Source organism: Dendrobates tinctorius, unplaced genomic scaffold (assembly GCF_039654945.1).
Source record: "Dendrobates tinctorius isolate UK_male_01 unplaced genomic scaffold, ASM3965494v1 ptg000135l, whole genome shotgun sequence".
Classification (NCBI taxonomy): Eukaryota; Metazoa; Chordata; class Amphibia; order Anura; family Dendrobatidae; genus Dendrobates; species Dendrobates tinctorius.
This window is the reverse complement of record NW_027361803.1, coordinates 2,690,534-2,834,712: the sequence shown is the minus strand read 5'-3', so window position 1 is coordinate 2,834,712 and position 144,179 is coordinate 2,690,534. Positions and strand designations below refer to the sequence as shown.

At 46.4% G+C, this 144,179-nt stretch overlaps 2 protein-coding genes across 2 annotated transcripts; both read left to right on the top strand.

The window, feature by feature from the left end:
- The first annotated feature begins 66,913 nt into the window (after positions 1-66,913).
- On the top strand, positions 66,914-94,575 carry DYNAP (dynactin associated protein). The gene is made up of 9 exons (XM_073543856.1): positions 66,914-67,636; positions 76,389-76,640; positions 80,097-80,303; positions 80,389-80,622; positions 86,442-86,595; positions 88,876-88,985; positions 90,976-91,089; positions 92,769-92,915; positions 93,011-94,575. The coding sequence occupies exons 1-9, from the start codon at positions 67,544-67,546 to the stop codon at positions 93,143-93,145; spliced, it is 1,446 nt and encodes a 481-aa protein (XP_073399957.1). The 5' UTR covers positions 66,914-67,543; the 3' UTR covers positions 93,146-94,575.
- Positions 94,576-97,511: 2,936 nt separating this feature from the next.
- TXNL1 (thioredoxin like 1) lies at positions 97,512-131,826 on the top strand. The gene is made up of 8 exons (XM_073543855.1): positions 97,512-97,772; positions 118,214-118,310; positions 120,150-120,323; positions 120,880-121,002; positions 122,681-122,750; positions 124,074-124,246; positions 127,778-127,882; positions 131,586-131,826. Exons 1-8 carry the CDS (start codon positions 97,534-97,536, stop codon positions 131,613-131,615), a joined length of 1,011 nt encoding a protein of 336 aa, XP_073399956.1. The 5' UTR covers positions 97,512-97,533; the 3' UTR covers positions 131,616-131,826.
- Positions 131,827-144,179: the final 12,353 nt, after the last annotated feature.

Genomic DNA, 144,179 nt, shown 5'->3' with positions numbered 1-144,179 from the left:
CTGAGGAGCCCAGTCCACTGAATCGGATCCTGAGGGGCCCCACCCACCAAATCAGACCCTGAGGGGCCCCACAGGCCAAAGTGGCTCCTGAGAGGCACCCACAGGTAAAACGAATACTGAGTTGAAAGTCTTGCAGGGGCAGCAGGCAAGTCTCTTAAAGTGGCAGCCCGGGCACCATTTCAAACCACTATCTGTACTTCCTTCAGGAAATACACATCTAGTTCTTCTTCTTCTTATTATTATTAAGTTGATTTCCGCAATTAATGCGGCCCGAACCGCTACACGCACAGACTCCGTTGAGGTGTCGTTTCGAAGTCAGCGTCCATGAGAGGTGTGCTATGTATTTTTTGTGTCGATCGGATTTGTAGTTTTTGCGCAATTTGCGTTTGAAATTTTTTTTTCCCGTCATTGGAATGCACTGTCTCCAATGCTTTTCAATAGGAAATGGCAAAACGTGCCCTGAGGCGATTGAAATGACAGTTGAGCTCATTGATATGCGCAGGCACACCCAGTTACTATGCCAACGCCTACGAACTTCACTTGAACCCCAGCACAGAGCCTCTGCCACATAATATGAGCTCTTAAAGCGAAACTCACAGCACAAATGCAAATCTAGCTTCATCACATGACACATGCCCCTGAGAGAGAATGTCCGCCAAATTTGATTTAGAAGAAGCCCAGTGAGCCAAACTAGCTCTTAAAGGGCCAACGCGCCAAAGTGATTGTTAAAGGGCCAGCGCACCCAAATGAGTCTTAAAGGGCCGACACACCAAATCGGAGACTGAGCCACCCCGGCCTCCAAATCGGAGGCTGAGCCACCCCGGCCTCCAAATCGGAGGCTAAGCCACCCCGGCCTCCAAATCAGAGGCTGAGCCACCCCGGCCTCCAAATCGGAGGCTGAGCCACCCCGGCCTCCAAATCGGAGGCTGATCGACCCTGGCCTCCAAATCGGAGGCTGACCGACCCCGGCCTCCAAATCGGAGGCTGATCGACCCCGGCCTCCAAATCGGAGGCTGAGCCACCCCGGCCTCCAAATCGGAGGCTGAGCCACCCCGGCCTCCAAATCGGAGGCTGAGCCACCCCGGCCTCCAAATCGGAGGCTGAGCCACCCCGGCCTCCAAATCGGAAGCTCATCGACCCCTGCCTCCAAATCTGAGGCTCTTTGACCTCGGCCTCCAAATCGGAAGCTCAACGACCCCGGCCTCCAAATCTTACCCAGAGTGGCCCCACCCACCAAATCAGACCCAGAGAGGCCCTGCCCACCAAATAGGACCCTGAGGGGCCCCGCCCACCAAATCGGACCCTGTGGGTCCCCCGCCCACCAAATCGGACCCTGAGAGGCCCCACCCACCAAATTGGACCCAGAGTGGTCCCGCCCACCAAATTGGACCCAGTGGGGCTCCGCCCACAAAATCGGACCCTGAGGGGCCGCGGCCACAAAATCAGGCCCTGAGGGGCCGCGGCCACAAAATCAGGCCCTGAGGGGCCGCGGCCACAAAATCGGACCCTGAGGGGCCCCAACCACAAAATCGGACCCTGAGGGGACCCAACCACAAAATCGGACCCTGAGGGGCCCCTGACACTAAATCGGACCCTGAGGGGCCCCGGCCACAAAATCGGACCCTGAGGGGCCCAACCCACCAAATTGGACCCTGAGGGGCCATGCCCACCAAATTGGACCCTGAGGGGCCCCGCCCACCAAATCGGACCCTGAGGGGCCCCAGCCACAAAATCGGACCCTGAGGGGCCCCACCCACAAAATTGGACCCTGAGGAGTTCCGGCCACAAAAATCGGATCCTGAGTGGCCCCGGCCACAAAATCAGACCCTGAGGGGCCCCAGCCACAAAATCGGACCTTGAGGGGCCCCACCCACCAAATCAGACCCTGAGGGTCCCCGGCCACCAAATCGGACCCTGAGGGGCCCCGGCCACCAAATTGGACCCTGAGTGGCCCCGGCCACAAAATCGGACCCTGAGTGGCCCCGGCCACAAAATCAGACCCTGAGGGGCCCCACCCACAAAATCAGGCCCTGAGGGGCCCCACCCACAAAATCAGACCCTGAGGCCAAAGTGGCCCCTGAGAGGCACCCACAGTTAAATCGTATCCTGACTTGAAAGTCTTGCAGGGGCAGCAGGCAAGTCTCTCTTAAAGGGGCAGCCCGGGCACCATTTCAAACCACTATCTGTACTTCCTTCAGGAAATACACATCTAGTTATATTTACTGTCTTTTACCCAGCATCGTGTTTCCTCACTGGTCAGACCCTGTGGATAATGGTCAGTCATTATGGGATCCTATGACGTTACATACTCTATCCTTTATGACCTCCTCACCAACCGGTGGTGTGCATGCGGGTCCACCTCCCCCTGGGTCACATTTCCATGGCGGAATTGCTGTTTTTAGGTCCGGTGTCCACTCACAAGGGTCACACGGACGTGTGGCTTCGGGTCACGTGAACAGGATGTCCTCATGATTCTTCGGTGGGTGTTGGCGACGGGCGAGCAACACTGGCAGTACATACACTTCATAATAACCACTGTGTTTTATTAAACTCCTTTGGTCACATGGATATATAAATATAATGATGCTGTCATCGCATGCTAGTGACTCCCCCCAGAAGAAGGCTTGGAAGCTGAAACGTGCGTAGGGGCACCTGGCACTAAACTATACCCTGGTAAATTATTTTATTACTGTTCACTATTTTGATGCGTAACCCTTGGTCTGTGATGTGATGAATGATTTATACCTTACATAGATTTACTCTCAGTATACTGATTATACCGTATATTATACATCTGCCACATTGACCATTGTGTACACTTTGTATTTGCATTTATGTGAGTTTAATGTCTTTATTATTTACATATAGATGACAAATTGGTCATAAATCATGTGGTGCCACTATATGGCTAATTTTATGATCTCTTGTTTTTAATGTTTATTCAATGAAATGTAATCTTTTTACCCATTTACTTTTTCATTTTTCATTATTTACAGTCGCCCACACCCTTTTCTCTTGACATGATTTATGCTAATTTGGTGTAGAACCATCCCTTTCAGTCCTTCACATTTTTTCATTTTGTATTCATATGTGATGCTAAACTATGGTTTGTATTCTTCATATGTTTGACCCTTGGAGTGGCAATACGGAAAGCTTTTTCTTACACAGAAAGAAATCTAAGCCCAACTATGTTTTGCCAAAGTATACATCAAGTCTTACAGAAGCATGTGGGAAGCGTGTTATGGTCTGATGAGACCAAGGTGTAACTTTCTGGCCACAATTATAAAAGGTGCAATTAAAACACTACACATCAAAAGATCACCATACCCACAGTGAAGCATGGTGGAGGCAACTTTATCATTTGGGGCTGTTTTTTGGCAGCAGGACCTGGGGCTTTTTTGAAGATGGAAGGAAGGTTGCTGAAATTACAGTTGACTCAGACCCAGTGTCCATAATGAACATTGTGATTTGTGCACTGTGGGATTGAGGTAGATGGTTGGATTCTGTCTACGTGATGTTGTAATTAAAGAACTATATTTTTGATCTGTGATCCTGCAGTGTCATAGAGCTCTGGCCTAGAAGGTAAAATATGGGGAATTCACCTGTAGAGTCATTAACCGTGCACATTCTGGATCAGCGCATTCTCTGCTGAATCTTTACATAGATCTTTCACAATGACTCGCCCCACATGTATCGCGGCCGAGGTCAAACACATTCATGCAACTAAGAAGTCATAAATAATACTGATATTGATCACCTGGGAATTTCTATTTTCCACTCTGTGAGTCGAACATGTATAGAAAGTATATCCTGGTGTTAAAAACGCAAATCACTTTGTAGTAAACTGTGACCTCCTCCATTCATCCAGATTCATTTTCATAGAGGCCATGATAATCTTTGGTTTTGAAAAATTTAGAACTTTGTAAAAAATCATTTGTGCTATGTCAAATACCTTCATGCAAATGAGTAGTCATAAATAAGCACCTGGGGACTTATATTCTCCACTCTGTGAGGCATACATGTAGAAAATGCATTATATCCTGGTGTTAAAAAAAAAATAACACGAATTTGCAATTTTTGGTGCAAATCATATTTTAGCAAAATCTGACTTTTTTCATTTAACATCAGATGTTCTCCATCTAAAAATTAAAATAGGGAAATTTTACTCCATATTTGTTTTCTGTTTATGACAGTCATGATAAATTATCCTCAATAAACTGCAAAAAAGTATTTATCAAATTAAATTTAATTACAGTCTTTTAATTATCCAGAATTCTGAAAAATAAAATAATAATGTGACTTCATCTTACAGTTTCCATGCTGATCCTCGTTTTCTTGGGTTTTCCTGCTTTACGCTTTCTTTTCCAATGTGACCGCCCCAGTCAATCACTGACTGTGGCCAGTGATTGTCTGCAGCAGTCACATGTCCATATGGCCAGAACAAGATGAACAAAGACCAGAAGAGAAACCAAGCAGTGGGACACTGATTATTAAGTATACACTGTTTATTTTTTATTTTTTCAAATTTTTGGTGTTATTCTTACAAAAATAAAAATCAGGACTGGACAACCACTTTAAAGGGAATCTGTCACCTATTTTTTCGCATATAAGATGCGGCCACCGCCATCAGGGGCTTATCTACAGCATTCTGTAATGCTGTAGATAAGTCCCCGATGTACCCTGAAAGAGAAGAAAAGCGAGTTAGATTATACTCACCGGGGAGGGGGTCCCGTCCGGGTCCGATGGGTTTCACGGTCCGGCGCCTCCCATCTTCTAGCAATGACGTCCTCTTCTTTGCTTCCCTTCGCGGCTTCTGCGCAGGCGTACTGATTTGCCCTGTTGAGGGCAGAGCAGAGTACTGCACTGCGCAGGCGCTGGACCTCTCTGACCTTTCCCGGCGCCTGCACACTGCAGGACTCTGCTTTACCCTCAACAGGGCAGATATAGTACGCCTGCGCCGGAGCCGCGGCAGAAGTAAGGAAGAGGATGTCATCACTGGAAGATTGGAGGCGTCCGACCGCAACACCCACTGCACCGGACCAGACCGCCCCCGCCGGTGAATATAATATAACTCGTTTTTCTTATCTTTCAGGTTACATCGGGGGCTTATATACAGCATTACAGTATCCTCAATCCTCAATCGTCTGTCCGTACTAGATGCTGCCGGAAGCACGAGCAGCTGTCACAGTAGCAGATTGCACAAAACTTTATTATTACTCTTTGTTTCCTACAATAAACTTTTGCAACAGGGATTTTCTCCCATTATCGAAACCTTTGGACTTCTTTCTTTACCACCGCTATCTACACGTTCCATCTTATGGTTACCGACACTATTTCCTGAAATCTTCTAGTAAAGGAATAATAAAATGATAAGTGTCTTCAATAATTGGGAAACTGCTTATTTAATCGGTAAAGTGACGCATTTAATTTACTAATGACCTTTGAATACAATTTGGTGGTGGTTTTTTTCCCACTAGATATGAAATAATGTAATTCTATACCGATTTTCTGAGGCAAGACTCCAAAGAAACCTTCATATACCTAGATAAAAATGCTAAAATGTTGGATTCTTGCAGCCACCACTAGAGGGAGCTCAGGAGCCTATTGAATACTGTGATACAATTGAGATAAATGTAGAATCTGTATGCGATGAGCGGATTATAATGTGGGTGCTCAGGAGCGGGAGCTCCGAGAGTGGACCCTCTGGACCGTGGCACCGAGGGACCCCGGGCGAGCTGCCAGGTGGAACCGACCCCTATACAGGGACCGTTAGGAGCAGGCCCAGGGGTTCGAGTACCACGTTAGCCGGTACCGAGAGGGGCGGCTCAGGATGGACCGGAGTAAGAGTGAGACTGGAGTAGGACGGCAGGAGCACTGAAGACAGGACTGGAGTAGGACGGCAGGAACACTGAAGGCAGGACTGGAGTAGGACGGCAGGAACACTGAAGGCAGGACTGGAGTAGGACGGCAGGAACACTGAAGGCAGGACTGGAGTAGGACGGCAGGAACACTGAAGGCAGGACTGGAGTAGGACAGCAGGAACACTGAAGGCAGGACTGGAGTAGGACGGCAGGAACACAGAAGGCAGGACTGGAGTAGGACGGCAGGAACACAAGGCAGGACTGGAGTGGGATGACAGGAACACGGGTAGCAGGACTGAGAAGCTGCTGTGAGGAGCAGCCGAGACAGGAACTGCAGGAGCAGAGTGTGCACGATGGAGCAAGGCCAGAGTGTCAGGAAACACAACGATCAGGCGCCTCCCTCAGGGGGAAGCGGCCTGATATGGCTCCGTCTGGTCAGCCATTGGTCCAAATGTGCTTCTGGGTCAGGGCACAGCCGGAGCATAAGAAGCAGGAAGGAGGCGCGGCCGCGGCCTATGGCGCATGCGCATAGTATGCAGGGAAGGCATCGGTCGCGGGTCTGTCTCAGGTGACCGCCGCGGCCGTTGGGTGGAGAGAGGCTGCGGCGTGGGAGCGGAGGGCGACTGCGGCGTGGGAGCGGAGGCCGGGTGAGTATGGCGGAGCGGTGTAACAGTACCCCCTCCCCTAAGCCGCCCCCCCCGGAGATTAACAAGAAACCTCTTGAGGATACGGGGAGCATTAATATTCTCCCGAGGCTCCCAGGATCTCTCCTCAGGACCAAAGCCCTTCCAATCAACGAGAAAGAAAGTCCTACCTCTAACCCTTTTCACAGCGAGGATGTCCTGCACTTCAAAAACGTTGTCGGCACCCACCGGCTGAGGACCAAGATCAAGCGAGGAATGGAAACGATTCAGCACCACAGGCTTCAGGAGAGAGACGTGAAAGGTGTTCGGGATCCGGAGCGAAGCAGGCAGCCTCAATTTGTAGGCAACTTCGTTAATACGTCCCAGAATTTCAAACGGACCGATGTAGCGTGGACCAAACTTGTAGGAGGGCAGTTTTAGTCGGACGAATTTGGAGGAGAGCCAGACCTTGTCGCCAACACGATACGGAGGAGAATCCAACCTCTTTTTGTCTGCATAGTTCTTCATCTGATCAGCGGATCTCTTGAGTGATGTGTTGGTCTCAGCCCAAATCTTAGAAAATTCCGAGGACAAGGCATTGGCCGCGGGTACCTCAGAGGCAGGGGTTATCGGAAGAGGGACACCAGGATGTGTGCCAAAAACAATGAAAAACGGAGACTTGGCCGAAGACTCACCAGCATGGTTGTTATAAGCGAACTCTGCCCAGGGGAGTAAGTTGACCCAATCGTTCTGGTGGGCGTTAGAGAAGTGGCGTAAGTATCCCGTAAGCGTCTGGTTGGTACGCTCTACTTGTCCGTTGGACTGTGGATGGTAGGCCGAGGAGAAGTCGAGGGAAACGTTCATAAGCTTACAAAGCGAACGCCAAAACTTGGAGGTAAACTGAACCCCTCGGTCAGACACAATGCGTCGATTTAGTCCATGAAGCCTGAAGACTTGATGAATGAAGATCTCGGCCAGCTCTGGCGCTGAGGGAAGACCGGGCAGAGGGATGAAGTGAGCCATCTTGGAAAAACGATCCACCACCACCAGAATGACTGAGCAGCCCGCAGAGCAGGGTAGGTCGGTGATGAAATCCATGGCGATGTTCTCCCAAGGAACCGTAGGGACAGGCAACGGAAGCAACAAGCCAGACGGAGATCTCCGTGGTACCTTGTTCTTTGCACAGGATGGACAAGAAGCCACAAAATCGAGTACATCTTGGCGAAGTGAGGGCCACCAGTAGTGACGTTTGATAAGATCAAGGGTCTTCTTAGTTCCGGCATGGCCGGCCAGTTTGGAGGAGTGCCCCCAAAGAAGAACCTTTTGCTTGAGATTCTCTGGCACAAGCGTCTTGCCAGGCGGAGGAGTAAGCCAGTTCACTGGAGCCACGGTGATGATCCTAGTGGGATCAATGATATGTGACGGTTCCTCCGTGGATTCGTGTGGTTGGAAGACCCTGGACAGGGCGTCGGCTTTGGAATTCTTGTTGCCGGGACGGAACCGGAGCTCGAAATCAAATCGGGCAAAAAATAAAGACCATCTGGCCTGGCGAGGGTTTAGTCTCTGGGCAGACTGGAGATAGGCCAGATTCTTGTGGTCCGAGAGGATGACAAAAGGATGGACAGCTCCTTCCAGGAGGTGGCGCCATTCCTCCAAGGCCAACTTGATGGCCAAAAGTTCCCGGTCACCGATCGAGTAGTTACACTCGGATGGAGAAAAGGCCTTCGAGAAGAAGCCACAAGGGTGCAGGCGACCGGAGGCGGTTCTCTGGGACAGCACCGCCCCGGCACCAGTCGGGGAAGCGTCCACCTCGAGTACAAAAGGTCGATCGCTCTCAGGGCGATGCAGGACCGGAGCCGTGGAGAAAGCCCGTTTTAGGGACAGAAAGGCCTCCTCTGCCTCAGGAGACCAATCCTTGGAAGTAGACCCTTTACGGGTGAGCACAGAAATGGGTCTTGTGATCGCGGAGAAGTGGGAGACAAATTGCCGGTAATAGTTGGCGAACCCGAGGAATCGTTGTATCGCCTTTAATCCGACGGGGCGAGGCCATTTGAGGATGGCAGACAACTTCTCGGGATCCATCCTTAGACCAGTGTCGGAGATAATGTATCCCAGAAATGGCAGAGAGGTCTGTTCGAAGAGACATTTCTCGATCTTTGCATACAGACGGTTCTCCCGAAGACGCTGAAGCACCAGGCGGACACTCTTTCTGTGGGACGAGAGGTCCGGCGAGAAGACGAGGATGTCGTCTAAGTACACGACCACACAGGAGTACAAGAGATCCCGGAAGATCTCGTTGACGAACTCTTGAAAGACTGCAGGAGCATTGCAAAGACCGAAGGGCATGACCAGGTACTTGTAATGGCCATCTTGAGTGTTGAAAGCGGTCTTCCACTCGTCACCTGCACGGATACGGACCAGATTGTAGGCTCCTCTGAGGTCCAGCTTGGTAAAGACCCGAGCCCCTCTGAGACGGTCAAACAGTTCCGGAATGAGTGGAAGAGGGTACCTGTTCTTGATGGTAATCTCATTCAAGCCCCTATAGTCAATGCATGGCCGTAGAGTCCCGTCCTTCTTTTTGACGAAGAAGAACCCGGCTCCCGCGGGCGAAGAGGATTTCCGTATAAAGCCTTTGGCGAGGTTCTCTCGGACGTACTCGGACATGGCGGTGGTCTCCGCGGGAGACAGAGGGTAGATTCTGCCCCTTGGGGGGGTTGAACCAGAAACAAGTTCAATTGGGCAGTCAAACGGCCGGTGTGGAGGGAGGACCTCCGCTTCCTTCTTATCAAAAACATCGGCGTAGGAGCTGTAAGCTGGAGGAAGACCCGGGAGGTCTGGAGGTGACCGTGGAGCGGCCGCCAGGCGGACAGGAGTCAGACAGCGAGCTTGGCACGGGTGCCCCCAGCGGAGTATCGCCCCAGAAGACCAGTTGAGAACAGGCTGATGAGTCCTTAACCATGGAAGACCGAGTAGAATGGCGTGAGAGAGCTTAGGTAAAACGTAAAAGGCTATCTTCTCTCGATGTAAGGCTCCGATTTGCAATTCCACCTCTTCAGTGACCAAGGTGACGGCCACCTGTAGCGGTTTGCCATCCACGGTGGCAATCTGAATTGGGTTAGATAGAGTGACTACAGGAATTTGGTATTTGTCTACCTCTTCCGGCCGAATGAAGTTACCCGATGAGCACGAATCCACGTAGGCCACCTCGGAACCACGCCTCCCTCCTGAAACCAAAAGCACAGAAATCGTAAGGGGTTGAGAGGAATCATCATCATCACCTAGGAAGGCCTCTCTTACCTGACCTAGGTGGAGTCGTTTCCCTGTCTCTTAGGACAGGTGCGGATATAGTGTGACGAATGACCGCAATAGAGGCACAGACCTTGTGCCCGTCTCTCTCTCTGACGTAACTCGGCCAACCTGAGATGATCTATCTGCATGGGCTCACCCGAAGAGAGGGAAGAAGATCCGACTGAACGTGAGCTGGCCGACTGAGTGAAAGGAGGAACTGACCTGGAGGAGCGCCTGTCTCTCACTGACTCCCGAGCGCGCTCCAGGAAGCGCAGGTCAATGCGGGTAGCCAGCGAGATAAGGTCCTCTAAGGTGGACGGGGTATCTCGACCAGCGAGTTCATCCTTTATTTTACTAGAAAGACCGCGCCAGAATGCCCCCACCAAAGCTGCGTTATTCCAGCCGAGCTCAGAGGAAATAGTGCGAAAGCGAATAGCGTACTGCCCGACCGTGAGAGAGCCCTGGTGTAAGTTAAAGAGTGACTCAGTGAGAGAGGCTAACCGGCCCGGCTCATCGAAAACCTTACGAAACGTATCCAGGAAAACCGGGAGACTCGAAACGACCGGGTCGTCACGTTCCCAGAGCGGGTTTACCCAAGAAAGGGCCTCTCCCTCCAGATGGGACATGATGAAGGCCACTTTGGCCCTGTCCGAGGGATATTGCTGCGGCAGCCATTCAAAGTGGAGACTACACTGATTTAAGAACCCCCTACAGAGCTTGGGATCCCCGGTGAAACGAGGCGGCTTGGCGAGGCGGGGCGTCGGATGAGCAGCAGACGCAGGGGGAGGAGTCGGCACTGCAGCGGCAGCCTGGAGGGCCAACAAGCGACTATCAAAGGAGGCCATGTAGGACAAAATGTGGGTTTGAGTATCTTGCTGCTGACCCAGCTCCTGTTGGAGACTGGCCAGCTGAGTGGCATTTCCAGGATCGGCCACCTGTAAGGCCGACAAACGGGTGTCCATCGACTTCATGATTGACATAATGCGCCCCTGATTCTCCCGTAGGAATAGCAACTCTTTCTGGGTAGCAGCCGTAGTACCGGTGGAGTCCATGGCCTGATCGTACTGTTAGCGTGGGTGGTCAGGAGCGGGAGCTCCGAGAGTGGACCCTCTGGACCGTGGCACCGAGGGACCCCGGGCGAGCTGCCAGGTGGAACCGACCCCTATACAGGGACCGTTAGGAGCAGGCCCAGGGGTTCGAGTACCACGGTAGCCGGTACCGAGAGGGGCGGCTCAGGATGGACCGGAGTAAGAGTGAGACTGGAGTAGGACGGCAGGAGCACTGAAGACAGGACTGGAGTAGGACGGCAGGAACACTGAAGGCAGGACTGGAGTAGGACGGCAGGAACACTGAAGGCAGGACTGGAGTAGGACGGCAGGAACACTGAAGGCAGGATTGGAGTAGGACGGCAGGAACACTGAAGGCATGACTGGAGTAGGATGGCAGGAACACTGAAGGCAGGACTGGAGTAGGACGGCAGGAACACAGAAGGCAGGACTGGAGTAGGACGGCAGGAACACAAGGCAGGACTGGAGTGGGACGACAGGAACACGGGTAGCAGGACTGAGAAGCTGCTGTGAGGAGCAGCCGAGACAGGAACTGCAGGAGCAGAGTGTGCACGATGGAGCGAGGCCAGAGTGTCAGGAAACACAACGATCAGGCGCCTCCCTCAGGGGGAAGCGGCCTGATATGGCTCCGTCTGGTCAGCCATTGGTCCAAATGTGCTTCCGGGTCAGGGCACAGCCGGAGCATAAGAAGCAGGAAGGAGGCGCGGCCGCGGCCTATGGCGCATGCGCATAGCATGCAGGGAAGGCATCGGTCGCGGGTCTGTCTCAGGTGACTGCCGCGGCCGTTGGGTGGAGAGAGGCTGCGGCGTGGGAGCGGAGGGCGACTGCGGCGTGGGAGCGGATGCCGGGTGAGTATGGCGGAGCGGTGTAACAGAGGGTAATCTGGCATGAGGGTCCGGGGTGCTCATCCCCAGAGTGCCCTCGGCATAAAGTTTTGTGTGCCACCATCGGCGTTGCACATATCCCGGCAGGGGGTTTGTTGACTCTGCACTGCCGATGATACAGAATACCAGCACATCTCCAGTTGGACCCAGAGGAGCCCCAGCCCTGGACCGGGGTATCATCATGGGTACGAAATCACCGACACCAGCTGAAAACTCTCCACTGAATTGTGCATACCAAACTCCAAGACTTGGAACACCCAGGAAAGAATCTACCTCCACCTCCCAACCTCCAAATTGGAGACCGAGTACTCGTACTAGACCAACGCCTCAAGAACAAATTGGAGCCACGCTGGGAAGAGAGTCCATACCGAGTCCTACGCCGTCTAAACCCTGAAGGACCTGTATACGAAATACGAGCCGAGAAAGACAGTACACTGCCCACTCGCATTGTGCACTGTAATATGTTACGCCCATGTACTTCCACCGACCCGGTGCAACCTGAACCTACCCCCCAAGTCTCTGAACCACTACCCGGACGACGAAGAAGACTTTCCTCCGACATCAGTGGGCTCTCCACTCAATGACAACTCAACTGACCCAATTAGCCTGCCCGAACCAGCTAGTCCACCACCGTCCACCACCCTGGAAGACTCCACCCTAGTCAAACTTAGACGCTCTGAACGGTCAACAGCTGGCAAACCCCCTTAACGATACGAACAGGACCAGTTCATATGGCAACAAAAACTGATATCTCCGCAGACCAACCCAAGGACTGGCGAGCATACAGGATGGGGGAGTGTAGGGAAGAGGGCCCCGCAGAGTGTCTGGGCCGGAACCAAGGGGACCACCATCTAGATTCCTAAGGGGAACTGTACCCGGGGAAAGGAGGCGGAAGGTGGACGGCTGAGAGTGACAGAAGAGCAAGGGGAGGGGCGAGTATAAAAGGGGCAGGGAGCGCGCAGGGGAGTCAGTTGGCAGCACGGCAGACACGGTGCAAGAGACTGTGGGCTGTGGGGGGCTTGAGAGAGCCAGAGCGACAAAAAGTGACCAGAGAGGAGGCCAGCAACAGAGGGGAGATATACAGTGGCATTCGGGGAGGAGGCGCCGAACTTATCAACAAGAGACTGCCGCTCCACTCCAATCCAGAGTCCCTACCCGCCCGCGGTCATCCGCGGCCATTGCCATTGTGCTCCAGCCCGTTGCGGCCTATCCGCTGACTCACACGGCCACTGCCGCCCCTCTTCAGCCCGCGGTTGTGGCCTGCCCGCTGCCACCTGCAGACGCTGCCGCTCCGCTTCACCCCGTGGCTGCGGCCTGTACATCATCGCCCGCAGCTGCCTTCACCCCATTGCAGTCGGCAGTTGGGGCCTGCTCCTCGGTGACAGAGAGACTCTTTGTACAGCCCCAGGCTGTGCATGTGGCCTACCAACATCCACTACTCGTAACTGCGACACACCCCTGCTTGGGAACTGGAGTCTCCCTTAATTCACTAACAAACGGAAGCCAGCTGCCTTCACAGGGGGTTACCTCAACAAAGGACTCATCCAGGGCCTGTTGTGCCCCAACTCCTCCTAGGCGCTGGAGCGCTCGAAGACTACGCCAGATCTTCAGCAGCTGGGCCCAGCGGCTGGGATGCCAAAGCAGCTTCATCAGAGATGCCAAGGGATGTCAGGACAGATAAGTGACACTATAGGAAATAAGGACCCGTAGTCGGCCATACCGCGGCCCTATAGTAACCGGCCTTTGCCGGGTTAGTCGTGTTCTCTTTAAAAAGTGTTTTGGTTGTATTGAGTCCCTGCGAGGATAATTGCTGTTACTTCGTTTTGGCATTTTGGTTGCTCAGGATAGCCCTAGCAGCTTCAATTTATAAAAGTTACTTCCCAGAGCACAACTCAGTCTCGCGTCTCGTCACTGCATCCTGCGCACCTGCTATTACTACACATGCATGTGTAGCGCTGCGTGGGAACATGCAGAGAAGTGAATGGTGCTGTATGTGTGTCTGTGTGTGTGTAGGTGGAGAAGAGGGCAATTATGGGGGTGATTGGGGAGAAGGCAATGATGGGGGTGACGGAGAGGGTAATGTTGGGTGTGGTGAGGGAGAAAGCAATGATGCAGGAGGTGGAAACACACAGCAGTCAGCAGCGCGGCTGGATTACATCATCATTCAGCTCTGCAGCTGTGCCAGTTAGGGGAAACTGCCGATGACGGTGATGCTGCGGCTTTAGGAGAGCGTGCGGAGAGGTGAGAGGTGCTGTGTGTGTGTGCGTGCGTGTTTGTGTGTGTGTGTGTGTGTATGAGTGGTGGTGGTGTGTGTGCATGCGTTTGTAGCGCTGCGGGGGGAAAGTGCAGAGAGATGAATGGTGTGTCTGTGTGTGTAGGTGGAGGAGAGGGCAATGATGGGGGTGATGGGGAGAAGGCAATGGTGGGGGTGACAGAGAAAAATGATGGGTGGTGGGGGAGAAATGATGGAGGTGGTGGAAAGGGCAATGATGGTGGTGGTGGGGGAGGAGGAAATGATGGATGTGGTGGAATGGGCAATGATGAGGTGGTGTGGGAGAGGGCAATGATGGGGGTGGGGGAGAGGGCAATGATGGGATGCAGGGGGAGGAGGATAATGAGGGGCATGGAGCGTTGGGATGGATGGAAGGGAGATTTATAATGGATTTAGGAACAGAGAGAGGTGGAGGAAGTTGTTATTATCGCTTATTGTGTCTAACACAGTCCCTTAGTATAAAGTGTACTCACTTATTATACATAGCACAGCCCCTTAGTATATAGTGTACTCACTTATGTATAGCACAGTCCCTTAGTATATAGTGTACTTGCTTATTATGTATAGTACCATCCCTAAGTATATAGTGTAGTCACATTTTACGTATAGCACAGATCCTTAGTATATAGTGTACTCACTTATGTATAGCACAGTCCCTTAATATATATTGTACTCACTTATGTCTAACACAGTCCCTTAGTATATGGTGTACTTACTTATTATGTATAACGCAGTCCCTTAGTATATAGTGTACTCACTACTTATGTATAACACCGTCCTTAGTTACATAGTTTCCTCTTTTGCTATGTATAATACCGTCCCTTATTACGTACCATCCTCTCTCTAGTTATACAGTATATGATGCCGTCCCTTATTATATAGCTTCCTCTGATGTTATGTACAGTGCTGTCTCTTACATAGTATAGTCTTGTTATTTTTGTTATTCACAGCACCCTCTTTTATTACGTAGTCCCCTCTCTTGTTAGATATAAAATGACTGCTGATCTAGGAGCCGGTGACCAGACTACCAGTCCATCAGCTCCTACATTAGAAAAGAAGCTTTCCCATGCTCCATCAGCCATCATTGCATTATACAGCTAACAAGACAGGACGGTATGTAATAAAACACAGGGCTCTATATAATCCAATATGTAAGGGATGGTGCTGTACATAACAAGGGCACTGTATAATAAGGGATGGCAATATACATAATAAAGGAGACTGTAATATATATACATGTATGTGTGTGTGGCTATGTATATATACACTCACTGGCCACTTTATTAGGTACACCATGCTAGTAAGGGGTTGGACCCCCTTTTGCCTTCAGAACTGCCTCAATTCTTCGTGGCAGAGATTCAACAAGGTGCTGGAAGCATTCCTCAGAGATTTTGGACCATATTGACATGATGGCATCACACAGTTGGCGCAGATTTGTCGGCTGCACATCCCTGATGCGAATCTCCCGTTCCACCACATCCCAAAGATGCTCTATTGGATTGAGATCTGGTGACTGAGGAGGCCATTTGAGTACAGTAAACTCATTGTCATGTTCAAGAAACCAATCTGAGATGATTCGAGCTTTATGACATGGCGCATTATCCTGCTGAAAGTAGCCATCAGATGTTGGGTACATTGTGGTCATAAAGGGATGGACATGGTCAGCAGCAATACTCAGGTAGGCTGTGGCGTTGCAACGATGCTCAATTGGTACCAAGGGGCCCAAAGAGTGCCCAGAAAAAATTCCCCACACCATGACACCACCACCACCAGCCTGAACCGTTGATACAAGGCAGGATGGATCCATGCTTTCATGTTGTTTACGCCAAATTCTGACCCTACCATCCGAATGTCGCAGCAGAAATCGAGACTCATCAGACCAGGCAACGTTTTTCCAATCTTCTACTGTCCAATTTCGATGAGCTTGTGCAAATTGTAGCCTCAGTTTCCTGTTCTTAGCTGAGAGGAGTGGTACCCAGTGTGGTCTTCTGCTGCTGTAGCCCATCTGCCTCAAAGTTCGACGCACTGTGCGTTCAGAGATGCTCTTCTGCCTACCTTGGTTGTAACGGGTGGCAATTTGAGTCACTGTTGCCTTTCTATCAGCTCGAACCAGTCTGCCCATTCTCCTCTGACCTCTGGCATCAACATGGCATTTCCGGCCACAGAACTGCCGCTCACTGGATTTTTTTTCTTTTTCGGACCATTCTCTGTAAACCCTAGAGATGGTTGTGCGTGAAAATCCCAGTAGATCAGCAGTTTCTGAAATTCTGGCACCAACAATCATGCCACGTTCAAAGGCACTCAAATCACCTTTCTTCCCCATACTGATGCTCGGTTTGAACTGCAGGAGATTGTCTTGACCATGTCTACATGCCTAAATGCACTGAGTTGCCGCCATGTGATTGGCTGATTAGAAATTAAGTCTTAACACACAGTTGGACAGGTGTACCTAATAAAGTGGCCAGTGAGTGTATATATATATATATATATATATATATATGGCTATACGGAGCCCATACTCTATATAGGAGGTTATGTGCTGGCCCATACTATATATAGGAGGCTATGTGCGGGCTCATACTAAATATAGAAGGCTATATAGGGGCTCATACTGTGTATAGGGAGCTATATAGGGGCTCATACTGTATATATGGGAGAACTTTGTAGAAAAAATCCAGCTCACTGCAGTAGAATCCATTGGCCGTACACAGAAAGAAGATTGTGCTAGCAGCAAACGAGCAGTATCAGAGAAGTAAAGGTATCCAGCAACAGATCCATAGGTGAATAATTATTTAAAAACAAAAATCTTTAGGGTACGTGCACACGCTGCGGATTATGCTGCGGACTGATCCGCGTGGATTTTGCAAAATCCGCAGGTAAATCCGCAGGTCAAAAGACCTGCGGTTTATCTGCGGATTAGCCCGTGGTTTTGCCCTGCGGTTTATCATCTCCACAATGGAGGAGATGGTAAACCGCAGCGGAATCCGCAGAAAGAATTGACATGTCAATTCTTTCTGCGGTTTTGAAACCGCAGCAAATCCGCGCGGAAAATTCCACAGCGTTTGAACAGTGTTTTTTTTTTTCCATAGGGTATAAAGGTACTGTACAACACAGCAGAAACTGCTGCGGATCCGCTGCAGAATCCGCAGCGTGTGCGCACACCCTAAATGTATAACATGGTTAAAATTATGGTATAAAACCATTAGTTTAGAAAAAGGCAAGTAACACGGGTGTTTATAGGAGGCAAGGTGCATGCTCATATTGTATATAGGAGGCTATGTAGGGGCTCATACTGTATTTAGGAGGCTATATGGGAGCTCATACTGTATAGGGGATATCTGGGGCTTATCTATAATACTTTATAACGCTGTAAGCGTCACTCTGTCCAAAGCCTTTATAGACTGCGCAAGCGCGACGCGCCTGCGCAATCTGGCTCCAGACAGAGTGAGGCAGCCAGCGGTGAGGAGTGTGTATGGCGTCGGAGATGGTGGTACCGTACACACTGCATACCGCCATCTCCGACGCCTTACTTACATATTTACCTGACCGGGAGGAGCGCTGCCTCGGCGCTTCTCTTCACCCGGAGACCGGGGCTGGATTGCGGCCGGAATTGCGCTGCGCATGCGCGATCCGGCACCATTTTACTGAAGACACACTTGCAGTGTGCCTTCAACAATATGGCACCGGACAGCGCTATGGTCATACTCCTGCCCTGGCCTCCAGCAGAACAGTGCTGGAGCACAGGAAAGGAGGGTGAGTATAAATGTTTTTTTTTTGTGTACTTTTAATAGGGGTGAGGGGACCATGCAAACCACGATAGGGGAGGTGAGAGGACCATGCATACCAGGATAGGGGGGTGAGGGGGCCATGCATACTAGGATTGGGGGATGAGGAGTACCATGCATACCAGGATTGGGGGGTAAGGGGGCCATGCATACCAGGATTGGAGGGTGAGGGGGCCATGCATACCAGGATTGGGGAGTGAGGGGACCATGCATACCAGGATAGGGGGGGTGAGGAGTCTATGCATACCAGGATTGGGGGGAGAGGGGTACCATGCATACCAGGATAGCGGGGGTGAGGGGACCATGCATACCAGTATTGGGGGATGAGGGGTACTATGCATACCAGGATTGGGGGATGAGGGGTACCATGCATACCAGTATTGGGGGATGAGGGGTACTATGCATACCAGGATTGGGGGATGAGGGGTACCATGCATACCAGGATTGGGGGATGAGGGGTACCATGCATACCAGGATAGGGGGTGAGGGGACCATGCATACCAGGATAGGGATGAGGGAGTACCATGCATACCAGGTTTGGGGGTGAGGGGACCATGCATACCAGGATAGGGATGAGGGGGACCATGCATACCAGGATTGGGGGATGAGGGGTACCATTCATACCAGGCTTGGGGGATGAGGGGTACCATGCATACCAGGCTTGGGGGATGAGGGGTACCATGCATACCAGGATTGGGGGTGAGGGGACCATACATACCAGGATAGGGGGTGAGGGGACCATGCATACCAGAATAGGGATGAGGGAGTACCATGCATACCAGGTTTGGGGGTGAGGGGACCATGCATACCAGGATGAAGAATGGGGTGCCATGCGTACCAGGATAGGAGGGTGGCAGCACATAGCAGGATAGGAGACCATATACCAATAAAAATGCTCACCAACCGGGCGTAGAACGGGTTCATAGCTAGTAAGATATACCCATGGGGCGCCTACTGACAGATTCTCTACGCTTAGCCACCATAAGAGAGCACTGGTTGTCACTGAAGAAAGACTTGTTTCCCTTCCAAACACCCTCTGAGCTGTCTTTCGCCTATCAGTCTTTCAGTATCTCTTGCTGCAATTGTCTGGTATGCAATTGTGCATGGACTGACTGAAGGACAAGGCCATGAGCTAAAATTGCCTGACCTTTGAGTTTATGAATAGGGCCACCCTTAGGAATTTCTGGTCTCTTGCATGGATGGGAACTTGGCAATGTGCATCTTTCAGGTCCAGCAGACTCAAGTAACAATCTGGAACAGAAGTTTTATAGACAATTTTATTGACTCCATTTTGAAAGGTCAATTATAAAAGAAATTTGTTCAAACTCTTCAAATTGACTGATTCTGAAGGAGCCATCTGGCTTTTTTTATCAAGAAAAAGGGGGGGGGGTTGAATCCCTGTTTCCTTCTTCCACTGGTACTATATATAGGGAGTTATGTGAATGATCATACTGTAAGTAGGTAGCTATATTTTGGGCTCATATTGTATATAGGGAATAGAGAAAGCGAATATGTTCGAAAACTGATCGCCAAACATAAATTCAGCACGAATATTGCACATTCGGATTCGTGATCGGAAACACAAGCAAATTTTTATAAAATCTGGAAAAATTGGTAACATTCAGTAAAAAGTGCTGGAAAATATTTGCATGGCCACTAAAGTATTTTCAGCACTTTGGCTATGATAATGGTGGCGTATGATGAGCATGGGGCACGTGTATGATGGGGGGAGGAGGTTTGCAGAGGTCAGAGGCACGGCGTGCTTGTAAACTTTTTTTTATTCCTAACTTTATGTGTGCACATTGTGGCTAGTCGGAAACACCCACAATGTCCTGACACAACGGCTTGTCATTGGCTGCTGAAATCACATGTCCCTCTCTATATTGAGAGTTTCCATCTTGTTTTATCACCATTTTGTCAATATAATAGTTCAGAGAGGCTTCTCCTGATGCTGGGCCTGGGTGCTGATAGATTTTAGCTAGTTAGCTAGGCAGTTGTTTCTAAGTCAGATAGTTTAGATAGCTAGTGTCCTGTGTGGCTGTGAAATTGAGCTTCCAGCATTTTTTTTGTGTGCCATTAACGAGGTCCACAGACAAAGACAGCAGGGCACATGTCATAGAAATGTGTTGTGCACTGCTTCTATTGTGCTCCATGGATGAGTAGACGTTTGTAAATCGTATATTTTTTCAGTTGCTAAATGTGATACAGGAAGGCATATGTCACCTTGTCATTTAGTGGTGTGGTGACATTGTTCTGTGATTTGAGCTGTTGGGCAGTAAAAAAAAATTTGGGGGGCAGTTGCTAACGTGATTCAGCACGCCATATCTCACCGTGTCTTTTAGTGGTGGTGAAATTCAACTTTCTGTACAGCTGTTACACAGGCTTCATCCACACCAAGAAAAAAAATTTCTTCTGTTACTAACATTCTACAGTAGGCGAGTTCACAATTTTAAATTGTTTGGAGCATCTAGTCTATGTTATACAAGTCTCAACCACAAACAAAATAAATTCTTCTGTTACTAATTTTCTACAGTAGGGGAAATCTCAGTTTGAAATGTTTGGAGAATCACGTCTATGTTACACATGCCTCATCCACACCTAAAAACAACAATTTCTTCTGTTACTAATTGCAATACAGCAGAGGAGATCTCAAAAAATGTTGGGGCATATCTTCTTTGTCATACAGGCCTTGTTGTGTCCCACGAATGGGAACAACCTGTAATGTATATTTCTCTGTGTTTAGTTTTTCCTCCAATCAGCAAAATTCCCTGTTGTTGCTAGGTAGATTTAGACTGTATGAAAATTGTCCCTATGACCCTCCTGTAGTTCAGTTCTGTATTAGGTTGCTCCTCCCTTCTTCTTCAGTTTAGTCTACAGCAGCCATTACTCAAGACGCATGTGTACTCCCCTGTACAGATTACTCCTTTTTACCTACTGTCCATTGTAAACTAATACAAGATTTTGGAAGAAAACAGCATCGTTTCTCCTGGTCTTTATACAGTTGCATTGCCAGTGGAGTTAAAACTACTAGAGTTGAGCGACTTTTGGTTTTTTAAGGTCGCGTTTCGTTTCGTGAAACCCGACTTTTCCAAAAGTCGGGTCGAGCAAGATCGGCCGATTATAGGGAAAAGTCGGGGTCGTCCCGAAACACGAAACCCAATGTAAGTCAATGGGGAATAAAAGTCGGCAGTGAGAGGAGGACAGGAAACACACCTACAGTGCCCATTTGAATGCCAAAAGCATCAATTCTTCTTACTTAAGCTTGTCAACCTTAATTAACTTCATAATACAAGTTACGCACTGAAAAATGGGGGTTATTTGGCTACAGTTGTGGGGGGGTAGGGCTGGCTGCAGGTTTTCATGTGCCCTGGGCGAAAGAGCGCCCCTTTAACACATAATACCACAACTCATCATGCTCCGATACGGCAGAGAAATAGCGGTATAGTACAATGAAAAATACTTCACTTTTTACATCTCATGACGAGGCCCATCTATTTCTCCATACAGAATCATTGGTCCCATATAATGTTTGAAACAGCATATGATGAGCTCCCCATGGATGAAGCTCCACTGTCTTATGGGCCCAAATAATGCTCCATACATAATGGGCCCCATTTCTAATGCTCTAGTGTATAATGGGCCCTGTAAATGCTGCTCCAGTGTCTGATGTCCACCTTTGGAATGTTCCAGTGTATGGTGGGCCCCATCTATCATTCTCCAGAGTATAGTGCTCCCCAAAAATTGCTGTCCCAACATTGAAAACAATGAAATAAGTCTCCTCGCTAGGGAATCCCTGTACTAGTCTGGACTCCTCGTCGTCCCCATCTTCCATCTCACTGCACAGTATTTCAACCTTGCAAGTGCTGTGATCCTGAGCAAGCAGGGGGGGCCCACTCGTTGGCGACGGCACTGGCACAGGGCCCCTGATAGTACGGTGGTGTGTCTGATGGCGGGTGGGCCGAACCTGCACTTTCATCTGCAGCTTCCTCTTTGTCACCGTGTAAGATGGAACTGTATATGGGAAGGGTAACCTGAGTTTCATCAGGGTCAGATTCAGGCCGGGTAGCGTGCGAGGGGAATGTAGTGGTCTGGGTCAATGTACCAGCAGATTCATCGAGCAGTGGCTGGGCATCAGTGCACTTGTGTCGCCCCCAGGAGTACGGTCGCCACAGTGGCATTACCTTCCTCCTAGGGAGTGTGATGTCATGCTTGGGAGCAACGAAGGATCTCTCTAGCAGGTTAACTGATTGGGCGGCGTTATTCCCACGAGTCATGACCCTCCAAACAGCGTTCATGAAGACAAAGTGTTTGTTTTACGTGGGCAGTATGGTTGCAAAGCTGAACCTTAAAGGAATGTCCAGAAGGGCACCACCAGGAGTGGAGCCTACAGCGTAATTTGACTCAACACGGGCAACCTCAACCATGCCAGCTACAGAACAGATGCACACATTGCAAGCTTAATTCCGTTAACGAACGAGACTCCGTCATGCCCCGCGGTCCGAGTCCGGCTTACTAGAGGGACACGTGAGGCTCTGGCACATGAGATTGGCCAATAACTGGTGTGTCATGCCCTAACATGTCCGTGGCTGCATGTGCGCTACACTGAAAAGGCCAGCGTTTGTCGCTTACAGGTGCAGATAACCCGCTGAACAACGTTAGTGATGGGGATCACTGATTACAATTATTACTCGCGAACGATGATTTCCCAGTATGGGTTACACGTGATTGCACAAAGGTGAGAAAGGGTACCGTATCCCCGGATAACATGTATGGATAGCGTACACATTCAAAAGATATGTCTATACATCAGGAGGCAGGCTCAGACGGTGTTAGGCCCAGTATGGCTTGCAAGTGATTGCACAAAGGTGAGAAAGGGTACCGTATCCCCGGATAACATGTATGGATAGCGTACACATTCAAAAGATATGTCTATACATCAGGAGGCAGGCTCAGACGGTGTAAGGCCCAGTATGGCTTGCAAGTGATTGCACAAAGGTGAGAAAGGGTACCGTATCCCCGGATAACATGTATGGATAGCGTACACATTCAAAAGATATGTCTATACATCAGGAGGCAGGCTCAGATGGTGTAAGGCCCAGTATGGCTTGCAAGTGATTGCACAAAGGTGAGAAAGGGTACCGTATCCCCGGATAACATGTATGGATAGCGTACACATTCAAAAGATATGTCTATACATCAGGAGGCAGGCTCAGACGGTGTTAGGCTCAGTATGGCTTGCATGTGATTACACAAAGGTGAGAAAGGGTACCGTATCCCCGGATAACATGTATGGATAGCGTACACATTCAAAAGATATGTCTATACATCAGGAGGCAGGCTCAGACGGTGTAAGGCCCAGTATGGCTTGCAAGTGATTGCACAAAGGTGAGAAAGGGTACCGTATCCCCGGATAACATGTATGGATAGCGTACACATTCAAAAGATATGTCTATACATCAGGAGGCAGGCTCAGACGGTGTAAGGCCCAGTATGGCTTGCAAGTGATTGCACAAAGGTGAGAAAGGGTACCGTATCCCCGGATAACATGTATGGATAGCGTACACATTCAAAATATATGTCTATACATCAGGAGGCAGGCTCAGACGGTGTAAGGCCCAGTATGGTTTGCAAGTGATTGCACAAAGGTAAGAAAGGGTACCGTATCCCCGGATAACATGTATGGATAGTGTACACATTCAAAAGATATGTCTATACATCAGGAGGCAGGCTCAGACGGTGTTAGGCCCAGTATGGATTTGACGGCCCAGACTACACAGCGGAGGAGCAGGGAGAGGTAAAGATTGCAAATGCTGGGGCCCTGCCCAAGCAAGGGGGGCCCACTCGTGGGCGTCGGTACTGGCACTGGGCCCCTCATAGTACGGCGGTGTGTCTGACGGCGGGTGTGCACCACCACCGTCAGAGACACTTGATTGCACTATGAGGGACCCTGTGCCAGTGCCCGCGCCCAAGAGTCGGCCTACCCACCTGTCCAGGGCAACGGCACTCGCACGGTGTCGTGCGCTAGGTGGTGACCCCGGCCATGGGGGGGAGGCAGCACAGTTAGGGAGTTTTAGAAAGTGGCATATGTTGATGTTGGACATTCAGCTGATGCAAAAGGTGAAATAGGTCAAGTCCCAGGAAGAGGTGGACCAAAGCAAGCCATTTTTCTGTCACCCTATGTGTCATCAGGGGAAGGTGGGACAAAATCCTTGGAAACCCATGCATGGTTCATTTTAATGAAGGTTAGATCATCCACATTTTGGGTTGACAGACGGGTCCTTTTTTCTGTCAGGATTGATCCAGCTGCACTGAAGACTCTTTCCGATAGCACACTTGCAGCTGGGCAAGCGAGCTCCTGTAAGGCATATTGTGCCAATTCAGGCCAGGTGTCCAGTTTAGCAGCCCAATAGTCAAAGGGGAATGACCTGTGTGGGAGAACATCGATATGGGAGGAAAAGTAGTTTGTAACCATAGTTGACAACTGCTGTCTCCTGTCTCCTGTCACTTTCCATCGATGCTGTATTACCAGTTGTGTGAGCGGTACTTGAAAAATCAGTCCACAACATTGTCATGAAACCCCTGTCTCCAACGCCACTTCTGCTGTGTGCACCACGAACACCTCTGCCAAGCTGCCCCCGGCCCGTACGGCTTGTGTGAGAACCATCACCACTGCTGTGTGCTGGGAATGCCTCAAGCAACCGATTTACCAGAGTTGCTTGTTTATTAGCCAATATTAGGTCAAGGTTCTCCTGTGGCATGATGTTTTGTAATTTGCCTTTATAGCGTGGATCCAGGATGCTGGCCAACCAGTAGTCGTCATCGTTCATCATTTTGGCAATGCGGGGGTCCCTTTTTAGGATCCGCAAGGCATAATCTGACATGTGGGCCAATGTTCCCGGTGTCAATGATGCTGTTTGGAGGAGCACTTTCTGGCAAATCCACATCCCTCCAGTCACGCACAAACCCTGTACCAGACCTTGCCACGCCAACATTTTCACTTGCCCCACGAGATGCATCCTCCTCCCCTAAGTAATCATCCCCATCATCATCCTCCTCCTCCTCTTCTTCCTCCAACTCGTCCAGGAGAGGTCCCTGAGCAGACAATGGCTGAATGTCATCAAAGATTCCCTTCACCTCTTCCTCCTCGTCAACATTGGCTACAGACGCCTGCTCCTTAAGGTGCGTCAAAGTTTGCATGAGCAGACGCATAAGTGGGATGCTCATGCTTAGGATGGCGTCGTCTGCGCTTACCAGCCGTGTGCATTCCTCAAAACACTGAAGGACTTTACAGAGGTCTTTCAGCTTCGACCACTGCACACTTGTCAACTCCATGTCTGCTCTCAAAGTGCCTGGCCGTGTATCCTCCCACAAATGCATTATGGCCTGCCTCTGCTCGCACAGCCGCTCCACCATGTGCAGGGTGGAGTTCCACCTTGTTGCAATGTCGATAATGAGGTGGTGGTTGGGAAGGTGGAGCAATTGCTGCAGCTTCTGCATACGAACGGAGTGTACAGGCGACCGGCGGATGTGCGCGCACAGTCTTCGCACCTTATGGAGCAGGGCTGTTAACTCTGGATAATTTTTGAGGAAGAACTGCACCACCAGGTTCAAGGTGTGAGCCAAGCAAGGTATGTGGCTGAGTTTTGAAAGGGCTATGGCTGCCACAAAATTACGGCCGTTATCACTAACTACCTTGCCTGCCTCAAGATGTACACTGCCCAGCCATGACTCAGTTTGTCGCTTCAAGTACTCGGCCAGCACCTCGGCGGTGTGTCTGTCGCCCAAACACATCATCTGCAACACAGCCTGCTGACGCTTTCCACTAGCTGCTCGATAGGGGGACACCTCGTGTGCAACAGTGGCAGCTGCAGATGGAGTGCTCGTACGACTGCGCTCTGTGGACGAGCTTTCGCTTCTGGAGGAGGAGGAGGAGGAGGAGGGTGGAACGCCTACAGCCAACTGTTTCCTATACTGTGGGCTAGGCAGCACTGTCCCACCACCGCTGTCCCCTGTGGACCCTGCATCCACCACATTAACCCAGTGCGCAGTGATGGACACGTAACCGCCCTGGCCATGCCGACTGGACCATGCATCAGTTGTGAGGTGCACCTTTCCACTCACTGACTGCTTGAGTGCATGGACAATGCGGTCTTTCACATGATGGTGGAGGGCTGGGATGGCTTTGCGAGAGAAGAAGTGGCGACTGGGTAGGTCATAGCGTGGTACTGCATAGGCCATGAGTTCGCGGAAAGCTGCGCTTTCCACCAACCGATAGGGCATCATCTCAAACGAGATTAGTTTGTCAATGTGGGCGTTCAAACCCAGTGTACGCGGATGAGAGTCTGAGTACTTTCTTGACCTACTCATAGTGTCTGGGAGGGTGAGCTGGACTTGAGAGCTGCATATGGTGGAAGTAGCGGTGGACAGGGCGGACTGAGAGAGGGTTGATGATGGTGATGGAGTTGGTGTTCTTTCTGATGGCCTAAATTCAGTATTTCGTTGATATAACAGTGGGATTCCCTGACTGCTGTGGCCTTGCAACGACACCTCAACATTTGCTGCTGTGCTAACCGGTGGGCTTACAGTGGGGGAAACAATGTAGCGTTGCTGACTACCTTCTTTGTGATCAGTTGCACATGTGGCACTTGAGGTTTGATGTTGTGTCCACGCTTGCAAGTGCATGCTGGTTAAATGTCTAAGCATGCAACTGGTATTCAAATTTTTCAGATTTTTCCCTCGGCTAAAGGTCTTTGCGCACTTCTTACAGATAACCTTGGCCTGATCATGAGGATTTTGTTCAAAAAAGTGCCACACTGCACTCTTCCTACTTTGGCAGACATTTTGTGGCCTAGCACGCTGTGATGGCCCCTATCTCCTCCCTCTTCATTGGCCCCTATCTCCTCCCTCTCATGTCCTGATTCTGCTTTGAAGCATTACAATGAAACACTTCAAACTGCCCTGGATGAATTTGCACCCCCTATAAATAGAACACCACAACGCAGACGGCGACAACCCTGGCACACGGTGCAAACACGTTTCCTGCAGCGGTGCTCCAGGTGCGCCGAACGTCTGTGGAGAAAATCCAATCTACACGAAGATTTCATCCATTTTAAGTTTATGCTTAGAACATACAACACTGCCCTTCACCTCTCCAAACAAACCTATTTCAACACCCTCATCATCTCACTGTCCAATAACCCGAAACGTCTCTTTGACACTTTTCATTCTCTACTCAATCCAAGAGTACAGGCCCCAACCACTGAGCTCCGAGCTGACGATCTGGCCAATTACTTCAAAGAAAAAATTGACCAGATCCGACAGGAAATTATCTCCAAATCCCCTCATACCATGCACTGTCCTCCCTCCCCCACTGCATCTAACTCACTCTCTGATTTTGAACCAGTCACAGAAGAAGAAGTAAGCAGGCTCCTTGCATCTTCTCGCCCAACTACTTGCACCAGTGACCCATTTCCGTCACATCTCCTCCAGTCCCTTTCCCCTGCTGTCACCCCTCACCTAACTAAAATATTTAACCTCTCTCTCTCTTCTGGTATTTTTCCCTCCTCATTTAAGCATGCCATCATACATCCACTACTTAAAAAACCATCCCTCGACCAAAATTGTGCCGCTAACTATAGACCTGTCTCTAATCTTCCCTTCATCTCTAAACTCCTGGAACGCCTGGTCCACTCCCGTCTTATCCGCTATCTCTCAGAAAACTCTGTTCTCGACCCTCTCCAATCCGGTTTCCGCTCTTTACACTCCACTGAAACTGCCCTCACTAAAGTCTCTAATGATCTGCTAACAGCTAAATCAAATGGTCATTACTCCATGCTAATTCTCTTGGATCTCTCTGCAGCATTCGACACTGTGGATCATCAGCTCCTCCTCACTATGCTCCGTTCCATTGGCCTCAAGGACACCGTTCTCTCCTGGTTCTCCTCCTATCTCTCCGACCGCTCCTTTACTGTTTCTTTTGCCGGTTCCTCCTCCTCTCACCTTCCTCTTACTGTTGGGGTTCCTCAAGGATCGGTTCTAGGCCCCCTCCTCTTCTCCTTGTACACTGCCCCTATTGGTCAAACAATCAGTAGATTTGGTTTCCAGTACCATCTCTATGCTGATGACACCCAATTATACGCTTCTTCTCCTGACATCACGCCAGCCTTTCTAGAAAACACTGGCGATTGTCTAAACGCTGTGTCTAATATCATGTCCTCACTATATCTGAAACTGAACCTATCAAAGACTGAACTCCTTGTGTTTCCTCCCGCTACTAATGTACCTACACCCGACATTGCCATTTCCGTCTGTGGTTCCACTATTACTCCCCAGCAACATGCCCGCTGTCTTGGGGTCATACTTGATTCCGAGCTTTCCTTTGCCCCCCACATTCGATCACTGGCTCGCTCTTGTCATCTGCACCTCAAAAACATTTCTAGAATTCGACCTTTTCTTACTTTTGACTCTGCAAAAACTCTTACTGTTTCTCTTATTCATTCTCGTCTCGACTATTGTAACTCTCTTCTAATCGGTCTCCCTCTTACAAAACTCTCCCCTCTCCAATCTGTCTTGAATGCTGCAGCCAGGATCATATTCCTCACCAATCGTTACACCGATGCCTCTACCTTGTGCCAGTCATTACACTGGCTACCCATCCACTCCAGAATTCAGTATAAACTTATTACCCTCACCCACAAAGCCCTCCATGGCTCAGCACCACCCTACATCTCCTCCCTTGTTTCAGTATACCACCCTACCCGCGCCCTCCGTTCTGCTGATGACCTGAGGTTAGTATCCTCAATAGTCAGAACCTCCCACTCCCGTCTCCAAGACTTTACACGTGCCGCGCCAATTCTTTGGAATGCACTTCCCAGGTCAATACGATTAGTCCCCAGTCCCCACAATTTTAAGCGTGTCCTGAAAACGCATTTATTCAGACTGGCCTATCGCCTCAACACATTAACCTAACCTATCCCTGTGTGGCAGAGCCAAAAATTTTACCATAACCAGGTTCCCAGCATCATGTTCCCACATGCTTTATGCATCCATTAGCCCTCTGTGTCTGTACTGTTACACACTTAACATTATGGCTGGTCCATACAATCAGGGCAACTGTTACCACCCACCTTTCGTGTCTACCTCTTTCCTCATAGACTGTAAGCTTGCGAGCAGGGCCCTCACTCCTCTTGGTATTTGTTATAATCTACTGTATGTGATTATTGTTATGCTGTAATGTCTATTGTCTGTACAAATCCCCTCTGAAATGTAAAGTGCTGCGGAATATGTCGGCGCTATAAAAATAAAATTTATTATTATTATTATTATGATGTTTTGACCCTCTGGACAAGCTGTCCAGCAACTCTTTTGATTTTTGGAACCTGTCTTTGGAGTGCTCCGGGCCTGCCAGATAACAGCTGTTGCGATGTTGATGTCTGCTGTGGATGCTCCTCATCTGAGCTAATGGAAGCAGCACCCTCTTCCCCCAATGGATGCCAATCTGGGTCAACAACTGGGTCATCCATCACCTCCTCTTCAATGTCATGTGCACCTTCCTCTGTGTCACCGTGTATGGTGGTATAGTGTGCTGGAAGGGGCACCTGAGTCTCATCAGGGTCAGAATCTGGCTCTGTACACTGCGAGGACAATGTAGTGCTCTGAGTGAATGTACCAGCAGAATCATCTATCAGTGGCTGTGCATCAGTGCACTCCATGTCAGATTCATCTTGGCCTGGGTAATTCACCATTTCACTTGATAATCCAGGCATGGTATGTGAAAACAGCTCCATGGAGTAATCCATGGCCTGCGTCATCCTTCAATCTTGGTTGTGGTGAAGGACATAAGGAAAGGTGTGGTTCATGAACACGAGCCTCCAATGACGACTCAGTGCTTTTACTTTTTACAACTTCAGAAGAGGAGGCGATAGAGCTGGAGGCTGAGTCAGCAATGTAAGACAAAACTTTTTCCTGATGCTCTGGCGTTAAAAGCGGTTTGCCAACTCCTAGAAAACTAAGCCTTCAAAGCCTTATGGAGCCAGACGATGACGCAGGCTCAACACCTCCTGCATTCGGTCCTATTTTGCTTTTGCCACTACCATCAGATCCACCACCAACACCATCATTACCAGCTGCCAATCCCCGCCCAATTCCACGGCCTCTTCCACCAGCCTTCCTCATTTTTGGTAGAAATGTAGACAAAATCCTACAAACTATATAGTAATGTAAAACAAGGTACAAGGTGTCTATAGGACAGGGGAGATTTAGATTTTCTGCAGACACTTGTGGACACTGGACACTTGGATTGTGTGAAGCCCACTGAATATCACAGCGCTATGTCACAGGCTCGATGGCACAGGTGTGAAAAAAGTGACTACAGGATAAGGGAGATTTTGAATTTCTGGGAGATTTTGAATTTCTGCAGACACTTGTGGACACTGGACACTTGGATTGTGTGAGGCCCACTGAATATCACAGTGCTATGTCACAGGCTCGATGGCACAGGTGTGAAAAAAGTGACTACAGGATAAGGGAGATTTTGAATTTCTGCAGACACTTGTGGACACTGGACACTTGGATTGTGTGAGGCCCACTGAATATCACAGTGCTATGTCACAGGCTCGATGGCACAGGTGTGAAAAAAGTGACTACAGGATAAGGGAGATTTTGAATTTCTGCAGACACTTGTGGACACTGGACACTTGGATTGTGTGAGGCCCACTGAATATCACAGTGCTATGTCACAGGCTCGATGGCACAGGTGTGAAAAAAGTGACTACAGGATAAGGGAGATTTTGAATTTCTGCAGACACTTGTGGACACTGGACACTTGGATTGTGTGAGGCCCACTGAATATCACAGTGCTATGTCACAGGCTCGATGGCACAGGTGTGAAAAAAGTGACTACAGGATAAGGGAGATTTTGAATTTCTGCAGACACTTGTGGACACTGGACACTTGGATTGTGTGAGGCCCACTGAATATCACAGTGCTATGTCACAGGCTCGATGACACAGGTGTGAAAAAAGTGACTACAGGATAAGGGAGATTTTGAATTTCTGGGAGATTTTGAATTTCTGCAGACACTTGTGGACACTGGACACTTGGATTGTGTGAGGCCCACTGAATATCACAGCGCTATGTCACAGGCTCGATGGCACAGGTGTGAAAAAAGTGACTACAGGATAAGGGAGATTTTGAATTTCTGGGAGATTTTGAATTTCTGCAGACACTTGTGGACACTGGACACTTGGATTGTGTGAGGCCCACTGAATATCACAGCGCTATGTCACAGGCTCGATGGCACTGGTGTGAAAAAAGTGACTACAGGATAAGGGAGATTTTGAATTTCTGTAGACACTTGTGGACACTGGACACTTGGATTGTGTGAGGCCCACTGAATATCACAGTGCTATGTCACAGGCTCGAAGGCACAGGTGTGAAAAAAGTGACTACAGGATAAGGGAGATTTTGAATTTCTGCAGACACTTGTGGACACTGGACACTTGGATTGTGTGAGGCCCACTGAATATCACAGTGCTATGTCACAGGCTCGATGGCACAGGTGTGAAAAAAGTGACTACAGGATAAGGGAGATTTTGAATTTCTGCAGACACTTGTGGACACTGGACACTTGGATTGTGTGAGGCCCACTGAATATCACAGTGCTATGTCACAGGCTCGATGGCACAGGTGTGAAAAAAGTGACTACAGGATAAGGGAGATTTTGAATTTCTGGGAGATTTTGAATTTCTGCAGACACTTGTGGACACTGGACACTTGGATTGGGTGAGGCCCACTGAATATCACAGTGCTATGTCACAGGCTCGATGGCACAGGTGTGAAAAAAGTGACTACAGGATAAGGGAGATTTTGAATTTCTGCAGACACTTGTGGACTTTGGACACTTGGATTGTGTGAGGCCCACTGAATATCACAGCGCTATGTCACAGGCTCGATGGCACAGGTGTGAAAAAAGTGACTACAGGTAAGGGAGATTTTGAATTTCTGCAGACACTTGTGGACACTGGACACTTTTGGATTGTGTGAGGCCCAATGAATATCAGAGCGCTATGTCACAGGCTCGATGCAGCAGGTGTGAAAAAAGTGACCACAGGATAAGGGAGATTTTGAATTTCTGCAGACACTGGACACTTTTGGATTGTGTGAGGCCCAATGAATATCAGAGCGCTATGTCACAGGCTCGATGCAGCAGGTGTGAAAAAAGTGACTACAGGATAAGGGAGATTTTGAATTTCTGCAGACACTTGTGGACACTGGACACTTTTGGATTGTGTGAGGCCCACTGAATATCAGAGCGCTATGTCACAGGCTCGATGGCACAGGTGTAAAAAAAGTGAATTGTAGAATTGGGCAGAATTGGAATCTCCCTAGAGTGTAGGTCTGTAAGAAAGGAACAAGTCCTCCACTTATCCTTCCACAGTGACACACAGATAGCTTCACTGTGGCTGTGATAACAGCTGTTACACGGTACTGTGTGAGGAGCATACACCGCTGTATGGTGTGAATAAATGCACGCTCAGTACCTTAGCAGGACAAAAAAAAAAATTGGGATTGCTTTTAAAAAAGCAGTTTGCAGAGCAGTGGGGAAACAGAAATGCAGCTGTCAGGAAGCCTTAGAAGGCAGCCTAACAACCAACACCGCTGATCCACCACAATATAGCCTCCCCTTGCACTGCACACACAGTGACTGGTGTGTTGCACAGGCAAAATCGCTAGCAGCAGAAGCAGTTTTTTTGTCTTCTTCCCTGCCTAACGCTCTCCCTACAGAATCAGCAACCTCTCCCTATGCTAAGATCGGCAGAAGTAAGATGGCGGTCGGCGTGCACGCCCTTTTATAACCCCTGTGACGCCCACCAAAGCAAGCCAATCACTTGCATGCCCTTCTGAAAGATGGTGGTGACCCCTGCCTATGTCATCACGTTGCCCACAGTGTCCGTGGATCCTGATTGGCAGAAAAAGAGCGTTAAACAAACTTTTAAAACGCGACTTTGGCGCATAAGTCGCCGACCTCGTGGCCGACCTCATCCTAGGGTCGGGTTTCGTTTCATGAAACCCGACTTTGCCAAAAGTCGGCGACTTTTGAAATTGTTCGACCTGTTTCGCTCAACTCTAAAAACTACTGAGGATGCCTGGTGGTGTAAGTACGAGTTATACAATTATCTAAGAAGCTGATAGAACAATTGGGATTCGCAGCCAGCAGGAAGAGTCAGAAAAGTAAAAAGGGGTAGCTGTTACCAGGGACAGTATACAGCTGTAATCCAAGAAGCGGATTGTTTATAAGGCTAATGTAAAGCCACAACAACAGCAGCTTACATGGACTGCAGACATTCTCTGTGCTCTTCACTTCAGAAAATTGCACAGTGAAAGATTTAACCCGTTACTAAGAACAGTTCACAGCCTGTAACCCAGAGAAAGGTTCCATCTATAGCTATTGAGAAGCTGCAGTTTACATTGACTTGTAACACATTCTGTGCTGTCCAGCTCAGCTAGTTGCAACTTTGTATTGGTCTCCTTGACAACCAGTAGCAGAACAGCCCCCACCATTGTTCTCCTGCCACTATGTCCCAGACCAAAAGAACCCTTTCACTTTCTCACAGTTCGCAGTGAAATATCCAAACGATCAACCAATCCTACAAGGAAAGCTATAGAGAACCTTGAAATCATTAAACATGAACTTTCTTGTCATATATCCGCCTTATGGCAAAGACTGCAGAGTCACATTAACAGCATCTCCCAGTATGCCTTTCACGAGTTACCACCAGAGGGAGCCCTTGAACAATTGTACTCTGCATACCAGTCTTACAAAGACACCTGCAAAAAATACCTATCTACTCTACTGAAATTAAATACGCAAGAGTCAATAAAGGAATGCCAGGACTTCCAACAGCTCAATGCCGAACAAGATAGCACCGTGTGCGACATCGTGAACAAGACAGAAGCAAAAATCGCACAGATGTCAGAAGCTGCATCGCATAGATCCAGGTCTGCTAAGAGCTCAAAGCACTCAGTCAAGTCAAGCTCATCAAGGTACTCAACCCTCAGTGAGCAGTTGATAAGAGCGTGCTGAAGCAGAATCTACGAAAGTGCAAGTCGTTTTCGCCCAAAAGAAAGCAGAGATGGAAACGGAATCTGTATGCAAGAAAGCAGAGATTGCACACAAGACAGCAGAGATGGAAGCTGAATCGAGAAGGCGGAAATGGAAGCCCTGCAGAAGGAATACGAACATGCAGCAGCCGTGGCAAAGCTAAAGGTCTTGCAGTTTCAACGTTTTTCTCACAGATCTTGGTAACCACTGGTGCCCGCTTCCATGCCATGTCCTCCGGGGCAGAGACTCAATCAACCTCCCGGGCAAGTTAGGCTTCTCCTCTCCAACACTCCGCCAACATGTACCTTTCCTGAACGACTCCACTATTGTGCCTTTTAGTGTGAAGAGCTCCAGTACCGTCGTTACTCTGAAGTTCCTCCTGTCAGATGTTCCTAGAACCTTACTTGTATGACAGACAGCTGTAGCCTGATCAGGGACCTCCTGGATCCCAGCTCTCTATCCGTGTTGCTGTTGTGTCCCAAGTCTTAGATGGGAGTAATGCATTTACAGCCAACTACTCCACCGGTGTCTGCTGCAGAACCATAAGTGTCCATACAACCTCGGGGACCGGGCCCCGGCCTTGCGCTGAGAACCTATAGGCAGGGTTCCTCTTCCAACCCACAACTCCTCTCTGTTCTCCTACTCCTTCGTTCCGTGCTGTTCCTTCTCTCTCTTATGGAAGCTTAGGTTGCAGTTCTACGTCTTTCTCCTTCTGTTTCTTTCCCGTGACAGCTGGCTCAGGTCACTGAGGCAGCTGCAGCACTCCTTCCTCCATCCCTCTTCCAGGGATCCTCACTCCTGTCTGAGTGACTTCCTACTCCTCTGACCTTCTGTCAGACTGACCCTCCAGACTGATCTGTAATTCTAAGCTTTCCCACTCTTTTATATCTAACTCCACCCACCTCCCAGCACATCTCGTGTTACGAAGTAAGGACTCACGAAAGGTGCTCTGCTATCCTCTAAGCATGGAGCCGCAATCTGGTCCATTGCTGAACTATCCTGTGTTTGGGTGCAGGTGTTGGAGTGTGGAAAGGAGTTCCCAACTTACCTAGTTGGTGGGGCACCACACCTTATGAGAAGGTGCAGTACCTCTGTGGCGACTGAGCCTCAGGGGTGCCACAGCTGCACTTGCCAAAACTGTGCAGTCCATGCAGGTATCCTCAAAGGAGAAGATCCAGCTGGCCTCCTGTCCAAAGGATGTCCCATGGCTACGGAAGAAGAGGATCCCGCCACGCCGAGGGAGAGACAACGATCGCTATGACCTGGACAGACGTCCCATCAGTCGTCACTGCCACAAGGCAGGCCACATTGCAAGGTTCTGTTATTTAAACGCGCAATCCCTGGGGCAGAGGGCCAATCACCAGGAGTAGGACCACAAGGCCCAAAGAACTGGCGAGCCAAGTATATTGGAGAGCGACCGGTCTTCCCAGTGGTGATTGACGGCATCCCCATGAACGCTTTGCTGGACACTGGCTCTCAGGTGACAACTATGCCATATATCCTTTACAAGCGGTATTGGGCTGACTCTGAAATTACCCGCGGCCCAAGTGATGAACTCACAGTAGTTGCCAGCAATGGTCAGTCTTTGCCGCAAGTAGGATGCAAAGAGATTACTATTAAAGTGGGGCGAGTAGAGTTAAATTCTCAAGGTCTGATAGTTGTAGACATTGATCGACGAGAATGTAACCCAATGATGACCCTTGGTACTAATGTGATTGAAAATTGTCTTGCCGAGGTTATTGTTTTGTTGCAACAGGTGGCTGAGACTGCTGGTTCCAGTGAACAACTAGTCCTGCGGAAGGAGATCAAGGCCCTGATGCAAAGACAGCAGGTAGAACTGTCTGGCGGAGAAATTGGCAGCGTCAGAGTGAGTGATCCTTTCCCCATTGCGATACCCCCCAGATGTGAAATGTTAATTTGGTGTCGGGCAGCCATAGGCCTCAGAGGAAAAGATTACGAAGCATTGGTAGAACCAGTGTACTCTGATAGCCGGCCCACTGTCCTGACAGCAAGAGGGGTAGTTGATGTTCGCAAAGGGAGAGTACCTATACACCTCTTGAATTGTGGGGAGGAAGAGGCCACAATACCTCGGTATGCCACAGTTGCTAAGCTGCTTACTGTCAATAACAATGCAATACGGGCAGCAGAGCCCTTGGTCTCTTCTGACAAGGTGGAGGACAGTGGCTCTGTAAAGCAGCTGGAGGAGTGGTGTCAGCAGCTGCAGGTGGGAACTGACTCCACCCCTTCATACCAAAAGAATGGGGTTTACCGAGTGACTCAGGAGTATGAGCGGGTATTCAGTAAAAACCCTTTAGACTTTGGGAAGGCAAAAGGGTTTCAACACCATGTCCCCACTGGAGATCATCCACCCATTAAAGAAAGGTACCGGCCTATACACAATATCAATGTGCCAAAAGTATGTTGCGGGAAATGAAGGAGGCTGGGGTAATCAGGGATAGTTGTAGCCCCTGGGCAGCCCCAATAGTCTTTGTGAAAAAGAAAGATGGTACCATGAGAATGTGTGTTGATTACCAAAAATTAACAACATTACACATAAGGATGCCTTCCCATTACCCAGAATTGAGGAGTCATTAGCCACACTTAAAACTGCTAACTATTTTTCCACCTTAGATCTCAATAGTGGGTATTGGCAGGTTCCCATGGCAGAGGCAGACAAGGAGATAACAGCGTTTACCACCCCAATGGGTCTCTGCGAGTTCAATTACATGCCGTTCAGGCTCTGCACCGCCCCAGGGACATTTCAATGGCTAATGGAATGCTGTCTTGGACACAAGAACTTCGAGACAGTTCTGTTATACCTTGATGATGTCACTGTTTTCTCCAAGACTTATGAAGATGATCTGAAGCACCTGGCTGAGGTGTTTGAAGCCTTGTCCAACTTTGGCCTGAAAGTGAAGCCTTCCAAATGCCACCTCCTGAAGCCCAAGGTACAGTACCTCAGTCATGTAGTGAGTGCAGAAGGTGTGGCACCGGATCCTGACAAAGTCACTGTCATCCGAGACTGGCAGAAGCCCAGCAACCTCCATGAAGTGTGTCAATTCCTCGGGTTGGTAGGCTACTACTGAAGGCTCATCAAAGGCTTCACTGAGATAGCCATGCCTATGCAAAATCTTCTGGTGGGCCAGCCCATGAAAGCCAGAAAGAAGAGTCCTACATTTGAATGGAATGAGGAACTGGAGAGGTCCTTCACGCGACTGAAGATGGCTCTCACAGGAGATGAAGTTCTGGCCTACCCAGATTTGACCAAACATTTGTTCTGTATACTGATGCCAGCAACGTGGGACTGGGAGCAGTACTGTCACAGGTACAGAAAGACAAAGAAAGAGTGAACTCCTACGCCAGCAGGAAGCTTCGTCCCACTGAAAGGAACCCTGACAACTACAGTTCCATCAAACTGGAGTTCCTCGCCATAGTCTGGGCTGTGACTGAACGATTCAAGCATTACCTAGCTTCAGCCAAGTTTACCATCTTCACGGACAACAACCCATTGACTCACTTGAAAACTGCCAAACTAGGTGCACTGGAGCAGCGATGAATGGCCCGGCTGTCTAACTATGAATTTACCATCAAGTACCGAGCGGGGCACAAGAATGCCAATGGTGATGCGCTGTCCAGAATGGCTAATCTGCAAGATGCAGGAGAAGACCCTGAGGCACTCAAAGAAATAGAGCTACCTGCCTTCCACCGGCCAATTGCGGCCCAAGGAGTGAGAAACAGACGGTCTGTCATGAAAGAGGCCTCTCTAAATCCATTGTCTCATCATGACTGGGCAGAAATGCAGGATACTGACCCCACAGTCCGCCTGGTTAAGGAGCTACTGTCACAAGCTGACTCACGCCCAGATCCAGATGCTCCTGAAGAAACCCAGCAGTTGTGGAAGGAAAGAGGCAGACTGTTCATCTATGAGGGAAAGCTGTATTGGAGGAGTATCAATGCCCACACTCATGAGTTGGTCTGGCAAGTAGTAGTCCCAAAGAGGGAGGCATCAATGGTCTTGGAAGCATACCACAATGGAGCTGGACACTTCGGATGGAAGAAGTTGGAGGCCTTGCTCCGGGAGAGATTCTACTGGGCTGGTATGAGAAAAGCCATTGAAAATTGGTGCCGGGAGTGTGGACAATGCAACCTGCGCAGGAAGGTCCGTAACAGCCAACGAGCTCCTTTGCAGCCAATAATAACCAAACAACCCCTTGAGTTTGTAGCCCTGGACCATGTGAAGCTGGTTCCAAGTCGTTCAGGCTACATTTATGCTCTTACCATCGTTGACTACTACTCGAGATTCCTGGTTGTCGTGCCTGTCAAGGATCAAACAGCCAAGACAGCAGCCAGAGCATTCCAACAGCACTTTTGTCGACCACACGGATATCCTGAGCGAGTGCTTACAGATCAAGGTCCAGCCTTTGAGGCGGAAGTGTTCCAGGATTTCTGTAATTTGTACGGTTGCAAGAAGATCAGGACAACACCGTACCATCCACAGACCAATGGCATGTGTGAAAAGATGAATCAGGTGGTGATCGATCTACTGAAGACCTTGCCTTTGGAAGAGAGGAATCTGTGGCCAGAGAAGTTGCCAGATCTGGAAGACCTCTACAATCACATTCCTGTGAATTCCACCAACTGCACTCCAGCCTACCTAATGAGAGTGAGGCCTGGCAAGTTGCCTATTGATTTGGATATGGGAGTCCTGACACCTGAAGTGACATCACCAGATGCTGACTGGGATTCAGAACGGCAGCAACAGTACCGTAGAGTACAAGAGTGTGTAGAAAAGAGTCTAGCTCAGGCAAGACAAAAACAAGAAAAGAACTACAATCAACATGCACCTGCAGTTCCCTTGTCACCAGGAGAACAAGTCCTAAAGAGGAAAAGGAGGAAGCATGAATTGGATGACCAATGGGAAGCAGAACCCTACACCGTCTTACCATCAAACTTCGACAACACCAAAGTGTGTCTTATCAGTAAGGATGGAGGAGAAACCTCATCAGCAGTATCGAGGGATCATCTGAAACTGTGCCCTGACCAGCTAAAGGAAAGGATGGGAGAACAAAACAACCTTCAACCCATAGAAGAAGAAGAAAAGGTCAGCACTGTACTTGGAGAATTTCCTGCAAACTGGACAAGAATGGATCAAGCCATCGTAGTTCCTGTCCTAATTTTTCCCCAGCCTACTGCAACTGAAGTAGCAGAGACTCAAGACAACTCTGAAAATCAGGAAGTTCAGGCAGCGGATGCTACACCAGCAGTGGAACAAGAGAATTCTCACCCTGCCAGTGGTGAATCTGTCATGCCCACAGTGAGTCTAAGAGTTCGCAGACGGCTACTACCCAGTTTACCAACGCCAGTGCTACGTGTTGTGAGTTCATTTTTCCCTTCACCGTTGAGGTCTGATGAACTCCCTCCTCTGGTGAAGGAAGGTAGTGAGGCTGATTACCAAACACCTGGGCAGCTAGATGATGACTGGGTGGCTGGAATTGAGGACTGGATATAAGGCAGCCGACGCCCTTCTGCCTTGCTGGTGATCCTGCTGGATTCTTGGAGACCAGTCTGATTCCTGCATCTCAAAGCTAAGTTTTTCTGCTCTGCTTTGTACACTTCAGTTTTGTTTTTGTTTTGCCTTGTTTTTTGGGAGTTCTGCCATCCCCGGCCGGGGGTGAGCTGAATTCCATTTTTGTCTCTGATCTGTTGATCTTTTGCTCTGTCTTCAGAATATACCTGAGTGCTGATTTAGTCTTTTGAAGCCTAGCGACTTCAGGGCCTGTTTTTCCTATCAGTCGGTTGGCACATTTTGGATAGGGTTCTTGCGGATGGCAGACAGCTTTCCTATCCTGTCCTATTTTAGTTAGCTTGGGCCCCATCATTTGCTCAACCTATCTTTCTATCTGTGTTAGTGTTTTCATCTTGCTTCACCGTCATTATATGTTGGGGGCTGCCTATTGCTTTGGGGTCTGCTCTGGGGCAGTTTAGTTTTTCCCCTTTCTGTATTTAGGCTATGTAGTTCTCCGGCTGTGATCGAGGGGTCTAGGGCACCGTAGGAACCCCCCACGGCTACTGCTAGTTGTTGTGGATAGGTTCAGGGGTCTGCAATCTGATAGCTGCCAACCTCTCTGGTTTTTCTGGACATAGCTAGTATTTTGTTTTTTCCTCCTTCGGTGACTCATCATAACAGCTACGTAGGTCTGTCCGTAGTACCCAGGGTATTCCACCCCTAAGGATCCGCATATAGATAAGTTTTGTAAATGTTAATCTGTAAATATGCAACGTTTCAAGTTTATGTGCCTACAGAGACTCCTTAAGAACTTTTTGAATATCTTATTTTGTTTTGATGGACAATTGGGCCACAGGACTATGTGTGGTCAAAATTCTACTTGTAAATAGTTTACCAACTTGCTCAGGAAAGGGACCATGGACATTGACGCATGGACTAATCATCATCAGGACTATTTTTGAGCTTTGGTTTTTGTATTTTTCATTTTTTTAAAAATCTTGTTATATTTATAATTGTTAATTTGTTTATATGTTTACATGTTTTACCTTCAGTCCGGGAGTACTGAATTGCACTAGGGGGGAATGTGGCGCCCCCAGGAGTATGGTCGCCACAGTGGCATTACCTTCCTCCTAGGGAGTGTGATGTCATGCTTGGAAGCAATAAAGGATCTCTCTGGCAGTTAACTACAACACACAACACAGCTCCCACTCCAGGCCAGCAGAGGGAGATCTGAACCCAAAACTGGGGGAACAGCTGCTCTCTGGGGGCCAGGAAGGGGAAATTAGGAGTTCGTGTGAGGAGGGCAACATGTGTGGATGTGAGGAGAGGAGCTGGGAGATTGAGCAGAGAGTTCAGGCTCATTCCCAGCTATAGTGCATGATCAGGAGCCCGGTATTCAAGGCTGTATGGACACTGATGGTCCTGCAACAGAAACCGGAGGAATAGGAAGCTGTAAATGCTCTATTCCCACATAAGACTCGGAGGCACAACAGCGACGTGTGAGCCAGAAGAGAAAGGCTACAGCTGTCTGCCATACGAGGGAGTTCTGAAGAGGATAAGCAAGTGGAACTTCAGTGTAACACAGTACTGCAAGTACCTAAAACTAAGCGCTAGGAAGGAGACTACACAACCCATCTGCCTAGAAAGATTCCTAAGTTGCTTCCAGGCTAGCCAGCTCCTGTGCCATCTGTAATCTGAACCCTGGACTGCATTTGCCAAGCAAAGTAAAGGTAAAGAAACTGCACCCTATTGTGTCCTTGCCTTCTTCCTGCAACCCCATCAGCACTGCTACATCTCTGTGTCAGACACTACACCCTCTTCCTCAACACCTATCCTCTTCATCTACTCTGCCCTGGGACTGCAGCCCTGCCTGTGGAAGGTTACAACATCATTGCTGCACCCCACCATCTGTCCCAGAGGATCTGTCCGCAGCGTCGGCTTAACATCTTCATTGCCGAACACCACAGGTGGCGTCACAAATCATTCACTCATAAACTTTATTCCATCACTTCATCCCTTTTACATGGGCGCCCAGGGCCACTGACCGGGTCACCGCTGCTGTGACATTCCCCTCTGAGAGACCGGCCCGGTACCGAGTACTCCACAGCCCTGGGAGGGCGACCCAGATGCCACCCCAGGAAGAGAAGGCAGACATCCTAATTCTCGGCAGAAAACAGCATTGTTCCTCCTGGTCTTTCTACAGTTGCATTGCCATTGGAGTTAAAACTACTGAAGACGCCTGGTGGTGTAAGTACAAGCTATACAATTATCTAAGAAGCTGATAGTTAGAACACTTGGGATTCACAGTCAGCAGGAAGAGTCAGAATAGACCTCATCCACACTGAAACAATTCTTTCTTATGTTACTAATGTGATACAGTAGGGGAGATCTTAGTTTACATTTTTTTGGAGCATCTAGTCTATGTTATACATGCCTCATCCACACCAAAAAAAATTTCTTCTGTTACTAACATTCTATAGTAGAGGAGATCTCAGTTTGAAATTGTTTGGAGCATATCTTCTTTGTCATACTGGCTTCACCCACACTGAATCAATTCTTCTGTTACTAACGCGATACAGTAGGGGAGATATCACTTTGAAATTGTTTGGAGCATCTAGTCTATGTTATACAGGCCTCATCCACACAAATAAAGTATACTATTATGAAGGTTCTACAGTAGGGGAGATCTCAGTTTGAAATTGTTTGGAGCATCTAGTGTATGTTATACAGGCTTCATCCACACCAAAAGAAAATTTCTTCTGTTACAAACTTAATACAGTAGGGGAGATCTCATTTGGAGCACATCTTCTTTGTCATACAGGCCTCATCCCCATTGAAACAATTCTTTCTTCTGTTACTAACATGATACAGTAGGGGAGATCTCAGTTTGAAAGTGTTTGGCGCATCTAGTCTATGTTATACAGGCCTCATACACATAAAAAGTCTTCTGTTACAAACATTCTACAGTATGAGAGATCTCAGTTTGAAATTGTTTGGAACATCTAGTGTATGTTATACAGGCCTCATCCACACCTAAATGAAATTTATTCTGTTACTAGCGTAATACGTAATACAGTAGGGGAGATCTCAATTTGAAATTGTTGGGAGCAAGCCTTCTTTGTTATACAGGCTTCATCCATACTGAAACCATTCTTTCTTCTGTTACTAACGTGAACCAGTAGGGGAGATCTCATTTTGAAAATTTTGGGAGCATCTAGTCTATGTTATATAGGCCTCATCCACGCCAAAAATAAGTTTCTTCTGTTACTAATGTTCTATATATTCTTTGTCATATAGGCCTCATCCACACTTAAACAAATCTTTCTTGTGTGACTAATGCGATTCAGCAAACCATAGTTCACCTTGTCATTTAGTGCTGGGGAAATTCAGCTGTGTGCAGAGCTGGGGCAGAGTAAAAAATCTAATATTTTGTTGCTAATACTGTGCTCCTACCACACTATCTGAGCAACATGACTGGGAAAAAGGCTTGGTGTTCAAAGTGGAGTAGGTGCTAATGTGCTAATGTTTGTGAAAGCACTAGTGAACCACGTCCTATACAAAGACAACTGACAAGTTCTGTTACTGGATGGGATACTCCACTAGCTTTCTTTGGCAGACGCACAGCGGTACACCTTGCTGATGAGGCACAGAAAGAGTGCTTGAGTGCATGGCAAGCGCAGCTTCAAATGGCCTCTCCTCCTCTTCCTCCATCTCAACATCACACCCAGTACAGTCCACAAAGGTGGCATTCAAATTCCTCTTGCTTGCCCCCACGTTACAACTCTCCAACCGCCAAACTGACTGTAGGGAACCACAAATGGATGAGTCTGCTGAGCTGTATACACATTCTATGCCATGGGCATCAGAGTGTATTCAAAAGCTTCACAGAGTCAAGAGAAGGAAATAATCTGCATCTATGGCCAAATTTTTTTAGCATGGATCCAGAGCCGGATGAAGTAGGGTCCAACCAGCATTCTGACCTTCGTAAGCAGACGTTAACCCCCATGGGGGAGGTGATCCTGATGAGATTTAGATATCTAAGGATACCGTTACACTAAGCGATGCACCAGTGATATGGATCGCTGGTGCATCGCTAAGTGGTCGCTAGTGAGCTGCCACACAGGCAGATCTCACCAGCGACATAGAGGCGGTCGGGGGTCGCTACTTACCTGTCAGACGCGGCGATCCTGACGTCCTCCACCCGCGTCCACGTGTCGCTCGTCGGCGCCACAGGAAGCCCAGCAGGAAGCGCCCTATGAAAAATGGTCCAGGACGTTCTCGTGCGATCAGCGACATACAGCGGGGGAGCCGGTCGGAGGTAAGTATCACATGTAGCGATATCGCTAGCAATATCGCTGCTACGTCACAAAACCAGTGACGTTACAGCGATATTGCTAGCGATATCGCTATGTGTAACAGGCCCTTAAGGCTCACATGGACTGTACTATGCTGTCAGGGCAGAAAGAGAAGGAGGGTAACACTCTGGGCAAGGAATGTGATAACACAGAGAATGGTGATGAGGTGGTAGATCCCAGTTGGGGTGAACACAAAGGCAAACACAGCTGAGTAGGTCATCTGAGGAGATAGAAGAGGAGGAAGACAAAGAGGTTACATTGTGCCCTATGGCGCAGACACGTAGTGATGGAGCCATGACGAGCAATGCATCCTCAGCCACAACTGTGGCTGTGGCCAGCAGAGTTCAGGGATCTGCAGCTCAAAGGGGCGGCAAGGGTTGCCTAGCTAAGGCCTTTTTTAACACCACAAAGGATGTTCAAACTCACATTATCTACCAACTTTGTAAAAAAAATCTGAGTAGAGGGAAAAAATGCAATAATTTGACTATTACACGCATGAACCTTTACATGCACAATCAACATGCATTACTCTGGGAACCCAACTGTGCTAATATGTGGACCAGCGGACCTCAAAAACCATCAGTCGCCCCATCAATCGCATCTGATGCTTCCCCCTCCTCCTCCATTACCATGCCAACTATTGTCATGCAGGTCTCCGACCGCAGAACCTCAGGTTCTTTATCCGCTCTAGTCAGGCTGACTGAGAGCCCGTTGTCAGCTGTAATGGAAGTGGACATGCCTGCTGTTTTTGACTGATCTCAGAGAACAAGCACACCGCAACTTTCTCAATCCATCATAACATCTATGCCTGCACTTCTCTCATGGCCCAGCAGTTTGTTCGATTCACCGTACTCCGCTCTCTCTCAGCACTGCAGCCAGCACACGGTCCCCTAGTTGTTGTCACGTAATAGATTGTTTCCTCCCACACATGACAAAGCTAAGAGGCTGAAGTCCACCATCTCCAATCTGTTGGCCACGAACAGTTGCCTTTCCGCTCAGTAGATACAGATGGTTTCCGAAAGCTGATGGCCGTCGCAGTCCCCCTGTTGCCCAGTTGCCATTACTTCTCTAAGAAAGCTATGCCTGCGCTATACCAGCATATTGCAGACAACATCACCCATTCCTTGACTAAATCTCTGTCTTCCAGGGTGCATTTCACCACAGACACTTGGACGAGTAAGCATGGCCAAGGGAGTTACATCTTGCTAACTGGGCACTGGGTGACTCTGGTGGCTGTTGTGCAGCTGGAAAGGTGCTGCTCCACCATTCTTGGAATTCCCAAGTCTTCAGGATATAACTCTGCATTTCACACTTACTCCACTGCTTCTGCCTCAACAACCTACTCTAGGTCCTTCATCTGCGCCTTTAACCTCTGCACAACAGTTCATAACGAATCTTCACCACCTCCGTACTGCGCAGCCAGGTCTCACTGCAATCAGGCAGTGTTAAAATTGATATGCCTTGGAGATAACGTTCATACAGCTGAAGAGTTCTGGACAGCTCTCCAGGCCGAGATTGAGTAACGGCTCCACTGAACCTGGATCCAGGGAAGTCCGTGTCCGATAACTGTGTGAACCTGGTGGCGGCCCTACGCCGAGGCAAGCTCACACATGTGCCTTGCATGGCTCTCGTCGGTCCCTATTTTACTATTTCTACTATGGTGAAATTGGTGCCATTTCAGTGGTGTTTGCAACCAATTTTTTGAAATGTGAACACTCCTGGTTGGGTGTCCATCTGCTGAGTTGGGTGTAGTGGAAAACTGTCAGTCCCAATTATATTATTTCTATTGTGGTGAAATTGATATCACTTTGGTGGTGTCTGTCACTAATTTTTAGAAATGTGTGCTCTCTTGGTTGGGTGTCCATCTGCTGTGGTGAAATTGATGCCACTTTGTTGGTTTCTGCCAATTATTTTTGGAAATGTGAACACTCATGGTTGGCTGTCCATCTGCTGGGTTGGATGTAGTGAAAGAAGTGTTGGTCCCTGTTATACAATTTCTACTCTGGTGAAATTGGTGCTACTTTTTTGGTATCTGCCACTAATTTTTGTAAATGTGAACATTCCTGGTTGGATCCCCTTCATGTGTGTTGCCTGAAGCTGTAGGCATCCAAAACCATCAGGCCTTCACTTCCTTTGAGTCAACTGCCCATATTACTATCCTTCCATTTTTCTGACAATAGTAGTCTTCGAAATTGACATTTGTGCCACCTGATTGTGGCTGATCATGAAAGCAGGTTGAGCTGTTGCATGTGGTATCAGGGTTTCCATCACAGCAGGCCTACTCTGATCCCTCACCCACCTCATCTTAATTTGAAGTTCAATTCAATGCCATAAATGCTGTCCCAGACCCTGATACCTCATGCCTGGCTGATTGATGCCGTGCCATTCTAAAATTTGTACTGTGGGTGCAACAAGATAATGATCCAAAATACAAAGCTAAAAATACCCAAGAATGGCTAAGAGGAAAACATTCAACTATTTTGAAGTGGCCTTCTATGAGCCCTGACCTAAATCCTATTGAGCATCTTTGGAAAGAGCTGAAACATGCCGTCTGGAAAAGGCAACCTTCAAACACGAGACAACTGGAGCATTTTGCTCTTGAGGAGTGGGCCAAAATACCTGTTGAGAGGTGCAGAAGTCTCATTGACAGTTACAGGAATCGTTTGATTGCAGTGATTGCCTCAAAAGGTTGTGCAACAAAATATTAGGTTAAGGGAACCATCATTTCTGTCCAGGCCTATTTCATGAGTTTTATTTTTTTTTTAAATTCTGTGGAAGCATGGTTGAATAGCAATGTCTGATTTTCATTTGTTCATTTTCATAGATTTTTTATTACTTTTGCCAGATTCAAGTTATTTTTGTCACCATTGTGGGTTTTTGTGTCATTAAACGAGGGAAACCAACAATTTTGACCACGTGTGTATATAGGATAGTCCATGCCTATAGAAATGTGACTATGAGGTACTGTTCCACAGACTGTGGCGAGCCTAGGGGGGTGTAACTAAGCGAACAACAGACTGGAGCCTCTGGTGGTGAATTTAGACTTGGCTCCCAATGAACGCCAGGTGCCACTCCAGGACAGACCAACGGTTGTGCAGCGGCTGGACCCAGAAGGACAGACTGGATGGAGCAGCAGACAGAGCTTGTATCAGAGGGAAGCAGCAGACCAAGTTCATATCCAAGTGCAGCAGACAGGGTCTGTATCGGAGTGCGGCATACAGGAATTGCACTAGAGTGCAGCAGGTAGGATTTGCATCAGAGTGCAGCAGGCAGGATCTGCACTACAGCGCAGCAAATAGGATTTGCACGGGTATGCGACCTTATACAACATAGACTGTAATCAGGAAGGTTGGCTGGGGAGGAAATAGCAAGTGCACGCGCTGACCCTTTAAGAGGGTGGGAGCGCATGCGCGCATGCACTAAGGACATGGCTAGAGGACCGGCTGGAAGCATGCAGAGCATGGGAAAGGGAAGAACTGTCTGCAGCACGGGTGAGTGAAGTGACATGCCGGAGACCCTGCTTGTCAGAGCAGGAATCTGGCGTGGTGCTAACAGATATTTGTCATTTGACTGGTCATTTATGATCTGAAGGGTTATTCTTTGTTGTACAAGGACATCATATATGTTTCTTCTTGGACTTTGTTAGGGTTTTTCTGATCGGATTGTTGAAAAATATTGCATATATATATATATATGTATATACCCCTCAGTCCACTAATGTCTATATTATATATATACAGTTGAAACCAGAAGTTTCCATACACTACAGTATATAAAAAGAAACATCTGCATGCTTTTTCTCAATATCTGACATGAAATCAGAATAAACCTTTCCCGTTTTAAGTCATCTAGGATTGCCATAATTATTAGTATTTGCCAAATGCCAGAAAAATGAGAGAGAATGTTTTAACGCATTTTTATTACTTACTGCAAAGTCAAAAGTTTACATACACTAAGATTACTATGCCTTTACACAATTCTGGACTGACCATATGATGATGTCATGTGTTTGGAAGCTTCAGTTAGTTATAGACACACCTATGGATGTATTTTATTGCACACCTGAAACACACTGCTTCTTTGTGTAGCATCATGGGAAAGTCTCAAGAAATCAGCTAAGATATCAGTAAGAGAATTGTGGACTTGCACAAGTCTGGCTCATCTTTGGGTACAATTTCAAGATACCTGAAGGTGCTTCATTCATCTGTACAATCAATTATACACAAGTACAAACAAGATGGGAATGTTCAGCTATCATACCACTCAGGAAGGAGATGGGTTCTGTGTCCCAGAGATGAACAGGCTTGGGTCTGACATGTGCATATCAACTCAAAGACAAAAGCAAAAGACCTTGTTGTCACGACTAGCGACCGCGGACACGGCCGAGCCGCCGCCTCCACGTCGACCAACCACGCCGACATGGGGCGAGCATCCCAGGTGAGGACGGAATGTGGACCCACTGGACCACAGGGGGGACTCTCGCCTACCCGGATTAGGGAAGGGTAGCGATCGGGGTCTGTGGCAGCTGAGCATGTGGACGAGGTAGCAGAACGACATGACACCGCACAACTTCAGGTATAGACATGAAGTTTACTTCAAACGAAACATGGTACATAAACGAAACAGTTATGCAAGGCTCCCGGTTCCGCACATCAGGGAAGGGTACACGTCTCAGGATCACAGACGAAGGCAGGAGGACATCACGGGTTGATGCAGTCCAGGGTTGTCTGGCATGGGCATACTAGGACGGCCTCTCTCTCAGGCCTCAGGCGTAGCACAGGCTCAGCAGGAGAATATCAGACACCGACCTCAGACAGACTTCAGACCATGGCAGGGGTCATCACGGATTGATGCAGTCCAGGGTCATCTGGCACGGGCATATCAGGACGGCCTCTCTCTCAGGCCTCAGGCATAGCACTGGCTCAGCAGGAGAACATCAGACACACACCCAGGACAGAAGTCAGACGATGGCAGGAGTCAACACTGGTTGATGCAGTCCAGGATCATCTGGCATGGGCATACTAGGACGGCCTCTCTCTCAGGCCTCGGGTGCAGCACAGGCTCAGCAGGCGAACATCAGACACCGATCCCAGAAGGACGTCATCACTGGGTGGACCTCAGGGAACAGGAACTCTGGCTTGGCAACACAGGTCATCGGCTTGTTAGATCCAGGCAGTGCTGTCACCGCGACTCTGGAACACAGGCTGGACCACCAGGACCATGGACCAGACATCTGGATACAGGCAGGACGACCAGGACCACAGACCGGACATCGAGACACACTCAGGGCATCAGGAACACGGACTGGACACCAGGAACATGGACTGGACATCAGGACGTCAGGGCACCAGGCGGACATCAGAACACCAGGAGGACATCAGGACACTAGGCAGGACATCAGGACACCAGGCAGACATTGGGTCTCAGGCAGGACATCAGGACTCGGATCTCAGATAGAGAATCAGCACACCGGCATCAGACTCCGAACATCTGACCACGATCGACAGGCTCCGGACATCAGGCTGTGGACATCAGCTTCAGACATCAGACAGCAGTCATCAGGCTCTGGACCTCTGGCAGCGATCGGCAGGCTCAGGACATCGGGCAGGAAAGCATAGGATCGGGACATCTGGCGGAGGACATCAGGCACAGCAAATCTGGAGGAGGTCGTCAGACACCGGACATCAGGCCGTGGTCATCAGGCTCCGGACAAGAGGCCACGGTGTTCAGGCTCCGGACATCTAGCAGCAACCTAGAAAGGAACCCAAGCGGTCTGGTGCAAACCCCGGGAGGCGGCAACGGCCGCAGGTGGCTGCGGGCAGGCCGCAGCCGCGAGCTGGAGTGAGGCGGCAACGGCCGCGGGCTGGAGTGGGGCAGTGGTTCTTTGACGGTCGGCTCGGTGCCGTCTCTCTGCAGTCCACCGTGAGTCTCCCCTCTGCCTCTGTCCTCCTCTCTGGCTTCTACTAGTCGCTCTGGCTCCCAAGCGCTCCCATGGTCTTTGGCTCCTTCTTTCTCGTTCTGCTGACTCACTCTGACCAGCGTGGGTCGCCCACCCAGGGCTGCGGGGTACTCGGTACCGGGCCGGTGTCAGGGGAATGTGTCACAGCAGCGGTGACCCGGTCCGTGGCCCTGGGCCCCAAATCAATGGTGGTTTGTGCTATAGTTTATGTGATAGTTCGTGACGCCACCTCTGGTGCCCGGCAAGCAAAATGTCAAGCCAACGCTGCGTGCAGATCCCTTGGAGCTGAAAGTGTGTTGCAGCATAGATGGTGTAGCTCCCCACAGGTGAAGCTGTAACCCCAGGGCAGTGTAATTGCAATAGATGAGAATAGGCGCAGGCGGTGTGAGGAATGCTGGTACCCAGATGTAGCGGTGCTGACGGTGTTAGTGCACAAATGAATGGAAGACACCAGGGCTTGCAGTTCCAAAGCTTTATTCACAATCCGTGGTACACACTGGTGCCTGCCTCCATGCTGTGTCCTCCGGGGCAGAGACTCAATCAACCTCACGGGCAAGGCAGGATTCTCCTCTCCAACACTCCGCCAACATGTACCTATCCTGAACGACTCCTATATTGCGCCTTAAGGTGTGAAGAGCTCCAGTACCGTGGTACTCTGGAGTTCCTCCTGTCAGATGTTCCTTACAACTCTACTCGTATGGCAGACAGCTGTAGCCTCTCTCAGAGACTCCCTTCTCCGGAGTCCTGGCTCTCTATTCAGTTGCTGTTGTGTCCCAAGTCTTAGATGGGAGTAGTGCATTTACAGCCAACTACTCCACCGGTGTCTGCTGCAGAACCATAAGCGTCCACACAACCTCGGGGACCGGGCCCCGGCCTTGCGCTGAGAACCTATAGGCAGGGTTCCTCTTCCAACCCACGACTCCTCTCTGTTCTCCTACTCCTTCGTTCCGCACTGTTCTTTCTCTCTCTTATGGAAGCTTAGGTTGCAGTTCTACGTCTTTCTCCTTCTGTTCCTTTCCCGTGCCAGCTGGCTCAGATCACTGAGGCAGCTGCAGCACTCCTTCTCCTCGGACCCGTCCTCAGACTCTCCTGACTGACTGTCCTTCTCTTGCCTGACCTCCCATCAGACTGACCTCCAGACTGATCTGACTGATCTGACCTCTAATTCGAAACCTTCCCCATCTTTTATATGGATCTCAACTCCACCCACCTCCCAGCACATCCAATGTTCCAAGCAGAAAACCACCAAGGCACTCCTAATGTCTAGGAGGAGAGAGAGACCTCAATGTGGTTGTGCTGAACTACCCTGTCGTGTGGGATGCGAGTGTTGGAGTGTGGAAAGGAGTTCCCAACTTACCTAATTGTTGGGGCACTACACCTTAGGAGAAGGTGCAGTACCTCAGTGGCGACTGACCCTCAGGGGCGCCACAAGTGTCCTCCGCCCCTTTTATATAGGCTCCTCCCCCAACCAACCCATCAGTCTCAGCGGTCCGCCCTTTAACACACAAATTCACATGGCTAGGTTCAGGAACTCAATGTGAAGCTGTGGCAACGCCCCACAAGGCAGGGAACTTTTATATAGCAGCTGCCTCACAGTGATAGGCTGGAGCAGCAATTGTAGAACACAGCCATTCCTCATAAAAGCAGGGGAGGAGTGGCCGCACGCACCCTAAGCAGAGCCAAACACAAATCAGCATTGCAAAAGACACCTGGTGAGCTGCAAGCCGGAACCCACGTGGTAAGGCATACACAGTGCAGAGGACCTTTTAATCCACGGATAGCTTTCCACAGCGGCTGCCAGGGACTGCACTAGCGGGTGGTCATGCAGAGCAGCGGAGCTACACACGCATGTACAGCTACGCAGCGAGGCAGAGAGCTAAGCAGCATCCATATCGGTAACAGAAAACAGTATCCCTGCTAGTTAGGAGGAGAGGAGCTAAGGGTTAATGCTGAAACATGCAGAGTAACGCCGGGGAAGCAAAGTACAAACACACCGGTGTTACGCTTGTGAAGATGATGTCGGAATCTGGTAAGATTGTGTCAATATCCGCAGTGAAATGAGTACTGTATGAACATGGGCTGAAAGGCCACACTGCCTGGAAGCAACCATTACTCCAAAACAAACATAAAAAAGCCAGATTAATGTTTGCAAATGCACACAGGAACAATGGTGACACTAAAATTGAACTTTTGGGGCATAATGACCATTGTTACGTTTGGAGGAAAAAGGAAGAAGCTTAGAAGCTTAAGAACACCATCCCAACTGTGAAACACAGTGGTGGCAGCATCATGTTGTGGGATTGTTTTGCTGCAGGATGGACTGGGGCACTTCACAAAATAGATGGCATCATGAGAAAAGATTATGTGGCAATACTAAAGCAACTGACCTAAAATGAGAAAGTTTTCTTCTGATTTCATGTCTGATATTGAGAAAAACATGCAGAGGTGTCTTTTTATTTATTGTACAGTGTATATTCTGGTTTCAACTCTATACCCATCAACCCACTAGTTTTCACATTGTATATATTTATATATGTCCATTACATATTATCTGATCACCTATAGAGGATGCCTGATCACAGTACTGGTTGGGCTGCATAGGGGCAGTCGAGGAGCGGAGGCACAGCCACATGCGGAAAGTAAGCAGAACAATGCATTCCTATGTGTGCGGGATCGCTGCGATTCCGCAAAATTAATGAGCATGCTGCACATTTTACCGCGATATGATACCGCCGCAGGAAAATCCGCAGCATTAGCACAGCATTGCGGAATCCCATAGGATTGCATGAGATGCTGTTTTTTTTGCGTTTTCACCGCAAAATCGTACGTTTAAAATCGCCGCGAAAATGCAAAAAAATGCTACGTGTGAACCCAGCCTTAGGATGCGAATCTCTGCTGTCAGGATGGGAACTGTGAAGAGCAAAACTTATATCTGCTTTTTTTATAACACTGTTTTTTTGTGTGTAATGTGCGCATTTATGTATTGGGATTTTTAACTAAATAAAGAGAGACATTTTTAAGTTTCTTTTGTTATTGCTTACCTGTATAAGGGCTCTTAGGTTCATTGATTTGATTGTTGATTCAGGACGCTATGTGGGGCTCATATTGTATGTAGGGGGCTATGTGGAGGCTGATATTGCATGAAGGGGACTATATGGAGACTCATATTGTATGTAGGGGACTATGTGGGGCTCATATTGTATGTAGGGGGCTATGTGGGGCTCATATTGCATGTAGGGGGCTATGTGGAGGCTCATATTGCATGTAGGGGACTATGTGGAGACTCATATTGTATATAGGGGACTATGTGGGGCTCATATTGTATGTAGGGGGCTATGTGGAGGCTCATATTGCATGTAGGGGCTATGTGGAGGCTCATATTGCATGTAGGGGACTATGTGGAGACTCATATTGTATATAGGGGACTATGTGGGGCTCATATTGTATGTAGGGGGCTATGTGGAGGCTGATATTGCATGAAGAGGACTATATGGAGACTCATATTGTATGTAGGGGACTATGTGGGGCTCATATTGTATGTAGGGGGCTATGTGGGGCTCATATTGCATGTAGGGGGCTATGTGGAGGCTCATATTGCATGTAGGGGACTATGTGGAGACTCATATTGTATATAGGGGACTATGTGGGGCTCATATTGTATGTAGGGAGCTATGTGGAGGCTCATATTGCATGTAGGGGGCTATGTGGAGACTCATATTGTATGTAGGGGACTATGTGGGGCTCATATTGTATGTAGGGGGCTATGTGGAGGCTCATATTGCATGTAGGGGGCTATGTGGAGGCTCATATTGCATGTAGGGGCTATGTGGAGGCTCATATTGCATGTAGGGGCTATGTGGAGGCTCATATTGTATGTAGGGGGCTATGTGGGGGCTCATATTGTGTGTAGGGAGCTATGTGGAGGCTCATATTGCATGTAGGGAGCTATGTGGAGGCTCTTTTTGCATGTAGGGGGCTATGTGGGGGCTCATATTGTGTGTAGGGGCTATGTGGAGGCTCATAATGCATGTAGGGGCTATGTGGGGGCTCATATTGTATGTAGGTGCTATGTGGTGGTTGGTACTTTATATAGTGGATGTCAGCAGTTAGGTTTACATCACAAAACAATCACTGACCTCAGACCAGTCAAAGAAAACACTGCGGCAGCCGGCAAAGGCGCTCAATCAGTGAAATCCTAGGTTCATTGTTCCCTGGGAAATACAAATATGCAAATAAAGTCAGTGGAGCCTCATTTAAGAGTCTCAAACACGGGACTAGCCAGATCTTCCTCCAGGGAAGGACCCAGCCAAGGAGTGGCTCCTTTCGGAAGCCACCATTACCACCATATTAAGTGGCCCTTTAAGTCAATATCCAGCTCTTTACAAGTTTGCAGATATGACAAGGGAAATACCAAGGCCAGGTATCCATCCACAGACAGCTGTTTCGGGGTGTCACCCCTCATCAGTGTGGAGTAGGATTCTGGCTAGGTGGGAGCAATGCCTAGTAGACCAACATCACGAAACAATCACTGACCTCAGGGAGACCAGTCAAAGAAAACACTGCGGCAGCCGGCAAAGACGCTCAATCAGTGAAATCCTAGGTGCATTGCTCCCTGGGAAATACGAATATGCAAATAAAGTCCGTGGAGCCTCATTTAAGAGTCTCAAACACGGGACTAGCCATATTAGCAGTTAGGTTTAGACAGAAGGGCCTGGGTGCCTGAGCTGTCCACATGGGCTCTAGACCCAGGACACCACAGCAGCAACGTAACATTAAAAGAAGAAGAAGCTTAGCCATTCGGAGTCTATAGAACAGAAGTTTGGTATCAAGCAGCAGTATTGCAGGAGTTTATAGCTGGAGAAAGGAAGAGGACCGGAAAAGTACAGGGCGCAGATTGTACAACAGTTCATTGCATGGGCAGATAACCTCAGGACCGGGGTGAAATGGACGAGGGAATCCCCAAGCACAGTGAGTCTGAACAGCAAGGACGCTGTGGTACCACCTAAGGCGCTATTACCCCATAATATACTGGAGGACGTGGCTCTGAGTGCAGGGACAGAGCAGAATGTGAAATGTATGGAACCTAATGCTGATATTGTTACTGACAAAAATGTGCTACGAAGTAAAGCAAGTAAAGTTGTGTGTTTCAAAGTTGAACTGGACTCTGTCTCTCTGTGTGCGACGTCCCCAGCGAAGCTTCAGCCATCCGGACGGGATCCAGATGGAGCAGAAGGTATGCCACAGAGGGGACACTGTTTTCATGTGATGGGAGGCCAGGGCTCAGATGTACCAGTGTCCTCGGCTATGACTACGGCCCTGGCCCTCCCTCACAGACAAGCAACAGTCATGAATGTTTCTCTTCTGAGGAAAGAAATCTCATGTATGCTAAACACAACGCTCTTGATAAAGCCATTTTTTTTATGTTGAACTCCATCACTTTCATGTAGTAAATCCATATACAGTGGCATATAAAAGTTTGGGCACCCCTGATCAAAACTACTGTTATTGTGAACAGTTAAGCAAGTTGAAGATGAAATGATCTCTAAAAGGGTTAAACTTATAGATGACACATTTCATTTGTATTTTAGACAAAAAAAATATATTTCATGTTTTACATTTTATGGGTATGTGCATACCTATGTAGAAAATTCCAGACTGAAAACAGGACTCCTTCCCAGAAACCGCCCGTTTTCTTCCGCGCATCTTTTGCTCGATTTTTGCATGATTTTTGTGCGCTTTTTATGCGTTTTTTCCGGAGCGTCCCCAGTCTCATAGAAAATAGTTAGAAATGCGGATTTTTCAGCGAAATTAATGTGCATGCTGCGTTTTTTTACCGCGATGTGTATTTTGCGGAAAAAAACGCATCAATATGCACAAAAAGTGCAGAATTCATTAAAATGAATGGATGCTTCTTGTAAGGCTACTTTCACACATCAGGTTTTCGGCGTCAGGCGCGATCCGGCGTCGTGCCGGAACGCCGGATCCGGCAAATGTTTAGTAAAACCGGATGTGACGAATCCGGTTTTCTGCCGGATCCGTCTTTTTCTTGACAGACAAAACCGGATCCGTCTCATCCGGTTCATCCGTTTTTCTATCCGTTTTTCGACGGATTACGCCGGATCCGGTTTTTAAAATTGACCCTTGTGGCCTTCCGAACGGGATTGGCTACTGGAAAACTATATATAGCGTGTTCCTACAGCCCTTCTTTGACAGGTTGTAGAGGAGAAAGTGCAGGTTGGAGAGAAGAGCAAGTTACTGGCGAAGATGGATGTTGTCATTGGAAATATTTTGAAGAATTTGGCGGATTTTACAGCGGAGGCGAATCGTTTGAGGGTGATTGTTCTGGAGAAGGAGAGAGCGAGACAGCAGTGCATCAGGCATCGTAGACGACGTTTGTGGATCCACCCCATCACAGCCAAGAGAATGACGCGTGGGGTCTATTCTACACTCTGCATGGACCTTCGACGAAACCCGGATAAATTTTTTGGATATGTTCGGATGAAAATGGAGAATTTTGATTACTTGGTGGAGCGCATTGCACACCTCATAAGAAAAGCGGACACCTATTGCCGCTTCTCTGTTTCACCCGCAGAGCGTCTGATGGTGACTTTAAGGTAAGCCACATTTATTGGATGTGCTCGCATCAGAGCACACTTTCACTGCAATCTTGTTGGTGGTAGTTTGTATCTCCAAGTGTTATAGCTGAGTTTTGGTATGTAATGCTGTGATTTAAAACTAATTGATTGTTTTTTAATTCCCCACAGATTTCTTGCAACTGGAGAATCCCTTTCGTCACTGCATTTCCAGTACAGACTCGGGATTTCCACCATATCTGGAATAGTGAAGTACACATGCCGTGCACTGTGGGACTCCTTAGCTGAAGAGTTTTTACCAGAGCCCACAACAGAGAGGTGGATTGAAATTGCTGACAAGTTTCAACAGATATGTCAGTTTCCAAACTGCTTGGGCGCTGTGGACGGGAAACATATCCGCATTGTAAAGCCAGCCGGATCGGGATCGGAATATTTCAATTACAAGAAATATTTTTCAATTGTCCTCATGGCCATCGCTGACACGGAATACAAATTTATTGCTGTGGATATTGGGGCCTATGGCCGCTCCAATGACTCTCAAGTTTTCAAACTGTCTGCCATGGGGCGTAAACTGTATGGAAACACCTTCCAGTTCCCACCCCCTAGACCGCTGCCGCAAACATCTGGTCCACCTATGCCATTTGTCTGTGTAGGGGATGAAGCCTTCCAGCTGTCAGAACACCTTTTGAAACCGTACTCTAGCAGAGGATTGACAAGACCAAAACGCATTTTTAATTACCGCCTCACAAGAGCAAGAAGAATGGTTGAATGTACCTTTGGTATTCTGACAGCCAAATGGCGGGTCCTATTGACTGCGATCAACCTCAAGACAGAAACTGTGGACGAGGTGATCAAAGCTTGCGTGGTACTCCACAATTTTGTTATCTGCAAGGAACCCATTTCCATTGAGGACACCTCTGAAGAAACCACCTTGCAAGATTACCATGACATTACCACTAGAAGTTCTGTGACGGTTTCAGTAATGAGGGACAATTTTGCACTATACTTTATGTCACCTCAAGGCAGAGTACACTGGCAGGATGACAGAGTGTGAAAGATTTGTGCCCAACCAAACTTGTGTACCTTCTGTACCAACAGTATATACCTTTGCCAACCAAAGTTGGCTATCTTGTCATGGTCTCTATTTTTAGCTTTAGGCCACAGGTGTGTACCTGGTTGTGTTTTATGCAAAGTATTTCACCTTTTAACAAAAGTTGTGTACATTGTTAGGAAATCACCAACAATAAACACAACTTTTTAGGTGAAATACTTTGCTTCAAACACAACCAGGAACACAACTGTGGCAAAAAGCTAAAATTTACCCACAGTTATATACCTGGTTTTGAATACCTTTTTACCTTTTAAATACCCTTTATTTAACCTTTTTTTTTAAACATATTTCGCCGCAGAAAGAAATGACAGACAACCAGTGTAAACAATAATTTAACTTTTTATTTAAAATATTTTTTTGTTTGTAAACTGTTTTTAAAGTTAAAAAAACTTTTTTAATAAAGGTTTGAAAAAAACATGGGCATTTTTATTACAAAAAAACATTATAAATCTGTGTAGTGTGGGGTGGAAATACTGCTGGAGGGGCTGCGGGACACTTCGACACTGGGAGTGTGGAGAGAGGACTGGGATCGTGGTGGGGAAGGAACAGTTAGAGGTGATGGTGTGGAAAAAGCTAAAGAATGGGTGGACATGTGGGAGGCAGAAGAGGTGGTGGGCGGTGGAGTGGAGGGTTGGGCAGGGACTGTAGGAGCAGATGATGTTGATGGAAAGTTGTATGGGGAAGGAGTTTGGTACGGGGAAGGAGTTTGATACGGGGCAGGTTGCTGGAAGTGGGGAGATGACTGGTACTGGGGAGGTTGCTGGTACTGGGGAGGTTGCTGGTACTGGGGAGGTTGCTGGTATGTAATAGGAGGGGGAGGATGGAAAGTGGCTGGAGGGGGTGCAGATGTAATAGGAGGGGGAGGATGGAAAGTGGCTGGAAGGGGTGCAGGTGGAGGAACTACAGTGGTGGGAGGTGGAGGTTGGGAGGTAACCTGCTGTAAAGCACTGTGGCACGAATGAATTACATGCATCTGCTGGGTAGGAGATAGTGTTGCCATGCGCTCCACAACAGACCTGAAAAAGGTGTGGTTTGGCGAAGAACTTGCTTCTGAATGCATGGTTTGCAGAAGTGTCTTCACCTCCAGAATGCTGGAGTTGATCTGCTGAAAGCCTGCGGAGATTTGCTCTGACAAGACTTTTAGACAGTTCTGGAAAGATGCATTCAGATGCAAGAACTCTGGCGCATAACTCTTTTCCTGACCCCTCTGCCGCTGCCGCCCAGTACCCGCAGGTGTACTAGAGGTGGCAGGGGCAGAAGGGTGGGGTAAAGGGAAAGCGATCTCCTCACCAGCAGCTTCATGTAATGTAGGCGGCCACGATGCTCCTGTGCTGGTGGATGGGACAGATGGGTCGAATGTGTGGGAAGGCTGGGAAGGTGCAGATGTACCGGGGCGGTCGAAGTGTCCCTCGGTGCCGGTCTCCTCAGGGATCGCCTCAGAAGGGTCCAATCGTGCAGGCTCCCGAGTGCTGCTCACCGTGCTGTGGAATAAAGAGAAAAAAAAAACAATTAAAATAGTGACATGGTATGGCCCTGGCTGAAAAAAAAAGTTACATCTAAACATTTTTTTGTCACATGTGGTGTGTAATATTTACCTTCTGGTGACCATTGTCTCCCGGAGGAACGACAGGGCTCGTGCGTACTTGTACTTGCTCCTGCGTCCTCCAGATCCACTCGGGGCCCGCATCTCTTTATTGAACTCCTTCTTGAAACGATCCCTCACAGACCGCCACCGCTTCACAATTCTCTCCCCTGAAACGAGAAAGGACAAAGTGGTTAGTATACAACATCAGTGTTTCCCAAACTCCAGTCCTCATGGTCCCCAGGGGTCATGTTTTCAGGATTTCCAAAGTAAATAGAAATCCTGAACACATGATCTGTGGGGACCACGAGGACTGGAGTTCGGGAAACACTGGTTTACATCAAGCAACCGGTACTGTATATACTTACGCTCTTTAATCTGGGCCCGAGCTTCGAGGTCCTCCCAGCGGCCCACAAGGAGCGAACAGATTTCCTCCCAGAGTCGTCGGGTAACGATCAGGTCAGCGTGGCGGCGGTCAGCCATATTCCAGAGCGGCTCCCTTTCTCTGATGAGATCGATGAGGCGGTCCACATCAATCCCTCCATCCTCACCGTCAGAGTCGGGAGCACGCTGTGAAGGCTGTTAAAGAAAAAGACAAAAATAACATAATTAGCCTCCACAAAAGAAATGAAATAAAAAGTGCAAAAAAAACAAAGCAAAAATATTTATACTTACACGCTGGTGACCGCCGCGTTGCTGTCGCCGACGACCCTGGGAGGCACTGCGAGGACCTCTTGGCCGAGCACCAGATTGGGAAGACTAGAGAAGAAAACAAAAAATGTTATGTCTTTGGATGTAGGCATTTGTTTGCTGTGTGTGGTCTGCAGAACATTGTTTTCTATGTGTTGTGTGTAGTGTGATGTTGTGTTTCTGCGTTTGATGCAAAAAACTTACCAATTGTGAGCCCACTCCAGGTGTCTGTCCACCCCTTCCTTCTTCTTCTGGGAGCTCCTCTTCATCTTGTGATTCCTGTTTTGAAATAAAAGGCAATGAATAGACATATATTACAGAGATGATGGATTTTGGAAATAAAAACTTACCGTCAAATGCTGACGATGCGAGGGAGGGCTCCCAGAAGATGATGTGCTGTCTTCCTGGTGGCCAGACTCCATGGCTGTGGGTGGTGTTCCAGCTGCTGCCATTGCTGCTGCATCTATTGGGCAGCTGTTGAATAAAGAGAAACAAAGGGCCAATGAATATCTTGATATTCCATGGCCCTAGTTTGGAGGAATGGGGGATTTGATAATTACCATCTCTCATCTGCTGCTGGACTCCCCTCCCGTTGTTCAGCATGCTGCTCCATTTGGGGTGGTGCTGATGGTGCTGCTGCTGCAGATGTCTGCTGCCTTCTCCTGCTCCTGGTTGCTGTCTTGGGTGGCATGTTGGGTGTGGCTGAGGGTCCCATTGTCTTGCTTTTATATATGTCCTGTGGGCAGAGCTACTGAAATGCTCAGACCAAAGAAACCGGCTGTCGCCGGATCCGGCGCATTGCGGCGCTCATAGGCTTTCATTGTGTGAAAAAGCCGGACGCGCCGGATCCGGCGTGTCCGGCTTTTTCGCCGGAGACAAAAAACGTTACAGTAGCCGTTATTTCCAGACGCCGGATCGCGTCACATTGCCGGATCCGGCGAAAATCGGATGAAACGCATGGCCATCCGGCTCGATCCGGCTCTAATGCAAGTCAATGGGGAGGAAACCGGATCCGGCATTGCATTTCGCCGGATCCGGTTTTAGTCAAAAGCGCCGGATCGCGCCTGACGCCGAAAACCTGATGTGTGAAAGAGGCCTAAGCGTTTTTGCCCATAACAATGTGAAAAAAACGCTTACGTGTGCACATACCCTTAAAGTTACAAAACGGAAAATGGGCCGATGCAAAAGTTTGGGCACCCTGCATGGCTAGTACCTAGAAGAACCTCCTTTTGCAAGTATCACAGCTTGTAAATATTTTTTGTAACCAGACAAGAGTCTTTCAATTCTTGATTGAGGGATTTTCATCTATTCTTCCTTGGAAAATTCTTCCAGTTCCGTGGGATTCTTGGGTCATCTTCTATCCTCTGCTATTTTGAGGTTTTGTCTCAGATTTTCAATGATGTTCAGATCAGGGGACTGTGAGGGCAGTTGTAAAACCTTCAGCTTGTGCCTTTTGAGGTCATGTATTGTGGATTTTTAAGTGTGTTTAAGATCATTATTCATTTGTAGAAGCCATCCTTGATGCATGCTTAATGGTTGCTTAGTGGTTGAAGAAATGTTCTTTTCCTGAAATTCTATGCCCTTTTTTCTGCACACATACCTTTGATCATTGTGACGAAAACATTTTTATTTTCACCTCATCGGTCCACATGACTTGTTTCCATCAGGTTTGTTCAGATGTACTTTTGCATATTTCCTACTCTAAATTTTATGGTGAGGACACAGGAGAGGTTTTCTTCTGATGATTCTCCCATAAAGGCCATATTTGTGCAGGTGTCTCTAAACAGCAGAACAATGCACCACAACTCCAGAGTCTGCTAAATCTTTCTGAAGGTCTTTGGAAGTCAAGTGGGGGATCTGATTTGCCTCTCTAGCAATTCTACGAGCAGCTCTCACTGAGACTTTCCTTTCTCTTCCAGAATTTATCTTGACCTCCACTGTTCCTGGTAACTGCCATTTCTTAATTATAGTTTGAACTGAGGAAAGGGCAACTTGAGAACTCTTTGCTATCTTCTTATAGCCTTCTCCTGCTTTGTGGGCCTTCACCATCTTCATTTTCAGAGTGCTCGGCAGCTGCTTAGAAGAACCCTTGGCTGCTGGCTTTTGGCACAAGTTTAGAGGAGGCTGGATTTTATTATAAAGCTGGGAAATCAGTATCACCTGGCCTTTCCTAATGATGATAATGAACAAGCCATAACCCGAACAGGCTAATTAAGGTCTGGAACTTTGGTAAAAGCTATCCAAGCACACACATCTCCAATCTCCAAGGGTGCCCAAACTTTTGCATTGGCCCATGTTCCTTTTTAAAATGTAAAAGATAAAAAAAATGAAAATATATATATTTATTTATTTTTAGTCTAAAATACAAGGGAAATGTATCATCTTTAACTTTAGCCGTTTTAGAGATTATTTCAACTTCAACTTGTTCAACTGTTCACAATAACAGTAATTTTGACCAGGGGTGCACAAATTTGTACATGACATGAAAGCGATCTGGAGCATCGCTTGGAAAACTGATTGACAGGCTGATCACACTCGTCAAGCATAGTGTTTGACTAGTGTGACCAGCTTTTTACTATTGAGGCTGTACACACTGTTACATCAGTAGTAAAAAGATCTAAAGTTAAAAATAATAATAAAAAAAAAATCGTGTTTTTCTCACCTTTCGGCGTCCCATGCAGCGTCCCCAGACCTCAGCGATGCTCCCGGCAAGTCCCGTTCCCAGCGACGCCTTGTGACAATGACCTTTGATGACGAAGCATCTTGCGAGACTGCTACGTCATCAAAGGTCATTGTCGCAAGGCATCGCTGGGGACTTGCCGGGAGCATCGCTGAGGCCTGGGGGCGCTGCGAGGGACGCCGGAAGGTGAGAATGTCACGATTTTTTATTTTAATTCTATTTTTTACAGGGATATGGTACCCAGAGCCCGGAGGACAGTCTCCTCTCCTCCAGATCATGGGAACCATCCGCACATTTTCCGCTAACTTTGCGCATGGTGTGCACAGCCACATGCGGAAAGTAAGCGGAACAATGCATTCCTATGGGTGCGGGATCGCCTCGATTCCGCAAAAAGAATGAGCATGCTGCGTATTTTTCCGTAATACGATTCCACTGCGGAAAAATACGCAGCATTAGCACAGCATGTGCGGAATGCCAATGAATACAATGGGTTACTTATTTCATGCGTTCTTGCAGCGAAAAAACGCGGCAAAAACGCATAAAATCCGCGGGAATTCCGGATGTGGGAACATAGCCTTAATGTTTTTCTGTGTTTTCACATGGCCTAGATTCATGCAGATATGCTGCTGTATTCTTTTTGTATATATCTATATATAATGCAGTATATTCAGTGGGGGAAATAAGTATTTGATCCCTTGCTGATTTCGTAAGCTTGTCCACTGACAAATACATGAACAGTCTATAATTTTAAGGGTAGGTTAATTTTAACATTGAGAGATAGAATATCAAAAATAAACTCCAGAAAATCACATTCTATAAATTATATAAATTTATTTGCATTTTGCAGTGAGAAATAAGTATTTGATCCCCTACCAACCATTTAGAGTTCTGGCTCCTACAGACCAGTTAGACGCTCCTAATCAACTCGTTACCTGAATTAAAGCCAGCTGTCTTACATAGTCACCTTTATAAAAGACTCCTGCCCACAGACTCAATCAGTCACACTCTAACCTCTACAACATGGGCAAGACCAAAGAGCTTTATAAGGATGTCAAGGACAAGATCATAGATCTGCACAAAGCTGGAATGGGCTACAAAATCATAAGTAAGATACTGGGTGAGAAGGAGACAACTGTTGGTGAGATAGTAAGAAGATGGAAGAAATACAAAATGACTGCCAATCGACATCGATCTGGGGCACCAGGCAAAATCTCACCTCATGGGATATCCATGATCATGAGGACGGTGAGAGATCAGCCTAAAACTACACGGGGGGGGAACTTGGTAATGATCTCAAGGCAGCTGGGACCAAAGTCACCAAGAAAACCATTGGTAACACATTACACCGAAAAGGTTTAAAATCCTGCACTGCTCGCAAGGTTCCCCTGCTCAAGAAGGCACATGTGCAGGACCATCTGAAGTTTGCCAATGAACACCGGGATGATTTTGTGAGTGATTGGGAGAAGGTGCTGTGTGATCAGATGAGACAGAAATTGAGCTCTTTGGCATTAACTCAACTCGCCGTGTTTGGAGGAAGAGAAATGCTGACCCAAAGAACACCGTCCCCACTGTCAAGCATGGAGGTGGAAACATTATGTTTTGGGGGTGTTTCTCTGCTAAGTGCACAGGACTACTTCACCACATTAATGGAAGAATGGATGGAGCCCTGTATTGTAAAATCCTGAGTGACAACCTCCTTCCCTCCGCCAGGACATTAAAAATGGGTCGTGACTGTGTCTTCCAGCAAGACAATAACACAAAATATACAGCCAAGCAACAAAGGAGTGGCTCAAAAAGAAGCACATTAAGGTCATGGAGTGGCCTAGCCAGTCTCCAGACATTAATCCCATAGAAAATTTATGAAAAGAGGTGAAGCTCTGAGTTGCCAAGCGACAACCTCAAAATCTTAATGATTTAGAGATGATCTGCAAAGTGGAGTGGACCAAAATTCCTCCTGACATGTGCGCAAACCTCATCATCAACTACAAAAACCTCTGACTGCTGTGCTTGCCAACAAGGGTTTTGCCACAAAGTATTAAGTCTTGCTTGTCAGAGGGATCAAATATTTACCACATTTTGCGGATAATAAGATCCTCCGGATTGTAAAACGCACCCCAAATTTTGAGGAGAAAAATAGGAAGAAAAAACTTTTTTTTTAATACAATTGTGGCGCCTCTTATAATCCATGCATCTTATTGAATACCGAGGGTGGTGGCTATGGTGAAGCAGGGTCCCAGGGTCGTTCCTGGAGGACGCAAGAGTGGCACGTTGCTGCAGGCCGTAGGCTGAGATGAGGGGGTGTTCCAATGTGCACTGCTGCGGGTGAAAATGGCTGCGGTGTTCTGTGGTGCATGGGGCTCCAAGGGCATTTTGTGAAAGTTCGGAGCCCCCTGCACATCCATTACTGTGATGCAGTGGCCTCTGGGAAAATGCCCGGGGCGGCGCATGTTCAGATTGAGAACTCGGCAATGAGATCTCGGGAGATGAGACGTTGGCACCCGAGATCTTGGTGCCGAGACTGTCATCTGCTCATGCGCCGCCCCCTTCGGCCATTTTCTTAGAGGGAACCGCAGCCCGTAAGGTATAGCCGCATTATAAGACCCCCCCCCCATTTTCCTCCCAAATTTGAGGAAAAAAGAGCATCTTATAATGTGAAAAATATTTCTCCCTGCAAAATCCAAATAAATGTATATAATTTATACAATGGGATTTTCTGGATTTTATTTTTGATATTCTATCTCTCAATGTTAAAATTAACCTCCCCTTAAAATTATAGACTGTTCATGTCTTTGTCAGTGGGCGAACTTACAAAATCAGCAAGGGATGAAATACTTATTTCCCCACTGTATAGACATAGTCTGCAAAATAAGATAAGATAAGATAAGATACACACGTAGAATGTGATTACAGGATGCAATGATGCAAATTTCTCAGGATGTAACAGACTCATCATGTTTTTCTTTATACACAATATAGATACAGCTCTGACAAAAATTAAGAGACCACTGCACAGTTTTATAAAAATCAGCTTCTCTCCATGTCTGACAGCCGTTCCATTCCAGTGTCAGTAGAATTCCAACCCGAGTACACCTCATTCAACTTAATGTGCTTCTGATTAGGTGATCACCTGAACCAAATCTTATTTAACGAAGGAAAGTATAGAAAATACCCTGCTGTGGTGTTCACAATCCTCTTGCAATAGGACAAGCTGGATGGCAAAACAAGTGCTAGTAATATCCCAAAAGTAATAGGAATGAAAAAATAACTTAACCATGCCAAAGGAGTTGAAAAGAAAAGTCTTGAGTGAGGAAAAGAAGGGCTCAATTATGTCTTTACTAGCAGAGGGATACAGTAGGCGTCATGTTGCCTCCATCCTTAAAGTTTCTAAGGCGGCAGTCCATTACAACAAGGTCAAGCAGCAAACATTGGGGACAACAAAGCTACAGATCGGCGGAGGGCAAAAACGACTCTCCACTGACCGGGATGACCGTCATCTTATTCGAATGTCACTCAGCAACCGCAGGATGACATCAAGTGACCTACAAAAGGGATGGCAAATGGCAGCTGGGGTGAAGTGCTCGGCAAGAACAGTTCGTAACAGGCTCCTAGAGGCAGGGCTCAAGTCATGTAAAGCTAGAAAAAAGCTTTTCATCAATGAGAAGCAAAGGAGAGCCCGGCTGAAGTTTGCCAAAGACCATAAGGATTGGACCATACAGGACTGGAGTAAGGTAATCTTCTCTGATGAGTCTTAATTTTCAGCTTTGCTCAACACCTGGTCGTCTAATGGTTAGACGGAGACCTGGAGAGGCGTACAAGCCACAGTGTCTTGCCCCCAATGTGAAATTTGGTGGAGGATCTGTGATGATCTGGGGAGGCTTCAGTAAGGCTGTAATTGGGCAGGTTAATCTTTGCGAAGGACGTATGAATCAAGCCGCATACAAGGTTATCCTGCAAAAACAGTTGATTCCTTCTGCTCAGGCAATGTTCTCCAACTCTGAGGACTGAGATAAAACATTAGTATTGTTGTATCTAAATGATTATGAACTTGTTTTCTTAGCATTATATGAGGTCTGCATTCTTTTGTTATTTTGAACATTTCTCATTTTCAGAAAATAAATACAAAATTTAGTGCTTGGAAATTCGGAGACATGTTGTCAATAGTTTATAGAATAAAAGAGCAATTTACATTTTACTCAAAAATATACCTATAAAGAGAAAAATCAGACAAAATGAAAATTTTGCGGTGGTCTCTTAATTATTGCCAGAGCTGTATGTTCTGTATGATATATATGGTGCATACACTGCTCTCTCTGACCCTTCTGTGTACACAATCCTCATGTGAAATTTCTTATGAAGTGAAAAAAGTTGAATTTCTTAAGTTTTCTTGTTGTGCTTTATGACTTATTAGGAGGATGAGTCATAGGTTCTTTATTGAGGAACTGCCACTCTGGAGGTGAGGTGACCTGCCGGTACCTCCTGCTCTGCCTCATACCTGACCTCTGTAGCACTTGTTTCCTTGTGCCACAGATATATAAAGCTGAGAGGTTCCTGGAGGAGGCAGAGCTGCACACAGAGCCCAGAGCAGAGAGAGCACAGAGCACAGCACACAGAGCATAGAGCACAGCACACAGAGCATAGAGCACCAGCACACAGAGCATAGAGCACCAGCACACAGAGCATAGAGCACCAGCACACAGAGCATAGAGCACCAACACACAGAGCATAGAGCACAGCACACAGAGCATAGAGCACCAACACATAGAGCACAGCACACAGAGCATAGAGCACAGCACACAGAGCATAGAGCACCAACACACAGAGCATAGAGCACAGCACACAGAGCATAGAGCACCAGCACACAGAGCATAGAGCACCAGCACACAGAGCATAGAGCACCAGCACACAGAGCATAGAGCACCAACACACAGAGCATAGAGCACAGCACACAGAGCATAGAGCACCAACACATAGAGCACAGCACACAGAGCATAGAGCACAGCACACAGAGCATAGAGCACAGCACACAGAGCATAGAGAACCAGCACACAGAGCATAGAGCACAGCACACAGAGCATAGAGCACAGCACACAGAGCACAGAGCACAGCACACAGAGCACAGCACACAGAGCATAGAGCACAGCACACAGAGCACAGGCTGCATCCGACAACTCAGCGGTCCAACAACATGGACAATCCAGGGTTCGAGATGCAGGACGATGGAGTTAAGAAAACATACCCCAATAAAAGTCTACAGACAAGCTATCATGGATATAAGCATGTAAGTAGTTAACACATCCATCCATCTATATTTTTCTAGCTACCTATCCATCTGAGATCACATTATCTATTATCTATCTGTCTTATTTCTCTATTATCTATCTATTATCTATTTATTATCTATCATTTATCTATTAACTATTTATCTCTCTATCTATTATCTATCTTTTTATTATCCCTCTATTATCTATCTATCTATCTATTTTCTATCATTTATCTATTTATCTATCTATAATTTATCTATTATGTATTTATCTATCTTATCAATCTATCTATTTTATATCTGTATATTGATCTATTATCTCTCATTTATCTAATATATATTTATTATCTATCTGGCTGCATTTGTTCCATGATCTGGGCAGGTAAGTGTTGCTGCCTTTTTGTCTGCTGTTTAAACTGTGTGAGGGTTAGCTTCTTATTGTTCCCGTAGATGGGGCTGTGTGAGGGTTTGCTTCGTATTTTCCTGTAGATGGGGCTGTGTGAGGGTTTGCTTCTTATTTTTCCCGTAGATGGGTCTGTGTGAGGGTTGGCTTCTTATTTTTCCTGTAGATGGGGCTGTGTGAGGGTTTGCTTCTTATTTTTCCTGTAGATGGGGCTGTGTGAGGGTTTGCTTCTTATTTTTCCTGTAGATGGGGCTGTGTGAGGGTTTGCTTCTTATTTTTCCCGTAGATGGGGCTGTGTGAGGGTTTGCTTCTTATTTTTCCCATAGATGGGGCTGTGTTAGGGTTTGCTTCTTATTTTTCCCGTAGATGGGGCTGTGTGAGGGTTGGCTTCTTATTTTTCCCGTAGATGGGGCTGTGTGAGGGTTTGCTTCTTATTGTTCCCGTAGATGGGGCTGTGTGAGGGTTTGCTTCTTATTTTTCCCGTAGATGGGTCTGTGTGAGGGTTTGCTTCTTATTTTTCCCATAGATGGGGCTGTGTTAGGGTTTGCTTCTTATTTTTCCCATAGATGGGGCTGTGTTAGGGTTTGCTTCTTATTTTTCCCGTAGATGGGGCTGTGTGAGGGTTTGCTTCTTATTTTTCCAGTAGATGGGGCTGTGTAAGGGTTTGCTTCTTATTTTTCCCGTAGATGGGGCTGTGTGAGGGTTTGCTTCTTATTTTTCCCATAGATGGGGCTGTGTGAGGGTTTGCTTCTTATTTTTCCTGTAGATGGGGCTGTGTGAGGGTTTGCTTCTTATTTTTCCTGTAGATGGGGCTGTGTAAGGGTTTGCTTCTTATTTTTCCTGTAGATGGGGCTGTGTTAGGGTTTGCTTCTTATTTTTCCCGTAGATGGGGCTGTGTGAGGGTTTGCTTCTTATTTTTCCAGTAGATGGGGCTGTGTAAGGGTTTGCTTCTTATTTTTCCCGTAGATGGGGCTGTGTGAGGGTTTGCTTCTTACTTTTCCCGTAGATGGGGCTGTGTGAGGGTTTGCTTCTTATTTTTCCCGTAGATGGGTCTGTGTGAGGGTTTGCTTCTTATTTTTCCCGTAGATGGGGCTGTGTGACGGTTTGCTTCTTATTTTTCCTGTAGATGGGGCTGTGTGAGGGTTTGCTTCTTATTTTTCCTGTAGATGGGGCTGTGTGACGGTTTGCTTCTTATTTTTCCTGTAGATGGGGCTGTGTGAGGGATTGCTTCTTATTTTTCCCATAGATGGGGCTGTGTGAGGGTTTGCTTCATATTTTTCCCGTAGATGGGGCTGTGTGAGGGTTTGCTTCTTATTTTTCCCATAGATGGGGCTGTGTGAGGGTTTGCTTCTTTTTTTTTCCCTGTAGATGGGGCTGTGTGAGGGTTTTCTTCTTATTTTTCCCGTAGATGGGGCTGTGTGAGGGTTTGCTTCTTATTTTTCCCGTAGATGGGGCTGTGTGAGGGTTTGCTTCTTATTTTTCCCGTAGATGGGGCTGTGTGAGGGTTTGCTTCTTCTTTTTCCTATAGATGGGGCTGTGTGAGGGTTTGCTTCTTCCTTTTCCTGTACATGGGGTTGTGTGAGGGTTTGCTTCGCATTTTTCCTGTAGATGGGGCTGTGTGAGGGTTTGCTTCATATTTTTCCCGTAGATGGGTCTGTGTGAGGGTTTGCTTCTTATTTTTCCTGTAGATGGGGCTGTGTGAGGGTTTGCTTCTTATTTTTCCTGTAGATGGGGCTGTGTGAGGGTTTGCTTCTTATTTTTCCTATAGATGGGGCTGTGTAAGGGTTTGCTTCGTATTTTTCCTTTAGATGGGGCTGTGTGAGGGTTTGCTTCGTATTTTTCCTTTAGATGGGGCTGTGTGAGGGTTTGCTTCTTATTTTTCCCATAGATTGGGCTGTGTGAGGGTTTGCTTCTTATTTTTCCTGTAGATGGGGCTGTGTGAGGGTTTGCTTCTTATTTTTCCCATAGATGGGGCTGTGTGAGGGTTTGCTTCTTATTTTTCCTATAAATGGGGCTGTCTGAGGTTTTGCTTCTTATTTTTCCTGTAAATGGGGCTGTGTGAGGGTTTGCTTCGTATTTTCCTGTAGATGGGGCTGTGTGAGGGTTTGCTTTGTATTTTCCTGTAGATGGGGCTGTGTGAGGGTTTGCTTCGTATTTTTCCTGTAGATGGGGCTGTGTGAGGGTTTGCTTCTTATTTTTCCCGTAGATGGGGCTGTGTGAGGGTTTGCTTCTTATTTTTCCCGTAGATGGGTCTGTGTGAGGGTTTGCTTCGTATTTTCCTGTAGATGGGGCTGTGTGAGGGTTTGCTTTGTATTTTCCTGTAGATGGGGCTGTGTGAGGGTTGGCTTCTTATTTTTCCTGTAGATGGGTCTGTGTGAGGGTTTGCTTCTTATTTTTCCCGTAGATGGGGCTGTGTGAGGGTTTGCTTCTCATTTTTCCTATAGATGGGGCTGTGTAAGGGTTTGCTTCTTATTTTTCCCGTAGATGGGGCTGTGTGAGGGTTTGCTTCTTATTTTTCCTGTAGATGGGGCTGTGTGAGGGTTTGCTTCTTATTTTTCCTGTAGATGGGTCTGTGTGAGGGTTTGCTTCTTATTTTTCCTGTAGATGGGGCTGTGTGACGGTTTGCTTCGTATTTTTCCTGTAGATGGGGCTATGTGAGGGTTGGCTTCTTATTTTTCCCGTAGATGGGGCTGTGTGAGGGTTTGCTTCTTATTTTTCCTGTAGATGGGGCTGTGTGAGGGTTTGCTTCTTATTTTTCCTGTAGATGGGGCTGTGTGAGGGTTTGCTTCTTATTTTTCCTGTAGATGGGGCTGTGTGAGGGTTTGCTTCTTATTTTTCCTGTAGATGGGGCTGTGTGAGGGTTTGCTTCTTATTTTTCCCATAGATGGGGCTGTGTGAGGGTTTGCTTCTTATTTTTCCTGTAGATGGGGCTGTGTAAGGGTTTGCTTCTTATTTTTCCCATAGATGGGGCTGTGTGAGGGTTTGCTTCCTATTTTTCCTGTAGATGGGGCTGTGTGAGGGTTTGCTTCTTATTTTTCCTGTAGATGGGGCTGTGTGAGGGTTTGCTTCTTATTTTTCCTGTAGATGGGGCCGTGTGAGGGTTTGCTTCTTATTTTTCCCGTAGATGGGTCTGTGCGAGGGTTGGCTTCTTATTTTTCCTATAGATGGGGCTGTGTGAGGGTTTGCTTCTTCCTTTTCCTGTACATGGGGTTGTGTGAGGGTTTGCTTCGCATTTTTCCTGTAGATGGGGCTGTGTGAGGGTTTGCTTCATATTTTTCCCGTAGATGGGTCTGTGTGAGGGTTTGCTTCTTATTTTTCCTGTAGATGGGGCTGTGTGAGGGTTTGCTTCTTATTTTTCCTGTAGATGGGGCTGTGTGAGGGTTTGCTTCTTATTTTTCCTATAGATGGGGCTGTGTAAGGGTTTGCTTCGTATTTTTCCTTTAGATGGGGCTGTGTGAGGGTTTGCTTCGTATTTTTCCTTTAGATGGGGCTGTGTGAGGGTTTGCTTCTTATTTTTCCCATAGATTGGGCTGTGTGAGGGTTTGCTTCTTATTTTTCCTGTAGATGGGGCTGTGTGAGGGTTTGCTTCTTATTTTTCCCATAGATGGGGCTGTGTGAGGGTTTGCTTCTTATTTTTCCTATAAATGGGGCTATCTGAGGTTTTGCTTCTTATTTTTCCTGTAAATGGGGCTGTGTGAGGGTTTGCTTCGTATTTTCCTGTAGATGGGGCTGTGTGAGGGTTTGCTTTGTATTTTCCTGTAGATGGGGCTGTGTGAGGGTTTGCTTCGTATTTTTCCTGTAGATGGGGCTGTGTGAGGGTTTGCTTCTTATTTTTCCCGTAGATGGGGCTGTGTGAGGGTTTGCTTCTTATTTTTCCCGTAGATGGGTCTGTGTGAGGGTTTGCTTCGTATTTTCCTGTAGATGGGGCTGTGTGAGGGTTTGCTTTGTATTTTCCTGTAGATGGGGCTGTGTGAGGGTTGGCTTCTTATTTTTCCTGTAGATGGGTCTGTGTGAGGGTTTGCTTCTTATTTTTCCCGTAGATGGGGCTGTGTGAGGGTTTGCTTCTCATTTTTCCTATAGATGGGGCTGTGTAAGGGTTTGCTTCTTATTTTTCCCGTAGATGGGGCTGTGTGAGGGTTTGCTTCTTATTTTTCCTGTAGATGGGGCTGTGTGAGGGTTTGCTTCTTATTTTTCCTGTAGATGGGTCTGTGTGAGGGTTTGCTTCTTATTTTTCCTGTAGATGGGGCTGTGTGACGGTTTGCTTCGTATTTTTCCTGTAGATGGGGCTATGTGAGGGTTGGCTTCTTATTTTTCCCGTAGATGGGGCTGTGTGAGGGTTTGCTTCTTATTTTTCCCGTAGATGGGGCTGTGTGAGGGTTTGCTTCTTATTTTTCCTGTAGATGGGGCTGTGTGAGGGTTTGCTTCTTATTTTTCCTGTAGATGGGGCTGTGTGAGGGTTTGCTTCTTATTTTTCCCGTAGATGGGTCTGTGTGAGGGTTTGCTTCGTATTTTTCCTGTAGATGGGTCTGTGTGAGGGTTTGCTTCTTATTTTTCCTGTAAATGGGGCTGTGTGAGGGTTTGCTTCGTATTTTCCTGTAGATGGGGCTGTGTGAGGGTTTGCTTCTTATTTTTCCCGTAGATGGGTCTGTGTGAGGGTTGGCTTCTTATTTTTCCTGTAGATGGGGCTGTGTGAGGGTTTGCTTCTTATTTTTCCTGTAGATGGGGCTGTGTGAGGGTTTGCTTCTTATTTTTCCTGTAGATGGGGCTGTGTGAGGGTTTGCTTCTTATTTTTCCTGTAGATGGGGCTGTGTGAGGGTTCGCTTCTTATTTTTCCTGTAGATGGGGCTGTGTAAGGGTTTGCTTCTTATTTTTCCCATAGATGGGGCTGTGTTAGGGTTTGCTTCTTATTTTTCCCGTAGATGGGGCTGTGTGAGGGTTTGCTTCTTATTTTTCCAGTAGATGGGGCTGTGTAAGGGTTTGCTTCTTATTTTTCCCGTAGATGGGGCTGTGTGAGGGTTTGCTTCTTATTTTTCCCATAGATGGGGCTGTGTTAGGGTTTGCTTCTTATTTTTCCCGTAGATGGGGCTGTGTGAGGGTTGGCTTCTTATTTTTCCAGTAGATGGGGCTGTGTAAGGGTTTGCTTCTTATTTTTCCCGTAGATGGGGCTGTGTGAGGGTTTGCTTCTTATTTTTCCCATAGATGGGGCTGTGTGAGGGTTTGCTTCTTATTTTTCCTGTAGATGGGGCTATGTGAGGGTTTGCTTCTTATTTTTCCTGTAGATGGGGCTGTGTGAGGGTTTGCTTCTTATTTTTCCTGTAGATGGGGCTGTGTGAGGGTTTGCTTCTTATTTTTCCTGTAGATGGGGCTGTGTGAGGGTTTGCTTCTTATTTTTCCTGTAGATGGGGCTGTGTGAGGGTTTGCTTCTTATTTTTCCCGTAGATGGGTCTGTGCGAGGGTTGGCTTCTTATTTTTCCCATAGATTGGGCTGTGTAAGGGTTTGCTTCTTATTTTTCCTGTAGATGGGGCTGTGTGAGGGTTTGCTTCTTATTTTTCCCGTAGATGGGGCTGTGTGGGGGTTTGCTTCTTATTTTTCCCGTAGATGGGGCTGTGTGGGGGTTTGCTTCTTATTTTTCCCGTAGATGGGGCTGTGTGGGGGTTTGCTTCTTATTTTTCCCGTAGATGGGGCTGTGTGAGGGTTTGCTTCTTATTTTTCCCGTAGATGGGGCTGTGTGGGGGTTTGCTTCTTATTTTTCCCGTAGATGGGGCTGTGTTAGGGTTTGCTTCTTATTTTTCCCGTAGATGGGGCTGTGTGAGGGTTGGCTTCTTATTTTTCCAGTAGATGGGGCTGTGTAAGGGTTTGCTTCTTATTTTTCCCGTAGATGGGGCTGTGTGAGGGTTTGCTTCTTATTTTTCCCATAGATGGGGCTGTGTGAGGGTTTGCTTCTTATTTTTCCTGTAGATGGGGCTATGTGAGGGTTTGCTTCTTATTTTTCCAGTAGATGGGGCTGTGTAAGGGTTTGCTTCTTATTTTTCCCGTAGATGGGGCTGTGTGAGGGTTTGCTTCTTATTTTTCCCATAGATGGGGCTGTGTTAGGGTTTGCTTCTTATTTTTCCCGTAGATGGGGCTGTGTGAGGGTTGGCTTCTTATTTTTCCAGTAGATGGGGCTGTGTAAGGGTTTGCTTCTTATTTTTCCCGTAGATGGGGCTGTGTGAGGGTTTGCTTCTTATTTTTCCCATAGATGGGGCTGAGTTAGGGTTTGCTTCTTATTTTTCCCGTAGATGGGGCTGTGTGAGGGTTGGCTTCTTATTTTTCCAGTAGATGGGGCTGTGTAAGGGTTTGCTTCTTATTTTTCCCGTAGATGGGGCTGTGTGAGGGTTTGCTTCTTATTTTTCCCATAGATGGGGCTGTGTGAGGGTTTGCTTCTTATTTTTCCTGTAGATGGGGCTATGTGAGGGTTTGCTTCTTATTTTTCCCATAGATGGGGCTGTGTTAGGGTTTGCTTCTTATTTTTCCCGTAGATGGGGCTGTGTGAGGGTTGGCTTCTTATTTTTCCAGTAGATGGGGCTGTGTAAGGGTTTGCTTCTTATTTTTCCCGTAGATGGGGCTGTGTGAGGGTTTGCTTCTTATTTTTCCCATAGATGGGGCTGTGTGAGGGTTTGCTTCTTATTTTTCCCGTAGATGGGGCTGTGTGAGGGTTTGCTTCTTATTTTTCCCATAGATGGGGCTGTGTTAGGGTTTGCTTCTTATTTTTCCCGTAGATGGGGCTGTGTGAGGGTTGGCTTCTTATTTTTCCAGTAGATGGGGCTGTGTAAGGGTTTGCTTCTTATTTTTCCCGTAGATGGGGCTGTGTGAGGGTTTGCTTCTTATTTTTCCCATAGATGGGGCTGTGTGAGGGTTTGCTTCTTATTTTTCCCGTAGATGGGGCTGTGTGAGGGTTTGCTTCTTATTTTTCCCATAGATGGGGCTGTGTGAGGGTTTGCTTCTTATTTTTCCTGTAGATGGGGCTGTGTGAGGGTTTGCTTCTTATTTTTCCTGTAGATGGGGCTGTGTGAGGGTTTGCTTCTTATTTTTCCTGTAGATGGGGCTGTGTGAGGGTTTGCTTCTTATTTTTCCTGTAGATGGGGCTGTGTGAGGGTTTGCTTCTTATTTTTCCCGTAGATGGGTCTGTGCGAGGGTTGGCTTCTTATTTTTCCCATAGATTGGGCTGTGTAAGGGTTTGCTTCTTATTTTTCCTGTAGATGGGGCTGTGTGAGGGTTTGCTTCTTATTTTTCCCGTAGATGGGGCTGTGTGGGGGTTTGCTTCTTATTTTTCCCGTAGATGGGGCTGTGTGGGGGTTTGCTTCTTATTTTTCCCGTAGATGGGGCTGTGTGGGGGTTTGCTTCTTATTTTTCCTGTAGATGGGGCTGTGTGAGGGTTTGCTTCTTATTTTTCCTGTAGATGGGTCTGTGTGAGGGTTGGCTTCTTATTTTTCCTGTAGATGGGGCTGTGTGAGGGTTTGCTTCTTATTTTTCCTGTAGATGGGTCTGTGTGAGGGTTTGCTTCTTATTTTTCCTGTAGATGGGGCTGTGTGAGGGTTTGCTTCTTATTTTTCCCATAGATTGGGCTGTGTGAGGGTTTGCTTCTTATTTTTCCCATAGATGGGGCTGTGTGAGGGTTTACTTCTTATTTTTCCCGTAGATGAAGCTGTGTGAGGGTTTGCTTCTTGTGTGGCACACTGACCACTTTATTGATACCGTTTGGAATACATTAGATATTTTGTTAATTCAGATCTTTTCGATCTTTTTGTTCTCTTTACAGCGTTTACTATACAGGTTAATTCATTTTATCTTTTGGTGAATTATTATGTCATGTTGGGAAGTGATTAAATATCAAGACTCTTAGACTGGTCACTGTACTTTCAGCAAACTTTGCATAAAACAATAATATAATCAAATATAATAAACTATATTATACTGTATCTCTCTAGAGAAATCTGTGCCTTTCTCCACATATGAGACACTTCTTTTCTCCTTTTTTTATTGAACTCATCCTTTAATCTGAAAAAAATCTACAGTCCTATGGCGAAAATGGTACAAGCAGATCTTGAAGATTTAGATCATTGCACTCTTTGAAAATGGAGCACAAGCTACACTTTTTGCATACAATTAGCAAGTGGGTGTGGCTTAAGTTAAAGGATGTGGCATATCAGAAATGGATGTATTCTAAAATGCTCAATGCAATCTAGAATTAGTCCAGAAACTGAAATGCTGAGGAAAATGTCAGGCCCCTTCATACTGATGACCAATGGGGGCTTCAATATAATACAAGACACAACAACTAAACGTTCCAGCCAGGACATTATCATTTTTCTGTATTCTTCTTGCAGGAGGAAAAGAAATCTTGGTCTTTGCTAAAAATTTTCTTGGTCTGCTTCTTGGCTTGTCTTATTACCACCGCGATCGGAGTGCTGATCATATGTCTGGTATATGTGGGTCAAATTGGTAAGGGGACGTCTCAACCGGTAATGAATCCTTCTGTCTCCGGGACGGATAAACTCCCTCAGAGCAGTAATAACGCCACCACCACCTCTCTCACCGATTCACGATACTTCTTCTTGAATCAAGTTGGTAAAAGTAAGGTAAGGTCACAACTGGTGAGAAGCATGTCAGATAAGACTTACGGGCTAAAAGGACCATTAGGAGCCATATTGTGAAGGCACGGTTGTACAATAAATGTCCGATAGATGTGTGACCCGACAACTGCTTGGCTTTACACTTCTTATCTCATCTATCATCTATCTATCTATATACAGTATTATCTATCTATTAGCTATGTATCTATCATTTATCTATTCTATACGTATTGTCCTTTCAATGAGGGTAAAAATTGTGAAGTCTTCTATGTAACCCCTCTCTTTCACCCTTTCTTCCGCTCATTTTTTTCTTTCTCTCTTTCAAGTTCTTTCTTTCTTTCTTTCCATCTCTTTATATTTTTTTTCTGTATTTATGTTTACATTTTTATTTTTCTCTTTATCTTTATTGATCTCTCTTCATTCTTTACTTTCTCTTTCTTTCCTTCCTTCTTTCTCTTTGCCTCATTTTCTTTACTTCTCTTTCTTTTTATCTCTTTCTCTGCTCCTTATTCTCTTTTACTCTTTCTCTTCTTTGCCTCCATATATCTAGCAGTATGAGGGGGTCTATCGAGGACTTGTCTTGTGAAACATTATGTCATCACCTATGTGAACACTACCTTCTTTCTGGACATACGTTGGCCTCACACAAACCTCTGTAATGTTATTTCATGACCTTATGAAAACACTTCTGTCACCTAAATTACGTTAGCCATGTAGTTATGTTTTTCTAATTTCATCCACGCAGATTGCAAAAATGTACGTGTTGTGTGTTTTAGGGAGAAGTCCTTACACATTGGCTTTTATGGGCTTTATAGTTTTGATGAAATAGATGAAAACATAGTCATTAAATGGTTAATAAGAATAGCTTAAAATTGGCGTATCACTGTAGCTTCTTGGGTTCTTTTTTTTTTCCATTGATGTCTAAGGAAGATCTTATTTTTGGACTAGCTATTTAAGTATCCAATTGGCTGCTGGATTGGTCTAACGAGCTCCTCCCGGAGATATCAGGTCTGACCTTTTTTTTTACAGATGTAGGGTGTAATGTCCTTGGTGGTACTGACAATGGGACCATGACACGTTCCTCATCCACTGTGACTCCAAAATGTAAAAATACCAAAATATGTGGGGGTAAGATGGACAAGGAGCCGGGCTGCCCTTACCGTAAATGCTACAATGGATTGGTCATCAAGAATCGGGATATTCTGTCTTGGGGGTGGTGGCATGGAGTGCCAAGAACCAGTAGTAGAAGAAGATATTTTTAGCTAAGGGGTACCCCCTTGCTCTGTATACCACCTTGATTTATACTAGCTGTAAATGTAGAGGGTCAATTACAGGCCTGGAACTTGACCACTGGGTAGGTTGGCATGATCCTTGGGCTAGTTCCATGCCTCTCGTTGTAAGTTCACAACTTGCACAGCAAAGATGATAGGACCAAAATGTCCTTAAAAGCTCACCCTTACCATGTGCTTGGGCTAAATGCTGATTCCCCTACTCGTTGGGGTCTTTAACATCTAAATGGGGGTCAGAGGTGTCTATAAATGGAGGAAGACTATAGTTCTTGTTTACTCGTCCCAATTCTTAGCCCCAGGAAAGATAGGTGAGGTGAAAGATGGGAAGTGTGACCATAAGAAAGATTGGTAATGTGACTCTTAGTCACATGTGGGGGACCCTGAAACAGACATGTGATGTGATCCTCAGAAAAATGAGTGGTGTGACCCTCAGACAGATGAAGGTGGGACCCTTAGACAGTTGGTGTGACCTTCAGATAGACAGCTGGTGTTACTATCGAATACATGGGTGGTGGAAACTCCAGAAAAATGGGTTGTGTGATACTCAGACAAATGGGTAGGGTTAACCCTCAGATAGTTGGGTGGTGTGACCCTGAGACAAATGAGTGGTTTATTTACAAAATGCCAATGGCAAATAAACCCTAACTAAGGACTCTATAGTGCTGTTAAACTATTAAAAAGTTCTTTTATTCATCAATTTAATAAACTTATGTGCTGATTAAAACCACAATGTTCGTTTTAGTGTCTGGGTCCTTTTATAGGTCCATTAATACCCTACGCTGATTTCTTCTGAACAAGTTATGGTGAAATGGGTGGTTTGATGCTCAGATAATTGGGTGATGTGACTCTCAGATTGATTGGTGGTGTGATCTTCAGAAAAATTGGTGGTGTGACCCTCAGATATTAGGGTGGTGTGACTCTCAGATATTAGGGTGGTGTGACCCTGAGACAAATGGGTAGTTTGGAGCTAACATAGATGGTTGATGAGACCCTCACATAGATGGGTGTGGTGTGACCCTCAGATATTTGGGTGGGTTGACCCTGAGACAAACTGGTAAAGTCACCCTCAGATAGTTGGGAAGTGTAACCCTGAGCCAAAGGTGTGGTAAGACTCTCACATAGATGGGTGGTGAGACGTTAACATAGATGGGTAGTGAGGCCCTCACATAGATGGGTGGTGAGACCCTAACATACATGGGTGGTGAGACCCTCACATAGATGAGTGGTGACACTCTAACATAGATGGGTGGTGAGTCCCTCACATAGATGGGTAGTGAGACCCTCACATAGAAGGGTAGTGAGACCCTCATGGGTAGTGAGATCCTCACATAGATGAGTGGTGACACCCTAACATAGATGAGTAGTGAGACCCACACATAGATGGGTAGTGAAATCCTCACATAGATGGGTTGTGAGTCCCTCATATAGATGGGTAGTGAGACCCTCACATAGATGGGTAGTGAGACCCTCACATAGATGGGTAGTGAGATCCTCACATAGATGGGTAGTGAAATCCTCACATAGATGGGTAGTGAGACCCTCACATAGATGGATAGTGAGACCCTCACATAGATGGGTAGTGAGACCCTCACATAGATGGGTAGTGAGACCCTCACATAGATGGGTAGTGAAATCCTCACATAGATGGGTAGTGAGACCCTCACATAGATGGATAGTGAGACCCTCACATAGATGGGTAGTGAGACCCTCACATAGATGGGTAGTGAGACCCTCACATAGATGGGTAGTGAAATCCTCACATAGATGGGTAGTGAGACCCTCACATAGATGGGTGGTGAGACCCTCACATAGATGGGTAGTGAGACCCTCACATAGATGGGTAGTGAGACCCTCACATAGATGGGTGGTGAGACTCTCACATAGATGGGTAGTGAGACCCTCACATAGATGGGTAGTGAGACCCTCACATAGATGGGTAGTGAAATCCTCACATAGATGGGTAGTGAGACCCTCACATAGATGGGTGGTGAGACCCTCAGGCCAGTTCATGATTGTGGTTCTTGGGGATATTAACACGTTCCCACCACTAATAAGAGACTGACCTGGGAGACTGTATTGACCTTTGTCCAAATTTCTATTTTTTGACTATGACATTCACTACTTGTGTCATGACCGGTCACATAACATTCAGCTTCTCTCTTTTTTTTTTAAGCTTTATGAATTTGAAGGAGGCGCCATGCAGTGGGCCCGCTACAGGGACAACCCCAAAGATTATAACAGTGTACCGGAGATGCAGTTCGGTGAAAGCATCCATCAACATCAATCTAAAGCGACCTTCGGGATATTAAGGATCTACAGTAAAGGGCTGAGGGTCCCACATTGGCACTTCAATGCCAACGAGCATGGCTTCATGGTGCAGGTAAGACCATCCTGTATTATGATGAGGACAAGAGAGTATTAGTCGCTGTTTTCTCATCAGTATGACGGCTTTATGCACGTTGTAGGGCAAGGCGTGGATCGGCGTAGTAGACGACGGAGGTGTTGAACTCACCACCTACAATGTGACGGCCGGACAGGTCGTCTTCTTCCCAAAGAACACGATACACTGGTTTAAGAACGTAGGCGAGGAGGACTGTGTTTTTGCCCTCTACTTCACTACTCACGACGAGCTCAACACTCTGGATGTGGACGATGCGTTTTTCAATACACCCGAAGACATAGCTTCAAGGTCATTAAAGGTCAGTTGTCAGATGCGACCATTAGTCAGGAGCAGCAATATTGCATCTGTGAAGTCTGCTTGTCACCCAAATTACCATATCCCCATGTTACTATGTGTTCCATAACATAAGCCATTTTGTTGCAGGTGTTTATGTACAGGTACTCATGAGGGCACCATATGGCGGCACTACACAGTAGCCATACTACAGATATGTGTTGTATGGATCCATTTTGCATTACCCATATACTGATATAAACCCCATACTGTACATACGGGTGTTAGTTTATGCAAGTTATGCATGTACAGATACTGATGATGGAACCATATGGCGGCACTATAGAGTTAGTCATTCTACAGATATGTGTTGTGTGAATCCATTTTGCAGTACCTATATACTGATATAAACCCCATACTGAACCTACGGTATGTGTGTGATTTTATGCAAGTTTGTCTGTACAAGTACACATAGTGGCACCATATGGCGGCACTATAGAGCAGCTATAGTAAGTATGAGCTGCAAGGATCCATAATGCAGCGCCAATACTGCCCTGGAGTCCATACTGTACCTCCGAGGGCTGACTGCATGCAATTTTTATAGGCAGTCACAACGTACAGGTAAATAAGAAGACACCATATGGCGGCACTATGGATCGAATGGAATCCACATCACATAACAATTAAACTTGCCATCTAAAAGAATTACATTACACCCATAGGTGATGTTTTAACCATCTCAGCTGCATGGTAAAGTGTGAGGTCATCCAAAAAGCCCCACCTGCCTCATTAAAGACTCAGGCTGTAGTTCTCCCCTCCCCCATGCTTTACACTGCGGCTCTGTGTACTCAGGCTGGCTGCTGTATATAAATATAAGATGCACATGGACATCTATTTCTATTACATTATTACTATTAAATAATGGTGATTTTCATTGCTGCACACCTTTGAGATCTGAGTCTTCTCATTTTATGACGAGTGCCCTACTCTGCACCTCTAGGTCCTTAGCCTTGGGTCAAAAATGATCAGAGAGTTACATTCAGGTCTTGCTCTAATGAGAGTATAACACAGCCAAGTGGAGGATTTATCACCACTGTTATACTATGGGGCAACGTAGAGAAAACAATCACAGCATGCTGCAAGACTCGGATCATGCTTGGAGACTCGGACTGCACTCAGATGTCATTCGATTGCAGTGTTATTACCGCAGACACAGACAAGGGAGGAGGAGAAATTCTGTGCACCTGTAATCATACTAAAGTTTACACTACAGTCAGGTGACCTCTTATTTCAATTGAGACCATGAGAGCGGCTGTGCTTGAGCGAAATCGGGACAGGGTTAAGGAAGTCAGAAATATTTTTTTTTCATTTTTTTCTTTTAATATGGCTTATTTCCTCTGTAAACTCTAAAAAGTAGAGGAATTGCCTTTTAAGTAGATAGCTAGACTTCTAGAACAGAGGCCCCTGTGCTGTAACTGTAGATGGGCCTCTGTGCAAGAAGTGTAGGTGGGCCTCTGTGTTAGAAAAGTGGATATGCCTCTGTGCAAGAAGAGCAGATGGACCTTTGTGCAAGAAGAGTAGATGGACCGCTGGGCAAGAAGTGTAGATGGGCCTGTAGAAGAGCAGATGGACCTTTGTGCAAGAAGAGTAGATGGGCCTCTGTGTTAGAAAAGTAGATATGCCTCTGTGCAGGAAGAGTAGATGTGCCTCTATGCTAAAAGACTAGATGGGCATCGGTGATAGAAGTGTAGATGGAGCTCTGTGCAAGAACAGCAGATGGACCTTTGTGCAAGAAGAGTAGATTGACCGCTGTGCAAGAAGTGTAGATGGGCCTCTGTGCTAGAGAGTAGATGGGCCTCTGTGCTAGAAGTATAGATCAGCCTCTGTGTTAGAAGAGTAGATGGACTTCTGTGCAAGAAGTGTAGATGGAGCTTCTGTGCAAGAAGTGTAGATGGAGCTTCTGTGCAAGAAGTGTAGATGGACCTCTGTGCAAGAAGTGTAGATGGACCTCTGTGCAAGAAGTATAGATCGGCCTCTGTGTTAGAAGAGTAGATATGCCTCTGTGCAGGAAGAGTAGATGGGCCTCTATGCTAAAAGACTAGATGGGCATCGGTGATAGAAGTGTAGATGGAGCTCTGTGCAAGAAGAGCAGATGGACATTTGTGCAAGAAGAGTAGATTGACCGCTGTGCAAGAAGTGTAGATGAGCCTCTGTGCTAGAGAGTAGATGGGCCTCTGTGCTAGAGAGTAGATGGGCCTCTGTGCTAGAAGTATAGATCAGCCTCTGTGTTAGAAGAGTAGATGGACTTCTGTGCAAGAAGTGTAGATGGAGCTTCTGTGCAAGAAGTGTAGATGGACCTCTGTGCAAGAAGTGTAGATGGACCTCTGTGCAAGAAGTGTAGATGGACCTTTGTGCAAGAAGTATAGATCGGCCTCTGTGTTAGAAGAGTAGATATGCCTCTGTGCAGGAAGAGTAGATGGGCCTCTATGCTAAAAGACTAGATGGGCATCGGTGATAGAAGTGTAGATGGAGCTCTGTGCAAGAAGAGCAGATGGACATTTGTGCAAGAAGAGTAGATTGACCGCTGTGCAAGAAGTGTAGATGGGCCTCTGTGCTAGAGAGTAGATGGGCCTCTGTGCTAGAGAGTAGATGGGCCTCTGTGCTAGAAGTATAGATCAGCCTCTGTGTTAGAAGAGTAGATGGACTTCTGTGCAAGAAGTGTAGATGGAGCTTCTGTGCAAGAAGTGTAGATGGACCTCTGTGCAAGAAGTGTAGATGGACCTCTGTGCAAGAAGTGTAGATGGACCTCTGTGCAAGAAGTGTAGATGGACCTTTGTGCAAGAAGTATAGATCGGCCTCTGTGTTAGAAGAGTAGATATGCCTCTGTGTTAGAAGAGTAGATGGGCCTCTATGCTAAAAGACTAGATGGGCATCGGTGATAGAAGTGTAGATGGAGCTCTGTGCAAGAAGAGAAGATGGACATTTGTGCAAGAAGAGTAGATTGACCGCTGTGCAAGAAGTGTAGATGGGCCTCTGTGCTAGAGAGTAGATGGGCCTCTGTGCTAGAGAGTAGATGGGCCTCTGTGCTAGAAGTATAGATCAGCCTCTGTGTTAGAAGTGTAGATGGACTTCTGTGCAAGAAGTGTAGATGAGCTTCTGTGCAAGAAGTGTAGATGGACCTCTGTGCAAGAAGTGTAGATGGACCTTTGTGCAAGAAGTGTAGATGGACCTCTGTGCAAGAAGTGTAGATGGACCTTTGTGCAAGAAGTATAGATCGGCCTCTGTGTTAGAAGAGTAGATGGGCTTCTGTGCAAGACGTGTAGATGGACCTCTGTGCAAGAAGTGTAGATGGACCTCTGAGAAAGAAGTGTAGATGGGCCTCTGTGCTAGAGAGTAGATGGGCCACTGTTCAAGAAGTGTAGATGGGCCGCTGTGCAAGAAGTGTAGATGGGCCTCTGTGCTAGATAGTAGATGGGCCACTGTTCAAGAAGTGTAGATGGGCCGCTGTGCAAGAAGTGTAGATGGGCCTCTGTGCTAGATAGTAGATGGGCCACTGTTCAAGAAGTGTAGATGGGCCGCTGTGCAAGAAGTGTAGATGGGCCTCTGTGCTAGAGAGTAGATGGGCCACTGTTCAAGAAGTGTAGATGGGCCACTGTTCAAGAAGTGTAGATGGGCCTCTGTGCTAGAGAGTAGATGGGCCACTGTTCAAGAAGTGTAGATGGGCCACTGTTCAAGAAGTATAGATGGGCCACTGTTCAAGAAGTGTAGATGGGCCTCTGTGCTAGAGAGTAGATGGGCCACTGTTCAAGAAGTGTAGATGGGCCGCTGTGCAAGAAGTGTACATGGGCCTCTGTGCTAGAGAGTAGATGGGCCACTGTTCAAGAAGTGTAGATGGGCCGCTGTGCAAGAAGTGTAGATGGGCCTCTGTGCTAGAGAGTAGATGGGCCACTGTTCAAGAAGTGTAGATGGGCCGCTGTGCAAGAAGTGTAGATGGGCCTCTGTGCTAGAGAGTAGATGGGCCACTGTTCAAGAAGTGTAGATGGGCCGCTGTGCAAGAAGTGTAGATGGGCCTCTGTGCTAGAGAGTAGATGGGCCACTGTTCAAGAAGTGTAGATGGGCCACTGTTCAAGAAGTGTAGATGGGCCTCTGTGCTAGAGAGTAGATGGGCCACTGTTCAAGAAGTGTAGATGGGCCACTGTTCAAGAAGTGTAGATGGGCCTCTGTGCTAGAGAGTAGATGGGCCACTGTTCAAGAAGTGTAGATGGGCCACTGTTCAAGAAGTGTAGATGGGCCTCTGTGCTAGAGAGTAGATGGGCCACTGTTCAAGAAGTGTAGATGGGCCGCTGTTCAAGAAGTGTAGATGGGCCTCTGTGCTAGAGAGTAGATGGGCCACTGTTCAAGAAGTGTAGATGGGCCGCTGTTCAAGAAGTGTAGATGGGCCTCTGTGCTAGAGAGTAGATGGGCCACTGTTCAAGAAGTGTAGATGGGCCGCTGTGCAAGAAGTGTAGATGGGCCTCTGTGCTAGAGAGTAGATGGGCCACTGTTCAAGAAGTGTAGATGGGCCGCTGTGCAAGAAGTGTAGATGGGCCTCTGTGCTAGAGAGTAGATGGGCCACTGTTCAAGAAGTGTAGATGGGCCGCTGTGCAAGAAGTGTAGATGGGCCTCTGTGCTAGAGAGTAGATGGGCCACTGTTCAAGAAGTGTAGATGGGCCACTGTTCAAGAAGTGTAGATGGGCCTCTGTGCTAGAGAGTAGATGGGCCACTGTTCAAGAAGTGTAGATGGGCCGCTGTTCAAGAAGTGTAGATGGGCCTCTGTGCTAGAGAGTAGATGGGCCACTGTTCAAGAAGTGTAGATGGGCCACTGTTCAAGAAGTGTAGATGGGCCTCTGTGCTAGAGAGTAGATGGGCCACTGTTCAAGAAGTGTAGATGGGCCACTGTTCAAGAAGTGTAGATGGGCCTCTGTGCTAGAGAGTAGATGGGCCACTGTTCAAGAAGTGTAGATGGGCCACTGTTCAAGAAGTGTAGATGGGCCTCTGTGCTAGAGAGTAGATGGGCCACTGTTCAAGAAGTGTAGATGGGCCTCTATGCTAAAAGATTAGATGGACATCGGTGATAGAAGTGTAGATGGGCCGCTGTGCTAGAAGAATAGCAGGTCACATGTATATGAAGAGTAGATTGGCCTCTGTCCTAGAAGTGTACGTTGGTCCCTTTGGTAGAAAAGTAGATGGACCCCTGTGCAAGAAGAATAGATGGAACCCTGTATAAGAAGAGTAGATGGGCCCCAGTGCTGGAAGTGTATGTGAGTCTCTGTGGTAGAAGTCTAGATAGGTCACTGTGCTAAAAATGTACATATGCCTCCTCAAAGAGTAGCTGGACCTCAGTGCTAGAGGAGTAGATGGGCCCCTGGGATCAAAGAGTAGACGGGCCTCTGTTCTAGAAGTGTAGGTGGGCCCCTGTAATGGAAGAGTAGATGGACGTCTATGAAAGAACTGTAGAAGGAGGGCCATTGTGATAGAACTGTAGAAGGGCCATTGTGATAGAACTGTAGAAGGGCCATTGTGATAGAACTGTAGAAGGGCCCCTGTACAAAAACTGTAGATGGGTCACTGTGCTAGAAGCATAGCCAGGCCCATGTAATGGAAGAGTAGATGGGCCCCTGTGCTTTACATGCAATCCAATAGACAGTAGCCGCTTTTCGGGTGGCAGTCGTGCCCCCTTCCTGCTGATGCACAGGTTGCACATGTGGCAGGATAATCTGGGGATGGAGGACAATATCTCCCAGAGCTTTGAAGATACTTTGCCCAAGTTGATAATAATGTGATTTTTTTTTTTACCTTTTTTAGCCAGAAGGTGGCGTAAACTTCATCCGAACCTTCAAGAGACCGAATACAGATCAAGCGATAAATCTCCCCAACAACTTGGTGGAACTGATTCAGAACGCCAGCTATGTCCAGTCCAGTGACTCCAAAGTCTGGCAGTATTTTCACGACTTGAAGGGTAAATATTTCCTATACTAGGTGTAATTGCTTCCTGTGGGGATTTTGAGGTCTGCTCCATTTTTGGGTGGGATTTATGGTGGCGTTTTTGGCCCGAATTTTCTGTTTTTTTTTTTTTTTTTTTTTTAAAAAGTCCAAAGTCCAGCGCTGCAGCCAATCACTGTGCTCATTAGCTATTGCCATCTTCATCAGCAGAGCTCAGCCCAATAAAGGAGACTAAAGGCTGGACCCAGGGAAGGTAAGTAAAGCTCAGATTGTTTTATTAAAGGAAATTGAGCCTTTATTATTTTTCTTTTTATTTGAAGAAGGCTTGTACTTTAAAAGAGTCCTCCCAACTTGTTAAGAGAGTCCTTTCCCAACACATGATCTCATTGATCAGGTGTGATCTGTGGGAATACCTGGTAGTAAGTGTTTAGTTTCTCTGCAGTGACACCGCAGGAGATGTGAAGTATTACACTATGCCCAGTCACATCAATGGGTCTGAGCAATGCCGGAAAGGACAGGTCCTCCAGAGATGGAGACCCGAGGCCAAGAGATGCGGATCCAGAACAGATGACCCCTCCTCTAATAACTCAACATTCCCCAATTAGGTATACAAAAATACATTGTCCCATTAAATTAAATATACTTTTTTTTACCTATAAGGTGCTTTATCCTTAGACTGACTGAGGATGGGGTCATGTGTTGAAATATTTTCTCAGCTACATTTCCTGGAATATGTGAATGTCTCTCTTTTCATAGATGAAAAGTAGCAGATGTTGGGTTATTTCATGTAAGATTGTCTCAACTTTCAAGAAAACGCTGACACACATTCTGTACCGGCAGTAGCAGTACAGAAAATATCTCACACCCTCCACCCCAAAAGAGGGGGCTGATCAGCTTCTCCTTAGTTCACCTTCTTCAGGACAATCCGGGCTGTAGAGCAGCTCATGTACGGAGCGTCTCCAGTAGCTATGTGCCAGGTCATCCTCTTATGTCCGGCTGCTAAACTTCTAACTTTATAGAACTTTATAAATTGTGTCAGGAATGACATTAATAGTTTTCTTTTTAACATTTTTGCTGTTTTTTTTCTAACTTTTTTTACTTTTTCTAACTTTTTCAAAACTTTTCTAACCTTATAGAACTTTATTATACACTCTGTTAGGAAAGGCATTAACACAGTTTATTTTTTCTTTTTTTTTTTTTTTTTTTTTTACATTTTTGCGCTTTTTGTTTTTTTTCTAACTTTTTCTAACTTTTTCTAACTTTATAGAACTTTATAAACTTTGTTATGAACAACATTAACACAGTTTTTTCTCTATATTTTTGCACTTTTTGTTTTTTTCTAACTTTTTTAACTTTTCCAACTTTATTGAACTTTATAAACTCTGTTAGGAACAGCATTAACATAGGTTTTTTTATATAGTTTTTCGCTTTTTTATTTTTTTGTAACTTTTTTAAACTTTATAAGCTGTGTTAGGAACAGCAATAACACAGTTGATTTTTTATATGTTTGCTCCTTTCGTTTTTTTCTAACTTTTTTTTAACTTTTCTATCTTTATAGCACTTTACAATCTGTGTAAGGAATGGCATCAACAGTTTTTTTTTTACATTTTTGCGCTTTTTGTTTTTTTTCCAGTTTTTTTTATTTTAACTTTTCTAACTTGATAGTACTTTATAAACTCTGTTAGGAATGGCATTAACACAGGTTTTTTTTTTTACATTTTTGCGCTTTTTGTTTTTTACAAACTTTTCCTAACTTTTCTGACTTTATAGAACTTTACAAACTCTGTTAGGAACGGCATTAACAGTTTTTTTTACATATATATTTTTGCGCTTTTTGTTTTTTTCCCTCCCCTTCTTCCAAAAGCCATAACTTTTCTATTTTGTTGTATCGCCATTTTTCAAGATTCCATCCAAAACTTTTTTTTTTATCTTTCACCTGTGTGAATGATTGTTTTTTGGGTGTTGATTAGTGTTGAGCACGAGTGCTCACTACTCGAGTTTACATGGATGCTCGGATACGCACCGAGTATCGCAGTTGGGGTAATAGGCATCGAAAAAAATTACAGTTATATTTCGGCCTTCACCAGTTTATCCACTAATAAATTGGTCTGGATCCCCCAATCGTCACCAAAACAGGTGTCGAAAATGGCCAACTTTAGAGCAGTGTTCGACTATTTACAGGTATTTCTGGACACTTCTGAAATTTGGACCCCGGGCCAATTACCCTTTTTGCCCTTATGGATCCGTTTCTTGCTGATTGGCTCATGCATATATTTATATATGTGGTTCATTTCAGGGTCAAGAAATTACCTCTACCCTGGAGGAGCCATACAATGGGCTCGTTACCGCAAAAATGGAGTTGGCCTTAGCGATAACGAGAAAGTCTACAGTGAATCCATCAATTCAGTAAGTAATACACTGCATTTTTTATTGGGTGGCTAGGGGGTTAATGATGGTAATCCTAGTAATATTCCTGCTGGTCTAGAGCAATGTAACATTTAATACCTGGTCTACAATAAAGAATGGAGTAATAATACCATTATCTATTATCCATGGTGGTCTAAGGGGATTATTGGTTAATATCTATTATCCTGGGAGATCTGAGGGTTATTGATGGAAACTCTAGAAATATTCCTGGTGGTCTAGAGTGATATAACAGTTTTTGACTAGTCTAGGGTAAAAAAGGGGTAATATTGTTATTTCTTATCCATGGTGGCCTTGGGGAATTATTGGTAATATCTATTATGCTGGGAGATCTAAGGGTTATTGATGGTAGTCCTGGCAATATTCCTGATGGTCTAGAGTGATGTAACAATTAATACCCAGTCTAGGGTGAAGAAGAGGGTAAAAATAATATTATCTATTATCCATGCTGGTCTAGAGCAATATAACAGTTATTAACTGGTCTGGGGTAAAGAAGGGCGTATTATTGCTATGTTTTATCCATGGTGGTCTGGGGGGATTATTGGTTAATATCTATTATCCTAGGAAATATAAGGGTTAGTGATGTGGTCTTGGTAACATACCTGGTGGTCTAGAGAGATGTAACAATTAAAACCTGGTGTGGGTTTCAGAAGGGCGTAATAATGTTATCTATTAGCTATGGTGGCCTAGGGGGATTATTGGTTAATATCTATTAACCTGGGAGGTTTAGGGTTTATTGATGATAATCCTGGTAATATTCCTTGGGGTCTAGAGTGATGTAACAGTCAGTTATCAATTAATACCTGGTGAGTAAAGAAGGGGGTTAATAATGATATTGTCTATTGTCCATGGTGGTCTGGGGGGATTATTGGTTAATATCTATTAACCTGGGAGGTCTAAGGATTATTGATGGTAGTCCTAGTAATATTCCTGGTGGTCTAGAGCGATGTAACCGTTAATACCTGGTCTAGGGTAAAGAAAGGCGTAATAATGTTATCTATATTATCCATTGTGGCCTTGGGGGATTATTGTTAATATCCATTATCTTGGGAGACCTAATGGTTATTGATGGTAGCCCTGGTAATATTCCTGGTGGTCTAGAAAGTAGTTTTGCAGGTAAATGTTGGTCTTGAGTAAAGAGAAGGGGTAATAATATTATTTTCTATCCATTTTAGTCTAGGGTGATTATTGGGGAGATCTAATGGTTAGACATTAATCCTGGTAATATTCCTGGTGGACAAGTGTGCTATAACAGTTAATAACTGGTCTATGATAAAGAAAGGAGTAATAATGTTATCTCTTATCCATGGTGGCTTAGGGGGATAATTGGTTAATATCTATTATTTCATAGACTGTAAGCTTGCGAGCAGGGCCCTCACTCCTCTTGGTATTTGTTATAATCTACTGTATGTGATTATTGTTATGCTGTAATGTCTATTGTCTGTACAAATCCCCTCCGAAATGTAAAGTGCTGCGGAATATGTCGGCGCTATAAAAATAAAATTTATTATTATTATTATTATTATTATCCTGGGAGGTCTAGGGGTTAGTGATGGTAGTTCTGGTAATATTTCTGGTGGTATAACCGTTATTAACTTGTCTAAGGTAAAGAAGGTGGTAGTAATATTGTTTTATTCAAGGTAGGCAATGGAGGTTATTGGTTAATATCTATAGGTCTAGGGGTTGTTGATTGTAGTCCTGGTAATACTCCTGGTGGTCTAGAGTAGTCCTGTATGCAATTCCAAGTCTCAGTTGGGTAAAAAAAAGGGGTAATAATATTATGTATTATTCATGGTGGTCTAGGAGGATTACTGGTTAATGTGTATTTTCACTGGAGGTCTAGGGTGTTGATGTGGTGAAGTTTTGGTGTCGAAGGTCTGGATCTGGGTCAATTAGAGAAGTTCTTTCTCCTCTTTACGCCCTACTGTAAATTATTTGAGGACTTTTAAGAACATGTCTTTTTCTCTTCCAGCACGAGGACACGATTACCCTGGCGACCCTCCTAATAAAGTCGAATGGTCTGAGGCAGCCACATTTCCATTTCAATGCACATGAGATGACGTACGTCATCAGCGGATGTGGCCATGTAAGTGTCCATACAATGCAGGAGATCGGGACAGTGGCCACCAGGACCACTCATCTGCACTAATGGCTACACATATTGGGATTCCTCCTTTTATCGAAATGTGTAGTATTATACAACATGTTGGAGCTATATACACTGAAAGGCGGCACTATCTTTGCCTAAATTACATCTAGAGAGATACAGGGCCACAGTACTATCTGTTCCTGCATTATTTACTAGAAGAAACAGGGAGGCAATGCCATGAGGAGCTACATAAATTACAGGTAAAGAGATGATGGCAGTGCTATCTGCACCCACATCGTTTACAGGTAACCGGAGAGATGCAGTACTGTCTGCCTCCACATCATTTACAGGGAGAGACAAGGAGATGGTTGTATCTGTGCCTATATGAGACAGGGAGTCAGTACTAACTCATTTACAGTGAAAGACAAGGAGATTTTGGTATCTATGCCTATATATCTTACAGGAAAGAGAGGGAAGCAGCACTCTCTGTACATAGACAATTGACAAAGGAGAGACAAGGAGATGGTTGTATCTGTGCCTATATGAAACAGGGAGTCAGTACTAACTCATTTACAGTGAAAGACAAGGAGATTTTAGTATCTATACCTATATATCTTACAGGAAAGAGAGGGAAGCAGCACTCTCTGTACATAGACAATTGACAAAGGAGAGACAAGGAGATGGTTGTATCTGTGCCTAAAATAATGTATTAATTTATAGGAGAGACAGGAAGGCAGTAATAAATCATTTAAAGAGAAAGACAAGGAGATAGTGGTATCTAGGCTGATATAGCTTACAGGAAAGAGAGGGAGGCAGTACTGTTTGTACATAGACAATTTACAAGGAGAGACAAGGAGATGGTTATATCTGTGCCTGTATAATTTCCAACAGAGACATGGAGGCAGTACTATATCACTTACAGGGAAAGACAAGGAGATTGTGAGTATTTGTGCCTACACAATTTAAAGAAGAGACAGGGACGCAGTACTATCTGTGCTTAAATAATTTACAAGGGAATACAGAGAGGCAGTACTGTGTGAATCCATATCATTTACAGGGCTAAATGAGGAGGTAGTAATATCTATGCTCACATCCTACGCAGAACATGACATAGAGGCAGTATTATGTGTGAAAAGAGACAGGGAAGCAGTACTATCTGTGCACAAGTCATTCATAAGGACAAACAAGGTGGTAGTACCTTTTGTATTTCCAAAATTGAAAGACAGGGACATAGTGGCAAATGTAGGCATATTATTTTCAAGGAGGTAATACCATTTCTATTTTCAGTTATGGGGTAATAGTACTATCTGTGCCTATTCAATAACAGGGATAGACAAAGGGGCGGTACTCTTTTAGAGAAAGACCATAATGGGGGTACTACCTGTACCTATCTTATCTACAGGAAGAAGCCGTAAGGCAATATTACTTGCAAATAAATAATTTACATAGAGAGAAAGGAAGGCAGCACTGTCTGTGCCTACATTATTTAAAGAGACAGTACTATCATCATTTACAGGGAAAACCAGAAAGGCAAGATTGTCTCTACCAACACTGTTTACTTAAGAGCGGGGAGGCAGTACTATCTGTGCTTACATCATTAGCATGTAGAGAATAGGAAGCAGTACTACCTGTGTCTGTTTCATTTATAGGGTATCTGTATGTTTCTTATTTGTCAGGTTGGAATAGTTGGAGCCAAACCCGTCGCGGAATTCCCAATTGATGTCGGCGATGTGTTTTTCTTCCCGATTGGAACTCAGCATTACATCAAAAGCTCGTGCGTTGAGGATTTATTTATGATACTGGCCTTCACGACCGGAAACCAGGTGCGATGTTGTAATTCCTGTTTTACTGTTTTCCTGATTTTTTTCACCTCTTACCTTTTATATGACTTTCTAAACAAATTTATGCATTTTGGCAGCTGGAAACACTGGATATGGATGACTATTTCCATGCTACATCCGACCACATCATGGCACAGTTATTCTTAAAGAAACAGAGTGAATTTAAGAAGATTCCAGTGTTTAAGGATGATCAAGCCGTGAATATACCCTAAGCCCCCGGCCGTTATCTATCACCCCTTATCGATACCTGGCCGGTCAAGTATTGGTAAAGGCTGACCACATGGACTCGATCCTTTGTATATAAATCACCTTTATGATGTTGGACACGCTGAGCCAATTAGTCCATTGCAAAGATTTTTTCCCAATGACTTTTATAGACAGGTCATATTTTTATATTTTGGAAAAGTTACAATGGATTGTACCCAGAAGAAGTGAATCGTATGGAAGTGAATGCACAGGGTCAATGCTGATGGGCAAAGCATAATGGAGTCACATCAGAAAGTCACTAAGAATCAGCAGCTCCGGCCATGCAATACTACATTTGGCCAGCAGTGGCCGCTATAGGGAAAACATACAGCTGGTAACAAGTGATCAGACGATCAATGGAACGATTTCAATGTAAAAATGTGTTTTCTTTCCAGTTTTTCAGCATGTAAGCGACCTTCTCAGGATTGGGGTCTCAATACTGAGGTACTGGAAAGAAAGTAAGCGGAAACCATGAATCCCATGTGATTGAGAATCCATACTCGCCCACAAGCCCAATTTTAGTAAAGTGAGCCTAGTACCTGAACCTGGCTATTAAAAAACCCCACGGTAAAGTGCGCCCTCTGGGACTATTTCTGACCGTTTTGTTATAGAGGGCTCGTTACCAGGTTAAAAGTGACTACATTTTGTTCTTATTTTATTTCTGCTGCAGCCTTGAATATTCCTTTTTTTTTTCCAATCCACCATACAGTTCCAGAGATATGGACGTTTTTATTTAGTACTACTTTTCATGGTTTTTATTAAGGGCCTCAAAGGGTTATAATGCACAGCTTCCTTAAAGACACTCCCCAGAGGATCCCGAGAGCGCGGTACCCTTGGTAAAGACCACAAAAATTAACACTGAATAGAAAAAGCTCAGATCTGTGGAATCATAAGGAAGAAGCAGTGGGAAAAAAAACAATTTGGGTGAAAACTGGTCACTTTTAACCTGATGACAGGTCCTATTTACATGTCCCTATTTGGGACTTTAAAATGTCAGTAAGTATGGAGAGTACATAGTTTGTACATGGAGAAAATATTCTAAAAAAAAGTCAAAATCTAGGTAATAAACACTTTTCTAAGCTGAGGAAAATGTAATAAAATGGAATACATGTAAAAAAAAAATTGAAAGCTCCTCGTGGGCCGGCTCTATGCTAATGTATACCATCTAGAGCTGGAGGTGTTGCCCATATTTACCAATCAGAATTCAGCTTCAAAGCAGTAATCTGATTGGCTGTTAACAGTTCTTCATACATGAGGACCATTGTATCTACTCAATACTGTGATCGCACATTTTTATGTGATTATTATGTATTTTACTATGTAAATTGATGAGAATTATGATTTTACATATAACACTTCACAGATAATATATAATAAAATTAATATTTGCAGCCTAGAGTGGATATTGGTAATGTTTTGTGCTCCTGTTTAGCTTTTGTGGGAAAGGATCCTGATCTTTTGGGTGCAGGTATGGAAGAACATCAGGTCCTATATCTTACCAAGATAAACTGGATTGATCAGTGTAACCATCCCCATCGAAAAGCGTCATAACATGGGGGCATGAGCACGTCGCATGGAGCAAATCCGCATTGTGTGCTCTGCATCTCTAACACAAGGGAGATGTCATGCACAGTGTAGGAAAGACTAAGTGCAACACGAATGAATGAGGTGAAGGGAGCCCAACACTACGGAAGGGGGCAGTGGAGACCCCTATGCAAATCTAAAGTCACCCTGTCTGCCCTAAACATCCCTATATAGGTTCTACACCTATCGCCGAGCAGGAATCTAATCTCTGCCTGACCCTGGCAATAAGCCCTGCTTAGAGACTGATGGGGTGAGCACTAGGCACTAGTCAGTCCCCACTACCACTAAAGACAGCTGGGATAGACAAAGAGGGGGAAAACTTATCTTCAGTAGACTCAGAGATGTAACACAGACATCCTCCAAACACCAAAGAGGAAGATAGCCGACTGCTATAGCTCCAAGCCTTAACAGCAGTTACATGGAAATATCACCGGTGATTCCCAAGCAGCAGGCTGGGAGTCTATAAACACACAGGTCCAGGTGTGTCAATTAGAGCCTGAGAAAGGTTGCCACTGGGTCCAAGAGTCAGAAGGGTTAAGAAGGTGTCTTCAAAGCCAAATGCAGAGCTATTGTGCAGCTATATGCAGTGCAACTGTCTGCAGCTTCTGACATAACCGTGACAGGAGAACCTCGAAGCCCGATATTATTGAAAAGTAGTGGTATCTTATAAACCTTGTGTATCCTATATAGATAAGACACACGAGAACCCTCACTAAGGGAACACTGGGGTGCCCTATCAAGTATCCTGTACTCCTCATTTATAGGGTCACTTACTGGGCTACTTGCTGCAGCTATGATACTATCATTTGCAGGCAAGTGTTCCAGGGTGTTTGCCCCTCGTCAGTGCAAAGCAAGGAGATCTGGTTTGGCTGGGTGAGAGGCCTCTAATATGAGGTTCAAGGTGGAATGTTTCTCCTCGTGGAGGGCGCCGCGCTGACGTAAGGAGTCTTTAATGTCAGGCAATGCTCATGTGGGAATTTAACCCCTTCTTAACATTGTGACGTACCATGTTTGATGCCGACTCAGGAGCTGGAGCTGAGCCTTTATAACAGCAGGCAGACGCTGGCCGTACTACACAGACAGTATCTGCCTGATCTCCGTCCGTCTGCTGCTGTTAACCCCTTAAACTCCACTGACAGCGGCATTTACAGCACATGGCAAGGAAGGTAGCGCCATTTTCCCTCAAGAGAAATTAAGAGATTATTATATTTTTAAATTAAACATATTAAAAATATTAAATGAATTAACCCATACAGGATTTTTTTTTGTTGTCGCTGCAACACTGTAAAAAAAATGCAATAAAGGATGAAAACATCATATCCGGCCCAAAATAATGCCAATAAAAAGTCATACAAGTTTGGAATAGCTGAAATAGTATTGATCTGGAGACACACGTTATCGGGTCATTATATATATATCACAAAGAACAGCGCACAAAAAGTGCAAAAATGGTAAAGCAAAGGGTTAAAGGGGTTGTCCACTTCTGTTAATTAAGTATGAAAGCAAAGGCTTCAGCGAGACAAAAAAACAGGAACTCTGCTGCCACCTATTGGAGGTAATAATCAATGATGACTCTTTAAATAGCTTTTGATAGGTAGCCAAGCCAGACACTTGTTTGGGTTTTTTTGTCTCTCATCAGTGCAAAACAAGAGAACTGGTTGGCTGGGTGAGATTCCTCTGACAGGGGGTCCTGTTTAAATCCCTAGAGGAGCATTGCACAGCCTATGAAGTCTCCCTACACCAGCTTGCTGCTCTTCCCAAGGAGAAAGACCACCCATAAAACAGCACTAACGTCATGAACTCTGACTGGAGAAAATCCCTTTTATCCCCCTATATGAACGCACCCTAAAATACTGGCAGGTATATAACAATGCATCAAAGGATGGCCTGGTGAGCCCCTTTCCAACGTTGGGCACCTTTCCGGACACATGACGGCTGATCTATACAGCTGACATGTGCCCGCAACAGACACGGGTGGAATCACGATCCACCCGCGGCTGTTAACTAGTTAAATGCCGCAGTCAATTTCTGACAGCGGCATTTAACTTGCGCTTACCCTAAGCGCATCACTAATCACCATTGGTGACTCCGTCACATGATCGCCGGTCACCGATGGGTCTGCAAAATGGGGCGCCAACTATTTTTTTATTTAAGAAATTTTGGAATTTTTTTTCACAAATTTAATAAAAAAAACGAACTTAGACATGTTTGGCGTCTATGAACTCACAATGACTTGGAGATTCATACTGGCAGGTCGGTTTTAGCGAATGATTGTAATCGACGTAAAAGATTATTGTTTTTAATCGGGTGTCATTAAAAACATGACATGGACTTGGTTTCCCTTGTACATTGCTGGGTGCAGAATGAGTTATCTGAGAACCTGTCAGTGAGTTTGTGGTCATAAATCACCTCAGGAAAAGAACGAGCTCACTGATGAATACTCAGATAACTCATTCTGCACCCAGCAATGTACAAGGGAGCAAAGAGCACTTTTTTTTAATGAATCCAAAAGGCAAAAATTATGTTTTGCCACAGAGGTATATAATTATGTTTTAAATCCCTTACTGGGAAAAAAAAATAAAAAAAGGAAAAAAAAATTTTTTTTTCTTTATTAAAAGAACGCAGTTAAGCATCCTCTCTGTCCTCACTCCGCCATTTTCCCGAAGCCTGAACACTAGGGTCAGCGCTACTGAAGTCAGGTGACCTCTGGATATCACGTGACGAGAAGAGGCACTGCATATGAAGAGAGGAAAATCTGCCAGCGAGTAAAATGGCGGCGGAGGTTTACTGTCACGTGGTTCGGCGTCCATTCACTGTGTGCATTGTGGGAACTAAGGAACAGCTAGGGCCCGGCGGCGTGACGCGGCAGAAACGAGCGAGTTCAGCTGCCGGTGGAAAGAGGTGCGGGAACATGGTGGGGGTTAAGGTGATCGGGGGAGACGCGGAATTCCAGCCGGAGCTGAGCGCGGCCGGCTCCAGACTCAGCGTGGTCAAGTTCACCATGAGAGGGTAAGACTGAAAGCCTGAGCTCCGGGGGAGGGATGCTGGGAGTAGTAGTGCGTGACAGATGCCAGGGCCATAGTGACCTTACAGCATGACTGCACCAGCAGAATAGTGAGTGCAGCTCTGGGGTATAATACAGGATGTAACTCAGGATCAGTAATGTAATGTATGTACACAGTGACTGCACCAGCAGAATAGTGAGTGCAGCTCTGGAGTATAATACAGGATGTAACTCAGGATCAGTAATGTAATGTATGTACACAGTGACTGCACCAGCAGAATAGTGAGTGCAGCTCTGGAGTATAATACAGAATGTAACTCAGGATCAGTAATGTAATGTATGTACACAGTGACTGCACCAGCAGAATAGTGAGTGCAGCTCTGGGGTATAATACAGGATGTAACTCAGGATCAGTAATGTAATGTATGTACACAGTGACTGCACCAGGAGAATAGTGAGTGCAGCTCTGGAGTATAATACAGGATGTAACTCAGGATCAGTAATGTAATGTATGTACACAGTGACTGCACCAGCAGAATAGTGAGTGCAGCTCTGGAGTATAATACAGAATGTAACTCAGGATCAGTAATGTAATGTATGTACACAGTGACTGCACCAGGAGAATAGTGAGTGCAGCTCTGGAGTATAATACAGGATGTAACTCAGGATCAGTAATGTAATGTATGTACACAGTGACTGCACCAGGAGAATAGTGAGTGCAGCTCTGGAGTATAATACAGGATGTAACTCAGGATCAGTAATGTAATGTATGTACACAGTGACTGCACCAGCAGAATAGTGAGAGCAGCTCTGGAGTATAATACAGAATGTAACTCAGGATCAGTAATGTAATGTATGTACACAGTGACTGCACCAGGAGAATAGTGAGTGCAGCTCTGGAGTATAATACAGGATGTAACTCAGGATCAGTAATGTAATGTATGTACACAGTGACTGCACCAGCAGAATAGTGAGTGCAGCTCTGGGGTATAATACAGGATGTAACTCAGGATCAGTAAATGTATGTACACAGTGACTGCACCAGCAGAATAGTGAGTGCAGCTCTGGGGTATAATACAGGAAGTAACTCAGGATCAGTAAATGTATGTACACAGTGACTGCACCAGCAGAATAGTGAGTGCAGCTCTGGGGTATAATACAGGATGTAACTCAGGATCAGTAATGTAATGTATGTACACAGTGACTGCACCAGCAGAATAGTGAGTGCAGCTCTGGGGTATAATACAGCATGTAACTCAGGATCAGTAATGTAATGTATGTACACAGTGACTGCACCAGCAGAATAGTGAGTGCAGCTCTGGAGTATAATACAGGATGTAACTCAGGATCAGTAATGTAAAGTATGTACACAGTGACTGCACCAGCAGAATAGTGAGTGCAGCTCTGGGGTATAATACAGGATGTAACTCAGGATCAGTAATGTAATGTATGTACACAGTGACTGCACCAGGAGAATAGTGAGTGCAGCTCTGGAGTATAATACAGGATGTAACTCAGGATCAGTAATGTAATGTATGTACACAGTGACTGCACCAGCAGAATAGTGAGTGCAGCTCTGGAGTATAATACAGAATGTAACTCAGGATCAGTAATGTAATGTATGTACACAGTGACTGCACCAGGAGAATAGTGAGTGCAGCTCTGGAGTATAATACAGGATGTAACTCAGGATCAGTAATGTAATGTATGTACACAGTGACTGCACCAGGAGAATAGTGAGTGCAGCTCTGGAGTATAATACAGGATGTAACTCAGGATCAGTAATGTAATGTATGTACACAGTGACTGCACCAGCAGAATAGTGAGAGCAGCTCTGGAGTATAATACAGAATGTAACTCAGGATCAGTAATGTAATGTATGTACACAGTGACTGCACCAGGAGAATAGTGAGTGCAGCTCTGGAGTATAATACAGGATGTAACTCAGGATCAGTAATGTAATGTATGTACACAGTGACTGCACCAGCAGAATAGTGAGTGCAGCTCTGGGGTATAATACAGGATGTAACTCAGGATCAGTAAATGTATGTACACAGTGACTGCACCAGCAGAATAGTGAGTGCAGCTCTGGGGTATAATACAGGATGTAACTCAGGATCAGTAAATGTATGTACACAGTGACTGCACCAGCAGAATAGTGAGTGCAGCTCTGGGGTATAATACAGGATGTAACTCAGGATCAGTAATGTAATGTATGTACACAGTGACTGCACCAGCAGAATAGTGAGTGCAGCTCTGGGGTATAATACAGCATGTAACTCAGGATCAGTAATGTAATGTATGTACACAGTGACTGCACCAGCAGAATAGTGAGTGCAGCTCTGGGGTATAATACAGCATGTAACTCAGGATCAGTAATGTATGTACACAGTGACTGCACCAGCAGAATAGTGAGTGCAGCTCTGGGGTATAATACAGCATGTAACTCAGGATCAGTAATGTAATGTATGTACACAGTGACTGCACCAGCAGAATAGTGAGTGCAGCTCTGGGGTATAATACAGGATGTAACTCAGGATCAGTAATGTAATGTATGTACACAGTGACTGCACCAGCAGAATAGTGAGTGCAGCTCTGGAGTATAATACAGAATGTAACTCAGGATCAGTAATGTAATGTATGTACACAGTGACTGCACCAGGAGAATAGTGAGTGCAGCTCTGGAGTATAATACAGGATGTAACTCAGGATCAGTAATGTAATGTATGTACACAGTGACTGCACCAGCAGAATAGTGAGAGCAGCTCTGGAGTATAATACAGAATGTAACTCAGGATCAGTAATGTAATGTATGTACACAGTGACTGCACCAGGAGAATAGTGAGTGCAGCTCTGGAGTATAATACAGGATGTAACTCAGGATCAGTAATGTAATGTATGTACACAGTGACTGCACCAGCAGAATAGTGAGTGCAGCTCTGGAGTATAATACAGGATGTAACTCAGAATCAGTAATGTAATGTATGTACACAGTGACTGCACCAGCAGAATAGTGAGTGCAGCTCTGGGGTATAATACAGGATGTAACTCAGGATCAGTAATGTAATGTATGTACACAGTGACTGCACCAGCAGAATAGTGAGTGCAGCTCTGGGGTATAATACAGAATGTAACTCAGGATCAGTAATGTAATGTATGTACACAGTGACTGCACCAGGAGAATAGTGAGTGCAGCTCTGGAGTATAATACAGGATGTAACTCAGAATCAGTAATGTAATGTATGTACACAGTGACTGCACCAGCAGAATAGTGAGTGCAGCTCTGGGGTATAATACAGGATGTAACTCAGGATCAGTAATGTAATGTATGTACACAGTGACTGCACCAGCTGAATAGTGAGTGCAGCTCTGGGGTATAATACAGGAGGTAACTCAGGATCAGTAATGTAATGTATGTACACAGTGACTGCACCAGCAGAATAGTGAGTGCAGCTCTGGAGTATAATACAGGATGTAACTCAGGATCAGTAAATGTATGTACACAGTGTCTGCACCAGCAGAATAGTGAGTGCAGCTCTGGGGTATAATACAGGATGTAACTCAGGATCAGTAAATGTATGTACACAGTGACTGCACCAGCAGAATAGTGAGTGCAGCTCTGGGGTATAATACAGGATGTAACTCAGGATCAGTAATGTAATGTATGTACACAGTGACTGCACCAGCAGAATAGTGAGTGCAGCTCTGGGGTATAATACATGATGTAACTCAGGATCAGTAATATAATGTATGTACACAGTGACTGCACCAGCAGAATAGTGAGTGCAGCTCTGGGGTATAATACAGGATGTAACTCAGGATCAGTAATGTAATGTATGTACACAGTGACTGCACCAGAAGAATAGTGAGTGCAGCTCTGGGGTATAATACAGCATGTAACTCAGGATCAGTAATGTAATGTATGTACACAGTGACTGCACCAGCAGAATAGTGAGAGCAGCTCTGGAGTATAATACAGAATGTAACTCAGGATCAGTAATGTAATGTATGTACACAGTGACTGCACCAGGAGAATAGTGAGTGCAGCTCTGGAGTATAATACAGGATGTAACTCAGGATCAGTAATGTAATGTATGTACACAGTGACTGCACCAGCAGAATAGTGAGTGCAGCTCTGGAGTATAATACAGGATGTAACTCAGAATCAGTAATGTAATGTATGTACACAGTGACTGCACCAGCAGAATAGTGAGTGCAGCTCTGGGGTATAATACAGGATGTAACTCAGGATCAGTAATGTAATGTATGTACACAGTGACTGCACCAGCAGAATAGTGAGTGCAGCTCTGGGGTATAATACAGAATGTAACTCAGGATCAGTAATGTAATGTATGTACACAGTGACTGCACCAGGAGAATAGTGAGTGCAGCTCTGGAGTATAATACAGGATGTAACTCAGAATCAGTAATGTAATGTATGTACACAGTGACTGCACCAGCAGAATAGTGAGTGCAGCTCTGGGGTATAATACAGGATGTAACTCAGGATCAGTAATGTAATGTATGTACACAGTGACTGCACCAGCTGAATAGTGAGTGCAGCTCTGGGGTATAATACAGGAGGTAACTCAGGATCAGTAATGTAATGTATGTACACAGTGACTGCACCAGCAGAATAGTGAGTGCAGCTCTGGAGTATAATACAGGATGTAACTCAGGATCAGTAAATGTATGTACACAGTGTCTGCACCAGCAGAATAGTGAGTGCAGCTCTGGGGTATAATACAGGATGTAACTCAGGATCAGTAAATGTATGTACACAGTGACTGCACCAGCAGAATAGTGAGTGCAGCTCTGGGGTATAATACAGGATGTAACTCAGGATCAGTAATGTAATGTATGTACACAGTGACTGCACCAGCAGAATAGTGAGTGCAGCTCTGGGGTATAATACATGATGTAACTCAGGATCAGTAAATGTATGTACACAGTGACTGCACCAGCAGAATAGTGAGTGCAGCTCTGGGGTATAATACAGGATGTAACTCAGGATCAGTAATGTAATGTATGTACACAGTGACTGCACCAGAAGAATAGTGAGTGCAGCTCTGGGGTATAATACAGCATGTAACTCAGGATCAGTAATGTAATGTATGTACACAGTGACTGCACCAGCAGAATAGTGAGTGCAGCTCTGGGGTATAATACAGGATGTAACTCAGGATCAGTAAATGTATGTACACAGTGACTGCACCAGCAGAATAGTGAGTGCAGCTCTGGGGTATAATACAGGATGTAACTCAGGATCAGTAATGTAACGTATGTACACAGTGACTGCACCAGCAGAATAGTGAGTGCAGCTCTGGGGTATAATACAGCATGTAACTCAGGATCAGTAATGTAATGTATGTACACAGTGACTGCACCAGCAGAATAGTGAGTGCAGCTCTGGGGTATAATACAGCATGTAACTCAGGATCAGTAATGTATGTACACAGTGACTGCACCAGCAGAATAGTGAGTGCAGCTCTGGGGTATAATAATACAGGATGTAACTCAGGATCAGTAATGTATGTACACAGTGACTGCACCAGCAGAATAGTGAGTGCAGCTCTGGGGTATAATACAGCATGTAACTCAGGATCAGTAATGTAATGTATGTACACAGTGACTGCACCAGCAGAATAGTGAGTGCAGCTCTGGGGTATAATACAGCATGTAACTCAGGATCAGTAATGTATGTACACAGTGACTGCACCAGCAGAATAGTGAGTGCAGCTCTGGGGTATAATACAGGATGTAACTCAGGATCAGTAAATGTATGTACACAGTGACTGCACCAGCAGAATAGTGAGTGCAGCTCTGGGGTATAATACAGGATGTAACTCAGGATCAGTAATGTAATGTATGTACACAGTGACTGCACCAGCAGAATAGTGAGTGCAGCTCTGGGGTATAATACAGCATGTAACTCAGGATCAGTAATGTAATGTATGTACACAGTGACTGCACCAGCAGAATAGTGAGTGCAGCTCTGGGGTATAATACAGCATGTAACTCAGGATCAGTAATGTATGTACACAGTGACTGCACCAGCAGAATAGTGAGTGCAGCTCTGGGGTATAATACAGCATGTAACTCAGGATCAGTAATGTAATGTATGTACACAGTGACTGCACCAGCAGAATAGTGAGTGCAGCTCTGGGGTATAATACAGGATGTAACTCAGGATCAGTAATGTAATGTATGTACACAGTGACTGCACCAGCAGAATAGTGAGTGCAGCTCTGGAGTATAATACAGAATGTAACTCAGGATCAGTAATGTAATGTATGTACACAGTGACTGCACCAGGAGAATAGTGAGTGCAGCTCTGGAGTATAATACAGGATGTAACTCAGGATCAGTAATGTAATGTATGTACACAGTGACTGCACCAGCAGAATAGTGAGAGCAGCTCTGGAGTATAATACAGAATGTAACTCAGGATCAGTAATGTAATGTATGTACACAGTGACTGCACCAGGAGAATAGTGAGTGCAGCTCTGGAGTATAATACAGGATGTAACTCAGGATCAGTAATGTAATGTATGTACACAGTGACTGCACCAGCAGAATAGTGAGTGCAGCTCTGGAGTATAATACAGGATGTAACTCAGAATCAGTAATGTAATGTATGTACACAGTGACTGCACCAGCAGAATAGTGAGTGCAGCTCTGGGGTATAATACAGGATGTAACTCAGGATCAGTAATGTAATGTATGTACACAGTGACTGCACCAGCAGAATAGTGAGTGCAGCTCTGGGGTATAATACAGAATGTAACTCAGGATCAGTAATGTAATGTATGTACACAGTGACTGCACCAGGAGAATAGTGAGTGCAGCTCTGGAGTATAATACAGGATGTAACTCAGAATCAGTAATGTAATGTATGTACACAGTGACTGCATCAGCAGAATAGTGAGTGCAGCTCTGGGGTATAATACAGGATGTAACTCAGGATCAGTAATGTAATGTATGTACACAGTGACTGCACCAGCTGAATAGTGAGTGCAGCTCTGGGGTATAATACAGGAGGTAACTCAGGATCAGTAATGTAATGTATGTACACAGTGACTGCACCAGCAGAATAGTGAGTGCAGCTCTGGAGTATAATACAGGATGTAACTCAGGATCAGTAAATGTATGTACACAGTGTCTGCACCAGCAGAATAGTGAGTGCAGCTCTGGGGTATAATACAGGATGTAACTCAGGATCAGTAAATGTATGTACACAGTGACTGCACCAGCAGAATAGTGAGTGCAGCTCTGGGGTATAATACAGGATGTAACTCAGGATCAGTAATGTAATGTATGTACACAGTGACTGCACCAGCAGAATAGTGAGTGCAGCTCTGGGGTATAATACATGATGTAACTCAGGATCAGTAATATAATGTATGTACACAGTGACTGCACCAGCAGAATAGTGAGTGCAGCTCTGGGGTATAATACAGGATGTAACTCAGGATCAGTAATGTAATGTATGTACACAGTGACTGCACCAGCGGAATAGTGAGTGCAGCTCTGGGGTATAATACAGGATGTAACTCAGGATCAGTAAATGTATGTACACAGTGACTGCACCAGCAGAATAGTGAGTGCAGCTCTGGGGTATAATACAGGATGTAACTCAGGATCAGTAATGTAATGTATGTACACAGTGACTGCACCAGAAGAATAGTGAGTGCAGCTCTGGGGTATAATACAGCATGTAACTCAGGATCAGTAATGTAATGTATGTACACAGTGACTGCACCAGCAGAATAGTGAGTGCAGCTCTGGAGTATAATACAGGATGTAACTCAGAATCAGTAATGTAATGTATGTACACAGTGACTGCACCAGCAGAATAGTGAGTGCAGCTCTGGGGTATAATACAGGATGTAACTCAGGATCAGTAATGTAATGTATGTACACAGTGACTGCACCAGCAGAATAGTGAGTGCAGCTCTGGGGTATAATACAGAATGTAACTCAGGATCAGTAATGTAATGTATGTACACAGTGACTGCACCAGGAGAATAGTGAGTGCAGCTCTGGAGTATAATACAGGATGTAACTCAGAATCAGTAATGTAATGTATGTACACAGTGACTGCACCAGCAGAATAGTGAGTGCAGCTCTGGGGTATAATACAGGATGTAACTCAGGATCAGTAATGTAATGTATGTACACAGTGACTGCACCAGCTGAATAGTGAGTGCAGCTCTGGGGTATAATACAGGAGGTAACTCAGGATCAGTAATGTAATGTATGTACACAGTGACTGCACCAGCAGAATAGTGAGTGCAGCTCTGGAGTATAATACAGGATGTAACTCAGGATCAGTAAATGTATGTACACAGTGTCTGCACCAGCAGAATAGTGAGTGCAGCTCTGGGGTATAATACAGGATGTAACTCAGGATCAGTAAATGTATGTACACAGTGACTGCACCAGCAGAATAGTGAGTGCAGCTCTGGGGTATAATACAGGATGTAACTCAGGATCAGTAATGTAATGTATGTACACAGTGACTGCACCAGCAGAATAGTGAGTGCAGCTCTGGGGTATAATACATGATGTAACTCAGGATCAGTAATATAATGTATGTACACAGTGACTGCACCAGCAGAATAGTGAGTGCAGCTCTGGGGTATAATACAGGATGTAACTCAGGATCAGTAATGTAATGTATGTACACAGTGACTGCACCAGCGGAATAGTGAGTGCAGCTCTGGGGTATAATACAGGATGTAACTCAGGATCAGTAAATGTATGTACACAGTGACTGCACCAGCAGAATAGTGAGTGCAGCTCTGGGGTATAATACAGGATGTAACTCAGGATCAGTAATGTAATGTATGTACACAGTGACTGCACCAGAAGAATAGTGAGTGCAGCTCTGGGGTATAATACAGCATGTAACTCAGGATCAGTAATGTAATGTATGTACACAGTGACTGCACCAGCAGAATAGTGAGTGCAGCTCTGGGGTATAATACAGGATGTAACTCAGGATCAGTAAATGTATGTACACAGTGACTGCACCAGCAGAATAGTGAGTGCAGCTCTGGGGTATAATACAGGATGTAACTCAGGATCAGTAATGTAATGTATGTACACAGTGACTGCACCAGCAGAATAGTGAGTGCAGCTCTGGGGTATAATACAGCATGTAACTCAGGATCAGTAATGTAATGTATGTACACAGTGACTGCACCAGCAGAATAGTGAGTGCAGCTCTGGGGTATAATACAGCATGTAACTCAGGATCAGTAATGTATGTACACAGTGACTGCACCAGTAGAATAGTGAGTGCAGCTCTGGGGTATAATACAGCATGTAACTCAGGATCAGTAATGTAATGTATGTACACAGTGACTGCACCAGCAGAATAGTGAGTGCAGCTCTGGGGTATAATACAGGATGTAACTCAGGATCAGTAATGTAATGTATGTACACAGTGACTGCACCAGCAGAATAGTGAGTGCAGCTCTGGAGTATAATACAGGATGTAACTCAGGATCAGTAATGTAATGTATGTACACAATGACTGCACCAGCAGAATAGTGAGTGCAGCTCTGGGGTATAATACAGCATGTAACTCAGGATCAGTAATGTAATGTATGTACACAGTGACTGCACCAGCAGAATAGTGAGTGCAGCTCTGGGGTATAATACAGGATGTAACTCAGGATCAGTAATGTAATGTATGTACACAGTGACTGCACCAGGAGAATAGTGAGTGCAGCTCTGGGGTATAATACAGGATGTAACTCAGGATCAGTAATGTAATGTATGTACACAGTGACTGCACCAGCAGAATAGTGAGTGCAGCTCTGGGGTATAATACAGGATGTAACTCAGGATCAGTAATGTAATGTATGTACACAGTGACTGCACCAGCAGAATAGTGAGTGCAGCTCTGGGGTATAATACAGCATGTAACTCAGGATCAGTAATGTAATGTATGTACACAGTGACTGCACCAGCAGAATAGTGAGTGCAGCTCTGGGGTATAATACAGGATGTAACTCAGGATCAGTAATGTAATGTATGTACACAGTGACTGCACCAGGAGAATAGTGAGTGCAGCTCTGGGGTATAATACAGGATGTAACTCAGGATCAGTAATGTAATGTATGTACACAGTGACTGCACCAGCAGAATAGTGAGTGCAGCTCTGGGGTATAATACAGGATGTAACTCAGGATCAGTAATGTAATGTATGTACACAGTGACTGCACCAGCAGAATAGTGAGTGCAGCTCTGGGGTATAATACAGCATGTAACTCAGGATCAGTAATGTAATGTATGTACACAGTGACTGCACCAGGAGAATAGTGAGTGCAGCTCTGGGGTATAATACAGGATGTAACTTAGGATCAGTAATGTAATGTATGTACACAGTGACTGCACCAGCAGAATAGTGAGTGCAGCTCTGGGGTATAATACAGCATGTAACTCAGGATCAGTAATGTAATGTATGTACACAGTGACTGCACCAGCAGAATAGTGAGTGCAGCTCTGGGGTATAATACAGGATGTAACTCAGGATCAGTAATGTAATGTATGTACACAGTGACTGCACCAGGAGAATAGTGAGTGCAGCTCTGGGGTATAATACAGGATGTAACTCAGGATCAGTAATGTAATGTATGTACACAGTGACTGCACCAGCAGAATAGTGAGTGCAGCTCTGGGGTATAATACAGGATGTAACTCAGGATCAGTAATGTAATGTATGTACACAGTGACTGCACCAGCAGAATAGTGAGTGCAGCTCTGGGGTATAATACAGGATGTAACTCAGGATCAGTAATGTAATGTATGTACACAGTGACTGCACCAGGAGAATAGTGAGTGCAGCTCTGGGGTATAATACAGGATGTAACTCAGGATCAGTAATGTAATGTATGTACACAGTGACTGCACCAGCAGAATAGTGAGTGCAGCTCTGGGGTATAATACAGGATGTAACAAAGGATCAGTAATGTAATGTATGTACACAGTGACTGCACCAGCAGAATAGTGAGTGCAGCTCTGGGGTATAATACAGGATGTAACTCAGGATCAGTAATGTAATGTATGTACACAGTGACTGCACCAGCAGAATAGTGAGTGCAGCTCTGGGGTATAATACAGCATGTAACTCAGGATCAGTAATGTAATGTATGTACACAGTGACTGCACCAGGAGAATAGTGAGTGCAGCTCTGGGGTATAATACAGGATGTAACTCAGGATCAGTAATGTAATGTATGTACACAGTGACTGCACCAGCAGAATAGTGAGTGCAGCTCTGGGGTATAATACAGGATGTAACTCAGGATCAGTAATGTAATGTATGTACACAGTGACTGCACCAGCAGAATAGTGAGTGCAGCTCTGGGGTATAATACAGGATGTAACTCAGAATCAGTAATGTAATGTATGTACACAGTGACTGCACCAGCAGAATAGTGAGTGCAGCTCTGGGGGTATAATACAGGAGGTAACTCAGAATCAGTAATGTAATGTATGTACACAGTGACTGCACCAGCAGAATAGTGAGTGCAGCTCTGGGGTATAATACAGGATGTAACTCAGGATCAGTAATGTATGTTCACAGTGACTGCACCAGCAGAATAGTGAGTGTAGCTCTGGGGTATAATACAGGATGTAACTCAGGATCAGTAATGTAATGTATGTACACAGTGACTGCACCAGCAGAATAGTGAGTGCAGCTCTGGAGTATAATACAGGATTTAACTCAGAATCAGTAATGTATGTACACAGTGACTGCACCAGCAGAACAGTGAGTGCAGCTCTGGGGTATAATACAGGATGTAACTCAGGATCAGTAATGTATGTACAGAGTAACTGCACCAGCAGAATAGTGAGTGCAGCTCTGGGGTATAATACAGGAGGTAACTCAGAATCAGTAATGTAATGTATGTACACAGTGACTGCACCAGCAGAATAGTGAGTGCAGCTCTGGAGTATAATACAGGATGTAACTCAGGATCAGTAATGTATGTATACAGTATCTGCACCAGCAGAATAGTGAGTGCATCTCTGGGGGTATAATACAGGATGTAACTCAGGATCAGTAATGTAATGTATGTACACAGTGACTGCACCAGCAGAATAGTGAGTGCAGCTCTGGAGTATAATACAGGATGTAACTCAGGATCAGTAATGTATGTATACAGTATCTGCACCAGCAGAATAGTGAGTGCATCTCTGGGGGTATAATACAGGATGTAACTCAGGATCAGTAATGTAATGTATGTACACAGTGACTGCACCAGCAGAATAGTGAGTGCAGCTCTGGGGGTATAATACAGGATGTAACTCAGGATCAGTAATGTAATGTATGTACATAGTGACTGCACCAGCAGAATAGTGAGTGCAGCCCTGGAGTATAATACAGGATGTAACTCAGGATCAGTAATGTATGTATACAGTATCTGCACCAGCAGAATAGTGAGTGCAGCTCTGGAGTATAATACAGGAGGTAACTCAGGATCAGTAATGTAATGTATGTACACAGTGACTGCACCAGCAGAATAGTGAGTGCAGCTCTGGAGTATAATACAGGATGTAACTCAGGATCAGTAATGTAATGTATGTACACAGTGACTGCACCAGCAGAATAGTGAGTGCAGCTCTGGAGTATAATACAGGATGTAACTCAGGATCAGTAATGTAATGTATGTACACAGTGACTGCACCAGCAGAATAGTGAGTGCAGCTCTGGGGTATAATACAGGATGTAACTCAGGATCAGTAATGTAATGTATGTACACAGTGACTGCACCAGCAGAATAGTGAGTGCAGCTCTGGAGTATAATACAGGATGTAACTCAGGATCAGTAATGTAATGCATGTACACAGTGACTGCACCAGCAGAATAGTGAGTGCAGCTCTGGAGTATAATACAGGATGTAACTCAGGATCAGTAATGTAATGCATGTACACAGTGACTGCACCAGCAGAATAGTGAGTGCAGCTCTGGGGTATAATACATGATGTAACTCAGGATCAGTAATGTACTGTATGTACACAGTGACTGCACCAGCAGAATAGTGAGTGCAGCTCTGGAGTATAATACAGGATGTAACTCAGGATCAGTAATGTATGTACACAGTGTCTGCACCAGCAGAATAGTGAGTGCAGCTCTGGGGTATAATACAGCATGTAACTCAGGATCAGTAATGTAATGTATGTACACAGTGACTGCACCAGCAGAATAGTGAGTGCAGCTTTGGAGTATAATACAGGATGTAACTCAGGATCAGCAATGTAATGCATTTACACAGTGACTGCACCAGCAGAATAGTGAGTGCAGCTCTGGGGTATAATACAGGATGTAGCTCAGGATCAGTAATGTAATGTATGTACATAGTGACTGCACCAGCAGAATAGTGAGTGCAGCTCTGGAGTATAAAACAGGATGTAACTCAGGATCCGTAATGTATGTACACTAGGGTGACCGCAAAAAATCGATGTCGGAATTTTGTCCGTCTGAACCCCACAAAACCATTTCCCTTTCCAGATATTGAGAGAGCCAAAATTTGAGCTCGATCAAACGACGTTAACCCGTGCCGCTCGTCGCTCAAAGTTTGAAAAAATCCAAATTGAGGTATTTTAAGATTTAGGTATTTTGCATAGTCTGTTAGACTATAAAGAATGTGACAACAACATTGCAGAAATAGCCCTGACCAAATTTTCGAACCATTTGTGGTATTTGAATGCAGAGTTGGTGGGATTATCGTTTTTTGATCCCACCATTACAGACAATGAAAAGTGGTTAATGGCTAATAAATTGCTCAGTAGCACAGATGAACCATCAGAGCACGCTAACCTACGTGAGTTGATAATTTTACATAGTTATCTAATCTATTCTAGAGCTTTTGTTAAAGTAGTTTTTGAAACGTCAGAATATAATGCTCGGCATTTGCTTACAACTTGCAGGACATATTGCTTTTGTTCTTCATCTTTTGTCAGAAGGTCGTTAAAGTCGGTTACTTCCTACCTCTTTTAATTTTTCTTTCCTAACTTTTGGATTTACAACTCTAGCGTGCTCTGATGGTTCATCTGTGCTACTGAGCAATTTATTAGCCATTAACAACTTTTCATTGTCTGTAATGGTGGGATCAAAAAACGATAATCCCACCAACTCTGCATTCAAATACCACAAATGGTTCGAAAATTTGTTCAGGGCTATTTCTGCAATGTTGTTGTCACATTCTTTATAGTCTAACAGACTATGCAAAATACCTAAATCTTAAAATACCTCAATTTGGATTTTTTCAAACTTTGAGCGACGAGCGGCACGGGTTAACGCCGTTTGATCGAGCTCAAATTTTGGCTCTCTCAATATCTGGAAAGGGGAATCGTTTTGTGGGGTCCAGACGAACAAGATTCTGACATTTTTTTTCCCCCCATATGAGATCCGGTCACCCTAATGTACACAGTGACTGCACCAGCAGAATAGTAAGTGCAGCTCTGGAGTATAATACAGGATGTAACTCAGAATCAGTACAGGATCAGTAATGTATGTACACAGTGACTGCACCAGCAGAATAGTGAGTGCAGCTCTGGGCTATAATACAGGAGGTAACTCAGGATCAGTAATGTATGTACACAGTGACTGCACCAGCAGAATAGTGAGTGCAGCTCTGGAGTATAATAGAGGATGTAACTCAGGATCAGTAATGTATGTACACAGTGACTGCACCAGCAGAATAGTGAGTGCAGCTCTGGAGTATAATAGAGGATGTAACTCAGGATCAGTAATATATGTACACAGTGACTGCACCAGCAGAATAGTGAGAGCAGCTCTGGGGTATAATACAGGATGTAACTCAGGATCAGTAATGCATGTACACAGTGACTGCACCAGCAGAATAGTGAGTGCAGCTCTCGGGTATAATACAGGAGGTAACTCAGGATCAGTAATGTAATGTATGTACACAGTGATTGCACCAGCAGAATAGTGAGTGCAGCTCTGGAGTATAATACAGGATGTTACTGAGGATCAGTAATTTAATGTAGGTACACAGTGACTGCACCAGCAGAATAGTGAGTGCAGCTCTGGAGTACAATACAGGATGTAACTCAGGATCAGTTTTGTAATGCATGTACACAGTGACTGCACCAACAGAATAGTGAGTGCAGCTCTGGAGTACAATACAGGATGTAACTCGGGATCAATGCAGTGCTTTGGACGCAGGAGATCCCTGCTTCTGCACGCGCGGTGATTCCGCATGCGTTCATTGAACCATCTGGAATCACTGCATCCTATACATAGGGGAATGTTATTTATCTTGCGGTGACTGGCCGTAGATAAATATACATGCTGTGGTCTATAAAGACGCTCCGCATGTCCGGTTAAGCAGGGAAGCCGGAGGCGGCCGTGCACGCGTATTGGAGCTGGGACTTCATAAAATCCCCTCCACTATGCTGTAACATCTGTACGCAGCGTCCAATATACAGCAAATCCTGACCGTGGAAACATACCCTAGATGGAATCTGTCACCCCTTGGATGTGTATCACCTATTAATGTGGGTGTGTCTGTGATAGAAATGTTACACTGCTCCTACCTGTCTGCCTCAGATTAATGGTCTTGGTGTGGAGAAATCTTGCATTCTTTCCTTATGTCAATTATTTCTTCCAGGCTTTGGGACATGCGGTGCTGTAAGAAATCCCTACCCTCTGACCTCATTACAATACTACACCCTTCCCATCAGCGTCAGTTACGGCCCCAGAATCCCGTGCCTGCACCCTGCACTCCCTCCACAATACATACTTTATCCTCCCTTCTGTGTGCGCTGCACTCAGGCATCTTCAGCGCAGGAGAGTCACTGTGACCTCCGGTGTGCGCCCCGGTAAGCTGCTCTCCACATTTCCTTCCTGTATAGTCAACACTGTACACTAGGTTCCTAGCAATGACTGTGCAGGGAGGAAGTGGGGAGAACATATTATCGGGGCGCACACCGGAGGTCACAGTGACTCGCCTGCGCTGAAGATCCCTGAATGCAGCGCACACTGAAGGGAGGATGAGGTATGTATTGTGGAGGGAGTGCAGGGCGCAGGCGCGGGATTCTGGGGCCGTAACTGACGCTGATGGGAGGGGGGTAGTATGGTAATGAGGGCAGGGATTTCTTACAGCACCTCACACCCCGGAGCCTGGAAGCAGGGCTGTGGAGTCGGTAAGCCACAGTTGCGACTCCGACTCCTGGATTTTATCAGGCTCCGACTCCGACTCCTTCATAAATGGCCAATTCATAACAACAAATTTACTGTTGTAAAATATTAAACATCGTGCTTATTCAGTTTCTCACCATCATATAAGTAATCAGACCACTTAGAGCAAAAACTACATTTATTAGAATACAATTAGAATATAGCAAATAACTTTTCTAAACTTTTCTAAACTGTAAGTAAATATGCAATAAACACTTTTATGCAGTTAATAAGAAGAAATCTATAAATTTGTCCTCAGAAAAAGTATTGCCTCTGTCAGATCCTCCTTCATGGATGCCCTCAAATCTGATCTAATTATTTTGAGAGCAGAGAACAACCTCTCTACACTAACTTGTGTTGGTGGCAAAGCAGTAACCACTCGGGCAACATCTCTGACAATGTCAGGATACAGAGGAATCGCTTGTTGCACTGTTATTTTTGATGAACGGTCAAATTTCTCAATTTCTTTTAGTGCACATGAAAAATTCTGCTGAAATGTACTGGCTGTGTTCCTTGATGGGGATGACTCTTCTTCTATGCGGGAACGCTTTGCACGGTCCTTGTGATCCAAATATTTTTCAAAATTAAATTCTTCATCAGTTGATGATGAGGGTGAAGATGTGGCAGGACGACCAAATTCTTCTTGTTCCTCCTGACTGTTCTGCAACCCTTTCATCCATACTGCTATTTCAAACAGAGCTTCTTTTCCTTTACTTAGCTGTTGATCATCTAGAAGAATCCGATGCATTGGGTCTACATAAACAGCTGCCAAAAGAATGTTATTTTGTAATAGTAGCTCCTCTCTCCGTTTCATTGATGTAGCAATGCCACTTGCAATTAACCCTCCTCTTTGGGACAGGCGAAACATCAGGTTCTTCCACTCCTTTAAGAAAATACCTGGAGTTAAGTCCTCTGCTTGTAATTTTTTAGTCACTGTAAATGGGTGCTCTAGCAATTTTTCCAGCTCAGTCACCTGATTCCACTGACTTTCATTTAGCGTCAGTTGAGGGTTAGCCATGTCTACAAGAAAGGTTTTCAGTTCAACCAAGCGCTGAATCATTAAGTAAGTACTGCCCCATCGTGTGGCTTGATCAATAATTGCCCCTTTTCCAGCACGTCTCTTCAAAATTGAGTCAACTTTAGGGGTTCTGGCAACAGTAGCCAATTTTCTCACCTTGCCAATCAGTGCAGCAGCATGTCCTTCTTGCAGACTGTCTCTTATAGCCAGCTGTAGCGTATGCACAACACAGCGCATGTGATGAATGAAAGAACATATTGACGCAGTTTCAACAAGATCATCTAAACTATCATGTTGCTGTTCATCTGAAGCAACTTCAGTTTGCTCCTCAGTTACAATACTGTGTTCCTCTATTTCAAACATTTCTGTGTCTGTGGACCCAGAATGTTCTTCTAGCTGCTGGTCACCATCATTACTCTCATTCATTAGCTTAATAGTACTTATCATATTTGAAGCATTGTCAGTTACGACAGAAAGAACTTGCTCTTTTTTAAGTTCATAGTCTTGCAGAACCTTTTCCACCAAGACCTGGAGAAACTCACTGGTGTGATGAGCTTTGGTGTCTCTTACTGCCAATGTCTTGGTAACTATTTCATTTTTGTCACAAACAAATCGGACATTGATGGCAAAATAGTTCACTCTGTGGCGTGTGCAGGCATCCATTTTAAGAAACAGAAAGCGTCCCGTGAGAGTTTTTTTAAGTTCTTCCTTTTGTTTAAAAGCTTCTTCGATTACTAATTTTCTAATACTATCTCTCTCCAGAGAAACACCAAGCTTGCGGGCCATTTCCCCATTCAGACACATAAAAGCTGGTCGTGAAAATAATGAAATAGGCACACTATCCTTTACAACAAGCTCTGTGATCTGTTTTTTAAATGTATCTACTGTCATTGTCACAGTAACTTTGTCACTGACAAAATATCTTGCAACTGATGGCTGCAAAGTTCTCTGCTCCTTTGTTTGGCTGGAAGAGCTGGGCACTGGTTCATTGGTTTGGATGCAGTCTTTCTCATCCACTGCTTTCAGTACTTCTGGATGAAAGCGCTGTAAATGTCTCGTTAGATTAGAAGCTCTGGTAGGAGCATTTTTATCTTTGCCTGAATATGCACTCATCTTGGCTTCACAGCATTTGTTTTCGTCTGGATCATTTGTCATACACTGACAGACATAATGTTTTCTATCTTGAGTGATGGTGAAATGTTCAAATACAGCTGATTTAATGTGATGCTTCTTTGACATTCTCAGGTTTTTAATTCTGCATTCACAATTCCAAATGATAATTGTTTTTCCTAAAAACAATTGTACAAAATTATTGCCAGGTCGTACAACTGATATAGTGGTCAGTAATACTGTTATTATTCCTCATGTACTCACAGTTAACTGATGCAAAGTTTGTTGAAAGGATAATACTTCTTAGGCCGGAGTCACACTGGCGAGGAATACGGGAGAGTGAGAGGCGCAAAAAGCACGCATTAGACACGGACCAATGATTTTCTATGGGGTCACTCGCACCAGGCGTATATTTCTCCTCCGTATTCTACGCTCCGTGCCACTCGCAGCATGCTGCGATTGTCAGCGTACTACGGCCGTAATACGCCAATGCAAGTCTATGGGTGCGCAAAAAATACGGATTACACACGGACCACACGTGTGACTTGCGAGAAATACGCACCAGGTGTCTTTAGAAACCCTGTCATAGGGCTCCATTATATGTCCATTTTGCAAGCCTGCGAGAAAATCTCGCCATACGGATTGCATACGGATGCTGACATGCGCAAAATACGCGACCACACCTTGATTACGGATGACATACGGAGCACTATTTAGGGGTCTGTCATCCGTATTACGCATGTAAAATACTGACCGTATTTTGCGCAGGTTAGTGTGACTCCAGCCTTACAGTCTTCCTCTTCTGAGTAGCAGGCAGCTGTGAGATGCTTGGAAGACGCACACCTAGTATGATCTAGTCTAGAGGAGGAGCTTTACTACTAAGAATTTGCAACACATTTTCACTTTCAGTTTCATACATTGTAAGTAGGGGGGTTGGGGCAGCATGAGGTTAACCAAGTATGATTAGATAAGGGCAGTGGAGAACAGTGACACACAAGAAGTAAGAAATGTCTCTATCTCCAGCAGAACTGCTTATCACTGTTGTTCATAGTTTGATAGAACATATATATTTGAGTAACATTTATAAAATTCATATGAAAGTTCAATTATGAAATATTAATACATTTTTTTTAAAGTCGGAGTCGGTACATTTCTACCGACTCCGACTCCAACCAAAACTAACTCCGACTCCACGACTCCGACTCCACAGCCCTGCCTGGAAGAAATCATTAACATAAAGACAGAATTTAACATTTCTCCACAACAAGACCATTAATATAAGACATACAGGTAGGACTAGTGTAACATTTATATCACCTGTATGCCCATATTAATAGGCCATACAAGTCCCGGGGAGTGACAGATTCCCTTTTAGGGTAAGTTCACACTAAGCCTTTTTGTAGCTTTTTTTTAATGCCAATTTTTATCTGCGTCTTACAGAACCAGCAAAGTCTGAGATGTCAGAAATCTTCTGCACTCACATTGTGGTTTTTTTTTTTTTTTTTTTTTGTCATCGGGATTTTGTGCTTTGCGTGGGTTTTTGGACATGCAGCACGTCGCTTCTTTCAGCGTTTTTCACACATTGATAAACTTTATCAACCTGCACAAGAGACTAATTTAGCATGCCAAAACCGCAGGAAAAAATCCAAAAAAACCAAGGAAAACATGATTTTTTTTTTTTTTTTTTTTTCTGCAGCTTCTTTCCTGCCTAGTGATCAGGTTTTGCTGCAGAAGAAAAATGCTGAAAAAACGCCTAGTGTGAACTTACCCTTCAGTAGAATTTTTTATTTTTTTGTGAGTGAGACCCGTCTGCATTTTAGGATCAATGTCTCCTATCGTATGGTGTATTCTGGGAGTTGTAGTCCTGTGCTGCTATTTGACGGCATCTTACCCTCCGCTCACCACACTGCGTGCTCTACTGTCCCCATCAGGTCTGTGAATCACCGCTGCTGACCTCAGCTCAGTAATCAGATGATGCTGGAGTCTAATCCCTCTTTAGTAGGTGGGATTGGTGCGGGCGCCTCCTGTGTCTTCTGTCTGCACGGTGTTCTCCCTTATTTTGCTGTGAGGTTATGTCTGCCGGTTGCTGTTTTGCAGTTGCGCCCCCTGTGTGAGGATAGCGCCAGTGTTCACGTCACTGAGCAATAAGTATCCACAGGCCGTCTTTCTGGAAGTAGATGTTCATCAGTGCCAAGTAAGTGACCTGCACCCGGCAGCCATGTGCTGCGCCCGTCTCTCGCTCCTCTGTCTGCGCCCGTCTCTCGCTCCTCTGTCTGCGCCTGTCTCTCGCTCCTCTGTCTGCGCCTCTGGTCATGGGTTAGGGATAACGTTCACTGGAGAACATGGGGTGAATAATGTGCTTCTGAATGACAGGCAGATCTGTTGGGGGGGGCAGAGTCTTCTCGCTCTTTAAGTAGATGTATCAACCCCATATTTTGCTCCTATGTACGCATGGACTGTTCTGCACCCTGGCCCTGATTGTTCCAGCACCCTGTGTGCTGTTAATTGCAAGCTCCTGGGGTTTTCCCAGCTCCTTCTCCTGCTTGAATGACAGCCTCTCTGCTGTGTAATTTCAGGCAAAGGAGTCATCAGTCCAGCAGGTGGGCTGGGAATAGAGCCGGAGTGACAGAGGCTTCAGATCTACCATAGTTCTTCAGCTTCATTTGCACGTCAATTAAAATGTTTATTTTCGCTTCCCCACGACACCACTATGGTGAGAGGGCATCCGCACTAAGGACAGGAAATATACTGCTCTAAAAGGAGGACCCCCGCTAAATTCAGCGGTTTTCTGTTCTTGAGGGAGACCTACAGTACCCTGCGTCTGGTGGGGGGGTCCCAACTGGAGAAGCGGGGAGCATGGCCGTACTCGGTGTAGCGGCAACGGACTTCTAGTAAGGGGAGCACTGAATGGTATGGGGCATTGTGTTCCCAGGAGGCAGAAAATTGGTGCATCATCTACGGAGGGGATGTGTGGCCTGGTATGGTGGGGGAAGTGTGGCCTGGCATGGAGGGGGAAGCGTGGCCTGGCATGGTGCAGTTTCTCCTTGGGGAAGCGTGGCCTGGCATGGTGCAGTTTCTCCTTGGGGAAGCGTGGCCTGGCATGGTGGGGGAAGCGTGGCCTGGCATGGTTCAGTTTCTCCTTGGGGAAGCGTGGCCTGGCATGGAGGGGGAAGCGTGGCCTGGCATGATGCAGTTTCTCCTTGGGGAAGCCTGGCATGGAGGGGGAAGCGTGGCCTGGCATGGAGGGGGAAGCGTGGCCAGGCATGGTGCAGTTTCTCCTTGGGGAAGCGTGGCCTGGCATGGTGCAGTTTCTCCTTGGGGAAGCGTGGCCTGGCATGGTGGGGGAAGCGTGGCCTGGCGTGGTGCAGTTTCTCCTTGGGGAAGCGTGGCCTGGCATGGAGGGGGAAGCGTGGCCTGGAATGGTGCAGTTTCTCTTCGGCGAAGGAATAACCAGAGGGGGAAGCGTGGCCTGGCATGACGCGGTGCTCCCCACTGGCCTCAATGGAAAAAGGAGCAGGATGTGGAGAGATTACTTCCAGGTTTTGGGGGATGTTCTTTGGACAGAAGGAGTATAAACTCAACTCTTCAGAGTCCAGGTCATGGACTATCCTAATGCCTGTATTTTTACTTGTATGGATTATAGGACAGACCTAGGAAGGAGCAGGCCAAGACATAAGGGAATGCACATTCTGCAAAAGATAAAAATTGTCATCTCCTTTTTTGTTCTTTGAAGGTCCTGGCAGAGGCCAGGTGGCATCAACAGGGTTTCTGGCCAGATGGGTCAAAATGGGAATTTTGCTTTCATATATGTCAGGGGGGCTGGACCCTCCGGGAAACTTGAAAGCGCACACCACCAGGGCTGTATCCACATCTTGGGCAGAGAGGGCTTGTGTCTCACTCGAGAAGATTTGTGTGTGATTATGTCTCCGAACCTCTGGTGGTTTTTATTATGAATCCTATTTTTAGTCTTTTCTCTGCCTCCATTATTTATTTATTTTATTTTACTTTACTTTTTCTATTTTTTTTATTTTAGGGTACAGCAGCAGCCAATAACATATCGGCAACACCCACCTTCTTATTCTTTCGAAATAAAGTGAAAATCGACCAATACCAGGGGGCAGACGCTGCCGGCCTTGAGGATAAGATCAAACAGCACCTAGAAAATGACCCCGGGAACAACGAGGACACTGATATTCCCAAAGGCTACGTATGTAATAGGATGATGATGATGATGATGATGAAACTCTGAGAGGTGCGGGGGTCGTCATGTTGCAGTGCTCACTAACCTGAGCCTTTACAACTGTTGCAAAACTACACCGACTAGCTTGGGAGGTGTAGTTTCGCAGCAGCTGTAGAGTTAAAGGTTGATGATCCCACCACTTCGAATCCGTGCTGATCAGTAAAACAGGGTTGCCGCCCCCTTCTCCCCGCTGCCTCGCCGCCCTTCTGAGGATTGTTTTTTTAGAAGCAGGGGTCAAGCATGCACTCTGCCACCATTCCAAGCAGGCAGCATAGCATTATAGACTCTGGAGTGACGCTTCATTACTGCGCCATTTACACACAACCTTTCTGTGGTAATCCAATTTCGTGATTAGTGGGATCCACATGGTGGGGTCTCCAGCAACAAAGTATGGTATGTTTTGATTGGAACGCCTGGATTTTTGCACACTGTTACAAATCGGCGGCATGTGACCTTGTGCCCCTTTATATTGGTTTATACCTTTTTGTGGCCTCATTTTCTGCTCTTTGTCTTTCCCTTGTAGATGGATTTAATGCCGTTTATCAATAAAGCTGGGTGTGAATGTCTTAATGAAAGCGACGACCACGGGTTTGAAAACTGTTTACGGAAGGATCCGACATTTCTAGAATCGGACTGCGATGAGCAGGTGAGTGGCGGCACTTTCCACAGCGCTCACATTTTATACGCGGCGCTCCGGTGGGGAGCACGCAGGTGGCCTGACTCTTATGGGGAGGGAAGTGTGTATTTGTGCACCCTTATTTGCAATTCCTATTGGACAACGATCCTTGCCAAATGTTACCACCTGCTGTCAGTCATGGAGATCACGGCCTAAGAGGGATCATGTTCACCAGGCAGGACTTATGGGGGTCCGTTTCGGCCAGGTGAGCGGCACTGACGGCGCGGAATGTGCACACACCTGTTAGGACGCATTCACAATATCAGCAGATGCAACGTCATCCGTGCCGGACCTCACTTCTAACCACTTATGGATCGAGCTTATTTGTGCCTATAACCTGCAATTTTCCTTTTTTTTGCACTTTTTTTTTTTTTCTTTTTTCCAGGAGCCATACATTTATTTTTATATCAACGAGTCGTAGTGTTGTGACCCAAATAAATTCCCCATATAATATACAGAAAAACGGGGAGAAAAATTCCAATTAAAAAAAATTAAAAAAATAAATCCAGCATTGCGTTTGGGATTTACCACTCTACGGCTGACCAATCCCACATCATTGCGGGGTGCCAATACCTTATCTTGAAAGCTGGGGGAGGGGTCTGCCATTGTGAATCTACTGTGAACGCTGACTCGTAGCCCCCTTCTTTTTGCCCCATTGAAAGTAAAACCATTTAAACCCCCCCCCCCCCCCCCATAATCTTTGGAATCAGAGGGTCTTTAGCGTAGGATCTTGGCTGTCTGTAGACTGGTTCCCGCGCCACGATGGCACAGGGCATCCATGAAGTCTTACCCATAATAACCCGACGCTGTATTTGCATAGATTCTGTTCAGATCTAAATGTGGAGTTTATTCCTGTAGTGTCGATCCTCGCCGTCCAGTCTGTGCCTCCTTGGCAGCCGGTGTTCACTTTTCCGTCTGGTATCCTGCTAGTCTCTGGCGCTTACTTGGCCCGGCGACGCCATGTTGTAGGTTGCGCTTTATGCCTGTTTTGCATTTCAGTTATTTGATGTCAGTCAAAATCCGCCAGGTTGTGAAAACTGATCCGTCTCCGTCGTGATACAAACGGATGCCACCGGATCTGTTTTTTTGACGGATCTGCTTTAGCAGCTAGAGACTGAAATTTAAAGGAATACGAGTGAAGAGAGAGATTTTCCGCCAGAACGTCAAATAACGGTTGGCAATGGCAGATCCACTGTTTTGATGCAGACAAACGTTTCCTTGTCCGTCGACTCAAGTCAGCGGGCGCCAAAATTATGGCGGATCCGTCAAAAAACGGATCAATGGATGACCATCCGTCAAAATCCGCCGCTAATGCAAGTCAATGGGAAAAAAAAAGATCCGTCAAAAAGAAAGGCGGATCCGTGTTTTTTTTTTTTTTTTTTTTGCAAAACGGCGGATTTTGACTGACGTCAAAAAAATGAAGTGTGAAAGAGGCCTTAGGGTATAATAAGCCCCAGAGGCATCCAGAATGCCTGGAGCAGCAGCTGCCACAGAGGAACGGACTGGACGCCGCACCAGGACAGCGCAATTCATATTGCTCTTCTGTAAGTTACAGAATTGTTATTGTCTCGCTTGTTTTTTTTTTTTCCTTTACAAAGAAATCTTTTTTTTTTTTTTTTTTTTTTCCTCCCTCTTTTTTGCCCCTCAGCTCCTGATTACTGTAGCTTTCAACCAGCCGGTGAAGTTGTACTCCATGAAGCTCCAAGGTCCAGATAATGGTGAGTGAATTACGTCGCCACCTTGTATGAAGTCCTCGTAGCATCACAGGCTCACAAGTGTCAGTGTCTTCATTACAGAGATCGCTTCACGTCAGCGGGGGAGGAAGCGGCTGCCCTCTCTGCCGGTGTGGCATCAGCGATGTGGGGAGGAAGCAGCTGCCCTCTCTGCCGGTGTGGCGTCAGCGTAGGGAGGAAGCGGCTGCCCTCTCTGCCGGTGTGGCGTCAGCGTAGGGAGGAAGCGGCTGCCCTCTCTGCCGGTGTGGCGTCAGCATGGGAAGGAAGCGGCTGCCCTCTCTGCCGGTGTGGCGTCGGCATGGGAAGGAAGCGGCTGCCCTCTCTGCCGGTGTGGCGTCGGCATGGGAAGGAAGCGGCTGCCCTCTCTGCCGGTGTGGCGTCGGCATGGGAAGGAAGCGGCTGCCCTCTCTGCCGGTGTGGCGTCGGCATGGGAAGGAAGCGGCTGCCCTCTCTGCAGGTGGGGAGGAAGCGGCTGCACTCTCTGCCGGTGTCGCGTCGGCGTGGGGAGGAAGCGGCTGCACTCTGTCGTTGTGGCGGAAGCGGGGGGGGAGGAAGCGGCTGCACTCTGTCGTTGTGGCGGAAGCGGGGGGGGAGGAAGCGGCTGCACTCTCTGCGGGGGGGGAGGAAGCGGCTGCACTCTCTGCGGGGGGGGAGGAAGCGGCTGCACTCTGCGGGGGGGGAGGAAGCGGCTGCACTCTCTGCGGGGGGGGGAGGAAGCGGCTGCACTCTCTGCGGGGGGGGAGGAAGCGGCTGCACTCTCTGCGGGGGGGGAGGAAGCGGCTGCACTCTCTGCGGGGGGGGAGGAAGCGGCTGCACTCTCTGCGGGGGGGGAGGAAGCGGCTGCACTCTCTGCGGGGGGGGAGGAAGCGGCTGCACTCTCTGCGGGGGGGGGAGGAAGCGGCTGCACTCTCTGCGGGGGGGGGAGGAAGCGGCTGCACTCTCTGCGGGGGGGGAGGAAGCGGCTGCACTCTCTGCGGGGGGGGGAGGAAGCGGCTGCACTCTCTGCGGGGGGGGGAGGAAGCGGCTGCACTCTCTGCGGGGGGGGGGAGGAAGCGGCTGCACTCTCTGCGGGGGGGGGGGAGGAAGCGGCTGCACTCTCTGCGGGGGGGGGAGGAAGCGGCTGCACTCTCTGCGGGGGGGGGAGGAAGCGGGGGGGAGGAAGCAGCAGTTAAACGCCTTAGATGTTGCAGTCAGTCGTGACTGCTGCGATCCGTTATCTGGAGAGTTGATTCAGAAACTTTTGCCCTAAAATGTATGTGAATGAAGATTGAATATGGAAATAAAAAAAACCCGTGTTCCTCTCCGCAGGTCAAGGTCCAAAGTTTGTAAAAATCTTCATAAACCTCCCGCGCTCTATGGATTTTGATGAAGCCGTGAGGAGTGAACCGACCCAAGCGCTGGAATTGACGGCGGATGATATTAAGGAGGACGGCATTATACAGCTACGCTACGTGAAGTTCCAGAATGTAAACAGTGTAACGGTGAGTCGCGTGGCCGGCAGTGGTCAGTAACACATCCATACAGAGGGACCCTCCTGTCCGCCGCAGTGGAGGCTGCTTTCAGCAATTTTTAGAATATCTTTCATCTTGCTCCATTGCTCTTTAGCTGGTGCAGTACTAGACTTCCCAGCATGCCTTGCGTAGGAGGTCTTGATTTTTGCATGACAACATCCCTCTCCATTATCCCCATCTTCATAGATATTGTCACAGCTTGTAATATCGAGCACTTCTGCAATTTACTGCTTATTAAAATGTTACTGTTCCTGAGATATTAACACTTTTGTCTGCAGCTCATTGCCTTGGAGACCGACCACCAGGGAAAAGGTTGTAAGCACTGCACGTGTTCTGCTGTCCGTCAGCGGTGGTCGGTCTCCAAGGAAATGAGCTGTAAATGTAAAAGTGTGTTTTCATATATCTCATGAACGGCTGTAAATTCCCGTAGGCAGAAAATTGAAAAATTGCTGTTTATTAGTACTAGCCGATGACATCCATTTCTGAAGATGGAAATTAACCCTTTAAGTTGGTGGGATCGGTTGCCTATCACTTCACGAAAGGTTGAAAAAGTGCACAACTTTAATTTTTGGGTACGAGGTTGGAGTCTTAAGAGGTCAGCGTTCGTTACATGATGACATCATGTCTTATACCATACAACATGGGGTTCTGGAAGCTGAGATCCGTGTATCTGTCGGGGGTCATCACTTTGTAGTGCTGCCTGTGACATGGAGAGAACGTTGTGATCTCCCATAACTTTCGCATCTTAGTCACCTGACCCTTAAGACCACGGGTGGGAGAAGATATTGTCTGCTCCAGTCCCAGAGGAGACCACCGAGGCCGTGGGAGGTCGGTGTGTTAAGGAACGATTATCTGTGATATAACCCTGGGATCGTCACTCTGTCCGAAGCCTTTATAGACTGCGCAAGCGCGACGCACCTGCGCAGTCTGGCTCCAGACAGAATATGGCACCCAGTGTATGGCGCCGGAGATGGCGGTACGTGTAGACACTGAATGCATGCTGCGATCTCCGGCGCCATACTTGCATGCTTACCTGACCGGGAGGAGCGTTACTGCGGCGCTTCTCTTCCGTCATCGGAATTGCGCATAGCGCTATCCTGCGCCATTTTACTGAAGACACATTTGCAGTGTGTCTTCAGCAGTATGGCGCCGGACAGCGCGGTATGGACATGCGTAATTCCGACACCACACTCCTCCGGCAGAATGGGATAGCGCCTGAGCACAGGAAAAAAAGGCGTATATAAGGCTGGTTTCAAACTTGCGTTTTTTTGCGCTGTATTTTAGCGCTAAAAAAACGCATGCGCTTTTTTTTTCCTATATTTTGCATGGGATGTGCTTATGTGCGCATATACATGCGTTTGCATGCGTTTTTTGTGGTGTGCGCTCGGGCACACAAAATGCATCCTGTTGCATTTTTGGGCGTCCGACTTGCCTCAAAAAAACGCAACAAAACAGCAAGACACCCATTGTAAGTCTATGGGTGCGCATTGGCATGCTCATGTATGCCTTTTTTGCGCATGCGTTTTTTTGTTGACCATTGGTTAGACAATGGAAACTAGGGGTTTGGGTTAGTTAAGGGGGGTTAGGGTTAGGGTTTGGGTTAGGGTTAGTATGGTTTGGTTAAGGGTTAGGGTTTAGGGTTGGTTAGGGTTTGGGTTACGGTTAGTATGGTTTGGTTAAGGTTAGTAGGGTTTGGTTAAGGGTTAGGGTTAGTAAAGTCATGGTTTGGGTTAGTGTTAATCCTAACCCTGTCTTGATTTTTTTGGTGAGGCCAACTAATGTTGGAAAAAAAACGCAAATGCACAAAAAACGTATAAGAATGCGGTTTTTTTTTTCATGCATGCGCATAAAAATGCTTGAAAAAAACGCAGCATTTGTATGCATTTTGCCATGCGTTTTTTTTGTGGGAAAAATGTGCTGCCAAAAAAAGCAAGTGTGAAAGTAGCTTAAATGGATTGGGGGGTGAGGGGACCATGCATACCTGGATTGGGGGGGGTGAGGGGGCCATGCATACCAGGATTGGGGGGTGAGGGGGACCGTACATACCAGGATAGGGGGGTGAGGGGAACGTGCATACCAGGATAGGGGGGTGAGGGGAACGTGCATACCAGGATAGGGGGGGTGAGGGGACCGTGCATACCAGGTTAGGGGGGTGAGGGGACCGTGTATACCAGGTTAGGGGGGTGAGGGGACCGTGTATACCAGGTTAGGGGGGTGAGGGGACCGTGTATACCAGGTTAGGGGGGTGAGGGGACCGTGCATACCAGGTTAGGGGGGTGAGGGGACCGTGCATACCAGGTTAGGGGGGTGAGGGGACCGTGCATACCAGGATAGGGGGGTGAGGGGACCGTGCATACCAGGATAGGGGGGTGAGGGGGTACCATACATCCTACGATAGGGATGAGGGGGTACCATGCATACCAGGATAGGGGGGTGAGGGGGCCATGCATACCATTATAGGGATGAGGGGGGCCATGCATACCAGGATAGGAGAGGGGCAGCACATACCAGGATGGGAGACCATATACAAATAAAAATGCTCGCCACCCAGGCATAGACAGGGTACATAGCTAGTTTCTTTGTAACTGTTCCTTTTTAGTTTGGCAACTTCTCAAAAGTTCTGAAAGTTTTCTGAAAACTTTTTCAGAACATGTCAGAAGTTTTCAAATAGAAAGAAGTGGAACAGCAGCCGTATCCAGGGGAAAATTCTGTAGTTTTATTCTGCCATCATCAGATACAACGTTTCGACCCCTATGAGGCCTTTATCAAGTACTGGATACGGATGCTGTTCCACTTCTTTCTATTTGTATACATTGTTGGACCCGACGGGCCCCGGGGCCTTTGGAACCTGCATCCCATGCATCTGTGTGCTGTCGGCTGTATTTTTCATGTCAGAAGTTTTGACAACTGTGCCGAGACCCCATCAGCCGATAAAACAGAGGAGTAGAAGAACTCTGCGTCTGGCTGAGATCTCTTGGTGATCGGGGGGGGGGGGGGGTGTATTTTGTGGATGTGTCTTGCAGCGTTTGGATGAGATTTAATTTATATATTTTTTTAAAATTATTTATTTTGGTAAAATCCTCTACGATATAAACTCTGCTCATTAAACTTTTCCCGGGCAGTAAGAGGCGTTCTGTGAAGGTCCTTTTTCCCCCGGCCCTAATTGACGGGGCCGCGTCGGGCTCATTAGCGTGCTTCATTGCTCCGGCTCTCGCAGATAAATTATTTTTAAGTTTCATTTCCGCTCCGTATCCTCCACCAGCCTTTAAATAACCCATTCTGCGGCGCGGCACACAGGTGGCTGCTCCAGAATGACATTGCCAGGACAGCTTCAATTTGTGAAATGTGTGAAATCTGCTTCGGCTAATTGATATGTGAACTAATTAAATTATGTCTTTTTATTGCTCGGCCACCTGATCCCACAAAAGTGCGTTCACACCAGATTTATCGCGTCTATCCCCCAGTGTCTTCCTAACCGGCCGCTAATCATTCTTCTTTCAGCTATTTGTCCAGTCCAATCAGGGTGACGAGGAGGCGACAAGAATCACATACTTCACTTTTATCGGGACCCCCGTACAGGCGACGAATATGAACGACTTCAAGAGGGTAAGTGGGGGGGGGGTCGTATATGGGAACCATTCACATTACTTACTCTACATATTTTACAAATATTGGACCCAAATAAGCAGAATAGTCAGATGCCGAAAATTCTGCTGCAAGTTAGAAAACGGCACCTGAGCTGAGATTTCGTCTTATCCCAAAAGTGATGATTTTTAACCATGAAAATGCAAATTTTATGAAAATCCGTACAACTTCTAGAAACAAATTTTTGAGCTTCTCCTCTTTTTTTCCCCAGGACAAAAATAAGATATAAAAAAAGAACATCCTCAAAAGTCCCATCTAACAAAATATATAAATATTTAACCCTGAAGTTAAATCCGATATCCTCCAATTTTGCAATAAAAAAAATTGTAACAGAGGGAAAAAAAGCCTATTCAGTATTTCTGCAAGTGTGAAATTTTGATTGATTGTTTTACTTTGTGGATAAAAAAAAAAAAAAAAATTGGAAAGAGAACAGAAGCTTTGAAACGCAAGATCCAGAATTTAATTATTTTTTCTTTTAATGGGTCACAACGACCTCCTAAAAATGAATACTGCAAAATGGTACAAATAGAAACCACCGCTTGGCACAAAAAAAAATCCTGACATAGCTCCATCACCTCTGGGGAAGAAAAGTTAATGCTCCTACTAGAGGAGGAGGAAAAAAACAAACATCCCAAAAATCCGGGTCATGAAGGGATTTATTAATAATAATAATAATAATAATAATAATAATAATATTATTATTTATCATTATTATAAATTATTATTTAAACTGTGGTGGAATAATTTTACTTCCGGAAGCGGATTAGAGATGCTCCAACTCTGCATAGATAATGATCTGTCCTAAGGATCTGTAAAAAGTCCTTGAAATATTTTTGTAAAAAATAATTTAAAAAAAATCTGATTTTATTATAAAAAGCAAAAACAAATTTATCTGTTTTTAAGCTGCAAAAATCCCGAACGGTGAACAGGACATTTTGTAAATGTGGTAATAAAGGGTTAATGAAACCTAGAACTATAATAAACGTGATGGATGACCTCCCCCCCCCCCCCCTTAGACCCTTTCTCTTTGTGCCAGGATTTTCGGCATATGTTTTGTATCCTAAAAAACAGGCAGAAATCCTCAAGAGCGGGGCTGTGGAGTCGGTAAGCCAAACCTTCCGACTCCTAAATTTCCATGGCTCCGACTCCACAGCCCTGCTCAAGAGAACACAAGGGTTAATCTCCTCCTGATTAAGGCAGCTCTCAGTATATGTTTACTGCAGAGGGGAGAGGCTCCTGCTGCAGCAAGTTGTCTCACAGCCAAGACACAGGACAGTGGTGAGGAGGTGGCCCGACTCTTGGGATTTTCTTTACAACCCAAACTGAAAAAAATGTTTAATGTGAGATAAAATTGGATCAACAGAAAGAATGACTCCAATATATATTCGTATCGGCTCCCTAGAAATTGTTCCAGAAAATTCTTGCAATCGCCCGTCTCGTAGTGTTGAGCGAACGTGCTGGGATAATGTGTTACGCGAGCACTCGTAACACGGTGTCTTCAGCGTGCTCGAATCATATGTTCGAGTCCCCGCGACTGTTCCACAGCCGCCACCCATGCAGGGATTCCCTGTTTGTTGGGCAATACCTGCAATGTGTTGCGGCTGTCAAACAGTCACGGGGACTCAAACATATGATTTGAGCACAACAGAGATCCTCCGCACCTGAGCATGGCGGATAACACCTTGTCCCTGCACGTTCCCTCATCATTGTTTTGTTATACACATGTTTATTTCCTTTTGTGTATATTAGAACAACACAAAAGAAAAAATGGAAAAAAAGACAAATTGGACAAAACTTCACACACAACCCCAAAAATGGGCCGGACAAGATTGTTGGCACCCTCAACCTAATATGTGGTTGCACACCTCGTGTAATAAATAACTGCAATCAGTCGCTTCCTATAACCATCCACAAGCTTCTTACACCTCTGAGCTAGGATTTTGGGGAACCCTTCTTTTGTAAACTGCTCCAGGTCTCTCCTATGTAAAGGCGCCTTCTCCCAACAGCAATTTAAGATGTCACGGAATGACTGACTAGTGTGACACGACCCAACAACACAACGCCGATGGCATAAGGGGAGATGAAGGCCCTGACAATAGGGAATCGGGCACAGTCTCCTCCTGAGCTCCACCTTGAGCTGTTCTCACCTAATACCCTATGCGGGTCCTTCCCCCTGCTGAAGTCAGGAACCTAATCCCTAATGTCAGCTGTCTACCCTGGCTAATGCACTGGCCGGCAAGGAACACTAGCCTTTGCCACTGTGGATAATTCACACAGGGGAAAGTGACAAACACCAAAAGGGACTGAGGAAAAAACACCACACTTCGCTTATATGCACCGCTGCAAAGCTCCACACTGCAGATATCAACAGCAACAGGACTCTTAACACCAAACATAGAAGGCACCAGAGAGCTGCTTCTGCTAGGCTGGTCTCCAGAAAGGACCTGTATCACCAACAGTCAGCTGATGCATCAGAAGACCTTTTAAAGGATGTGGGCATGGTCACCAGCAACATCAGCTGACCCAGCAGCACTGCAGTAACACCAGCTCGCCAGCAGGGAAAAAACTGTATTAACCCCAGCTGGCCTGAAAGGGGGAAAAAAGTTTTAATGTGAGAAGTCAGATCTGCAACAGATCCAAAAATGGATCGTGACATAAGATCTCTCTACAGGTGATCAATGGGATTTGGATCTCGAATCGCTGCTGCCATTTCAGAACTCTCCAGCACTTTGTTTCCATCCATTTCTGGGGGCTTCTTGAAGTTTGATTGGGGACACTGTCCTGCTAGAAATACCCATGACCTAGGACGAGAACCCAACTTTGACACTGGGCACTAAATTGCCTCCCAAAATCCTTTGGTCATTTTCAGATTTCATGATTCCTTGCACACAAACAAAGGCACCAGTGCCAGAAACAGCAAAACAACCCCAAAACGTCTTTTAGCTTCCACCATGGTTAAATGTAGGTAGTTTGTTCTATTCTTTGTAGGCCTCATTCCCGTTTCAGTAAACAATATAATGATGTGCTTTACCAAAAAGCCATATCTTGGTCTCCTCTGTCCACAAGACGCTTTCCCAGAATGATTGCGGCTTATTCTCATACATTTTGGCAAACTGCAGCTCTTTTGTGTTTGTGTCAGCAGTGGGGTCCTCCTGGGTCTTCTGCCATAGCGCTTCATATCATTCAGATGTGGTCGGGTAGTTCGTGCTGACACTGATGCACCCTGAACCTGCAGGACAGCTTGAATTTCTTTGGAACTTGATTGAGGCTGCTTATCCACCATCCGGACTATCCTGTGTTTTCAACTTTTCATCATTTTTTTTTTTTTTTTTTTTTTTCTGCTGTCCACATCTAAGGAGATTAGCTACAGTGCCGTGGGTTGTAAACTTGTTGATTTATGTTGCGCACTGTGGACAAATGTCCAGTTTGCCATTTTTTTTCTATTTTATTTATTTATTTATTTATTTTTTTTTTTTTTGTGGTGTTCTAGTACAGACAAAGGAAATTAAACATGTGTAATTGCGATAGTTTTCAGGGAGAAATGCTTCATTCTCTGGAAAATGTCAACTTTCGGCCGTGTATGTCTTTTTTTTTTTTTTTTTTTTCCCATGTATTTTGTGTTACTGTTCTTTTTAAATATCTCTTTCCCAACTTTATCTACCAGGTTGTAGGCAAGAAAGGAGAGAGCCACTGAGCAGATGTCGGGAGGAAAGTCACTGTTAGACACTTTGGGTCATCACCGCAAGAAGCATTTTCCGAAAAGTTTTAATGTCCCATTCAGAATATAATTCTCAATTAAAACCATTTTATTTTTTTTTTGCTTTTCGTTAAGTTTCATAACTGTGATTTTATTGGTATCTGCCTCCGCCCATTTGTAAATAAATAGGACTACTTTTGCCAAATCACTTTTGTGTCTCAGGACTTTTATGAGCATCTTGTTAAATTCTGTCTGGAAATCTATATTTGGCTACCGCTATTGTTCTCAGGTGTCACAATCGGCAGCAGGTGCATCACAAAATATCTTCAAAGTATTGTCTATTCAAAAGGCTGAAAAAAAACAAAACAAAAAGCTTCAGGAAGGAAAAAACCTCCCCCGAAGAAGCGTTTCATGATGCCAATTCCACGTGTTGTTGAACGGCTCAGGAAAAACATCCTTATCTGCACATAGCCTGTTAGACGCTCAGGGCTCCAGGATAGTATTGCTGCCCAGATTCATAAGCCGGGTTCCAGGATGGTGTTACTGCCCAGATTCCGTTTCAGGGCTCCAGGATAGTATTGCTGCCCAGATTCATAAGCCGGGTTCCAGGATAGTGTTACTGCCCAGATTCCGTTTCAGGGCTCCAGGATAGTATTGCTGCCCAGATTCCGTTTCAGGGCTCCAGGATAGTGTTGCTGCCCAGATTCCGTTTCAGGGCTCCAGGATAGTGTTGCTGCCCAGATTCCGTTTCAGGGCTCCAGGATAGTGTTGCTGCCCAGATTCCGTTTCAGGGCTCCAGGATAGTGTTGCTGCCCAGATTCCGTTTCAGGGCTCCAGGATAGTGTTGCTGCCCAGATTCCGTTTCAGGGCTCCAGGATAGTGTTGCTGCCCAGATTCCGTTTCAGGGCTCCAGGATAGTGTTGCTGCCCAGATTCCGTTTCAGGGCTCCAGGATAGTGTTGCTGCCCAGATTCCGTTTCAGGGCCCCAGGATAGTGTTGCTGCCCAGATTCCGTTTCAGGGCTCCAGGATAGTGTTGCTGCCCAGATTCCGTTTCAGGGCTCCAGGATAGTGTTGCTGCCCAGATTCCGTTTCAGGGCTCCAGGATAGTGTTACTGCCCAGATTCTGTTTCGGGGCTCCAGGATAGTGTTGCTGCCCAGATTCCGTTTCAGGGCTCCAGGATAGTGTTACTGCCCAGATTCTGTTTCAGGGTTCCAGGATAGTGTTGCTGCCCAGATTCCATTTCAGGGCTCCAGTAAAGCTGGATTGCAACTCCCAGCTACTGTACAATACATAGACTTTGCCACAAACAAGGATTTATATTTACTCATGAGAATTGATTGCAATCTGCGCGCGTCTGAGCCAAGCGCACAATGAAAGGCATAATCAGCAACGTCAGCTGGAGTGTATGACTATGTAGGAAATTCTGCCCCCGCACGGTTAGACTTTTGAACACCCGTTGGTGACCAATAACACTTTCTGGTAAAAAGAGTAGAAACAACCACCCCCAACTCCAAAAATGTGGTGTTACCCCCCCCCACAGGATATCGCTCCCGATCTCCTCCTAGAATAATACAGGTACAAAAAGTACTCCCTCTCTGTAATAATGTAGGTACAGATATTACTGCCTCCCTGTTTCTTCCTAATATTACAGATAGTACTCCCTTCCAGTATTTCCCTATAATTATGTTGGTATAGATGATATTGCCTCCCAGTCTCTTTAATTTATGTAGTTTCAGGTCGTATTGCCTCCCAGTCTTCCTATAATACAGATTGTCCTGCCGTCCCAGGCTTTCATAATACTGTAGGTACAGATAGTACTGCCTCCTTTTCTTTTCCTACAATACAGGTGCAGATAGTATTCCTTCCCAGTTTATACCTATAATAACAGGCACAGGTAGTACTGTCTCCTAGTCTCTCCCTATAATGCAGGTACAGATACCACTGCTTCCTCCTCTGTCTCCATATGATATTGTAGATACTGAATTATTCATAAAAATTTAATCCTATCGATAAGAGATCATCATCTCCTTATGGGGTTGTCTTCTGTGGGACCCCCGGAGCTTATTAATTTATGGGGCAAGTAATCTAGACTGATAAACTGTCCTGTATCCTTTCTCTACCACTAGATCTGATTCCTTTTCCTTCCCAGTTTCCAGGGCCCTTTTATGCCATTCCCTTTAGAGTCTGGCCTTACTCTTGGGCAGACGATGAAGCAGCGAAGAATGGTGCACCGGTCTCTATATGGAGGAACTGGGTTAGCTCAGTTTTCTTTATAGACGTATGTAAAGTTTCCTTATTCAGGAGTAATGGCATGATGTTTCCGCGGATTAGAGAAGTGGATCTGGATGAGAAGACCCAGCTGGAGACTGATGGCGACCTTTATCAAAGAGGGTGAAGAGCTTGGGGTGAGGGGAACCCCTGGATGGTGAATAGAGGTGCCATGGATGTAGAGCAGATACAAATCTGCTGTCTGCGCTCGAATGGACCTGTATTAGTCCATGTTCACGTCAAAATAAGCTTGAACTGAACACAATCACAGCCAATAGCACCATGCTTTACACCACTCAATCCGATACTCGTCATTGTGCTTGGTGATGTACGGTTGCATGCTTGGCCCTGAAGCTCGAGGATGGGGGGGGGGTGTAGTGTTTGTGCTGATGTTATACCAGAAGAGGTCTGGGGACTCTGCAGTTATGGGGTCAGCAGCTGCATAAAGGGTGATGGAGGAATATATGGGATGGAAAAATGTAGTGGATGGTCTTGTTAGACCTTTGGCTCTTATTACAGGACTGCGCCATGTTGCTAAAGGCAGATGGCATGGCGATGGTCGGATGCTGTATACTGGGGGCAAAGGGGACAATGGACAGAATGTTATACACTGGGGGCGAGGGGCCAGAAGCTGTATACTGGAGGCAATGAGATTGGATGTTATACACTGCTGACAATGGAACTGGATGTTGTACATCGGGGCCATATGAGAAACCTGAATGGTGTATATTTTAGTGTACTGTAATGGTGGGCTTGGCCTCTATTTTTGGCAGAATTAAAAAATAACATTACCGGTAGGTCTAATCTCTGTTATTTCCAGGAGTCCATCCTGACAGCACCATGGGGTTGTCCTTCCTTCATCACAGGGACAGGAAATGCACGAGAGTTTAAAAGGTCCCCTCCCACTCTCAGACTCCAGTGATTTTCCAAGTACCACACCAGTATGGATGCAATTATTTATTTAGATTTAGTACAAGCATATTATTACCAATACAAATCATCGGGAGGGAACTACCCGTGCTGTCAGGATGGATTCCTGGAAATAACATTACCGGTAGGTCTAATCTCTGTTTTCCAGGGCGTCCTATCCTGACAGCACCATGGGGAATACCAAAGTAGGAATTCGCTTAGGGTGGGACTACTGCTTTTAGCATCTTACGACCGACCGAAGGTCGTCTGGCTAGCTGCTAGCGTGTCCAATTTGTAGTGCCTAGTGTAGACTAAGTGGGGCCCAGTATATTTGCTCTGAGGCTCCCGCCTTCTCTGCCCCTGACGTTGCTATCGCCCTAGTGGAATGAGCTCTAAGCTCCCTGGTAGGTAATCCCTCAGTGTCGTATGCTGAGGAGATAATTGACTTATCCACCCTGCCAGGGTGTGCATAGATGCGCCTTTATCTTATTCTACCATTGTATTGGAAAAACAATTCTGCGTCCTGTCGCCACTCCTGAGTGGCCTCCAAGTAGCATGTGACCGCTCGTCTGACTACAAATGAGTGAAAGAATCTTACTCCGTTTTCCGTAGATGGCAGAATGAGGGTAGGACTATCTCCTAGTTTAAATTTTGGGGAGATACTACCTTAGGGGGAAATCCTGGGTTCCGTTTTAGTATTATGCAATCGTTGAATGTAGGAGTTCTGGACTGACAGGGCCTGGCTTTTACCCAGCCGCTTGGCTGAGGAGATCTCTACCAAAAGGACTTTTTTTTTCTTTTGTGTAAGTCTTGAGACATTTATCTCTGATATTGGCTCATATGGGGGTCTGCGTAGAGTGGCAAGTACCAGATTTAGGTCCCCCAGAGCACTGTGGGTCTTAATCTCTGTATGGCCTTTGTAAAACAAGCCATCCCTGGATGAGAGGCCAAGGTGAATTAAAGTACTCCAAACTGCTCTCTGAACTTCCAATGTGCTTTGGACTCAGACCTTTATTAAATCCTGCCTGGGGATAGTCAAGGATTTGAGAGATATCTGGGCGAGACGGATATATGGGGATACTACCACCTTCTGAGCAGAACCTCCCAGATTTATGATAGACTGCCCTCGTAACGGACTTACAGCTGGTCTGCACCGTTGAGATCACTTTGTCGGAGAGACCTCTGGATCTTAAGATCCCTCTCTCAGGATCCATGCTGCCGACTGTAGGTTCCCCAGATTTGGGTGCCGAACTGGGCCTTGGGAAAATAGATCTTCTGGCGTTGGTAGATGGAGCAGTCCTTCCTGAGCTGTCTTCTTCCGGAGATGGAACCAACTTCACCTGGGCCCGAAGAGTATTACTGGCGTCACTCGCCTTTCCCTGGATCTTTCTGAGGCCTCTCGGTATTATAGGAATAGGGGGAACCATATAGCAGTCCCCCACTCCATCTCCGATTCAAGGAGTCGACCCCTTTTTTGGATGGTCTGCTGGACCGAGGGAGAAGAATCTCTGTAGCTTGGTGTTCTTCCTTGTCGCGAAGAGGTTTAGCTGAGGGTTTCCCCACCGATGGCATAAGCCTATGAATGTCTCCTCATTCACTTCCCACTCGGTGGCTCAGACTTCTTGTCTGTTCAAATAGTCGGCTATGTTGTTCCTGGGCCCTGCAGGTGTATCACTGATATGGAGCAAACCCTGTTCTCTGCCCAGGTGAAGATGCGGGCTGCCAGGTCCTGAAGCTTTCCCCCTGGTGGCGTAGGAAAGATACTGTGGTTACAATGTTTGACCTGGCTTTCCTAAGTTGGCCCTGTAGACTCGACCGGCTTCGTTTTAGTGTCTCCCAACTGCTCGTAGCTCTCTGTAGTTTGAGGACTGTGAACTGATGCTTCCCGGCCATGTCCTTGAAGGTACCTTCCAGATGGGCCCCCCTTTTCTGCTGGCGTCCGTGATGATAGTCTTGTATGGTGATAGGATCCGAGGACCCCCTGGGCTGATGGATCTTGTGACCGGTTCCCTGTCTCGGAGATGATTTTAGGGCTGGGGACGGTCGAGTCTTTGTCCAGAGTGGTCTGCTGTGTGTCCTATTTGACTGAATTTCCTTGTAGACTCCTGTGTGAGCCCGGTTCCACTTTACGCAGGGTATGCCTGCTGTCAGGGTCTCTAGGACCTTTAGTGTAGTCTTTTGGATATTTGATCTCTCCATAGCTGACGAACCCTGTTCCTGATGGCCTCCTTTCCTTCTTCCGATAAACGAGATTCTTGTTTTGGGATCCAACGAGACATTCAGGAATTTTTCCCGGGTACCGGACTGCATTGTTCAGGATCCAATCCTAGGTTTCCGGGCGTGGCGATTTACCCCGTCGAGTTGCTTTCTTAGCTCTGATGCTGAGAAAGTCCTACAGGTGTGGCACGATGGTTACGCTGCCTCTTAAGTGTGCCCTGATCTTGGCGATCGGCTTCGTAAACCCCGGGTGCTGAAGCTAGGTCGAAAGGCAGAGCCTGAAACTAAAATGGTAGTATCCGCTTCCAATTTCCAGTGCGAACCGCAGGAACCTCTGAGGGTGAGGGTGGATGGGAATGTGATAGTATGCGCTTCTGGATCTATTGTGCCTGTTGTGGCGATCTGATCTATTTGGGAAATGGTGGTTTTCGGGACTCCATTTGAAATTTTGTATCGGATCCCTTGGTTTAGTGGTTCTAAATTTATTATGGTCTGACTCTCCACCGGAGGTGTTCCTAAAACCGGGACCATTACTTCTGATCTTAGTAGATCTAATACGTCTGCCCATATAGGGTCTATAAGGGTTCTGGGCCGGGATTTGTAACTACGAACCGTGCTGGGAGGGTTATAAATTCGCGGGTATAGCACTGGGAACCTGTATTCAGGATCCGCTGGTTCTGGGGGATGAGCCCTTGGTTCCGGGAAGTGTTTTGAGGCGCCCCCCAACCAGTATGGTGTCACTGCCTGTTGAGGAACTTTGTCCTAAGCGAGAAGGGGGATCCTACTCCCCCCCCCCCTTCTGGTGATACCAGCGTGTCGATTTACCCTCTTCCTATATTCCTGCTTTTGGAAAGGATGGGACCTCTGAAGGGAAAACCTTTGCTTTCCCACGGGACCGTTTTTTAATGTCAGTGGCATTCTTCCGTGTTGTATCTAAGACCGGTCCAACTAACTTCCTGTCTGAAAAGTTATGGCACCTAACTTATATTTCAACTGGTAAACCCCTGACCAGATCTTCACCCATAAGGCCTGGCGAGCCGTTTTGGGTAAAGAATCATTCCTAGCCGCAAAACACACCGGTACGGCCGAAGTGTTTCGGGCTGGTCTCCCATTCGGGTCCCGGCCCAGGCTGCTTAGCGGCTGCCATCTGACCAATGCGATCACGCTCGGCCTAGAATGGCCGGCCAACAGGAATCTAGCTGCAACTCTCCCAGGGAAAGGTCCGCTAAGAAATCACTTCTAGGGGTTTCCCCTGTAACTTGGTGCTCCAACTGGTTGATCCTAGATACGTGGATCAGGGCACATCAGTTGCCAATCTGCTACTGCTGACCCAAGCCCTCTTTAGGAGCCTTTCGGCCTCTTGTCCCTGGGTCTTTTGGGGCTAGAGGAATTTTCGAAGGGAATTGAAGTGTTCCTTGACACCCCTGTTAACTTGGTTGATGGTAGGAGAACCTGAAGTCTCAGGAGACAACGAGCAGCTTCTCAGCGTCCTCCCATTCCTCTAGAATGATTTATACTCGTCCGATCATCGACCGGACTCTCATCCTGGCCGCCTAGCGGCTTACACCTGACTAGCGCCGGCTGCACAGCCTAACACCTCTTAGTGTGGGGCGGAAGACTGAGAAGGTAGCCTTCCTGGGACAGAAGTGTGGACCTGCTATCTGACCCCTATGCGCATCTCAGCTCCGTGCGACCTGCGATTGCACGTGGGATAGATGTATTAGGCATCAAGTTTCCCCCACTGCACAGGGAGAATCTCAAGCCCTGTCCTCTGCTGTCTCCCATCCTTTGCAGCCGCAGAGGTTCCTGCCCAGCAGAGACGTCAGTCCAGGTGATTTGCCCGGCTAATGCTAGGCGTCTTGACAAATGCAGTCATGCTGGCACGGACGGGTATTAGATCTGCCTGGTTTCCTGGAGGTTGAAGCTGCATGAGTCGGTGCTGTCTTTTGTTATCATAAAGTACAGGAGCTTTTTGGTTAAAGCTCCTGTCTTAAATATGTCCATCCTGTCCACTACTTACAGACATTGGTGGTTCAGGGTGATCGCTGGGTTTCCACAGCGCCTTCCATGGCGGTGTCCCATGCAGCTGACCCACCCCATCGTCCTACCTTGTCTTGAGTGGGTCGATTGATCCTCACGCCGTCTGCCGCTTCAGCCGTCGCTGCCCCAGCCACGTTGCTGGGACGCCACCGGAAGCTGTCATCTGGCACCCGGAAGTGATGCGGCATGTGACGGCGGGAGCCGAGAGCCCCGCTGAGGGGAAGCGGCTCCGAGTCCCAGAGCAGCGCTCCATGGGATGCCCTTAGAGGGGTGCCGCCTTGGACCATCTGACGGGGAAAGCTGGTGTCTGGACCCCGATCCCCCTGGCCCTTCGGTAAGCTTCTCTTGGATGCTGCGGCTATCTTCCTCCGCGGCGCTCTCGTGTCTGTCCTTACAGGGACAGGAAAAACACTGGAGTCTGAGAGTGGGAGGGGACCTTTTAACCTCTTGTGCATTTCCTGTCCCTGTGATGAAGGAAGGACAACCCCATGGTGCTGTCAGGATAGGACGTCCAGGAAAAAAAAATTAAAGAAATGCAAGTTCTGCTGCATCTCAAATTTCTACTTGCCCCTGGAAATAAACAAATTTCCCAAAATTCGTATTAGGCAGATTTGTTCGAATCAGCAGGCAAATTTGATTCGGTTTAAATAAAATTTGCCTGAATCTAAAATTGCCATGACAAGACAGTTATGGTTTTAGGCCTCTCCAGACCTCAGATCACAAAAAAAATTAGGATTATTCAGTTGTCCATGACAGCACCACCTGAGAGAGGGGATCCGCCCTTCAGGAACAGGAAATCCTACAGATACATAAGGGTGGCACCTCTCCTACGCATAAGTTGGTTTCCTGTTCCTAGAGGACAGGATTCCCTACAGATCATACCATCATGGAATCCCCAGGCCGGCTGTCCTACTCAGGTAGCGGGGGGGTCTCCTACCTCGGGCAGTGTGGTGTCCCCTGGAAGTGCCACGGTGGGCCCAGGCAGGGCTCCACGACAGCGTGCGGAGCAGGTGGGAGCGGGGTCTGGCGGATGCCCGTCCCCAGGGCCGGCACCGGCAGGTGAGTATGAATCCCCGATCCCCGGTCCTCCTGGTGCGGTCTCCTCTCGGTCCGGTCGGGGGCCGGCGGCTGTGGCTCGGTGGCATGCGGGGAGCGCCGTGGCGCTGGCGACCTGCGCAGCCCCTCGCTTTCACGGACGCCGGAAGTAACGCGGCCGGCAGCGCCGGGCCGGAAGTCAGATGCCTGCTGGCTTTTCTCCCCTATGCGTCGCCGGGCGCCGGCATAGCGGCGGGGGGGGAGCGCAGGGACGTGTGTGTGTGGTGTGGGGGGGGGGGGGGAATTAGCCCCTGGCCATGACACCTGTTAACCCGGATTTCCGGGGAGGATAATAAAGGGCACAGAGCGGCATTTGGCTCATGTGCAGCAATGGACGAGCCAGGAGCTTCCGTGACCCAGCTGGACCGAGAGCAGGACAGGAACGTACCTCAGAGAGGTCACAGGCCAGCTCCCAGCAAAAGAGAAAATGAACTGGATAATCCGGCCACAGAAGTTCCTCCAGGCCGAAGGTTCCAGCTCGCCCACCCCCCCCCCCCCCGTGATCCGGTACCTATGCCTTCTGCTCCGGGTAAGAGATCTTTGTGAATGTGCCCTGATGCAGTGTTCCCCTAATGTTTTCCTCCTATAGGGGAAGAAGTGCGCTGACAAAGCAAAAAACAGGGAGTGCGCCCTTTGCAAATGCCCCTTGACGGACGCCTACCCTAAAAAACTGTGCCAGTCATGTATACCGCAGATGGTAAAAAAAAAAAAAAGAGGGAGTAGTCCCAAAAATTAAAATACATACTTCCTTATCCTTTCCCCACTCCTACAGATGGCAGAAGAAACCCCTGACTTCGCTACGAGTTTAAGGGAAATTATCAGGACGGAAGTTAAAGCCCTAAAATCCGTATCCCAGGGGGAGTCATCTAGGAAAAGAAAGAGAGCAAGTTTCTCAGGGTTGGGCTCCTCAGCTGACCCTAGAGGAAATGAAGATTCCTCAGAGCCCTCGACCTCCTCGTCAGCATAGTCTTCAGAGGAAGACGCCAGTCGTTTCTGCCTGGGCCTAGAACAAGTGGACAAACTAGTCAAGGCAGTTAGGGCTACCATGGGGGTAACAGACACAAAACCAGAACAGTCAGCGCAGGACCTAATGTTCGGTGGTTTAGACCCCAGGAAACATAAGTCGTTCCCGTTAAACGACAAGGTCCAAAACCTGATCAATAGGGAATGGAAGAAACCAGAAAGGAAAGGCTCCCTACCACCAGCTTTTAAGCGGCGATATCCTTTTGAGGACCCCGTGGTGAACAAATGGGACAAAGCCCCGAAATTGGACGCAGCAGTGGCTAAAGCATCCAAAAAATCTGCTATTCACTTTGATGACATGGTTTCTTTAAAAGATCCACTAGATAAGAAGGCAGACTCCTACCTGAAAGGGACATGGGAAATGTCAGCTGACGCCCTGAGACCGGCAGTAGCAGCTACCTGCACAGCCAGATCTATGATGGTCTGGCTGGACCAGCTGGAATCACAATTAGAGGACAGAGCCTCGAGAAAATCTATCTTGAAGGCCCCTACCTACCATCGAGAATGCGGCAGCCTTTTTAGCAGACGCTTCGGCAGATTCGGCGAGAATGGTGGCCAAAGCCGCAGGTCTATCAAATACAGCCCGAGGGGCTATATGGCTAAAGTGCTGACCCGGGGTTGTCCAGGCCAGATCCCAACTTTGCTCCATCCCGTGTGAGGGGGAATATCTATTTGGACCAGTCCTAGATGAACTCCTGGAGAAAGCCGGCGATGATAAAAAGAAATTCCCTTCCCTGCCCACCCCTTCCTATTGACGTCCCTTTGCTAGGAAGAGATTTTTTAGTAGAAGATCATCCAGAGACCGGGGAAGATGGGAAGATAAAAAGAAAAAAGGTACCGGGTTTATGTTTGGAGGGGGACGCCAGGAAGCATTCCGTGAGGCCAAGAAACCTCCCAAATGACTAGCGACTTCGGTGGGAGGTAGACTATCGGCCTTCTACCAAGCCTGGTCACGGATCTCAAACAGTAACTGGATCCTGGGGTTGGGAGCCTCAGGTCTAAGGCTAGAATTTGCCTATGCCTCCCCCGGAACAGTTTTAAGGTCACCCCACTCAGGTCTTCCCTGTCGGAACAGGCTGGCCTAGAGACCGAAATCCATCACCTATGCCATAAAGGAGTACTGATAAAGGTACCAGAGGCGGAGAAGGGCGAAGGCTTTTACTCACTCCTATTTTTGGTCCGTAAACCAGATAATTCTTACAGGACCATAATCAACCTGAAGGCACTCAACAAATACCTGGTCATTCGGCCATTTAAAATGGAAGCAATCAAATCCACAATAAAGTTACTGTTTGAAAACTGCTTTATGGTGGTATTGGATTTAAGACGCCTACTACCATATACCCATCCATGCGTCTCATCAGCGTTTCCTTAGTGGCGGTTCATATAGAGGGGTCATCATTCCAGTATTTCCAATATGTCGCCCTTCCCTTTGGTATAGCAGTCGCCCCCCCGGGTGTTTACTAAAGTTATAGCGGAGGTTATGGCCCATCTACGAGAAGCAGACATCCTGGTAATCCCCTACCTGGATGACTTCCTTATTGTAGGCAGAACAGCAGATCATTGTCAGGATCAATTGCAAAAAGCAAAATCAGCTCTGGAACGGTTAGGGTGGCTACTAAACATTAAGAAGTCCTGTCTACAGCCCATGAGAGTTCAGCAGTTCTTAGGCCTAACCCTAGATTCGCGGAATCAGGAGTGTCCTCTTCCACCCGAAAAATTAGTTCGTCATCAGGTCTCGAACGCCTCCAATAACCCCACCATGTCTCTTAGGAAGGCGATGTCCCTCCTAGGATCTCTCTCATCCTGCATCCCCGCGTTCCGGTGGGCCCAGTTCCGTACAAGGGTGCTACAGGGCGAGGTTTTACGTCATCAAAAAATCCTGGGCGGTTATCTAGAAGGCCAGTTGATTTTGTCCCAACATACTTTGAAGTCCCTTGATTGGTGGCTAGACGAAAGCAATCTAGCCAGAGGGGTGCCCTGGGAATATAACGTAACCTGGGTAGTCACCACAGACGCAAGCCCTACGGGTTGGGGGGCCCACATGGGGGAAGTCTTAATCCAGGACCTATGGGAGTACCATCAGTTGGAAATGTCCTCCAACTTGAAAGAGCTAACAGCGGTAGAGCAGGCAGTTAAAAACCTTATGTATCTACAGGGTCACCATGTTCGAATATTCTCTGACAATCAGGTCACCGTGGCTTACATCAACCACCAAGGTGGGACTCGTTCCAGATCCCTGATGAAGGTAGCAGAGCGGCTGATTCAATGGGAGGAGCAACATCTCCTGTCCTTAACAGCTCTGCACATAAAAGGAAAAGAAAACACCACAGCAGACTTCCTAAGCCGCAACCTTTTAAGACAAGGGGAATGGTCCTTAAAAGCCTCCATCTTCGACCTGATCATACAAAAATGGGGGCGGCCAGAAGTGGACCTCTTCGCCACCAGAGAGAACAGGAAAGTGCCTCAGTTCTGCTCACTAAATCCCAGAGAAAGCCCTCTGGTGATAGATGCTCTTCTGATCAAATGGGACTTTGGGTTAGCATACGCCTTCTCTCCCCTGTCCCTACTACCACTGGTGATGAGGAAAGTCAGGAAGGACAAGGCGAGGATTATAGTGATCGCCCCATTTTGGCCCAGGAGGGCATGGTTCTCATGTCTCAGGACCATGTCCGTATCCGACCCTTGGGTCCTACCAAACATCCCAGATCTCCTATCCCAGGGCCCAGTTTACCATCCTCAGGTGGCTGGCCTACATCTGACGGCGTGGATTTTGAACGGACACTGCTAAAGGAGAAAGGTTTCTCCCCTGCCCTAATCAACACCCTGCTCAAAAGCAGAAAGCCAATTACAACCAAAATCTACATAAGGATCTGGAAAAGATTCCTTCAGGGTTCAGGGGTAGTAGCTGGGCAGTCCACTCCCATAGCGCATATCCTAGAGTTCTTACAAAGAGGTCTGGACTCTCCACCAGCACCCTTAAAGTACAGGTGTCGGCCTTATGAGC

Bases quoted from the DNA above. Each gene is read 5' to 3' on its own strand.
- TXNL1 (XM_073543855.1), top strand. From the start codon at position 97,534: ATGGCGGCGGAGGTTTACTGTCACGTGGTTCGGCGTCCATTCACTGTG. The intron at 97,773-118,213 runs GTAAGACTGAAA...GCTGTTTTGCAG, and splicing joins GTCAAGTTCACCATGAGAGG to TTGCGCCCCCTGTGTGAGGA. The intron at 120,324-120,879 runs GTATGTAATAGG...TTTCCCTTGTAG, and splicing joins CTGATATTCCCAAAGGCTAC to ATGGATTTAATGCCGTTTAT.
- DYNAP (XM_073543856.1), top strand. From the start codon at position 67,544: ATGGACAATCCAGGGTTCGAGATGCAGGACGATGGAGTTAAGAAAACA. The intron at 76,641-80,096 runs GTAAGGTCACAA...TTTTTTTTTAAG, and splicing joins ATCAAGTTGGTAAAAGTAAG to CTTTATGAATTTGAAGGAGG. The intron at 88,986-90,975 runs GTAAGTAATACA...TTTCTCTTCCAG, and splicing joins ACAGTGAATCCATCAATTCA to CACGAGGACACGATTACCCT.